This window comes from Salvelinus namaycush, chromosome 11, assembly GCF_016432855.1.
Source record: "Salvelinus namaycush isolate Seneca chromosome 11, SaNama_1.0, whole genome shotgun sequence".
Classification (NCBI taxonomy): Eukaryota; Metazoa; Chordata; class Actinopteri; order Salmoniformes; family Salmonidae; genus Salvelinus; species Salvelinus namaycush.
In genome coordinates, this window is record NC_052317.1 from 26,124,879 (window position 1) to 26,269,057 (window position 144,179).

At 43.6% G+C, this 144,179-nt stretch overlaps 3 protein-coding genes across 4 annotated transcripts; 2 read left to right on the forward strand and 1 right to left on the reverse strand.

The window, feature by feature from the left end:
- The first annotated feature begins 1,202 nt into the window (after positions 1 to 1,202).
- Positions 1,203 to 84,176, forward strand: LOC120055950 (tensin-3-like). Of its 2 annotated transcripts, none has more exons than XM_039004024.1 (26): positions 1,203 to 1,628; positions 15,728 to 15,898; positions 16,349 to 16,399; positions 16,732 to 16,854; positions 17,364 to 17,428; positions 18,942 to 19,025; positions 19,838 to 19,950; positions 23,163 to 23,223; positions 23,385 to 23,460; positions 23,681 to 23,810; positions 23,964 to 24,029; positions 24,685 to 24,786; positions 35,008 to 36,282; positions 50,436 to 50,599; positions 50,847 to 50,979; positions 51,107 to 51,190; positions 61,489 to 61,630; positions 62,664 to 63,259; positions 63,495 to 63,581; positions 63,798 to 63,929; positions 80,294 to 80,389; positions 80,629 to 80,706; positions 81,476 to 81,556; positions 81,799 to 81,982; positions 82,288 to 82,356; positions 82,491 to 84,176. In XM_039004024.1, exons 2-26 carry the CDS (start codon positions 15,749 to 15,751, stop codon positions 82,663 to 82,665), a joined length of 4,317 nt encoding a protein of 1,438 aa, XP_038859952.1. In that variant the 5' UTR covers positions 1,203 to 1,628; positions 15,728 to 15,748; the 3' UTR covers positions 82,666 to 84,176. The 2 variants fall into 2 exon arrangements, with proteins under 2 accessions (XP_038859952.1, XP_038859953.1); XM_039004025.1 differs by having other exon boundaries at positions 50,436 to 50,494.
- A 20,508-nt stretch (positions 84,177 to 104,684) lies between these two features.
- Positions 104,685 to 114,501, forward strand: LOC120055572 (insulin-like growth factor-binding protein 3). Its single transcript, XM_039003455.1, has 4 exons — positions 104,685 to 105,054; positions 106,213 to 106,478; positions 110,707 to 110,826; positions 114,112 to 114,501. The coding sequence occupies exons 1-4, from the start codon at positions 104,685 to 104,687 to the stop codon at positions 114,235 to 114,237; spliced, it is 882 nt and encodes a 293-aa protein (XP_038859383.1). The 3' UTR covers positions 114,238 to 114,501.
- A 1,930-nt stretch (positions 114,502 to 116,431) lies between these two features.
- On the reverse strand, positions 116,432 to 124,136 carry LOC120055951 (insulin-like growth factor-binding protein 1). The gene is made up of 4 exons (XM_039004026.1): positions 123,600 to 124,136; positions 123,302 to 123,441; positions 117,703 to 117,831; positions 116,432 to 117,531 (listed from the first exon to the last, which is right to left on the reverse strand). The coding sequence occupies exons 1-4, from the start codon at positions 123,946 to 123,948 to the stop codon at positions 117,406 to 117,408; spliced, it is 744 nt and encodes a 247-aa protein (XP_038859954.1). The 5' UTR covers positions 123,949 to 124,136; the 3' UTR covers positions 116,432 to 117,405.
- Between the last annotated feature and the right edge of the window lie 20,043 nt (positions 124,137 to 144,179).

Genomic DNA, 144,179 nt, shown 5'->3' on the forward strand with positions numbered 1-144,179 from the left:
TGTTATTGTGAAGTGGAAACGTTTAGGAGCAACAACGGCTCAGCCGTGAAGTGGTAGGCCACACAAGCTCACACAACGGGACCGCCTACTATCCTCGGTTGCAACACTCACTACTGAGTTTGAAACTGCCTCTGGAAGCAAAAGTTGCACAAGAACTGTTTGTTGGGAACTTCATGAAATGGATTTCCTTGGCCGAGCAGCAGAAGCAGTAAAAAACGGGAGTGATGAATCACGCTTCACCATCTGGCAGTCCGACAGACGAATCTGGGTTTGCCGGATGCTAGGAGAACACTACCTGTCCCAATGCATGGTGCCAACTGTAAAGTTTGGTGGAGGAGGAATAATGGTCTGGGACTGTTTTTCATGGTTCCCCTTAGTTCCAGGAAAGGGAAATCTTAACGCTACAGCATACAATGACATTCTAGACGATTCTGCGCTTCCAACTTTGTGGCAACAGTTTGGGGAAGGCCCTTTCCTGTTTCAGCATGACAGTGCCTCCATGCACGAAGCGAGGTCCATACAGAAATGGTTTGTTGAGATTGGTGTGGAAGAAATTGACTGGCCTGCAGTGAGCCCTGACCTCAACACTATTCGCCCAACATCAGTGCCCGACCGAACTAACGCTCTTGTGGCTGAATGGAAGCAAATCCCAGAAGAGTGGAGGCTGTTGTACCAGCAAAGGGGGGACCAACTCCATATTAATGCCCATGATTTTGGAATGAGATGTTTGAGAAGCAGGTGTCCACATACTTTTGGTCATGTTGTGTATTTCCTTGAGGGCTCCAGACACTTCAACAAATGGCTCAACTAATCAGAATAGATTTCAATGATTTTTGTTTAACCAGCTGATCAAATGTTCAGTATAATGTGCCCCCCTGTTCCATCACTCCCACCCATCCCCCTCTCAACTCTCTGTGTATGTGTGTGTGTGTGTGTGTGTGTGTGTGTGTGTGTGTGTGTGTGTGTGTGTGTGTGTGTGTGTGTGTGTGTGTGTGTGTGTGTGTGTGTCCATCCACTGGCCAGCTCTGGCAAAAACTGAAGCAGACATGGAGGCAGTATGAGAATGTGTGTGAGTGAGAGAGAGAGAGGTGGAGTGGGTGGAAAGGGAGGAGGGAGGAAGGGAGAGTGGAAGAGGGAGGGATCAGCAAGGGAGGCAGCCCCAGCCCAGCCACAGTGGGAGGACTATCCCATGCCAGGACTTGTGTCTGCGGCAGCACCTAGCAGCCTTCACTGACTGAAGGAAGTGTGTTGGGGGTTGAGTGGAGCAGAGCAGTGCAGCAGTTCAGGAACAGAGCAGGGCTTCCATTTTAACACGGCCAACAGAAGCCAACAGCCAGTAGTAGGAGTCAGCTGCAACAGCCTGGGAGGGAGAAGCAGTGGGGGAGGCAAAGCCGGACAAAGTGAGCTCACAGAAGTGCCTCTGATCACCCTGCAACCGCATTCCAGCACAGGAGAATGAGCCAGTCAGCCTCCTCTAAGCCTGTGTGACGGGACCTAAACTAAACCTCATCTTCTCTTCTCTTCTTTGCCTGGACATTATCACCCTCCTCCTTTTCAGCAGTGTCTGACTGACAAGGGATTTCAAAGGAAGAAGGAGAATAAAAGTTCCTATTTTCAGTTTTGAAACGGTAAGGTTTTAAGTAGTTTATAGTGTTTCACTTGCAGGGGAGATGGTTTTAGTGTTGTGCTAGTACTTCAAATCAGTTCTGGAGTAGTTTCATGCAGTCTGGTGATGTTATCAATGCTTCTCTCTCTATCCTGTGGTTCAAGCACATTTCATTCAGTGGAATTCATTCAAAATATAAAATGGGGGCATTGCTTAGTCTTTATTTACTTTGGCTCTGTGCCCTACTTGTGTGCGTGTGTGTGTGTTTGTGTCTGTCTGTGTGTGTGTGTATGTGTGTGTCAGCGGGGGGGCAGGCGGAATTCTGAAGAGAGAGAAGGGGGTCATTCAAACTCAACGTGCAGTGTGGGTGTGATTTCTTTGAATGATTTTTTTATTTTTGTATTTTTGTATTTCACCTTTATTTAACCAGGTAGGCTAGTTGAGAACAAGTTCTCATTTGCAACTGCGACCTGGCCAAGATAAAGCATAGCAGTGTGAACAGACAACAACACAGAGTTACACATGGAGTAAACAATAAACAAGTCAATAACATGGTAGAAAAAAAGAGAATCTATATACAATGTGTGCAAAAGGCATGAGGAGGTAGGCAATAAATCGAATAATTACAATTTAGCAGATTAACACTGGAGTGATAAATCATCAGATGATCATGTGCAAGTAGAGATACTGGTGTGCAAAAGAGCAGAAAAGTAAATAAATAAAAGCAGTATGGGGGGTGAGGTAGGTAAATTAGGTGGGCTATATACCGATGGACTATGTACAGCTGCAGCGATCGGTTAGCTGCTCGGATAGCAGATGTTTAAAGTTGTTGAGGGAGATAAAAGTCTCCAACTTCAGAGATTTTTGCAATTCGTTCCAGTCGCAGGCAGCAGAGAACTGGAAGGAAAGGCGTCCAAATGAGGTTTTGGCTTTAGGGATGATCAGTGAGATACACCTGCTGGAGCGCGTGCTACGGGTGGGTGTAGCCATCGTGACCAGTGAACTGAGATAAGGCGGCACTTTACCTAGCATAGCCTTGTAGATGACCTGGAGCCAGTGGGTCTGACGACGAACATGTAGCGAGGGCCAGCCGACTAGGGCATACAGGTCGCAGTGGTGGGTCGTATAAGGTGCTTTAGTAACAAAACGGATGGCACTGTGATAAACTGCATCCAGTTTGCTGAGTAGAGTATTGGAAGCTATTTTGTAGATGACATCGCCGAAGTCGAGGATCGGTAGGATAGTCAGTTTTACTAGGGTAAGTTTGGCGGCGTGAGTGAAGGAGGCTTTGTTGCGAAATAGAAAGCCGACTCTAGATTTGATTTTGGATTGGAGATGTTTGATATGAGTCTGGAAGGAGAGTTTGCAGTCTAGCCAGACACCTAGGTACTTATAGATGTCCACATATTCTAGGTCGGAACCGTCCAGGGTGGTGATGCTAGTCAGGCGTGCGGGTGCAGGCAGCGAACGGTTGAAAAGCATGCATTTGGTTTTACTAGCGTTTAAGAGCAGTTGGAGGCCACGGAAGGAGTGTTGTATGGCATTGAAGCTCGTTTGGAGGTTAGATAGCACAATGTCCAAGGAAGGGCCAGAAGTATACAGAATGGTGTCGTCTGCGTAGAGGTGGATCAGGGAATCGCCCGCAGCAAGAGCAACATCATTGATATATACAGAGAAAAGAGTCGGCCCGAGAATTGAACCCTGAGGTACCCCCATAGAGACTGCCAGAGGACCGGACAGCATGCCCTCCGATTTGACACACTGAGCTCTGTCTGCAAAGTAGTTGGTGAACCAGGCAAGGCAGTCATTAGAAAAACCGAGGCTACTGAGTCTGCCGATAAGAATATGGTGATTGACAGAGTCGAAAGCCTTGGCCAGGTCGATGAAGACGGCTGCACAGTACTGTCTTTTATCGATGGTGGTTATGATATCGTTTAGTACCTTGAGCGTGGCTGAGGTGCACCCGTGACCGGCTCGGAAACCGGATTGCACAGCGGAGAAGGTACGGTGGGATTCGAGATGGTCAGTGATCTGTTTGTTGACTTGGCTTTCGAAGACCTTAGATAGGCAGGGCAGGATGGATATAGGTTTGTAACAGTTTGGGTCCAGGGTGTCTCCCCCTTTGAAGAGGGGGATGACCGCGGCAGCTTTCCAATCCTTGGGGATCTCAGATGATACGAAGGAGAGGTTGAACAGGCTGGTAATAGGGGGTGCGACAATGGCGGCGGACAGTTTCAGAAATAGGGGGTCCAGATTGTCAAGCCCAGCTGATTTGTATGGGTCCAGGTTTTCCAGCTCTTTCAGAACATCTGCTATCTGGATTTGGGTAAAGGAGAAGCTGGGGAGGCTTGGGCGAGTAGCAGCGGGGGGGGGCGGGGCTGTTGGCCAAGGTTGGAGTCGCCAGGAGGAAGGCATGGCCAGCCGTTGAGAAATGCTTGTTGAAGTTTTCGATTATCACGGATTTATCGGTGGTGACCGTGTTACCTAGCCTCAGTGCAGTGGGCAGCTGGGAGGAGGTGCTCTTGTTCTCCATGGACTTTACAGTATCCCAGAACTTTTTGGAGTTAGAGCTACAGGATGCAAATTTCTGCTTGAAAAAGCTGGCCTTTGCATTCCTGACTGACTGCGTGTATTGGTTCCTGACTTCCCTGAACAGTTGCATATCGCGGGGGCTCTTCGATGCTATTGCAGTTCGCCACAGGATGTTTTTGTGCTGGTCGAGGGCAGTCAGGTCTGGAGTGAACCAAGGGCTATATCTGTTCTTAGTTCTGCATTTTTTGAACGGAGCATACTTGTCTAATATGGTGAGGAAGTAACTTTTAAAGAATGACCAGGCATCCTCAACTGACGGGATGAGGTCAATATCCTTCCAGGGTACCCGGGCCAGGTCGATTAGAAAGGCCTGCTCGCGGAAGTGTTTTAGGGAGCGTTTGACAGTGATGAGGGGTGGTCGTTTGACCGCGGACCCGTAGCGGATACAGGCAATGAGGCAGTGATCGCTGAGATCTTGATTGAAGACAGCAGAGGTGTATTTGGAGGGCAAGTTGGTCAGGATAATGTCTATTAGGGTGCCCATGTTTACGGATTTAGGGTTGTACCTGGTGGGTTCCTTGATGATTTGTGTGAGATTGAGGGCATCTAGCTTAGATTGTAGGACTGCCGGGGTGTTAAGCATATCCCAGTTTAGGTCACCTAACAGAACAAACTCTGAAGCTAGATGGGGAGCGATCAATTCACAGATGGTGTCCAGGGCACAGCTGGGAGCTGAGGGGGGTCGGTAGCAGGCGGCAACAGTGAGAGACTTATTTCTGGAGAGATTAATTTTTTAAATTAGAAGTTCGAACTGTTTGGGCATAGACCTGGAAAGTATGACAGAACTTTGCAGGCTATCTCTGCAGTAGATTGCAACTCCTCCCCCTTTGGCAGTTCTATCTTGACGGAAAGTGTTATAGTTGGGTATGGAAATCTCAGAATTTTTGGTGGCCTTCCTAAGCCAGGATTCAGACACGGCAAGGACATCAGGGTTGGCAGAGTGTGCTAAAGCGGTGAGTAAGACAAACTTAGGGAGGAGGCTTCTGATGTTGACATGCATGAGGCCAAGGCTTTTTCGATCACAGAAGTCAACAAATGAGGGTGCCTGGGGACATGCAGGGCCTGGGTTTACCTCCACATCACCCGAGGAACAGAGGAGTAGTAGGATGAGGGTGCGGCTAAATCAAAACTGGTCGCCTAGAGCGTTGGGGACAAGGAATAAAAGGAGCAGATTTATGGGCGTGGTAGAATAGATTCTGGGCATAATGTGCAGACAGGGGTATGGTGGGGCACGGGTACAGCGGAGGCAAGCCCAGGCACTGGGTGATGATAAGAGAGGTTGTATCTCTGGACATGCTGGTCTCAATGGGTGAGGTCACCGCATGTGTGGGAGGTGGGACAAAGGAGGTATCAGAGGTATGGAGAGTGGAACTACGGGGTCCATTGCAAACCAAAACAATGATAACTAGCCTGAACAACAGTATACAAGGCATATTGATATTTGAGAGAGACATACAGTAAGGCATAAAGTGATTGCAGGTCTTGATTGGGAGAGCTAGCTAAAACAACAGGTGAGATAACAGCAGCTAGTCAGCTAACACAGCAACAGCAGGTAAAAATGGCGACGACTAGGCAGAGAGGGTCGGATTAACTACACACAGAGCCTGAGTTAAAACACAGAGCCGACAAATAAAACACAAATAAACAGAATGGAGCACCGTGAATTAATGGACAGTCCGGCAGGCATCAGCTATGTAGCCAAGTGATCATAGTGTCCAGGGGGCAGCCGTAGATGGAGCAGGGAAGCCGCCACTACGCTAGCACGCAGCGTTTAAAGTTAGTAGCCCGGGGGGTGGTCTGCTCAGACGGAGGGGGTCTGCTCAGACGGAGGCCGGTTGAGGGCACAGCGGATGGGGTATTCGTCTGCAGACCAGACGTGGTCGTGTCGACAGAGAGTCCAAGGCGGATGGCGATGGCGAAAGAGGTATTGTAGAATTGTGTTTGCTAACTGGTGCTAGCTTCGTGGCAGTGGTGCTAGCTGCAAGCTAGCTGTGAGGATCAGAAGTAGTGGCTCAGGGATTACGGCAGGAATTCGGCGTTGTTGTGGAGAGACAGTCCGATGCTGGTAAATTGGAGAGTAATATCCAGGCTAATAACAGGGCTGGTGTCTGTGCAGAAGGTAAAAGCTGCTAGCAGCGGCTAAAAATGACTAAATAGCTTGTAGCTGATTAGCTGGTTAGCTACTGGGGGTTCTTGAATGTGTTCCAAAGTTAAAAAAATAATAGCGATTCCGTATCACATTGGGTGAGGTAGGTTACCGGAAGGTATAATCGAAATAAAAATCGAAAAGAGATAGAATTAAAAGAATATATATATACAAGAAATACAAACGTACACAAGAGGATGAAACAAAACACGTCTACACTGCTACGCCATCTTGGATTCAGGGTACAGTGAGTGCTACGCCATCTTGGATTCAAGATACAGTGAGTGTTGTTAATAAAAAAAACATGATCTCTTCATCAAGCTTTGGCTGCAGCTTTTCACACAGTGAGAGAATCGCGCCACTGTGAATGTCCTACTGGTTAAGCTTTCTTTTGTATTGGTTTGGTACTCCATGATATTTGGGGCTTTGCTGTGCTGGAGACCTTTCAGCGCTAGCATAGTCCTCAATGAGTCTGCAGCATTTTTTTTTTCATTATATCATTTACTAAATTGTTGAATGGCTGGTCTGCTGGGAGGAAGAAAAGATGGAAAGTGAAAGAGAGATATACGTATTCTTCAATCCACAGCTTCTGCATGGTATTCCAGGCCTCAGGGCTGCACTTTTTAGGCAGCCATTGTTGATGACATGTACAAGAGTCCCTCTTACCTCACATTGGCTACACCCTCCTCCTTACCTGTCTAGATATCTCCATTTCTCTCCTTCCTGTAGCTATCTATCTTTAAAACAAACAGAAGAAAAGCTCTACTGCACCATGAACACACACATAAGAACACACACATACAGATCATGTTTAACTATCAATAGGAACTGTGAGACAAGTGTAGAAAGAAACAATTCTCTTCTCTGTCTCTCTCTCTCTCCTTTGATAAAAGAGAGATTACAAAGAGCTAGCTGAGAGACGGATGGATAGGACCCTGATAATGTGGTTTGGAAGAAGGCTAGTGTGTGTGTACAGTAAGTAGAAAAAGGCATTCTGTTCTTCACAGGGCAGGGACTGACTGTAGGGCTGAGGGCTGCTGGGACAGTATAGTGTCACAGAAAGGAGCAGCTAGCCACACAGCACACATATGTAAGCCATTAGCCAGAGTGAAGAGAGGGAGAGCAATGAGAGAGAGAGAAAACGGGAGGGTAATCCATTTTGGAACGCATTCCTCTATGACCTTGGGAACGAAGGTGGTAATTAGGTGGTGCTTTAGGAGGCTGGTGGGTGCTGCTGCTGCACACAGATTCACCCAGAGGCAGGGAAGCAGCTCGCTTTAATTTCCCTTCAAAACATCCTGTGAAAATGAGACACAACTATATGTTTGAGTTCCAGAATTGCTAAATAAACAGCATTAAAAATATCCCCTTTTCTCCAGTTCCCCCTCCTGCTGCTTTTTTCCCTACAGATTCCACCGTTTTGTTTATTTCGGTCCTTCGGTGTTGAATGGGCCTCAAAGCCACAGCGTAAATGCATGGAGCGAGACAGGAAACAGGCAGAACAAACTATGGCCTCTTCTCCCCAAAGCCACTTCATCCATCCAGCCTGTTATGTTGTTGTGGGAGATGTTATCCTCCCTGACTGTTTAAAGTGTGCTGCTGCTGCTTCTATAAGAGCATGCATGGTGCTCTGTCTGACTGACTGATGGGAATTAGGGTGGGTTATTAGATGGTGTCCAGATTTGAATGCTAAATACCTTCAGGAGCCCACAGTCTATGCAAACTAGCAGTAGCACTGAGAAGTGATATGCCGCACCACAAGCAAAGAACATGCAGTGTTGAGGTGAAGAGTTGAACCTCAGCCATACAAAACTAAAGCGCAGGCTCAGCTATTCCAACCTTCCATATTGTGCTATACACTCCCTATAAAATAGAGTTGGACAAGAAAGACACAAAGACAACATTGGAAACAATATAAGAATTCCAATACTCCATTGAACTCATATGCTTGTTTGCAGAGGCCTTAACTCTGTGACCCAAAGCCAGCGGAGATCCTACTAGTACTAAAAGGTGAAATGACGGGTTGCAAATTACATATGACAAGGGCCAATTAAAAAACCTTCCACCTTAACAGTCTCCCCATAAGCAGCCGGACTTCCTGAAACGTTAAAAAACATGCTTGGTGTGGCTGAGGGTCGAAGACAAAACATCTTAGAAGATCATGAATGTGTCCCTGGCTGCCGGACCAAACACACTGACTCCCAGAGAGACAGTAGGCTACGTGTGGCTGGTTTTTACATTGGTCCACAGCACAGCCAAGTCCTCCCATGCTGGGCTGTACTGAGCCATATCCTCCCTTGCAGAAATATCACATTTTGTTTATCTAGCTTTCATCCTTCATTCCACTATTCAAAAATGGAAGTATGGCACATTCGACTTGTTAATACCATATAAACTTTAGGTCCTGGTGGAGAGGCTGACTACTTTATTGACCATAGATTTGGGTTTTGGCAATGTTTGGTTCAGAGAGAACTGGGAGTTTCTTTTCTGGAGTGTTAAGTTGGTGGAGATCCGTCTGCTCTACTTTTCACCACTGGAACATATTTTGGTTTAATGTGACCATGGTGAATTCTCAACTAACCCAATAATGGACTGCACTGCCACAAACTGTCAGTCATGAACCAAGGCCAGCCAATAGGAACACTTCTAAATTTGATGTTTTGAGTCAAGGAATGGAACTTACCACGAGCCAGCCAAGGGGTGATTGTTGGCCATCACATGTTGGCAATATATCCTAAGAAAGTAATAGTGTGGTGAACCAACATCCAATGAGGAATATTAGCTATGCCTGAGCAGTCAAATGATTGAGTAGACGGTGCCTATTTGTTGCCAACTACTAACCCATTGATCTTTAAATCATGGACTTTGTTCACTACATTCTTTCCCTGTTCAATACCTCCCGTATGTATTGACTGATCTACTGGTCCATTGAAATATGCCTAATTTAATAAGACATGGCTGTTATTGTAGTTATTGATCTGGTTTCTGGCCAGACACTGCTGGTGAAATAGTACCTGCTTGGTAAGTCAGGATATATGAATGATATTTACCAATAATACAATGATTAGGACTTCTAAAGATGGCCAGCTGTGGTAGTAAGCACTGTGGACTTTATGGCTGCAGAGTGAGTTTTATCCCCTCCGTGTGGTTTTAGACACTGTCTTTAAAGGATTATACTGCTTCCCTCACCTTAAGCTGTTTCATGTGCTGCTCCTTTTCCCTCTACACCAAGGACTCCCTCTCTCGGTTTTTCCATTCCTTTAACAGCCATAGTTTATGCTTGTTTCACTTCTCTTGAGTTTCATCCACATCTAATGCTTAATTTCAATATCCATCCATATATATGGTGTTTCTTAACAAATCACTCTCACAGTCACACATACACACAGTCTCCACTCCATCATGATCACCCCAATGTGCCTTTCATGGAAAATGTAACTGAGGATTCTGAAGACGTGTAGCAACCGGACTAATAACATACAAACAAAACTTGGATGTCTTAATTGGACTTTGTTGCTGTCGTCCAGCCCTATTATCCCTATTGTATGACTTTATTATTTGTGACAGGCCAGAATGCTGAGTTTTTGTCAACCATTGTCACCAACATGTGCTTAAAAATGAAAACAACCATGATGTCACTGTTCACATGATTGGGCCATGTTTCCATCCTCTGAGGCTGACCAACATTGATTACTAGTTGGTGGATTTTATCCTCAGCATGTCAACAGCGCTCAGTGTTTCCTCTGCGTAGGCTGTCACTGTGAATAAGAATTTGTTCTTAACTGACTTGCCTAATTAAATAAAGGTTAAATTTAACTCCCCTGCAATTTAAGATGGAATATTCCATGCAGTGTCAACTACAGCCAGGTGAGAGGTGTAGTTTCCAGGACTGATCAGGGCTGGGTATCAATAATCTGAGGTGGTACCTCTCTTCGCCTCAGACCTCTCCTTCATGATGACTGAAAGAAAGGAAACCATTGGAGACTATTGAGACGCAGTCCCAGGCCTCACAGTGCTGAGTGATATATATACATCTAAGCCTCGCTGACAGCGCCCACGCACCACAGCCCAGCCAGCATTTACCCATACCTCCAGGAGCTGTGTCAGCCAGGGGTTTCAGAGTAGACACACCTAAATCCCCTAGAATCCTTACCTACACTAGTATACCTGTTTCAGCTTGTTCTCTATGAAGCCTGCTGCTGGCAACCTACTTTTCAAACACCACTCTGCTTAGCTTAGGCCTACGCCTTCTCATCCGCCATTACTCTACTGTCTACTCCCAGTCATTGTGCCATGGGTGGGCTGTGCTTTCCGATCCTTAGCTCGGCTGCCTGGGATGGTTGTTGTGTTGTGCCCTTGTGGCCGAGCGCCATGCACTGAACCAGGAACAAAAGCACTCCTTGTAAATTAAAGAGCAATGATCTGTAGTGCATGCTGGGGCAAGTCGCTGCTGTTTTCCTGACGTGACTGATGAGAGACAGAAAGGGACTATGGGAGAGAGAGGTTTAGTTGAAAGGAACTACCGCAGTGTAGAGTATGTCTGGATGATTTATATTGATATGTGATTGAGTATAAAATTATGGAGTTTTAGGATTACATGAACTAGATGAGTAGGTTTCCCTAACTTCTTTAAAATATCTGTGCTCACATCGGAATGTAGATTTGTCATCAAGTATACTCTGAAATATGTTTTGATGTATCTAATAGACTGCGTTTTGGAAATGAAAACATCTCAATTGAAAAAAAGTAGGATAGTCTTTATAAAATAATTAATGTAGGCCTACCCTCCATAGAGCTTCATGGGATGAGGAAGACTTTGCCCACATTGATTCTATCAAATACCTTATCAAGGGCTGACTATCAAACACAGACTTTAAACTCAAACAGACTTTCAACTCAAACAGACTTTAACCTCAGCGTTTTGAATAACTTTATTAAGTACAGTGAAATGTCTTTCTTGTGAGCTCTTTACCCCAAATAAAGTCATCAACATCAATGTAGCACTAAAAGTAACAGAAACACACATACAGGGTCAGTTCCAATAGCATATTTACAATGTGCAGGGATACTGGAGTGATAGAGATAGATACAGTACTGTATTTATAAGGGGTAAGTTGACTAGGCATCAAAATACATGACAAACAGAGTGTATGTGATGTTTGTGTGTGAGTGTGTGTGCGTGTGTGTAGAGTCAGTATAAATGTTATTTGTGTGAGCAAATTAAGTGTGCGTTTGCGTGTATTTGCGTGTGTGTGTTTGCATGTATGTGTGTCTGTGTTTGTGTGTTGGAGTGTCAGTGTGCGTGAGTGTGTAGAGTCCTTTGAGTGTGCATAGAGACAGTGCAAAAAAATAAAAAAAATACAAGGGTCAACTCAGGTAGTCCGTGTAGCAATTTTGTTCTCTATTTGGCAATCTTACGGCTTGGGGATTGAAGGTTAAGTACTGGTGGTTACCCATCTCCTCTCTCTGGTACTATGCTCCGCCACTGAAAACACAACCCTCAAGTGTTGGCCGGTCAACCTTTTCATACATTTCTGATAGACAGTTTTTCCTGCAGCTCCCGGAGGAAATGGACATACCCTGCTATTACACTAACTGCAGACCCTTGTGACACCCCCTACACACACACACACGCACACACGCATGCACACATGCACGCACGCACACACACACACACACACAGCCCCTTTTCATTCTTCTCCGAGGGGTTTAAGCCCCTGGGTGCAGTAGTCCACGGCCCCCTGGTTTTACGGTCCTGGCCCCTTTCTCCAGAGTCCTTCAAAGTGTTTGACTTTAGCCTGCAGTCACTTCAGACTTGATTACAGTTTTTAACAATCACTTTGGCACTAATTTCAGAACCTTGTGGTCCTTTTCCAAAACTCTAGACACAAAACTCAAAACGGTCATCACTTGTAACACAGGCTGTCCAATGTTCAAAACATTGCATTGTGCATTCTTATCGTTGTGGTCCCGTGTGGCTCAGTTGGTAGAGCATGGCGCTTGCAACGCCAGGGTTGTGGGTTCAATTCCCACGGGGGGACCAGGGTTCAATTCCCACGGGGGGACCAGGATGAATATGTATGAACTTTCCAATTTGTAAGTCGCTCTGGATAAGAGCGTCTGCTAAATGACTTAAATGTAAATGTTAAAGAAACCTTGTACTTGCAGAATCATCGGTTCAAATAACTCATTTATTATGAAATACCATAGGACCATTCATTTAGATCACCCACACACAAGATACCGATAGTTTCACTGTGTAGTTGTTCGTACAATCATTAAATATTATAGTACAAAATATGTGATACATGTTTCATTATGCTACTACATGTAAATGCATCACTGTAAAAGGACTAGTAGAGAGAATACTACAGACACAGTGGAATCATTGAACAAAATATGACATTTATTGATGAAATACAATAAAATCACAACATAGGTTTCTTTGAATCAAAGCAAAAATAATTTGCTACAAAAAAAGAAAAAACAGTTAAAGGTCAACTGCAGTGTTCCTCACCTGGCTTACTGTAAAAAGCAAAACAAAAGATTGATTACTGTACTTCTATATTTCCCTCAACCCTGTCTTGTGGATTTGGCCACAGGTTCTCATCCACATCACAATGGAGGTTTTCATTAGCCAAACATCTTGGGAAGAATCTTCAGGCATGGCGAATCCAGGCCTGATACTGGTCTGCCATGATGTCATTGCATGCGTCATCCATGGCCTGGAGAAGGGTGGCTTGTTCGTGAGGGCGCCTATCATATACCTTCAACCTCCATGTGGAGAAAAATTCCTCAATCGGGTTAAGGAAAGGAGAGTATGGGGGTAAGCACAGGGTGGTAAATTGTGGATGGGCCTGAAACCATGCTTGCACCATTTGAGCATGGTGGAACCTGACATTATCCCACACAATGACATAGGTCATACCATCAGCTCTACAGACCTGATTTAGCTCATCAAGGAAGGTTACATTCGAACAGCGAATCATGTGGCTGCCTGCAACTCAATATATAGAGTATATAGAGTAGAGAGCTTTAGATGTTGTTCGACCAAACATTAGAACGGGCAAGATGCGTAATCTAAGCAACTTTGACCCTGGTATGATTGTTGATGCCACACATGGTGATTCCAGCATCTCAGAAACAGCTGCCTTCCTGGGATTTTTACGCACTACAGTCTCTAGAGTTTACAGAGAATGGTGCGATAAACAAAACACATTCAGTGAGCGGCAGTTCTGTGGGCAAAACCACCTTGTTAATGAGAGAGGTCAGAAGAGAATGTCCAGACTCATTCAAGCTAACAGAAAGGCCACAAACGCTCAAATAACAGCTGTTTAAAACAGTGGTGTGCAGAAGGGCATCTCTTAATGTACAACACCGTGAATAATTCAGGCTGTTGTGGAGGCAAAAGGGGGTCCTACCCAGTACTAGATAGATGTACCTAATAAAGTGGCCGGTGAGTGTACAGTAATGTCAAATCTGAAAACATGGTCTGGAAAAGTGGTACATGGGACCATAGAAACAGTGTCTGATAAAGAATGATGATGAAATATTACATCCATAGATAATGTAGTCCAATTGGTTCATGTTCCACGGTAATTGGTGTCAATGGATCTCGTTATCCTGAAACTTTCATGATCTAAACATGGAATATTGTTTGTCAGTTTCCGTAAAACTATGCATTAAGAGTAACGCAACAGTTACTTATTATTTTGAGCAGTTGTATCAATTGATAGTTAGATCATTGTAATGAAATGAATAGACAGTCATCTCAGATGTAATGTGTGAATTGCATTTTGAAATGGTAATACTTTGATGTTATGTTGTGTCATTTTGAACATGTGATTTTAGTTCAATGAACAAATTATCTTAGCTTTATGTGTATTGTATCCAAGCAATTGGAAAAAATGTTAGAGTTTTGAAAAATTTACATTTTGATCATTGGTTGTGAGTTTTGTGTCTAGAGTTTTGAAAAATGACACCAAGGTTCCGAAATTAGTGCCATAGTGATTGTAAAAAACTGTAACAGGCACATTCAGGCCTTTTCACTGTTAATCACAACAAACAATCAGGTGACCGGACTGAAACCCGACATTTCGATTCACTCCCTTTATCGTTGGGAGTGTGTGGTGTTGGGGTGGGAGCAGAAATAAATTCCAAGCTGACTATTTGTGGTCATCCTGTTGGTCTAGATTAGATAGACAGGCATGCAATAGACTGACACGTAGATATTGAGAGTTTTGTTGTTTCGTAATTCTATCTCTACACAGCCATGCCAAAGCTATCCCTCTGTGGTAACTAACGTGAAATAAATACTGATCTGAGTGTGTTGTGAACTTATGAAACTTCTTTCGGTTTGATTCCTTACTTTGATTCTCGTTGTTATAAAACTGATAGAATGACCTAGAAATAGAACATGATTCTGATGTGAAAATGATTCCTAGAAGAATTCACGCTGGGATTTGTATTGTGGTATTTTGGATGGATGATCTTCGCAGGGGCGCCAGTTAACTGCCTGCCTGTTGTTTAAAGAATCACTTCCCTATTCCCCAGCTGACAGGAAAGACAGAGCACTAGGCCAAAACACAGATCACAGATGGATAGATAAGAGATGTGTGGATGAGTGGGGGAAGCCTCTCTCTCCCGTTCTCTTTCTCTCTGCCCAGCAGCTACACCGGAAGTTCATGACCATGAGGTCAGAGGAACATGCCATATTTCAGGGCTACACAGCACATGACTGGTTTCAACTGGAAGACAACGGAGTTTTCATGTTTTCTTTTGTTTCATTGTTGTCGTCTGTCTTGTTTTTACTGGGCGAACTTGAGAATGATCAGTTGGTGACTATTTCCTTGTTTTCATATTCAAAAACAGTTACTTTTTACATGGATTAAATGGAAATTAGGAATACAACTAAAGTGAACATAGAAGTGGAAATAGTGTTTCATCATCATCTGCAGTAACCTATCATGAGGCATAATGGCAGTCAGTGTGGCACCTGTGCAGACAGACAGTTAAATGTAAACAGACGTCCTTCTTTGTCATACAATCTACAGTAGGCCTGTGTTCCTATTGTAGAGGTATCAGTGGGGTGGCAGAGCACAATGGCTGACACCAAGGACTTTGCTCATCAAACATTGACTAGAGTGAAAACATGCATCCTGTCAATGGGCAGAGGAAAGTGTGTTGCAGGCCCTGAGGCATCTCTCTCTCTCTCTCTCTCTCTCTCTCTCTCTCTCTCTCTCTCTCTCTCTCTCTCTCTCTCTCTCTCTCTCTCTCTCTCTCTCTCTCTCTCTCTCTCTCTCTCTCTCTCTCTCTCTCTATATATATATATATATATCTCTCTATATCTCTCTCTCTATCTCTCCTTCCCTCCCTCCCAACAGGAAGAAGACCCAGATGTGAGAATGGATGAGGGATACGAACTTGACCTGACCTACGTGACTGAGCGCATCATCGCCGTGTCCTTCCCTCGGACATGCTCAGAAGAGATCTACCTCCACAATCTGAAGGATGTCACACGGATGCTCAAGTCCAAGCACGCTGATAACTACCTGGTCAGTTAACACTACTCTTGTGCATGTGTCTCACACCATTCTTCATCTCACTTGTAGTGCATAGACTATTGAGATACCTAGTCCTTTCTGTCTTATCTGACATCTTGTGGCAGACATCATATTTCTATTAGAGTGAGATCATTAAAGTTTATCTAAAGTTTGCTTTGTTTATTTGGTTTAAAGTGTGACTGTTATTCACCCTATGTCATTGTCTCATTGACACATTTTGTGGTTTCTAGAGAAGTGATGTTGACAGGACAAGAGCCTACTTTAACCTCAGCTCAACCATTTAGTGTGGAGTGCTGTGAAGCCTTCTTTAGTTCATATGGGAAAGAGGAAGTGAAAACGGTTGAAACAGTTACTTTTTTAATAAGATAGTTATAAAAGGCATATAATAAAATTGCAACATAAATGTATGTATTCATGTGTACATATATTTTTTCTTTTTAGATTATCAACCTGTCGGAGAAGAGACATGATCTCTCTAAAATGAACCCTAAGGTAAAGCAACCATACTGTCTTTTTACAAATGTGCAACATAAACAAAACATAGGGCAAGACACGAGGTGCTGAAGAGATACAGGTATCAACAAGCTGCAGAATGACTCGGCTGTATTTGCTATAGCTAAATCAATGAATATAAGTGGCCACATGGATCTCAACCGTATATGTTTGAACAACTGTCTCACTAGATAACCCTTTGATTTAGAAAGGCTGTCTCTAGGATTTCTGGAGACTCTGTGCGTGCTAAATAGATTGTTTAGGTTGTATAGAGGTTTTATTGATTAGAACTATCTATAACAGAGTGTGTGTGACTTACCTTGTGTTTGCAGACTCTGGACACGGGCTGGCCTGACCTGCATGCCCCTCCTCTGGATAAGATCTGTACCATCTGTAAGGCCATGGAAGGCTGGCTCAACGCTGACCCTCTACATGTGGTGGTCATACACTGCAGGGTGAGCATAAACATCATCACTCTGTCATCACCCTCTCATCATCTCTCAGTTATTTTCTTCTGGACAAAGATCACTTGTCTCACCGTATCATATAAAGTCACTGTCCAGTAAAAAATCGAACTTATTTAAATTCTGTTAACTCATACCCAAATAATGTTGTTGACTTGTCTCATACTATTTGTGGTCAAAGCATACATTTGAGCAAAAAAACACTTCAAAAACACAACCTCAAACTTATCTCAAACTGACCATTTCCAAATGTTTTGCTATTTCCTCATGCTGCTGAGGAAATAGCAAGCATGTACAATCAGCTGTGAACTCGCATGAATATTTTTAATGACCGGTATACGCCCACACCATTCTATAGTTGGGGTATGCCCACACCATTCCAACACAGTGTTTATTTATAATCTAACAACACTACCTGTTACTGTTGCAAATGATTATGCCTAAGCATTGGCACACAAATATGAATGAATTTGACATCTTGTCTCTGTCTTGTATTTCAGGGTGGGAAAAGCAGAATTGGAGTGGTCATCTCATCGTTCGTGCATTTCACTGACATATCTGCCAGGTAACTGCTGCAAAAAATGCCATCTCATGTAGCTTTTTATCAATATTTTCATTTATTGAGGTTTAGCATTGTGAAATATGACTTCACTCTAACCAAAATATCTGACCTCAGGAGTGAGTAGCACTGATTGAATGTTTGGGTCCAAACTCCTTGTCAACTCCAACCAAATGTCTCAGATAAATATAGGCCTAGAAACAAAGTTAATCTATTTCACTGTCTGACCACTACTGGCCCACTCAGCCCTTTCACTGAATTCCACAGTAATTCAGAATGTGAGTCAAACAATCAATACTTATGGTTGTGGGATCAAAGGCAAGCCACAAGTCATGAGTCACGCTTACAGAATTACACACTCTGAATCAACATAGACAATACTAGACAGTCATGACAGTCAGCTTATGACAGAAACTGCCGTTTATCACAAAGGTCAATGTAATTTTCCCTGAATGGAGCTGGAAATTAATTTAGCAATTAAATATGAGTTTCAGTAAGGCACTTGAGTAGAAAATAATTTCCCCTCGAGCACATGCAGTTCTTCTAAGTGGATAAAGTTACACAAACAAAGATGAAAGTCATTTACACTCTGAAAGGATATTCAGAGCAGCTGCAACTCAGCTAATCCCTAAAGTCAAGAACTGACTGCAAACATTTAGCGAGAAAGTGGTTTATAAGGTGAAGGGAAGTGCTGTGTGTGTTTGTGTGTGTCTTGTCTTATGCGCTTATGGAGATCCTTTCTGCAAACAGCCCCCGTGTGATATGGGTACACATTGGCCCAGGCCTTGCTGGGGCAGGCCAATCAACGTGGGAGAGAGAGACTGATAAAGAGGGAAGGGGAGGGAGAGAGTAGAACAGAAAAAGAGTGAGGACGGTGAGGGAAGGAAAGAAAGTGAGGGGGAAGAAGAAGAGAGGCAGAGAGAGGCAGGGGGATTTAGAGGGAGATATATGGTGGGGGAGGGAGAGAGATGGAGAGACAGATGAGGAAGAGAGAAAAAGACGGAGAGAGAGACCTCTAGTGAAAAGCCTCCAGCGCCTGTTGGTTTTAGGCCTGTTGGTACAGCAGTAACTGGGTACACACTCTGACCTCTTTCTCCTCTCCTCCTCTCCTTTTTGTTTACTCTGGATTGACTTTCTCTCTTCATCGCTGTCAGTGTGTGCATGCTCACATGTGTGTGTGTGCGCATGTGTGTATGCGTGTGCATGAGTGCATGTCAGAGAGAAACAGGATATGTATTGAATAAGTGCCAATGTTTGTTTACAGTGTGAGTACCTCCACTCTGTCAGCCAGGAGGGTCTCTGGTATAGGCTGAGGACTTACGCTCAGTTCAGTTTAGTTCACTGTTCCCTTATTTAAAACTAAAGGTCTTAACTAAAGCTTACTTACCATCATTGTCAGGAGTGTTTACCCTGTCAGTGCTTAAGCCTAAACAGTAGAGTAAGTCAGTGTTTAAGCCTAAACAGGAGGAGGGTAAGTCAGTGTTTAAGCCTAAACCATGTCTGTGTCTGTCTCACATAGTGCTGATCAGGCCCTGGACCGCTTTGCAATGAGGAAGTACTATGACGACAAGGTCTCAGCATTGATGACACCTTCTCAGAAAAGGTATGGCCTCTTCTCAGGCACAATATTCATCTACTCTCTAGTACTGAGGAAATGCTCATTGTGTGATATGGATGGTGAGGTAAAGGTGTTTTCCCACACCCTCCTTCATCTGCCTCCATTCCTCCCCACCCCTTTACACACACACACACACGCACGTGCACACACGCACGCATGAGAACATGCACGCACGCACGCATGCCCACGCGCGCGCACGCACACACACACACACACACACACACACACACACACACACACACACACACACACACACACACACACACACACACACACACACACACACACACACACACACACACACACACACACACACACAGGTCTATACACACCCCTTTCTGCCCATGTTAGGGCAAGTTCAGGTCCCAGTCCCACCAAGACCAATAGAAAACCTATTGCGTGTCTTGGTCTTGTTTGTCCATTCCCATAGAAAAGGGCCTGTGATAGTCGCTCCATTGTGTGTAATTGAAACAGAATGGGATCCTGTGGTGACCTGGTGCAATCTAATCCTGCTGCATCACACTGAATCCCTGTGACACAGTCACGCTGTGGGCGCCTCATAAAGAATATCCCCATCACAAACACACAGGCTCAATGCATCTCAGAGCGGTCCTTTTCCCATGTGTGCTTCAGTAACTGGGTTGCAATTGTCATGGATGGACTTATCCATTGATGTCAGTGTTGTAAGTGATCTGTTGTTGTCCACTGTAACCTACATGCAAAGGGGTTTAGTTAGTGAGGATCATCTAGCTAGCTATTGTGTGGATTACTATATCTCTTCTATTCTTTCATGCCAGGTATGTTTGGATCCTGAACAGCCTCCTGAGTGGGTCGATGAAAATGAATGCTTCTCCACTGTTCCTGCATTGCATCATTCTTCATGGGATACCCAACTTCAACCCTGCAGGAGGTAACTGAAAACACTCTTTTGTTCACCTATTGGCCGACTAGGAGATACAAATCTAAATATCCCACTCAGTCAATTTGATCACTATGTTGCAGAAAACGTTCCTACAATGCAGGATATTCGAAACTTGTAGTGTATCTGAGTTTTAAAAAGGCTTCTGAAGTTTGTTGTTTTTACTTTGACATTATAGACATGGTTTTCCCTTACAAAAAAATGTATTAACCCCTACAAAAATGTCCATTCATTATAATCCACATAATAATAAAAATTTCCTGTTGCTGCAGGATTATTTTCCTGCTGTGGCAAACTGGCTCAAGTTAAGATCCTACATCTGCAGAAGCTAAAAGTCTGACAAATAACTACCAATAAAATCCCTATGAGGCTATCTAGAAAGAAGTGGGCTTCTCTGAGATCTTGCATGTTATATGAACCTCTCCTTTCACACGGACTGAAGCACACATGTATACACGCACATGCACATATGTAAATACGCACCACAGAATAACTTTTTTATGGTCTGTAGTAAGGGAATCCACACCCATTTTTTTTTTACATAAACAAATGTTTTTTTTACACATTTCAAATAAACAACAAAGACAAACAAACAACAAAAACAAAACAGTCCAAATTTGAGAGGTGCCAGATCCTGTTCCGTCAGGATCCGGCTCAAATTAGGGCAACGGTTCCATCTCAAAAGGGTTATTTTTATGAGATGGAACCAGTGCCCTAATTTGAGCCGGATCCTAACGGAACAGGATCTGGCACCTCTCAAATTTGGACTGTTTTGTTCCGAAACCCATTTGCCAGGATCAGTTCCTCTCTTGGCATGAAAAATAATTGTCACTGTTTGCAATGTAAAAAATTATAATAAATTTTATCAGAGATAATTCAATTTGCCTTCTCTGTAATTCTCCTGCCACCTAAAAAACGTAATACGTAATGTGAAAACGTACCTGATATTCTAAGAATTGATTGGTTGGGCAACATTGTAATCTGTATAGACCATTGCTGTGGTGAGAGAGAAGCACACCTGTATCTCTCACAGAACTAGAATGACATTCACTTTCTGTGATCTCTCCCTCTCTCTGCTCTGATGGACACGCGCCTGCAATTCTCATCTCTCCAGCGTTGCACTTCATCATTTATTTCCTTTAGAATCATACACTCTTAGCTAAACATATGCTATACAGTACCACAAAGGGTTCTTCGGCTGTCCCCATAGGAGAACCCCTTTTTGTTCCAGGTATAATCCATTTGGTTCCAGATAGACCCATTCCACAGAGGGTTCTACATGGAACCCAAAATAGTTCTACCTGGAACCAAAAGGGTTATCCTATGGGGAAGGCTGCAGAACCCTTTTGGAACCCTTTTTCTGAGTGTAGCTGGAGGAAGGGTGCTGGAGGTGTCGCAGCACCACTGATAAATTGAAATACATTTGCCAAAGTTATATAATTACTGCTGTCTGTTCAGAAAGAAATTAAATCATTCTGAATACCACACCAGGATTAGACCTATAATTTAGCCACAGATCAAAACGTTTAAACTTTTTTGCCTAGCTGCAGATTGTGTGTAGCCCAATCACAAGGCATGCCTACAGTCTGGAACGTGCGTCTGTCAGTGAACAGCATGCAGCCAAAACAGGCTTTTTGCAATATTTCAAATAGCCAAACATTGCGGTAAAACACAGGTTTGAAAGCAAATGGATTCTGCTGAAAAGAGAATCTGTCTATTCTGTCTGTAGGCTACCAAATATGTGATCAACTTTTAAAAATGCCTATTGAGCGAACAGCATTGTTTAACAAAGTAAAACAAGAGAGACATAGGCTTTTGGCATGAGCGCATTGGCCATTGGCGGTGGGTGAGCTCAAATCAAATCAAAGTTTATTTGTCACGTGCACTGAATACAACAGGTGTAGAACTTACAGTGAAATGCTTACGTACAGGCTCTAACCAATAGTGCAAAAAAGGTATTAGGTGAACAATAGGTAAGTGAAGAAATAAAACAACAGTAAAAAGACAGGCTATATACAGTACCGAGGCTATAAAAGTAGCGAGGCTACATACAGACACCGGTTAGTCAGGCTGATTGAGGTAGTATGTACATGTAGATATGGTTAAAGTGACTATGCATATATGATGACCAGAGAGTTGCAGCAGCGGAAAAGAGGGGTTGGCGGGTGGTGGGTGGCGGAACACAACAAGATAGATAGCCTGGTTAGCCAATGTGCGGGAGCACTGGTTGGTCGGCCCAAATCAAATCAAATGTTACTGGTCACATACACATGGTTAGCAGATGTTATTGCGAGTGTAGCAAAATGCTTATAACGCTGCGCATCATTGGGTGAGTCAGTGAAACTGGAAAGCTTTTTTACACTATAATCTTCTCCTCATATTGTACAATATGTCTCCACACACACAGGCCTAGGCTATTGATAGATTCAAGACAAGGTTGTTTTTATTGATCTCAGATTCTCCATTTGTGAGGTATTTAAAAAGATCATGCTGAAGTCTCCAGTCATCTTAAACTATGTAGAATTATGTAAAAGGATACATTTTTCTCAGACCCTCTTCTGCAAGCGCCTCTACTCTACTGCTCTATGCCAGCATGCAAAAGCGATGATATGCATGCAATGCTTTATTATAAATATGAATTTATATATTAAATATTAATTTCACTTGTTCATAAATATTAATTTATAATAGCACCCCAGGTCAGCCCCCTCTCGGCTCAATTTACAAATGAAACACTGGATGGAACTATTGGTACAAACCTCTGTTAGAACAGCAGTTGACCACAGTGGAAACATACAGAACATGTTGCATGTGACATGCCTATAGGTTGCTTGAGAGGCTGCCAATGTCACACATGATGCTTACATAGAGATATGCCTAGTAGCATCTTAGAGAGACTGACACAATTTGTCAAGTCGCAAATTGTCAGGTCAGATTTCCTGTGCGTTCTCTGTAACAGCCCACAAGAAGCTTGAGGGAAAGGGTTTATGCCATTTTATTAGCAATACATCTAAGAAATTACGACTAACTGTCACTTGATACCAACATGAATTAATACATGATACAGTATAACATAAATGAATTCATGATACAGTATATTGATACAATGTCATTTCAAAAGGTCACCTAAGCATAACACTTGTTCATTTTGATCCCCGCTCTTTCTGCTGAATTCCACTCTTTTCTATTTCTCTTTTTTTAAGTGTGTCGCCCATATCTGAAAGTCTACCAGGGAATGCAAGCTGTCTACTCCTCAGGGGTCTAGTAAGCATACATTTAACAACTTGTTTCCAATTGTTTTTCACAATAAGTGATACCATTTTCTTTGAAGCATAATTGGTTGTTGTTCTAATTCACTTTCTGTGAATGTCAGTGATTGGTCATAGACTGTTCTCTCTGATTGGTTGTTTGTCTCTATTACCCAGTCACATTGGGCCTGGACACAGAGACAGGATATGCATCAGTCTGGAACCTGCTCAGCTGCTAAAGGGAGACATAATGGTAAGAACAACTTCTCATAGCATCACATAACATATCCTATGGAATGTACTGGGTATACCATACAAAAAGAATGATGGAAGTCATGATAGATAACATTAACAGAAGACTTACACATTTAAAATGGTAAGAAACATAGCAGATGCCAACAACTGACTTAATAAAGGTCACATGAATACCCACACAAATTGCTGTTACACCCTGTCTCCCCCTGTTCCTGCAGGTGAAATGTTACCATAAGAGTGATGTCACTTGGGAGCGTGAGGTGATCTTCCGGCTCCAGTTCCACACGGGAGCAGTGCAGGGCTACAACCTGGTGTTCGAGAAGGAGGACATGGAGACTGCCAATAAAGGTATACACACACACACACACCTGGAACCGCCTAGAGAATGTCTCTGTTGGACTTCATTTTCCTTTATAAAAACCACATATGCAGCATCATTCATCTTTCCGTTGCGTTCCAACGCAGCCACACTCACGGCATTCCTTTGTGTTGACTCTGCAGAACCTAGATTTCCTGATTACGGGAAAGTAGAGCTTGTGTTCTCCGAGGGCCCGGAGAAGATCCCAGGTATTTTTCTAACTCCTTAACCCAGTTAGAAAAGCAGGAGGGTTTGAAAACCTCCAGACACATGGTGCTTTCACTACCTAGCTTCCCCCTCGATCCCCCCTCCTTCCCCCTCTTCCCTCTGCCGAGATGAGGATGTCGAATTCCGTAGAGGGGAAATGTAGTGTGAAGTGTGTACTGACAGATAGGTAAAAGAGCATAGCATGCCCTGCCTCCCAGCCCCACAGGAGGGCGTGTAGGGAGTGTGTGTTTGTGTGTGTGTGTGTGTGTGTGTGTGTGTGTGTGTGTGTGTGTGTGTGTGTGTGTGTGTGTGTGTGCGTGCGTGCGTGCGTGCGTGCGTGCGTGCGTGCGTGCGTGCGTGCGTGAGTGCGTGCGTGCGTGTGCGTGCGTGTGTGTGTGAGCTCATGCATGTGTCCGAGCATATGTGTGGTCTACACAACTAGTAAAAAGTAACATTCCTTCACCTCGCAGTTTGAAGATGAAAACACTCCGGCCACAAATCACTTCTAGGAAAGAAACAAAAAAGGCTTCTTTCCAACAGTGTTCCTCAAAAGTTTAAACCTATAAGATTGCCCCACTGATCCCTTGCTGTTGATTGGACCATATAAGAACCATATAAGAGCATCTCAGAGTGAATCCTTGGTTTTGATTGGTCTAGGTGCAGAGCGCTGGCAGAACGGGGTAGACGTCAGTGTGGACTACAACACAGCCGACCCTCTGACACGATGGGACTCCTACCAGAACATCAGTGACGGGGAAGGTAACAGCAGTCACTCTGACTTATTTCTCCTCATTACAGTGTGGAAGATACAGCTTCCAATCACTCTAACTTACTATCACATGATCCACCATAACTAACAAACAAGTTCATCCAGTTACCAAGCCATATCTGGGTCAGTAGTATAGCATGTCAGTTTTAGGAGTTTTAGGAGGAATTTATCTGCTTACATTGTCCACTGTGCCATTACTAGGGCGTTTTTTTCTGATCAGTAAAATCTCTGGGCCACATGTAGGCTATCCCTGTCAGGAGCAACTCCTTAACCAAGCTCCAGTTTAACCAACACAGGTACACTCAGGTAAAACCAATCAAACCGCATCTGGTTCAGTCAGTGCTTATTTTTTATAAATGAATGAATGGATTATTCCTTAGAGAGCCAACCCACTGGGCACAGATGTCAATTCAGCATCTTTTCCACGTTGGTTCAACATCATTTCTTTGAAATCACATGCAAACAATGTTGATTCAACCAGTCCGTGCCCAGTGGGAAGTGATAACTACAGTATTTTTTCCAGTGAAACAGATCTCTCAGCAACCCTGTAAACGTCATGCTAGTCTCAGTACTGCAGAGCATGACAGATTCATAGTCCTATGCGCTGGTTGGCCCACCTCATTCTGTACTGTATCATATAGGGACCACAGCGTGATTACATTAACATACACACAGTCAGTCGTCACTGGCCTGGTTTATGTGGCAGTGGGACCCATTACTCATAAGAAAGATTTGCACCAGGGCAAGTTGTATGGAAAAATTCTTTATTTACTATGGCGAACAGAGGATATGAAGGATAGCATCTCCTTTTGATGAACCAAAGGCACAGAGATTCTCATACTGCTAAGAATGGCCATGTCAATCTCAGCTTGGGTTAGGGTTAGGAAAATTCTAGTGAGATGTTTCAGTAGGTCTTTTGGGTTGTTATTTGCTAGCGACGGAATAGTGCTGCTACCATAGGGCATACAGCAAGCCAGGGGTCATAGAGAGAACAGGTAGTTCCCCAGAGATTTCTGTTGTTGTTGTAGTATCAAATTAATAGGCATGCTTCAACCAACCCACTCACGCAGGCGCGGGTGTGCTCTCTCACACACACACACACACACACACACACACACACACACACACACACACACACACACACACACACACACACACACACACACACACACACACACACACACACACACACACACACACACACACACACTGTCAGGGCGTCCCCTCCTAGCTGTGGTGGTTGCTGCTCTGCCAAATCTCTCTTCTCAACCGCGGAATTCACAACAACCTCCCAGAATAGAGCGATATGGTGGCATTAAACCATGAATCCACCCAGGCCCGTTATACAATAAGCATTTATATATAACACCCATAGAAGCCATTTGATGATAAAGACAATTTGTTATATTGCTTTATTTAACTCAACTACACAACTTTTATGTTTGAAGTGTTAGATCAAGAGTCTCTGGGCGCGTAATGAAAGAGCACATTTTTTAAATTAAAATATTAATTAAAGGCATACAACAACAGCCTAAACAAAAAATAAAAGTTTTGCTTTGAGGCATTCCTGTGGAAAATGTACAGCCTTGTTTTCTCATGTAAACTCTAGATTGGAGAGGAAAGACTGGGAGCTCTACAGGAATTCAGCAGCTACTTACCAGTCCATTGGCAACTCCCAGTGTCCCTCTGACTAGCTGACAATCAGTGGGTTAAGGGAAGGAGGAAGTACTCTTGCCATTTTAAAGACTGCTTACCACCTCAGTGTTATGTATGTGGAAAGGCAACATCATATACTTCAATGGCTTTTTAAATCTAATCTATTTGAAATTTGGGTTGATCTTCTAATTAAGTATTGTGTTTGAGTATACCATGGTGGAATGATCTTTAATGAGGGATATAAGAATAGGTCCTTTAGAAAAAAATCCTTATTGATATAGCTGTTGTTATTGTATCAATCAATTAGATTTCTTTACCAGGATTTTCTTTCCATGATTTTCTTTTACACAATACTTTACCTCACACAACTTACTGGAAACTGAACTACTCTTTCCTGGGTAAATGTCCTCTCCATCAACAGAAACAAATCCAGCCAGTGTTTGTTTTGTTTTTTAGAAACTCACTTCCCGTGTACATGAATCACGGGGTGTCCCTGTAATCATTACCAGGTGTGTCAACAACCGCCTTTGAGCCTATTCGCAGATAAAGCCTAGACCACAGTAGACTTCTCCAGTACTGAGGGCTCCCATCTCTCTCAACTCTGTTTCTGCCTCTAGCTCCCGGTGTGTGAGTCAGTGAGTCAGAGCAGAGCCATTTAACAGGCCAGCTGGATTAATGAGGAATGTTTTAGCTGAGGGCTGTCTGGCTGGGCCCCAAACGGAAGCCTTAAAGGGAAGATTGCAGAATTAGGTTGCCGTTAATTAAACATTCTGATTTGCTTCATCCTTCCAACTAAATGTCCCAATATGACATATCACTTTACATTTGCAATTTGGGAGAAATGTGTATTTTATCAGAATTTGACTGAAGTTATGGAAGAACATTTTTCAGAAATCTGACATAAAGAGGAGCACTAGAGGAGCAGGGCGAAACTGTCCACATAAGACGGTAAAGACCCACATCAAGCAGTCCTACTATTGTTTTTGAAAAAATATTTTGGCACTCTGAATAAAGGGAACATCTGACCATATCCTGTGATTTATTTATTCTGTATTCTTTTTTTTGAAAACACATACAGCTCGCAGGCTTTTATCATAGCCCTTTTACACCCCTGGCTTACCCCTACTAGCTAACCACTAGCAGCCTTGAAACACATCACTTATTAGCAGTTCAGCACATCAGCATTTCTCCTACTGTTAGATATTAGACATTGAAAGTTTATAGCCAAACTGGCTAAAACTCTGTTGTTGGCCGATGGTAGCTATAGCTAGCCACATGCTAACCTGCGTGCTACCAAACATTGGCTACCATGATATCCTGCAAGTTATATCGGACAATTAAGATCAGTCAGTTTAGCAAAAATAAAGACATAACTTGAAATAAAGAATTACATTAATCCGATTGGTATTTTACATTTTACAATTTACAATTTAAAACATGCAGTATTCTGTTGATGGAGTTGCTGTAGCTTGCTTTCTAGCTAGTTTCCATCCCCAAACACCATGCTAGATCTGTGTGAGTGGGACAGTTCGTTCCACATGGCCAGGTGCACTTACAGTGGATTCGGAAAGTATTCAGACTGCTTGACTTTTTATTACATTATTATTTTTTTTATCCCTCAGAAATCTACACACAATACCGCACAATTACAAATCAAAAACGTTTTTTATTTTATTTTAGCAGATGTATAAAAAAAAACTGGAAATATCACATTTACACAACTATTCCGACCCTTCACTCTTTGTTGAAGCACCTTTGGCAGCGATTACAGCCTTGAGTCTTCTTGGGTATGACGCTACAAGCTTGGCACACCTGTATTTGGGGAGTTTCTCCCATTCTTCTCTGCAGATCCTCTAAGCTCTGTCAGGTTGGATGGGGGGAGCGTTGCTGGACAGATGTTTTCATGTCTCTCCAGAGATGTTCAATCGGGTTCAAGTCCGGACTCTGGCTAGGCCACTCAAGGACATTCAGAGACTTGTCCCGAAGCCACTCCTGCGTTGTATTGGCTGGGTGCTTAGGGTCATTGTCCTGTTGGAAGACAAAGCTTCGCCCCAGTCTGAGGTCCTGAACGCTCTGGAGCAGGTTTTCATCAAGGATCTCTGTACTTTGCTCCGTTCATCTTTCCCTCGATCCTGACTAATCTCGCAGTCTCTGCCGCTGAAAGAAATCCCCACAGAATGATGCTGCCACCACCATGCTTAACCGTAAAGATGGTGCCAGGTTTCCTCCAGACGTGAATCTTGACATTCAGGCCAAAGAGTTCAATCTCGGTTTCATCAGACCAGAGAATCTTGTTTCTCATGGTCTGAGAGTCCTTTAAGTGCCTTTTGGAAAATTCCAAGCAGGCTGTCATGTGCCTTTTACTGTAGAGTAGCTTCCGTCTGGCCACTCTACCATAAAGGCCTGATTGGTGGAGTGCTGCAGAGAGGGTTGTCCATCTGGAAGGTTCTCCCATCTCCACAGAGGAACTTTGGAGCTCTGTCAGAGTGACCATCAGGTTCTTGGTCAGGGTTCTTGGTCACCCTGACCAAGGCCCTTCTCCCCCGATTGCTCAGTTTGGCCGGGTGGCTAGCTCTAGGAAGAGTCTTGGTGGTTCCAAACTTCTTCCATTTAAGAATGATGGAGTCCACTGTTTTCTTGGGGACCTTCAATGCTGCAGAATTTTTGTTGGTACCCTTCCCCATATCTGTGCCTTTACACAATCCTGTCTCTGAGTTCTACGGACACTTCCTTCAACCTCATGGCTTGGTTTTTGCTCTGACATGCACTGTCAACTGTAGGACCTAATACAGACAGGTGTGTGCCTTTCCAAATCATGTCCATAAGGCTGTAACGTAACAAGATGCTGTAACGTAACAAAATGTGAAAAAGGTAAGGGGTCTGAATGCTTTCCGAATGCACTGTATATAGTTGGCTATCTTGGTTTTTCATAATCTACCAGCAATATAACATGACAAAACTCTTTGGACACTTTAGTACCTACAGATGAGGTCAGAAGCTTACATACACCTTAGTCAAATATATTTGAACTCAGTTTTTCACAATTCCTGACATTTAATCCAAGTAAAAATTCCAGGTCTTAGGTCAGTTAGGATCACCACTTCATTTTAAGAATGTGAAATGTCAGAAAAATAGTAGAGAGAATGATTTATTTCAGCTTTTATTTCTTTCATCACATTCCCAGTGTGTCAGAAGTTTACATACACTCAATTAGTATTTAGTAGCATTGCCTTTAAATTGTTTAACTTGGGTCAAACGTTTCGGGTAGACTTCCACAAGCTTCCCACAATAAGTTGGGTGAATTTTGGCCCATTCCTCCTGACAGAGATGGTGTAACTGAGTCACGTTTGTAGGCCTCCTTGCTCACACACGCTTTTTCAGTTCTGCCCACAAATGTTCTATAGGCTTGAGGTCAGGGCTTTGTGATGACCACTCCAATACCTTGACTTTGTTGTCCTTAAGCCATTTTGCCACAACTTTGGAAGTATGCTTGGGGTCATTGTCCATTTGGAAGACCATTTGCGACCAAGCTTTAACTTCCTGACTGACGTCTTGAGATGTTGCTTCAATATCTCCACATAATACGTATATCCATAATATAATATATAATATATAATATATCCACATAACAATGGTCATTATGGCCAAACAGTTCTACTTTTCTCCAAAAAGTACGATCTTTGTCCCCATGTGCAGTGGCAAACCATAATCTGGCTGTTTTATGGCGGTTTTGGAGCAGAGACTTCTTCCTTGCTGAGAGGCCTTTCAGGTTATGTCGATATAGGACTCATTTTACTGTGGATATAGATACTTTTGTACCCGTTTCCTCCAGCATCTTCACAAGGTCCTTTGCTTCTCCTTCCTGAGCGGTATGACGGATGCGTGGTCCCTACTTGCGTACTATTGTTTGTACAGATGAACGTGGTACCTTCAGGCGTTTGGAAATTGCTCCCAAGGATGAACCAGACTTGTGGAGTTCTACCATTTTTTTTCTGAGGTCTTGACTGATTTCTTTTGATTTTCCCATGATGTCAAGCAAAGAGGCACTGAGTTCGTAGGTAGGCCTTGAAATACATCCACAGATACACCTCTAATTGACTCAAATGATGTCAATTAGCCTCTCAGAAGCTTCTAAAGCCATGACATCATTTTTGGGAATTTTCCAAGCTGCTTAAAGGCACAGACAACTTAGTGTATGTAAACTTCTGACCCACTGGAATTGTGATACAGTGAATTATAAGTGAAATAATCTGCCTGTAAACAATTGTTGGAAAAATTACTTGTGTCATGCACAAAGTAGATGTCCTAACCGACTTGCCAAAACTATAGTTTGTTAACAAGAAATGTGTGGAGTGGTTGAAAAACGAGTTTTAATGACTCCAACCTAAGTGTATGTAAACTTCCGACTTCAACTGTACTTACCCGATTCACATCAATCATTGAAGCCACCTGCCGTAGTAGCACCGGTGGTGTCAGTGGACTTGAAGCCTACATTGACTGTGAGCACAGAACCGATTTTTAGCCTCAGCTTCATGGTGAATCCACTCTTCCACTGTTGGTAGCCATCAAAATGACTGAAGCACCAGGGGTTCCCCTCCTCACAAAGCGGTCAAACTTCTCACATTTCGGACAAACATGCATGCCGGTAAACAGTGGTTGTAGTGCACTGACGCTACCATCAGGCCGTTCCCTTCTTTACATCAAAGCCGCAATTGATTGTTGGTATATGAGTTTTGATCAATGTAATTCAAATTGCAAAAATAGAAGTGCATAACATATTTTTCTTATACACTGTTGCTAAAAGACCGTTTAGATGGAATTTAATCCATCTGCGTTGTTCATTTTGTGGAAATATATTGTGCAACCTTCCCTTTAACGGCAGCTAGGCCAGGGCCTGGCCAGAAGGGATAGAAATGAGGATGATGATGGTCATTAAGCTTCATGACTCACAGGCCTGTCATACAGTAGGAGAGGAGGAGGAGGGATGGCAGATGGTAATAACAGTAATGTGAATGGAGCAGAGTAAGAGTAGAGTAATTTCAAAGGTGTAGCAACAACAATCCCTCTGGGGGTTAAGAATAGTTGGCTTCAGAGCAACAGTTTTGCAGCTACATTCCCATTTGCCCTAATGCTTGTTGAGTGTGAAGAGTGTTTTATAACCCCATAATAACTTAAGAAAATGTACAATTTCTAACCAAAAGTTGTTTGATCAATGCCTGCATTCCTCCCCACCCCACCCCTTTACACACACGCACACACACACGCACACGCACGTGCACACACACACACTTAATTTGCTCACACACACATAACAAGCACCACGCACGTGTAACCGATGTGAAATGGCTAGCTAGTTAGCGGGGTGCGCGCTAATAGCATTTCAAACGGTGATGTCACTCGCCCTGAGAGCATGAAGTAGTGGTTCCCCTTGCTCTGCAAGGACCGTGGGTTTTGTGGAGTGATGGGTAACGATGCTTTGTGGGAGGCAGTTGTTGATGTGTGCAAAGGGTCCCTGGTTCGAGCCCAGGTAGGGGAGATGAGAGGGATGGAAGCTATACTGTTACATTGATGCTGTTGACCCGGATCACTGGTTGCTGTGGAAAGGGAGGAGGTCAAAAGGGGGGTGAGTGTAACCGATGTGAAATGGCTAGCTAGTTAGCGGGGTGCTCTTTTTGGCAAGAAATAAAGGCATTTCACTGTACTAGTGCAAGTGACAATAAAAACTTGAAACTTGAAGTTCTAGGATAGATGAAATGGGTCAAAGATGAAGACCACCAGATGGGACCATACTTGGTTAACCACCCATGGACCTCAGCCATGCCCGTGTGTGTCTTATGATAGACAAAAACAGTAGAAACAATTGTTGAACCCCATAATTGAGGTTAGGGCACATCTGTTTCCATGCTGTGTTGTATTCAGCACGGATGGCAGACATGTCATTTCATAATACACCAGAGCGAGAGAAAAACAACCTGGCTCTAATGAAGTCTCTCTTTATAGTGTGAAAGAAAGCGGGAAGGAGGAGAGGAGAAGAAATGTTGTTTTCAATCCTCAGATCCTCTCTGCTTCTCTCTCTCTCTTTCTCAATTCAACTCAATTCAATTCAAGGGCTTTATTGGCATGGGAAACATATTTTAACATTGCCAAAGCAAGAGGAAATAGATAATATACAAAAGGGAAATAAATAATAACAATTTACAGTAAACATTACACTCACAGAAGTTCCAAAAGAATAAAGACATTTCAAATGTCATAATATGTCTATATACAGTGTTGTAACGATGTGCAAATAGTAAAGTACAAAAGGGAAAATAAATAAACATAAATATGGGTTGTATTTACAATGTTGCTGCTGTGATGGCACACCGTGGTATTTCACCCAGTAGATATGGGAGTTTATCAAAATTTAGTTTATTTTCAAAATCTTTGTGGATCTGTGTAATCTGAGGGAAATATGGGTCTCTAATATGGTCTCTCTCTCGCTCTCTCATACCCTCGTCCTCCCTCCCGGCAGGGTAGTCCCCTGATGCAGCCGGGCTCGAGTTCGGGTTACAGCTCAGCACCGGGCCCGCCCCCACACCATGGCCCCTCCCTCACCCCATGGCCCCTCCCCACTTGTTTACATTCCTCAAAGTCCCCCCTGTGTGGAGTGCAAATACTCTCACCTTCCTTCTCACTGCTAGCAGGACCAGTATGTGTGTGTGGGAGCCTACTATCTGTTTGCTAAACTTCACAGTCCTTATTTATCCCCTCCTGCTCTCCATATCTTCCCTCTATTTCTCAATTTTGTTATGCGGGAGATGGTAGTTGTCTACTGCTTGCACTTATTTACCTGCAGCCGGTGAAGGAGAAGGTAAGAGCTGTGGCTGCATTCTATTTTGAAGAAGGGGGCCTTGAGGGAATAGGAAGAAGGGGGAGAGAAGTGGGAGGGTAACATACTCAGGCACCAGAGGGAGAGAGCGAGAGAGAGGAGGGAGACATCTGTCTTCAGAATTGTTACTACCTTTGCGTTGTTGTAGAGAGATCTGTTGGAATCCTCCTAGGAGTTCTGTTCTGACCTGGAATGTAGCCTGCTGAGGAGGCCTGAGACTTGCTGTAGAGAGCCGGATGTGAGTTCAAGAGAACCCTGTGTGTGTGTGTGTGTGTGTGTGTGTGTGTGTGTGTGTGTGTGTGTGTGTGTGTGTGTGTGTGTGTGTGTGTGTGTGTGTGTGTGTGTGTGTGTCTGTGTGTGTCTGTGTGTGTGTGTGTGTGTGTGTGTGTGTGTGTGTGTGTGTGTGTGTGTGTGTGTGTGTAGCAGTGTAGGGGGAAACCAGCATAAGGCAGGGTAGAGGAGGAGGGTATCTTTTATCATGCGTGTCTGGTATTCAGATCCTACAACAGCCCTATTGGCTTGACTGAAAGGAAAGTACTTAACGCACCAGATTGAGACAGAGGCACCAGGGTCATGTTGCTAACACTCCTTTGTTGAGCTAGAGGAGAGTGACACTGATTGTGGAATGGCGCTTTTACCCACGACTTCAACACAGCCTTTGCTTGCACATGGAATACGCCTAATGCATTGAACTGCATTCTGTAAGCACCGATTGCTTGTCTTGTTAGCTAGCTAGAACTCTTTCATTTTTTCTTCAGTAATCTATTCGAGGAATGAGTGAGGGCGATGGATTTGACTGTGCTGCTTTGATCTCTGACTGTGGTTGTATTTTTCTGCCCCGGGTTTAACTGTGCTGTTTAGACATATGTTGGAGGGTCAAAGGGTAGTGGGGATGGGTTGGTAAATCACCCCACAGTGAGGAATGCAGAGATCAAACACTGTGACTGACTGACTGACTGGGGACTAAACATCACTTTGTCTCTCCTATATCAGCACACAGAGAGACAGATGGATGGCTTCTTGGCTTTCATCACCAGTTAGTTATATAACCTGAACATGAGGAACACCGTACAGCACAATGTACAAATGAGAGTTATAGGTTTTTCATTCGCAAAATAATGTGGCTGATGGTTAGAACTTGGGAGTTCTTGGAGTGGGATCAACTCTAGCCTAAATCATTGTTGGTTGGTGATACTTTTGTGGTTTTATTTAATCAGAATGGTTAGATTTTGTGATTAGTTTGTTTTGGTTTGAGATTGAGGGGAGACCATTCTGTGCTGCACTGTTGTCTAGAAGAACACTCTTGTCGTGTGCAGTTGAAGTGCTGATAATTCCCTTGCTTTGTTGTTCTTACAACCTGTAGCCTACTCATTGTCCACCAGCTCTGGAAATGTGGCATACTTTTGAGTTAATGTGTGTGTTCATTTGAATGTTTGTGTGTCAAAAGGTGTGAGTTTGTGTATCCCTATTAGTTTTTATCAGCGAGCTGTACTTGTTCATTCCATGTGATTGTGAATGTGAGAACTTATTTGTGTATGTGAGAACGTGATCGTCTTTGTGGTCATGTGAGCGTCTTTGTGGTCATCCACCTGTATGTGTGTGTGTGTCCATGTGTGGTCATGTCTGTGTGTGTGTCTCCGTACCAGCTGACCGTTTGAAGACGCTCCATCTCTTGTCGTTCCAGTGCCTCGCTCTCAGGGCCTGGCCCAGGACAAAGCAGCCCTGTCCAAGAGGAGTGCTAACGGGGGAGGATCCACCAACATGACCCTGAGCCGTGGAGCCCACCGAGCCACCTCTATCACCAGCAGCCCCGACCACAGCGACCACGCCCTGTCAGCCAGCAGCGACTCAGGCCTGTCCAGCACCTCCCTGTGGACCGACCGACCCCCAGCTCCCATCACCACCAGCACCAGGTCCCAGCAGGGCCCCAGCCGCCAGGAAAAGGCTCAGCTGAAGCGCCTGCTGAGTGGGTTCGGCTTGGAGGAACCCTCCCGAGAGGTTGAGGAGATGTCTGAGTGCGGAGGTGGAGGGCCAGGAGGGGTGGCCTTCCAGAGACTGGTCCAAGTCCAGGTGCATGTCGTCGGAGACCCGCGGCCCCCCAGGGAGAGGGAAACAGACATCCTGGATGACCTGGTCCTCCTGTCGGGTCACGACCTGCACAGTGTGGACAGCCTGGGAACCCTGTCATCGTCCTGCCACAAGAGCAGCCAGAATTCCCTGCTGTCAGATGGCTTTGGCAGCCCCGGGGGAGAGGAGCTCCAGCACCAGCCTCACCACCAGCCCCAACACCACCACCCAGCCCCTGCAGCCATGGAGGAGTACGAGAGGGCCTATGCTGAGGCCCGGAGGGGCTGTCTGGGCCAAAGGAGTGCTTCGATCTCTGCCTCCACCCCAGCCAGCACTGTTCCCATGCCCAAGCAGCAGGTCTACCTGCAGGGCAGCTACTCCACACACACCTGGGTGCGCCAGCAGCAGATGGTAGCAGCCCATCAATATGCTTACCTGCAGGCCGAGGAGGGTGAGGAAAGGGAGAGGTACCCAGGGGACAACAAGCAGCAGGAGGGAAGCCCACCCAAACCACCAGCCTCTACAGTGCCACAACAAAGCTCCGTGCTGAGGATGGACACTGCTGTCCAGAGAACGGTGATGGCCCTGCCACAAACTCACAATGAGCAGTCTCCTGCGGTCATCAACAAGAACAAGCGAGACGAGGAGTTCAACTCTTTGACCGTGGACATTGATAACTCCATCGACCAGCTCAACCAGTTGATTATGGACCTGGACCCCACGTTCATGCCGGTCCCCACACGCTCCAGCTCGGTCAAGAGGAACAGAGGTACAGGGATGCACGTGAATGGCTCTGCCACCACCACCGCCACCTCAACAAGCTGCCCCAATGGAGTCAGTCACAGACTCATGGATAACAGTACAACCCCACTGCAAAGCACACAGCAGTCAGGTAAGACAGACAGAAAGCTCTGGGTGGTGGTGGTGGTGTGGTGATATGAATGGTGGTGGTTAGGGATGGGTGATATGGCCAAAATCTCATATCCCGATAAAGGTCATTTCACCTCCCGATAACGATACATATCACGATATAGCACATTTTCTGTAAATTCAATTTATAAATAAGCATGTAACAAAATATAAAATATGAATGCATAAAATCTAAAAAGGTAAATAGAAAACACTTCAACTATAGTTGCAAACAAAATAAATATAGGCCTAAAATATATCTATATTTTTGGGGGGCCTTGCCTGTTTTGCATGTTATTTGGCATTAATACGTGTCACATATCAATTTGCATTTGGTACCTTGGCTCGAGTGTTAGCACCAACTCACGAAACCCCTGTTTCACGACCGTGTAAATTGGGGCCATGTCTTTGCTGATGTAAGTTGTAACGGCAGCTGTTATCTCCGTCCATCTTCGTGATTCTTTGCCATATGGTGTGCCGCGGGAAAAAGCCTCTTGCAACGTCTGAGTCGGGGTTTTGTTTTGAGCACTTGACTGTACTTTTTTTGGGTCTCATCCGTAGACTCTCTCTGTACTGTTTCACATGATTCTTGCGTAGGTGGTAAAATAGTGGTGTTTGAGCCTGTTGTTGGTACCGGCCTGCGGCATATTTTGCAGTGGACGGTTTTCTGGTCCGTGTCAGACTTTTTATATCCAAACCACGTCCATGCGACCGAAGTTGCCCCTCTTTTAGGTACGAGCTCCGTGTCTCCATGCTCTGTGTAACGTTCACTCTCTTCCATGTTTGTTTGTGTTGCAAATTTCCGCAAAGCGTCGTCCAATTGACGAAAAATATTGCCGTACAGAGTGTGATTTGCGACACAAATAGCAAAGCTTCATGAAAAATGGTGGTGGCAGGAAATCAATGAGACAGTCAGATTTGGTAATGCATCTGTTCTGGGAGAACTTCAACATGAAATCCTCACTTCTCTTACAACATAGTGTTAACTTTAGCAAAACACACGTTTGCTCTCTCTCCCACCTGGAGGGCTGTTTGCCAGTGTAAATAGCAGGGTTCCTGACAGCTTTTCAGATGTTTTCAGCTTGTTTTTGAGTCAGAGGCCATTGTCGAGGCTTGTCTGTGTACAGCTATCTCACTCAGGAATCAGAGGGAGAGAGAAGGCTGTCATCAGCTCTGTAGATCTAGGCTCACACATCTCTAGAACATTCATACATGTGTGACACTATACTGCTGTCATGGAATGTCTTTGAAAGTTCCTCACACGTTCTCAGGCCCTACTTGTCATTTGCTCACTGAAGCCGCTTTTATCAGTAGAAACACCAGCTTTATGTTTCTTGCTTTCAGAAAACAGTGTCTTCATGTTAAAGGGAATATTCCAGCTGTCGGTGTCAGCAGGTTCCCTTGCATGTTATCCATCTAAAATAATAAAAAAACAGAAGTGGAGGAATATTCTATCTTATTGTATGTTTTGAACATTGCAATAGTTTTACACAAAAACCCTTGGCTTATCTTTAGTTCAGAGGCCAAATATTTCCCTCTGGTAGTCTGGATATTATTTTGGTCTATTATGCCCTTGTTCATGGACATAGACGTTGATTCTGAAACACTGTGCCAAAGAATCCTAGGAGTGTTCAGTGCTTATCAGTGACTGAAAAGTAGCCTACGTCTCCCACCAGCTTTGGATCTTAGCCATTCACAGTATTTTGGTCTGTAATCTGAAACCAGCTAATTTCATTATCTCACTTTTGTTCGTTTCCCTCTATTAGTGATATGTACAGTATCTTGCAGATAACTATTCAAATGTACAGATTTAATCTTACGCACTTACTAAAACCACAAATGTTTTGTATTTTTTAATTTCACCAAACTTGGCCGTGTCTTCTCAGTTGTTGAACTTGTGAATGTTGATGACTCAAGTACAAGCATGCAGTGCAGTTCATTGGCTCTGGAACTGTGGTCCACCATTTTGTTTCTACCTGGAGTAAGTGAGTGCGGTCTGGCTGTCAGTAGAGTGTGAATAACGTTAAGATATGTACCAGGAGCAGCCAGGGGGCACATAAAGAGGTTAGCGCAGCACGGGGAGGAGGGCCCTGGAATTTCCAAGAGAGGAACAAGTGTGCCTGCCCTGAGGCATCGCATTTTCCATCCGATTTCAGAGACTTGTACCTGTCTGTGCATATCCGGTACATACAGTGGAACATCCAGACTGACACACACACAGCACAGTACAGAAACATATACAGATGTAGCACCTTAATTTGATCACTCTTGTTGCTGAGAAATTTCCTGCGCAGCAGGAAACGCAAACGTCCAGTGTATTTGAGCTTTAAAAAGGCTTCATAACTTTGTAATTTCCACTTTGAAATTTCAGACTTGATTTGCCCTAACAAAAAATGTATCAACACCAACAGAAATGTCCATTAATTATAATCCACATAATAATTCACATTTCCTGTTGCTAAATGAGGATTTTCCTGCTGTAGCAAACTGGAGGAAATTTAGATCCTATATCTGTATATTGAGTCTGTCGATGTGTAGATGAATAATGATTAGTGTTAAGGTGAACATAGTGTGCAGGTGAGTTGTTAAGGCTAAAGTGTGATTCATGTGACTAACAGTGGAAAGGGAATAGCTTTTTGGTTCAGGGACAAGTCATAATGTGACTGTACATACAGTACAAATCAAAAGTTCGGACACACTTACTCATTAAAGCTGTCATCAAGGCAAAGGGTGACTACTTTGAAGAATTCCAAATATAAAATATATTTGTTTAACACTTTTTTGGTTACTGTATGATTCCATATGTGTTATTTCATAGTTTTAATGTCTTCACTATTATTCTACAATGTAGAAAACAGCAAAAGTAAAGAAAACCCCTAGAATGAGTAGATGTGTCCAAATTTTAGATTTGTACTGTATACGTACACACGACTTGGAAAGGTACCTCTGTTATGCAAATGTTTTACATGTATGGGCAAAATCACAAATTGTATCTTAACAGACAGACATAACTGCTGTAGCCATAGATCACATGTGTAACGCAGCTGTATAGAAGACATACACAAACACTGGCACACTCATAAACACTCCACATAAAACATTCTGAACATTACAAGCAAACTCACTCTACGACACAGCTACGACACTGTTGTGTACAACTTAAGCCCAATTATAAATGCATGAATAGAGTTGTGTTTTGACTCCTTTTCTTTGTTGAAATAGGCTAAGTACTGTCGTACTTCAAATCAAATCAAATTGTATTTGTCACATGCGCCAGATACAACAGGATTAGACTTAACCGTGAAATGCTTGCTGACAAGCCCTTCCCAACGATGCAGGGTAAAAAAATATATAATAAAAGAAAAACAGTAACACAAGAGGAATAAAATACACAAGAATGTAGCAATACATTCCAGATCAATGTGCAGAGGTATGAGGTATTTGAGGTAGATACAGTGGTTTGCGAAAATATTCACTCCCCTTGGCATTTTTCCTATTTTGTTGCCTTACAACCTGGAATTAAAATATATATTTTTGAGGGTTTGTATCATTTGATTTACACAACATGCCTACCACTTTGAAGATGCAAAATATTTTTTATTCTGAAAATGTCACGTTCGTTGATGGAACGATCGGACCAAGGTGCAGCGTGGTAGGTGTACATCTTTCTTTTATTGATGACACCGAAAAAACAACAAATACAAAACGAAACGCACAGTTCTGTAGGGCTGGAAAGCAACAGTACAAAAACAAGATCCCACAAACTAAGGTGGAAAAAAGGCTGCCTAAGTATGATCCCCAATCAGAGACAATGATAGACAGCTGCCTCTGATTGGGAACCATACCCGGCCAACAAAGAAATAGAAAACATAGATTGCCCACCCTAGTCACACCCTGACCTAACCAAATAGAGAATTAAAAGGATCTCTAAGGTCATGGAGTGACAGAAAAACAAGAAATAAGATTTAAAAAACTGAAAACTGGAGCGTGCATAACCATTCCCCCCCCCCCCCCCCCCCCTCATGTCAATTTTTTTATTTTTTATTTCACCTTTATTTAACCAGGTAGGCAAGTTGAGAACAAGTTCTCATTTACAATTGCGACCTGGCCAAGATAAAGCAAAGCAGTTCGACACATACAACAACACAGAGTTACACATGGAGTAAAACAAACATACAGTCAATAATACGGTAGAAAAATAAGTCTATATACAATGTGAGCAAGTGAGGTGAGATAAGGGAGGTGAAGGCAAAAAAAAGGCCATGGTGGCGAAGTAAATACAATATAGCAAGTAAAACACTGGAATGGTAGATTTGCAGTGGAAGAATGTGCAAAGTAGAGATAGAAATAATGGGGTGCAAAGGAGCTAAATAAATAAATACAGTAGGGAAAGAGGTAGTTGTTTGGGCTAAATTATAGATGGGCTATGTACAGGTGCAGTAATCTGTGAGCTGCTCTGACAGCTGGTGCTTAAACCTCTTATGGCTGCAAGCCCGAGGTCGGTACACCTATGACAACATCCCCCCACCCCCCCCACACTGATTAGCATCGCTAGCATAGCGTCACAATTAAATATTAGCATCTAAATATCATTAAATCACAAGTCCAAGACACCAAATGAAAGATACAGATCTTGTGAATAAAGCCACCATTTCAGATTTTTAAAATGTTTTACAGGGAAGACAAAATATGTAAATCTATTAGCTAACCACGTTAGCAAAAGACACCACTTTTCTAACTCCATCAGTTTCTTACTCCATCAGGTGCTATCACCAATTCGGCCAAATAAAGATATTGATAGCCACTAACCAAGAAAAAACCTCATCAGATGACAGTCTGATAACATATTTATTGTATAGGATAGGTTTTGTTAGAAAAATGTGCATATTTCAGGTATAAATCATAGTTTACAATTGCACCCACCATCACAACTCGACTAGAATAAATACAGAGAGCAACGAGAATTACCTAATTACTAATCATAAAACATTTCTTAAAAATACACAGCTCACAGCAATGGAAAGACACAGATCTTGTGAATTCAGACAATATTTCAGATGTTCTAAGTGTTTTACAGCGAAAACACAATAAATCGTTATATTAGCATACCACATGTGCAAACGTTACCAGAGCATTGATTCAAGCCAAAGAGAGCGATAACGTAATCATCGCCAAAATATATTAATTTTTTCACTAACCTTCTCAGAATTCTTCCGATGACACTTCTGTAACATCATATTACAACATACATATAGAGTTTGTTCGAAAATGTGCATATTTAGCCACAAAAAAACGTGGTTATACAATGACAATACTAGCAAAACTAGCCTGAAAATGTCGGGCGCCATATTTGACAGTGATCTTGTCTCATGATTAACTATTCATAAACTTGACTAAAAAAATATAAGTTGGACAGCTATCGAAAGACAAATTAGTTCTTAATGCAATCGCTGAATTACATTTCTAAAATTATCCTTACTGTGCAATACAGGGTTCGCCAAGCGAAGCTATACCAAACAAAATGGCGGAATATGCGTTTAACATTTTTCGACAGAACAACGATTTATCATCTTAAATATTTCTTACTATGAGGTGATCTTCCATCAGAATCTTGGGCAATGTATCCTTTCTTGAGTCTAATCTTCTTTTGGTCGAAAGATGTCCTCTTGTCCGTCGAAATGCCCACTAACGTTCGACCGGTACTGGAAACGTGCCCAAAGCTTCAAAGTGCATCACTAAGAATTGCCTCAAAATCGCACTAAACGGATATAAATTGCTATAAAACGGTTTAAATTAACTACCTTATGATGTTTTTAACACCTACAACGAGTAAAAACATGACCGGCTATATATTACTGGCTAAACCCAAGCTTGGAAAGAGAGCAGGTCCAACGTCCATCGTGCGTCAGGCGCAGCAGGAAAAGAACGGTACATCCGGTCTTTGGCGTTTTATACAGGCCCTGATTGCGCAATCGACTCCATTCAAATTGTCACCTCTTACTGACATCTAGAGGAAGGCGTGGGCAGTGTTTGCATCCTCATAGGATTTACAGGGACTTTAAAACTGACCTGGGACCAGAGGCCAACATTTCTGAAATCTCACTCCATATCAGGAAAAGTGCTGTAGAATGAGTTCTGTTCCACTCAGAGACATAATTCAAACGGCTATAGAAACTAGAGAGTGTTTTCTATCCAATAATAACAATAATATGCATATTGTACGAGCAAGAATTGAGTACGAGGCCGTTTGAAATGGGCACCTTAAACAGAGCTACTCAATACTGCCCCTGCAGCCATAAAAAGTTAAAGCTAGTGAGGGAGATAAGTGTTTCCAGTTTCAGAGATTTTTGTAGTTCGTTCCAGTCATTGGCAGCAGAGAACTGTAAGGAGAGGCCGCCAAAGGAAGAATTGGTTTTGGGGGTGACCAGAGAGATATACCTGCTGGAGCGCGTGCTACAGGTGGGTGCTGCTATGGTGACCAGCGAGCTGAGATAAGGGGGACTTTACCTAGCAGGGTCTTGTAGATGACCTGGAGCCAGTGGGTTTGGCGACGAGTATGAAGCGAGGGCCAGCCAACGAGAGCGTATAGGTCGCAGTGGTGGGTAGTATATGGGGCTTTGGTGACAAAACGGATGGCACTGTGATAGACTGCATCCAATTTATTGAGTAGGGTATTGGAGGCTATTTTGTAAATGACATCACCGAAGTCGAGGATAGGTAGGATGGTCAGTTTTACAAGGGTATGTTTGGCAGCATGAGTGAAGGATGCTTTGTTGCGGAATAGGAAGCCAATTCTAGATTTAACTTTGGATTGGAGATGTTTGATGTGAGTCTGGAAGGAGAGTTTACAGTCTAACCAGACACCTAGGTATTTGTAGTTGTCCACATATTCTAAGTCAGAGCCGTCCAGAGTAGTGATGTTGGACAGGCGGGTTGAAGCGATCGGTTGAAGAGCATGCATTTAGTTTTACTTGTATTTAAGAGCAATTGGAGGCCACGGAAGGAGAGTTGTATGGCATTAAAGCTCGCCTGGAGGGTTGTTAACACAATGTCCAAAGAAGGGCCTACAATACTTTGTAGAGCAACCTTTTGCGGCAATTACAGCTGCAAGTGTCTTGAGGTATGACTCAATAAGCTTGGCACATCTAGCCACTGGGATTTTTGCCCATTCTTCAAGGCAAAACTGCTCCAGCTCCTTCAAGTTGGATGGGTTCCGCTGGTGTACAGAAATCTTTAAGTCATACCACAGATTCTCAATTGGATTGAGGTCTGGGCTTTGACTAGGCCATTCCAAGACATTTAAATGTTTCCCCTTAAACCACTCGAGTGTTGCTTTAGCAGTATGCTTAGGGTCATTGTCCTGCTGGAAGGTGAACCTCCGTCCCAGTCTCAAATCTCTGGAAGACTGAAACAAGTTTCCCTCAAGAATTTCCCTGTATTTAGCACCAATCCTTAAATTCTGACCAGTTACCCAGTCCCTGCCGATGAAAAACATCCCCACAGCATAATGCTGCCACCACCATGCTTCACTTTGGGGATGGTGTTCTCAGGGTGATGAGAGGTGTTGGGTTTGCGCCAGACATAGCATTTTCCTTGACGGCCAAAAAGCTCACTTTGAGTTTCATATGACCAGAGTACCTTCTTCCATATGTTTGGGGAGTCTCCCACATGCCTTTTGGCGAACACCAAACGTGTTTGCTTATTTATTTTCTTTAAGCAATGGCTTTTTTCTGGTCACTTCCGTAAAGCCCAGTTCTGTGGAGTATACGACTTAAAGTGGTCCTATGGACAGATACTCCAATCTCCACTGTGGAGCTTTACAGCTCCTTCAGGGTTATCTTTGGTCTCTTTTTATCCTCTCTGATTAATACCCTCCTTGCCTGGTCCGTGAGTTTTGGTGGGTGGCCCTCTCTTGGCAGGTTTGTTGTGGTGTCATATTCTTTCCATTTTTTTATAATAGATTTAATGGTGCTTCGTGGGATGTTCAAAGTTTCGGATATTTTTTTATAACCAACCCTGATCTGTACTTCTCCACAACTTTGTACCTGACCTGTTTGGAGAGCTCCTTGGTCTTTATGGTGTCACTTGCTTGGTGGTGCCGCTTGCTTAGTGGTGTTGCAGACTCTGGGGCCTTTCAGAACAGGTGTATATATACTGAGATCATGTGACAGATCATGTGACACCTAGATTGCACACAGGTGGACTTTATTTAACTAATTATGTGACTTCTGAAGGTAATTGGTTGCACCAGATCTTATTTAGGGGCTTCATAGCAAAGGGGATGAATACATATAAATGCACCACTTTTTTGTTTGTTGTTTTTTAGAATTTTTTGAAACAAGTTATTTTTTAATTTCACTTCACCAATTTGGACTATTTTGTGTATGTCCATTACACGAAATCCAAATTAAAATCCATTCAAATTGCAGGTTGTAATGCAACAAAATAGGAAAAACGACCAAGGGGGATGAATACTTTTGCAAGGCACTGTATGTACATGAAGGTAGGGTAATCTGACTAGGCAGCAGGTTGGATAATAATAAGAGTAAAATAAAGAGCAGCAGCAGCAAATCCCCTTTTTTACATACGGGCCCTTCCCAACAATGCAGAAAGATTTTTTTGTTGTTGAAATAATACCCCAAAAATTACTGAGTGGATAACAAAACCCTAACCCAAATCATGATATCAACCTTGGAATGTATGTTATGTCTCTACAAAGTGAGGTCTCCCAAAAACAGAAAAAGATAACAACACCCCAAAAATGACAGTGTTTACAAGCCGAAGGGCAATGAAGACATCCCACCTAAGATAGGACGTTAGAGAGGTGATAGTGAGAGTTATTAGCAGTGTTAGTCTCTCACATGGTAATGAGTTCGCCATTCATTCAGATCCCTCTCAATGAGCTCAACTCCCCATGATGCCTCCTTAGGGACCATACACTCTGCATCAAATGTTGATTTAACGACATATTTGCGCAGAATCAATTTGCAAATTTCAGACTGCACTCTGTTCAGAGGTGTACCTTAGACCGCTCTCGGCCAGTAAACGCTACCAGTGTGTCCCCCCACAAGCCCACCCACCCACAGCAGAGACAAACAGAGACAAACTTCCAGTCGAAGCTCACATCCACTTCAAGACCCTCGTGCTTGCCTACGGAGCTGCAAGGGAAACTGTCCCTTCCTACCTTCAGGCTATGCTCAAACCCTACATCCCAACCTGAGCACTCCGTTTTGCCACTTCTGAACTCTTGTCCCTCCCACCCCTACAGGGGTTCAGCTCCTGCTCAGCCTAGTCAAATCTCTTCTCTGTCCTGGCACCCTAATGGTGGAACAAGCTTCCCCCTAACGTCAGGACAGAGGAGGTTCTGCCCATCTTCTGAAAATGTCTGAAACCCTACCTCTTCAAAGAGTATCTTACATAACCTACTAGTACTGACTTTGCTGATAACTACTTTGTTGATGGAAAATGTACTTACTACAACTGTGATATGTGGTTGTCCCACCTAGCTATCTTGAGATGAATGCACAAATTGTAAGTCGCTCTGGATAAGAACATCTGCTAAATGTAAAGGTACTAAGGCACAGGCATGCCGAGCCTGACTGAAACATACTGGTTTAGAAAAACGGACACACATTTAGAAAATAAAAATGCTGACTAAGAAAAATCCAAAAGTCCAAAATAACACACCATGACAGTCACAACAACCTACACGCACACACCAACACACACACCTCCGCGGGCTGTGCCCTCAGAGAATGTGTGTGTGTGTGTGTGTGTGTGTGTGTGTGTGTGTGTGTGTGTGTGTGTGTGTGTGTGTGTGTGTGTGTGTGTGTGTGTGTGTGTGTGTGTGTGTGTGTGTGTGTGTGTGTGTGTAATCATCCTGTGCATTAGTACAGTCGTGGCCAAAGGTTTTGAGAATGACACAAATATTAATTTTCACAAAGTCTGCTGCCTCAGTTTGTATAATGGCAATTTGCATATACTCCAGAATGTTATGAAGAGTGATCAGATGAATTGCAATTAATTGCAAAGTCCCTCTTTGCCATGCAAATGAACTGAATCCCCCAAAAACATTTCCACTGCATTTCAGCCCTGCCACAAAAGGACCAGCTGATATCATGTCAGTGATTCTCTCGTTAACACAGGTGTGAGTGTTGACGAGGACAAGGCTGGAGATCACTCTGTCATGCTGATTGAGTTCGAATAACAGACTGGAAGCTTCAAAGGGAGGGTGGTGCTTGGAATCGTTGTTCTTCCTCTGTCAACCATGGTTACCTGCAAGGAAACACGTGCCGTCATCATTGCTTTGCACAAAAAGGGCTTCACAGGCAAGGATATTGCTGCCAGTAAGATTGCACCTAAATCAACCATTTACAGGATCATCAAAAACTACAAGGAGAGCGGTTCAATTGTTGTGAAGAAGGCTTCAGGGCGCCCAAGAAAGTCCAGCTGTCATGATCGTCGTAAAGATTAGACCAAGGCGCAGCGTGCATAGAGTTCCACATCATTTTAATAAAGAGAAACTCACTTAAACAAAAACAACATAAGCACAAACGAAACGTGAAGCTACTGATGTGCACAAAGGCAACTATACGTAGACATGAACCCACGAACACAAAAGGGAAAATGGCTACCTAAATATGATCCCAAATCAGAGACAACGATAAACAGCTGCCTCTGATTGGGAACCATATCAGGCCACCATAGACATACAAATTACCTAGACCTACAAAACCCCTAGACATACAAAAACCATAGACAATACAAAAACTAGCATACCCACCCTCGTCACACCCTGACCTAACCAAAATATAAAGAAAACAGAGATATCTAAGGTCAGAGCGTGACACCAGAAAGCATCAGGACCGTCTCCTAAAGTTGATTCAGCTGCGGGATCAGGGCCCCACCAGTACAGAGCTTGCTCAGGAATGGCAGCAGGCAGATGTGAGTGCATCTGCACGCACAGTGAGGTGAAGACTTTTGGAGGATCGCCTGGTGTCAAGAAGGGCAGCAAAGAAGCCACTTCTCTCCAGGAAAAACATCAGGGATAGACTGATATTCTGCAACAGGTACAGGTATTGGACTGCTGAGGACTGGGGTAAAGTCATTTTCTCTGATGAATCCCCTTTCCGATTGTTTGGGGCATCTGGAAAAAAGCTTGTCCGGAGATGACAAGGTGAGCTCTACCATCAGTCCTGTGTCATGCCAACAGTAAAGCATCCTGAGACCATTCATGTGTGGGGTTGCTTCTCAGCCAAGGGAGTGGGCTCACTCACAATTTTTCCTAAGAACACAGCCATTAACCTCTAACGAGCCTCAACCCCGGATCCGGGATCACCCCCCACCCCCCCCCACACTGATTAGCATCGCTAGCATAGCGTCACAATTAAATAGTAGCATCTAAATATCATTAAATCACAAGTCCAAGACACCTAATGAAAGATACAGATCTTGTGAATAAAGCCACCATTTCAGATTTTTAAAATGTTTTACAGGGAAGACACAATATGTAAATCTATTAGCTAAACACGTTAGCAAAAATCACCATTTTTCTTTGTCCACCATTTTCTCTCAACACCAGTAGCTATCACCAATTCGGCTAAACTAAGATATTGATAGCCACTAACCAAGAAAAAACCTCACCAGATGACAGTCTGATAACATATTTATGGTATAGGATAGGTTTTGTTAGAAAAATGTGCATATTTCAGGTATAAATCATAGTTTGCCATTGCAGCCAGCATCACAAATCTCACCAAAGCTCCTAGAATTACTACAGACAGCAACGTGTATTACCAATTTACTCATCATAAAACATTTCTTAAAAATACACAGCACATAGCAATGGAAAGACACAGATCTTGTGAATTCAGACAACATTTCAGATTTTCTAAGTGTTTTACGGCGAAAACACAATAAATCGTTATATTAGCATACCACATACGCAAACGTTACCCGAGCACTGATTCTAGCCAAAGAGAGCGATATCGTATCATCGCCAAAATATATTAATTTTTTCACTAACCTTCTCAGAATTCTTCAGATGACACTCCTGTAACATCATATTACAACATACATATACAGTTTGTTCGAAAATGTGCATATTTAGCCATAAAAAACCGTGGTTATACAATGAAAATAGTAGCAAAACAAGCCTGGAAATGTCGGTCGCCATCTTTGAGTGATCTAGTTTAATCAAAAGCTAATCATATACTTGACTAAAAAATACAGGGTTGACAGGAATCGAAAGACAAACTAGTTCTTAATGCAATCGCTGATTTACATTTTTTAAATTATCCTTACTTTTCAATACAGGTTGCGCCGAGCGAAGCTATACAAAACAAAATGGCGGCGTAAGCGTGTAACATTTTTCGACAGAAACACGATTTATCATCATAAATTGTTCTTACTGTGAGCTGTTCTTCCATCAGAATCTTGGGCAAAGAATCCTTTCTTGGGTCTAATCTTCTTTTGGTCGAAAGATGTCCACTTGTCCGTCGAAATGCCCACTAACGTACGACCGGGACCCCCAAACGTGCCCAGCGCTTCAAAGTGCACAACAAAGCAATGCCTCAAAATCGCACTAAAAGGATATAAATTGCTATACAACGGTTCAAATTAACTACCTTATGATGTTTTTAACTCCTATAACGAGTAGAAACATGACCGGAGAAATATTACTGCCTACACTAATGCTTGGAAAAAGTGCAGGTCGGTGACCACCGCGCGCCCGGTGCATCTGGAAAAGAGTTCCTACCTACAGGTTTTTTCCATTTATAGTGGCTGTGATTGCGCAATCGATACCGTTCAAAGCGTCATCACGTAAAGGCATCCAGGGGAAGACGTAAGCAGTGTCCGTATCCTCATAGCAATAACAGTGGCCTTTAAACTGACTCCAGATCAGGGGCCAAAATGTGTGAAATCTGACTCCATGTCAGGGAAATTGCTGTAGAATGAGTTCTGTTCCACTCAGAGACAAAATTCCAACGCCTATAGAAACTAGAGACTGTTTTCTATCCAATAATAGTAATAATATGCATATTGTACGATCAAGAATTGAGTAGGAAGCCGTTTCATCTGTAGAGACAATTATGCTAATTTGAAACAGCACCCCCTATAGTCGCAAGAAGTTAATAAAGAATGGTACCAACACATCCTCCGAGAGCAACTTCTCCCAACCATCCAGGAACAGTTTGGTGATGAACAATGCCTTTTCCAGCATGATGGAGCACCTTGCCATAAGGAAAAAGTGATAACTAAGTGGCTTGGGGAACAAAACATCGATATTTTGGGTCCATGGCCAGGAAACTCCCCAGACCTTAATCCCATTGAGAACTTGTGGTCAATCCTCAAGAGGCGGGTGGACAAACAAAAACCCACAAATTCTGACAAACTCCAAACATTGATTATGCAAGAATGCCATCAGTCAGGATGTGGCCCAGAAGTTAATTGACAGCATGCCAGGGCGGATTGCAGATGTCTTGAAAAAGAAGGGTCAACACTGCATATATTGACTCTTTGCATCAACTTCATGTAATTGTCAATAAAAGCCTTTGACACTTATGAAATGCTTGTAATTATACTTCAGTATTCCATAGTAACATCTGATAAAAATATCTAAAGACACTTAAGCAGCAAACTTTGTGGAAATTAATATTTGTGTCGATCTCAAAACTTTTGGCCACGACTGTACATCTCTACATTAACATTCCTCATGGCTATAGGATGATAGGGCTTTCTGGGAGGCCTTAAATTAGCACCCCGGTGCCGAGTGGAGGGTCACCCCAGGCCAGGCCAGTCTATCACAAGTCTGCCCCCCACCTCACATCTCCCCCTCGGTCCTCAGCTGTCCGCTCACAACGGCACAGACACTAGTATTAAACTATACACATTATTATGCCAGTTGAAGGTATTGGAGAGGTATAACAACTCCTAGAGAGTGTAATCAAGAAGTTAGAGCCAGAAGTCTTTGGTATGATATTGCTTCACACATTGCATGTCACTTACATCGCTTAAAGGGTTGACATTCTTCAGAAGCATGTATTTCCCATAAACTTGAGGTGGTAGTGCTCTCTGGTATGTTCAGCATCAATGGCTAGTTCTCACCCTCCTTTCTGTCTCTTTGTGTCTGAGCAGCCGTCCCATCGTCCATTGGTGATGTCAGAGTGGACGCCATGCAGAGTCTGAGTCGGCAGGTCAGTGATGTCACAGATCACCCAGGGTTCTGTGGCTCAGGTTGGGGTATGCAGGAAGACTACAGGAGCACACGGACCTACTCACCCTGCGTACCTCACTCACAGGTACCTGTGAGAAAGGGAACACTTAATGTGTTCCCTTTCACCCTTTCACTTTGTGAAAAGTGTTATGAAATGTAATGTCATGTAATATTATAAATTGTATATAACTGCCTTAATGTTGCTGTATCCCAAAAATGGCCTTGCTTGTCATCATGTGCACAATTTAGTGCTGTGTTTTGCTGTGTACCATTTTTGATATGTAAAAAGTTGTGATGTTCACACACATGTTTTTGCTGTGTGTGTGTTTCAGCATGGCATGCTATACAGGAGTGACAGTGTGGACTACAGAGCTCAAGGTCCAGAGATGGACAGCGGAGTGGAGGCTGGTAGTGACATGACTCCTCCTACTCCTGCCTTCCCCATCTCTCCCCCTACACCTTATGGTAAGAGCCTCCTTCATTGTCTTGGGCCTCTTTTCAAAGGTGTGTGTGTGATTGCATATGATGGTGCTTGTGATCGTTGCTGAATGACTGCATTCTAAACCTAATCTCTTCATCTATCTTTCCACAGTGAAAAACATGCCGGAATTCCCTCACCTGAGGCAATCTCCATCTCCCAGCATGCAATCCTTCGGAGCTTACAGGATGGAGCAGGGTAGGTCATGGCTAACATTCTCATTAATTAATTATTCATTCAAATGAAGTGAGATAAATGTTTAAATATATTCCATAATTCAATGGTCTGGTAAGACGAGGGGCCGTGGTGTGTGTCTATTTGTCAATAACAGCTGGTGCGCGATGTCAAATATTAAAGAAGTCTCGAGGTATTGCTCGCCCAAGGTAGAGTACTTAATGATAACCTGTAAACCATGCTCTCTACCAAGAGAGTTCTCATCTATATTATTTGTAGTCGTCTTTCTACCACCACAGACCGATGCTGGCACTAAGACCACACTCAACGAGCTGTATAAGGCCATAAGCAAACAAGAAAATGCTCATCCAGAAGCGGCGCTCCTAGCGGCCCGGGGACTTTAATGCAGGCCATCTTAAATCCGTTTTACCTAATTTCTACCAGCAGTTCACATATGTAACCAGAGGAGAAAAAAACTCTAGACCCCCTTTACTCCACACACATAATTCTGACCATAATTCTATCCTCCTGATTCCTGCTTACAAGCAGAAACTAAAGCATGAAGTACCAGTGACTCACTCAATACGCTACAGGACTGTTTTGCTAGCACAGACTGGCATATGTTCCGGGGTTCATGCAATGGCATTGGGGAGTATACCACCTCAGTCACCGGCTTCATCAATAAGTGCATCGATGACGTCATCCCCACACTGACCGTACATACATTTCCCAACCGGAAGCCATGGATTTACAAGCAACATCCTCACCGAGCTAAAGGCTAGAACTGCTGCTTTCAAGGAGCGGGACACTAATCCGGATGCTTATATTAGCAGTTGATGTTATTCTTCAATAACACTGAATCAAATCAGGGGGAGAAAAATATATTTATTCAAAGAGAACAAATCATAGTTGTTATGCTGGAAAGTAGATTGCAGATTTCATTCTTCCCTGTCCTCAATGTTTTCTCCACTGAACAAAGAGACAGGAGGTAGTTTATAACCCAACCCTAGCCTGTAGTTGACCAATTAGAATTCCTTGCAGTAAAATTGGGCCAATGGCCAAATAACAAGTATCCCGTTTCAGGCTCAATGTATAGACAATTCATACCAATGAGAACTTGCCACATGTAGCTATGAGTCCAGGACGGAAATTGCTCCCGTGTCCCTGACCCATTAATCTTCAGTTCCCCATTACAGAAACAACTATTTCCATTGATCATTAATTCCGTCATTGTAAATAAAAATTTGTTCTGACTTGCCTAGTTAAATAAAGGTAAAAAAACTAAAACAAAAAACAAATCCCTATTACAGAAAAACAACTATTTCCATTGATCGTTAATTCCCTCTTGACCTTAAGTCCTCTTCGTTGTGCATTTATCTTTGAATATTCTTACACGTATAAGAAATCCCGCTATGCCCTCAGACAAACGTCAATACAGGATAGGCATGAGAGCACCAGCTGTTCCGGACGACTGTGTGATCACGTTCTCCGTAGCCGATGTGAGCAAGACCTTTAAACAGGTCAATATTCAGAAAGCCGCAGAAAGCTGACCGAGTCTGTAATACCTACATGTTTCAAGCAGACCACCATAGTCCCTGTGCCAAAGAAAGCGAAGGTAACCTGCCTAAATGATTACCGCCCCGTAGCACTCACATTGGTAGCCATGTGCCAAGTGCTTTGAAAGGATCGCCAGGCTCCCCTGCTACCGCTGGCTTGTTGGGCTTTCATGCCTCAGCCAGATCACCAGGCTCCCTTGCCTCAGCCAGATCACCAGGCTCCCCTGCCTCAGCCAGATCACCAGGCTCCCTTGCCTCAGCCAGATCATCAGGCTCCCCTGCCTCAGCCAGATCACCAGGCTCCCCTGCCTCAGCCAGATCACCAGGCTCCCCTGCCTCAGCCGGTCTGTCAGGTTCCCGCACCCCAGCAGGCGACAGGTTCCTGCGCATCAGCAGGGGTGACCGGTCCGCTCCTGATCACCGGGATTGTCCCTTTGGTTGGCGTCCTGCGGCTGGAGCCAAACGCGCCAGGGAGGGGGTACTGTCACGTATGCTCTCTCCGGCGCTCTAGATCGCCATGCTCCCGCGTCTCAGCCGGACTGACAGGTTTCCCGCGCCTCAGCAGAGGTGACCGGTCCGCTCCTGATCCCCGGGATCGTCATTTAGGTCGGCGTCCTGCAACTGGAGCCGCGTGTCGGGGAGGGGGTACTGTCACGTGTGCTCCCTCTCCGGCCTCTAGGTCACCAGGGTGTTCATTATGGCGCACACCTGTCACCATCGTTATGCGCACCTGCATGTCATCAGACTCACCTGGACACCATCACTTCCCTGATTACCTTCCCTATATATGTCACTCCCTTTGGTTCCTTCCCCAGGCGTCATTGTTTCTGTTTCATGTCTGTGTGTTGTTCGTGTTTCTTGTTTTGTATTGTGTTCTGTTTATTTATCAAAGCACTCACTCCTTACACTTGCTTCCCGACTCTCAGTGCATATCGTTATAGGCTGTAGTGGAGCGGGTCGAGAGTTTCAAGTTCCTTGGTGTCCACATCATCAACAAACTATCATGGTCCAAACACACCAAGACAGTCGTGAAGAGGGCACTACAACACCTTTTCCCCCTCAGGAGACTGAAAATATTTGGCATGGGTCCCCAGATCCTCAAAAAGTTCTACAGCTGCATCACTGAAAGCATCTTGACCGGTTGCATCACCGCCTGGTATGGCAATTGCTCGGGATCTGACCATAAGGCGCTACAGAGGGTAATGCGTACGGCCCAGTACATCCCTGGGGCCACTCTTCCTGCCATCCAGGACCTGTATACTAGGCGGTGTCAGAGGGCCCCAAAAATTGGCAAAGACCCCAGTCACCCAAGTCATAAACTGTTCTCTCTGCTACCGCAAGGCAAGCGGTACTGAAGCTCCAAGTCTAGGACAAAAAGGCTCCTTAACAGCTTCCACCTCCAAGCCATAAGACTGCTGAACAATTCATCAAATGCCCCCCCCCCCCCCCCCCCCCCTCCGATGCTGCTCGCTGTTTGTTGTCTATGCATTGTCACTTTACAATAGTAGGTCGAGGTACAGTCGAGGTACAAATTACCTCGACTGGCCTGTACCCCCACACATTGACTTGGTACCAGTACCCCCTGTATATAGCCTCGTTATTGTTATTTTATTATAGTATTTTTATTTTGTAATTTTTTTACTTTAGTTTATTTAGTAAATATTTTCTTAACTCTATTTCTTTAACTGCATTTTTGGTTAAGGGCTTGTAACTAAGCATTTCACGGTAAGGTCTACCTACACCTGTTGTATTCGGCGCATGTGACTAATACAATTTGATTTGATTACAGCAGTACTCAAAATATACTTCTTTTTTTCAGAGTACAGAACAATCCATAGAAATACCACTAATCTCTACTTAAAGTGAATGGATATATTGAAATGTCAGGCCATTGTGAGGGGAATGTATCATGTGGCACTTGACCTTTGACAAAGCCATTTGATTGGAGGAGTCGCACGATAGGGCAGTGGAACAATGGATATGTGGTCTATGTAGGGAAGTGGAGACATTAGAAGTGAAGGAGTCTATTCCACTCATTCTCTCTCATCCTCCTCTCCCTCTTTACTTCATCTCTCACTCTATTAAAGACAGAAAGTGGGTGTCAGAGAAAGAGAGTGAGTGAGAGAAATAGCTCTAGGAGACAGAGCCCAGTGATGAGGGTTTGAATTCAAGTAAGTGGTTTACGTGTGTTCATTGTTCATCACTGCTTTTGACTATCATGAGAACTTCTCTCGGAATGTAATCGACCATAGCCCTTTTAGGTGTACATCATGTTTATGTGTTTATATCTGGTTGTCTTTGTTTTTCCTGTGGTATTGCACCATTGCTGGTCACTTTTCCATAACGAATGTATGATCCCTGCCTGTAGTTGGGGATTTTGTGGTGGTTGGAGGCAGTGCACTAAAACAAAGCCTTCACATGGACTGCCTCCTTTCCCTGGGGGTTCCATACAAGTCTCTCTCCTCCCATGGTCGGTTTGGAGAACGTCTGTGTGGTTTCAGTACTGAAAAGAAACAGTTGTTTATAGCACATAGTGGCAAAGCCTTGAATGACTAAAACAGTAAAAAAAATTGTTTGTGCGTAGCCTTGTTGTGGTCTTAGATTTTTCTCAGTGGTGGAACACACCCAGTTATAAATCTGGTTGTTCTCAGAGATTGGGAGTGATGTTTTGGTTTATCATCTACTGGCATACATCTTAAACCATCCTTTTAGAGTATAGAGACATAATCAGACATGGCATAGGTCCCTTCTGTGGTTCCCTCCCTCCGAAACAAGTCATAAAGAGGGTTTTTGTTCCAAATCCAGTTGAGTAGTTGGCAGAGTTTTGCCGTCCTGTTGTGACTGTGGGTCATTGGTGAGGCATGGCAGTGATGATATCTGAGGTTACACTCACACACACAAAGTGAGACTCATAGAGGTGACCTTCATGTTCGTCTCTTTGTCCCTCTCTGACCCCCACCAGCCTGTTGTCATGGTGATCTGTGTCAGAGGGGTTGTGAGAGTGACAGCACCCCCAGACTGATCTGTGGCCCCACTGTGCCCACTTTGCCCAAGCACGCACCGTGTATAGAATCACCGCATTCAGACGTGCCACGTAACCATGGTTATGCAGGGTTGAGGAATTGGGGGGCACAAAAACAATTTTCTTTCCCCAGTGAAAGTACCTCTGTGTCAAAAGAAGGGTCGAAAAACAAAAAGAAACCAGTACCCCTCTATCTCGTTTCGTTGTCTGCCTTGTCCTCCACATTCCCATAGAGGTAACTGGGAACCCATGGAAACATCAGTCAGTCACTGAGCTGTATGGAATCTGTGGACTGGAAACATGTGGTTTCAGGTTCTGGGGGCAGGCACAATTTTTCTACATTTTTATTTCACCTTTATTTAACCAGGTAGGCCAGTTGAGAACACGTTCTCATTTACAACTGCGACCTGGCCAAGATAAAGCAAAGCAAAGCAGTGCAACAAAAACAACAACACAGAGTTACACATAAACAAATGTACAGTCAATAACACAATAGAAAAATCTATGTACAGTGTGTGCAAATATGGAAGAGTAGGGAGGCAAGGCAATAAATAGGCCATAGAGGTGAAATAATTACAATTTAGCATTAACACTGGAGTGATAGATGTGCAGATGATGATGTGCAAGTAGAAATACTGGGGTGCAAAAGAGCAAGAGGTAAGTAACAATATGGGGATGAAGTAGTTGGGTGTGCTATTTACAGATTGGCTGTGTACAGGTACAGTGATGGGTAAGCTGCTCTAACAGCTGATGCTTAAAGTTAGAGAGGTAGATATAAGACTCCAGCTTCAGTGATTTTTGCAATTCGTTCCAGTCATTGGCAGCAGAGAACTGGAAGGAAAGTAGGCCAAAGGAAGTGTTGGCTTTGGGGATGACCAGTGAAATATACCTGCTGGAGCGCGTGCTACGGGTGGGTGCTGCTATGGTGACCAGTGAGCTGAGATAAGGTGGGGCTTTACCTAGCAAAGACCTATAGATGACCTGGAGCCAGTGGGTTTGGCAACAAATATGTAGTGAGGGCCAGCCAACGAGAGCATACAGGTCGCAGTGGTGGGTAGTACATGGGGCTTTGGTGACAAAACGGATGGCACTGTGATAGACTACATCCAGTTTGCTGAGTAGAGTGTTGGAGGCTAATTTGTGAATGATATTGCCAAAGTCAAGGATCGGTAGGATAGTCAGTTTTACGATGGTATGTTTGGCAGCATGAGTGAAGGAGGCTTTGTTGCGAAATTAGAAGCCGATTCTAGATTTAATTTTGGATTGGAGATGCTTAATGTGAGTCTGGAAGGAGAGTTTACAGTTTAACCAGTCACCTAGGTATTTGTAGTTGTCCACGTATTCTAAGTCAGAACCGTCCTGAGTAGTGATGCTAGTCGGGCGGGAGAGTGCGGGCAGCAATCGGTTGAAGAGCATGCACTTAGTTTTACTAGCACACACTGAACTTATCTGAGAAGTAGTTGGTGAACCAGGCGAGTCAGTCATTTGGGAAGCCAAGTCTATTGAGTCTGCCGATAAGAATGCGGTGATTGACAGAGTCGAAAGCCTTGGCCAGGTTGATGAAGACGGCTGCACAGTACTGTCTTTTATCGATGGCGGTTATGATATCGTTTAGGACCTTGAGCGTGGCCGAGGTGCACCCATGACCAGCTCGGAAACCAGATTGCGGAGAAGGTACGGTGGGATTCGAAATGGTCGGTGATCTGTTTGTTAACTTAGCTTTCGAAGATTTAAAAAACCAGGGCAGGATGGATATAGGTCTATAACAATTTGGGTCTAGAGTGTCTCCCCCTTTGAGTAGGGGGATGACCGCGGCAGTTTTCCAATCTTTGGGGATCTCAGATGATACGAAAGAGACGTTGAATAGGCTAGTAATAGGGGTTGCAACATTTTCGGCATAATTTTAAAAGAGACGTTCCAGAATGTCTAGCCCAGCTGATTTGTAGGGATCCAGATTTTGCAGCTCTTTCAGAACATCAGCTGTCTGGATTTGGGAGAAGGGGGGGGAGGGGGGGGCATGGGCAAGTTGCTGCAAGGGGTGCTGAGATGTTGGCCGGGGTAGGGGTAACCAGGTGGAAAGCATGGCCAGCCGTAGAAAAATGCTTATTGAAATGATCGATTATCGTAGATTTATCGGTGGTGACAGTGTTTCTTATCCTCAGTGCAGTGGGCAGCTGGGAGGAGGTGCTCATATTCTCCATGGACTTTACAGTGTCCCAAAACTTTTTGGAATTAGTGCTACAGGATGCAAATTTCTGTTTGAAAAAGCTAACCGTAGCTTTCCTAACTGACTGAGTATATTGGTTCCTGACTTCCCTGAAAAGTTGCACATCACGGGGGCTATTCCATGCTAATGCAGAATGCCACAGGATGTTTTTGTGCTGGTCAAGGGCAGTCAAGTCTGGGGTGAACCAAGGGCTATATCTGTTCTTAGTTCTACAATTTTTGAATGGGGCATGCTTATTTAAGGTGAGGAAAGCACTTGGAAAGCACCATGGTGAGGAAAGCACTTTTAAAGAGCAACCAGGCGTCCTCTACTGACGGGATGAGGTCAGTATCCTTCCAGGACAATTCGATTAGAATGGCCTGCTCGTTGAAGTGTTTTAGGGAGTGTTTGACAGTGATGAGGGGTGGTCGTTTGACCGCGTACCCATTACGGGCGCAGGCAATGAGGCAGTAATCGCTGAGATCCTGGTTGAAGACAGCAGAGGTGTATTTAGAGGGCAAGTTGGTCAGGATGATATCTAAGAGAGTGCCCATGGTTACGGATTTAGGGTTGTACCTGGTAGGTTCCTTGATAATTTGTGTGAGACTGAGGACATCTAGTTTAGATTGTAGGACGGCCGGGGTGTTAAGCATGTCCCAGTTTAGGTCACCTAACAGTACAAACTCTGAAGGTAGAAATAGAATGAATAGAACGGGTGTTCCAATTGAAGTCAATGACGGCATAATGACTGGACTGGCAGCCATTGCAGGTGAACCCATAAGAGCAAAGAAGAAATTAAAAGCAGGAAGTAAAAGCAGGAAGTGTAGCCATCAATATGTGCTGTGATTTGTTGATTCAACTCAACTGACATTACAAAAAATGCATTCCATTGCATTAGCCACATCAGTTAACATAGTTTGAATGAACATTGTACATTACCATGGTAATTACTGCATCACAATACCAGGAAGCCATTGTGAGTGTACCAATGAGTTTACCAGTCACATTTCTATGGCTAGACACCTGTCAGGGTTTCCAGAGCTATGATTGATGAAATAAAAGCTTTACTCAATTATGTCTGGGGACTTTTCATTTCTGCTTGAATGAATTAGTCTGATTTGTTGACTCAGTGCCACTGCCTGCCAGGCAGCAGTAAGGCCTGCCAGGGAGAGTAATCTGCTCCGTACTGAACAGATCGATGAATGGCTGCTGTACTGTTGAGCTAGCAGCAGACTGACTTACTGACTGACTGGAGAATGATTTAACTAACACCACTGCTGACTGCTCTGTTTGGTATTGGATGTACTCTATTATACTGCACCTGGGGGAGAGCGCTTTTATTTGACTGAAATTCTTAAGGGTATGATTAAGAGTTTAGGCATTTTTGCCCAGTTTTTGTTCATGTGATATCCAGATGTTTTGGAGAAATTGGATCTGTATTTCTTTTGGAGTGTTGGTCAATAGACGGTCTGAAACAAGCAAATAAGAAAATGCTAATGTTAAACGAGGCAGTGTGAGAGGATGGCCCTAAAAATCTCCAAATGCTCATGTTCCATGTGCAACCAGAGGAAATAAAACTCTAGACCACCTTTACTGCACACACAGAGACGCGTACAAAGCTCTCCCTCACCCTCCATTTGGCAAATCTGACCATAACTCTATCCTCCTGATTCCTGCTTACAAGCAAAAACTAAAGCAGGATGTACCAGTGACTCGCTCAGTAGGGAAGTGGTCAGATGACGCAGATGCTAAGCTACAGGACTGTTTTGCTATCAAACACTGGAATATGTTCTGGGATTCTTCCGATGGCATTGAGGAGTACACCACATCAGTCACTGGCTTCATCAATAAGTGCATCAATGACGTTGTCCCCACAGTGACCCTACGTACAGACCCCAACCAGAAGCCATGGATTACAGGCAACATCCACACTGAGCTAAAGGCTAGAGCTGTCACTTTCAAGGAGCGGGACTCTAACCCGGATGCTTATAAGAAATCCCGCTATGCCCTCCGACGAACCATCAGGCAAAGCGTCAATACAGGACTCAGATTGAATCCTACTACACTGGCTCCAAAGCTCGTCGGATGTGGCAGGACTTGCAAACTATTACAGACTACAAAGGGAAGCACAGCCGCGGGCTTCCCAGTGACACAAGTCTACCAGATGAGCTAAAATACTTCTACTTCTGTAACCATGAAGTGCTTTGAAAGGCTGGTCATGGCTTACATCAACACCATTATCACAGAAACCCTAGACCCACCACAATTTGCATACCGCCCCAACAGATCCACAGATGACGCAATCTCTATTGCACTCCACACTGCCCTTTCCCACCTGGACAAAAGGAACACCTACATGAGAATGCTATTCATTGACTACAGCTCAGCGTTCAACACCATAGTGCCCTTAAAGCTCATCATTAAGCCAAGGACCCTGGGACTACACACCTCCCTCTACAACTGGATCCTGGACTTCCTGACGGGCTTACCCCAGGTGGTAAGGGTAGGTAACAACACATCTTCCACATTGATCCTCAACACGGGGGCCCCTCAGGGGTGCGTGCTCAGTCCCATACTGTACTCCCTGTTCACCCATGACTGCATGGCCAAGCACGACTCCAACACTATCATTAAGTTTGCAGATGACACAACAGTGGTAAGCCTGATCATAGACAATGATGAGACAGCCTATAAGGTGGAGATCAGAGACCTGGCCGTGTGGTGCCAGAATAACAACCTCTCCCTCAACGTGATCAAGACAAAGGAGATGATTGTGGACTACGGAAAAAGGAGGGCCGAGCACACCTCCATTCTCATCGACAGGGCTATAGTTGAGAGCTTTAAGTTCCTTGGTGTCCACATCACCAACAAACTACCATGGTCCAAACTCACCAAGACAGTTGTGAAGAGGGCACTACAATGCCTATTCCCCCTCAGGAGACTGAAAAGATTTGTTATGGGTCCTCAGATCCTCAAAAATGTCTACATCTGAACAATCAAGAGCATCCTGAATGGTTGCATCACCACCTGGTATGGCAACTACTCGGCCCCCGAGCACAAGGCACTACAGAGGGTAGTGTGTACGGCCCAGTACATCACTGGGGCCAAGCTTCCTGCCATCCAGGACCTCTATACCAGGCAGTGTCAGGACGGCCCTAAAAATCTCCAAAGACTCCAACCACCCTAGTCATAGACTGTTCTCTCTGCTACCGCATGGCAAGCGGTACCGGAGCGCCAAGTCTAGGCCTAAAAGGCTTCTTAACAGCTTCTACCCCCAAGCCATAAGACTCCTTAAGAAAAGCTAATCAAATGGATACCCAGACTATATGTTATTTTTCTATTTTCTTCTTCTTCTTTTTTCTTCTTTAAACTGCATTGTTGGTTAAGGGCTTGTAAGTAAGAATTTCATGGTTGTATTCAGCGTATGTGACAAATCAAATTTGATTTGAAAGATGTTTAGTGCATTCTAGCCCTAGTCCTTGAATGTATTTATCCAATATGTTTCATTTGTCATGTATGCCCTCTCACACCCCCACAGAGCCTCACGGTTACTTAGAGATGATTGGTCACCTTCCCCAGTCCACAGATGAGGGCCTACCAGACTCCTCCTCCAGCAGCCATAGGTCCTTCGGCTCCTCTCGCTCCGCCTTCACAAGTGGGACGCTCCAACGGACAGACAGGTATAGCCAGTCACAAACAAGCCTTTCACATAATTATTAGAAGCCTAGGTCATGTTTATTCAAAGGTCATTTCTTGGAATATAGTAGATGGTTACGGACCCAATCACTTAGATTTTTATATATACTGAAGAAAAATATAAATACAACATGTAAAGCGTTGGTCCCATCTTTCATGAGCTGAAATAAAGATCCAAGAAATTTTCCACATGCACAAAAAGCATATTTCTATCAAATTTTGGACACAAATTTGTTTACATCCCTGTTAGTCAGCATTTCCCTTTTGCCAAGATAATCGATCCATCTGACAGGTGTGGCATACTAAGAAGCTGATTAAACAGCATGATCATTACACAGGTGCATCTTGTGCTGGGGACAATAAAAGTCCACTCTATAATGTGCAGTTCTGTCACATAACACAATGCCACATGTCTCAAGTTTTGAGGGAGCGTGCAATTGGCATGCTGATGGCAGGAACGTCCACCAGAGCTGTTGCTAGATAATTTGATGTTCATTTCTCTACCATAAGCCACCTCCAACGTAATTTTAGAGAATTTGGCAGTACATCCAACCAGCCTCACAACTGCAGACCATGTGTAACCATGCCAGCCCAGGACCTACACATTTGGCTTCTTCCCCTGCGGGATATTCTGAGACCAGCCACCCGGGCAGCTGATGAAACTGAGAGACCTTTGTATCACAGACCTTCTGTCTGTGATACAGGCCTTTTGTAGGGAAAAACTCATTCTGATTGGCTGGGCCTGGCTCCCAAATGGGTGGGCCTATGGCCTCCCCTGCCCAGTCATGTGAAATCCATAAATTAGGGCCTAATTTATTTATTTAAATTGATTGATTTCCTTATATGATCTGTAACTCAGTAAAATCATTGAAATTGTGGCATGTTGTATTTATATTTTTGTTCAGTATAATTATGGTTATAGGCTACATGTTCTGAAAATACGTTATGGTCGTACAGTTTGATTATAGATGTGTTTTTGATTATCTTCTAATTTGGTGTTCTTCCTCCTTTCTCCAGCCCCTCCATGGGTCAGCCCTGGCCAGAGGACAGAGCCCTCCTGAGCCGCCACACCTCCCTCAGCACCTGCCCCACCCCCAGGCACCCCCCTCCCCACTCCATGTCCCTAGACTACGGACACCACTCCCCTCCCATGCACCCTCACCCGGCCCCCAATGCCCACAGCTCCCCACGGGGAAGCCAGCGGAGCCACATGGCCCGCTACGCCCTCACCCACAGCCCCGCACACAGCTTTGATGAGCAGGACGACTCAGGCCTGGGGAGCTACGGCACCGCCGACTGCCCAGTCTCTGCCTCTCCTCTTCTGGGGAACGGAGGCATGGAGAGGGGCATGTTGATGTCTGGTTCCATGGACCAGCAGGGCACCATCCGGACCAAGCAGCACCAGCAGCTCCAGGCCCAGGGGGCCTTGCCTCCGCTGCTGCCCGAGAAGAGGAGGGCGTCAGACGGGGAGCACTCCCTGGGCACGGCCTCCCCAGCCCCCAGCGGGTTCTCCAGCCCACACAGCGGGAGCTCCCTCAGTATCCCCTTCCCCAATGTCCTGCCTGACCTCTCAGCCTCTGCACAGATGCCGGGCACTGCCTTACCTCTGCCAGGTAACCCTCAAGCTAGCGCAGTCAATAGCCAATCACTTATATGAGCCAATGGCTTGGGTTGGTGCAATACTTTAAAGAAGGTAATCAGTACTGTATCCTTTAGGTACTGCCCTGTGAGTGTTCTCTGTCAATTTGGATTTGCCACATGTGGATGTCTTTTAAATGTAGTGTTTGAATTCCTGAGGTCTTTGTGCATTGGCTAACCTCTGGTCTGTTTGTGATACTGTATTTCCAGATGTCCTGGCCATCAAGCAGGTGACTGTAAAATTTGTGCAAGACACATCAAAATTCTGGTACAAGCCTGATATCTCCAGGGACCAAGGTAAAAACATGAAGAAATACTTGTCTTGTCTACCAACTGTATTTTGTCTGCTGAATTTCCATGATGCTCTTCAACATGTTGAAAGTGATTTTGTCCAGTTTTAGCAGAGTTTCCAATTTGCACACTCCTCCATGACACCATCGTTAAAATATCTTCCTCCTCTCCTCCTTTACTCCCTTACTCTATACTCCTCTTCTCCTCCTCTCCTCCTCTCAGCTATCTCAGTCCTGAAGGACAAAGAGCCTGGTTGTTTCATTGTACGCGACAGCCACTCCTTCAGAGGTGCTTATGGGCTGGCCATGAAAGTGGCCACACCCCCTCCCTCAGTCCTGCAGCAGACCAAGAGAGGTAGGCATTGGCTGAAATATATAAATGGGCGGAGCTTTGGTTCGACTCAAAGCGGTTCCTGTTTGATGTAGGAAATGGGAGTAGGATGATGATTGACGAAGCACATATATGCTGACCTAAGTCCGTTTTGTGTTCACCCATGGTCATTGTTAGAATCGTTGGAGGATAAGCTGATCCTAGATCTGTGCCTACAGGCAGGTTCCACCCTATTTCCAGAACCTTTCTGCCCCAGTAGAACAGGGGTATCATGGAATGAGCCAACTGAGAGGCAGCATCCTGGGAATCTAACAATAACAATCACCATAAAAGCCCTCTACTATTACACCCCTATGACCTTACTTCCATGGAGGGAACATGATAGTCACCTCTCTGTCCCCTCTCTCTACATCTCCTAGCTTTGGGTCTCTCTTCTGGGCAGTATCATGATAGAGCCAAGCAGCCCTTCTCTTTGCCAACTAGTCTTAGATGTGGCGGCTAGTGTTTCAAGACAAACAATAGACATGCTGTCTTTATAAACCTGCACAGATTTACCTCCAGAGATACTTTTTGCCTTACTTTACTTGACATATGCCGGCTGAAAAAAAACAGCATACACCAGCATAGGCTGGTGACCAGCCTTCATTGTGTTTTCATTGGTTACCAGATTTTGTTGTGTTTTGGCGGGTGACCAGTCTTCACTGTGTTTTTGCTGGTAACCAGACTTTGCTGTGTTTTTTCTGGTGACCAGCATTTTCAGTTTTTTTGCTAGTGACCAGCCTTCGCTGTGTTTTGGACACATAAGCTGGTCACCCGCAAAACCAGCATCAAGTCACATTATGCTGTCTTGCAAAGTGATGTCTAATTCCTATTGAAATCGAGCCTGACTGGGGATATCCAAAAATGTGAACTTTTATTTACCCACAATCTGCAATCAAAATGACTGCCAGGGTTACCATTTCAGTAAAAGGTGCATTAGGTCCAACTAACAGATTGGATTAGTTTAGAAATTGTACTCTATTTATCTTTGTGTAGCACAAAAGTTGAAATAAATACAATTGTGTGAATGTCTAGTAGTTATGTCTAGATTTGTTTTAAAGCCCTGGATAGGCCACATACGCTATAAACAGGGTCCCTATAAGACCACAATTGCTTTGCAGCATGTTCAGGATTTCTTTAAAAAGTGAGTCAGTATACCATTTGAATAAACTAGATATCCTAAATAGTGTTGTGTTTGCATTTTCTCAAAGTCAGCCAGCCAAGAGTAGGCTTACCTATAGGTGAGTATGGGTGACAGTGACTGATCAATTGTTTAATTCAAGAGAGGTTTTATCCGAGCAAGGGTTCAACATCATTCCTGAAGTCAAATATATCTCCAGATCTACACAATATGTGCAGGGTAATGTTCATGAATGTGTTGTAGCATTAACCAACCCTAACACCGAACATTACCATAACCACATGTTTTCAATAAAAGACACATGAAACTGGTTATGCTATTGAAGAATCCACATTGAACAGGCCAATATACTAATGTCTAACTTTATAAACGTGTTCTTAAGTTATTCGCTATTTTGTTTATATCGCTTATGAGACTGGACATGGAATGGAAAGTAGTCGACAGAAGAATCCCCGACTTGCGCGAGCTAGGCAAATTAGAAAAACAAGATACCCAACTTTGACTCAAAATGCAATTAGCCTTCTTCCTGTAACTTAGAACATGACACTTTTCCATTGACTTCTGCAAGAATCTTCTTTGCGCACACGCGAATTACAGGAAGTAATGTAATCGTTTGTTGAGTCTCTTGGTAGATTACCGTCTCCGATTCAAGTTTCTCCAGTGATAAAGTTGTACATTTTCTGTGACAAAAAGAAATGAGAGGATTTCATATTATACATGTCAGACACATAGTGTTCTATAATATACTTCAATCTGAACGTTTTGTTCACATAATGTGCCTTATGTTACCGCTCCATTCTTTTCTTAAAATGTTTTATTTCATTTTTTTCCATTTTTTCATTGAATATCCAAAACATACAAAACATACAAAAAAAACAAGAAAATATATATTTTTTATTCCATTCCCCCCCCCCAAGAACCCCCCCCCCCGCAATGCACCAACAACTAAGAAAATGAACTCATGAGAAAAAAGAAAAAGACAAAAGAAAACAGAAAACAACAATGCAAAAAAAACAAGGGACATCAAGGACAACTAAAATCATAACAGCAAGGCCAACTTTATATGTTTGAGTGCATGTCTGGCACTATTTACATATCTGTGTGTCCTTGTATGTGTGTATTTGAATGAGAGTGTGTGTATATGCATGTGTACGTACACGCTTCCTAATCCTAATCCTTTTCTTTAGGCTAATATACACAGGCTACAATAGTGTTTTATGAAATGTTACTAACATTATAGAAATAACTACACATTCTAGCTATACCAATAACACCAATAATCAATGCAAATATCCAATGTTGCTACTTGCCAGTAATATCCAGCAGCAGTAAGGCCGCGTGCGTCTTCTACTAAAACAAGTCCACGTGCTGAACAGCAACTAGCCATGTTGGAGTCCATTTCAGTGGGGGATGGGCAGTGCGGGCAATGTACAGTGCATTCGGAAAGTACTCAGACCCCTTCACCTTTTCCACATTTTGTTACGTTACAGCCTTATTCTGAAATGAATTAAATTACCTTTTCCCTCATCAATCTACACACGATACCCCATAATGATAAAACGAAACAGGTTTTTTGAAATTTTTGCAAACGTATTTAAAATAAAAAACATAAATACCTTATTCAGACCCTTTGCTATGAGCCTCGAAATTGAGCTCAGGTGCATCCTGATTCCATTGATCATCCTTGAGATGTTTCTACAACTTTATTGGAGTCCACCTGTGGTAAATTCAATTGATTGGACATGATTTGAAAAGGCACACACCTGTCTATATAAGGTCCAACAGTTGACAATGCATGTCAGCAAAAACCAAGCCATTAGGTCAAAGGAATTGTCCGTAGATTGTCCACAGATCTGCGAAAGGATAGCAAAAAAGTTCTGCAGCAATGGAGGTCCAAAAGAACACAGTGGCTTCCATCATTCTTAAATGGAAGAAGTTTGGTTGCAACAAGACTCTTCCTAGAGCTGGTCACCCGGCCAAACTGAACAATCGGGGGAGAAGGGCCTTGGTCAGGGAGGTGACTAAGAACCCGATGGTCACTCTGACAGAGCTCCAGAGTTCCTCTATGGAGATGGGAGAACCTTCCAGAAGGACAACCATCTCTGCAGCAATCAGGTCTTTATGGTAGAATGAACAGATGGAAGCCACTCCTCAATAAAAGGCACATGACAGCCCACTTGGAGTTTGACAAAAGAGCACCTAAAGACTTTTGGACCATGAGAAACAAGATTCTCTGGTCTGATGAAACCACAATTGAACTCCTCGGCCTGAATACCAAGCATCACGTCTGGAGGAAACCTGGCACCATCCCTACGGTGAAGCATGGGGGTAGCAGCATCATGCTGTGGGGATGTTTTTCCGCGACAGGGACTGGGAGGCTAGTCAGGATCGAGGGGAAGATGAACGGAGCAAAGTACAGAGAGCTCGTTGATGAGAACCTGCTCCCGAGCGCTCAGGACCTCAGACTGGGGCGAAGGTTCACCTTCCAACAGGACAATGACCCTAAGCACACAGCCAAGACAACGCAGGAGTGGCTTTGGGACAAGTCTCTGAATGTCCTTGAGTGGCCCAGCCTGAGCCCGGACTTGAACTCGATCTAACATCTCTGGAGAGACCTGAAAATAGCTGTGCAGCGACATTCCCCATCCAACCTGACAGAGCTTGAGAGGATATGCAGAGAAGAATTGGAGAAACTCCCCAAATACAGGTGTGTCAAGCTTGTAACGCCATACCCAAGACTCAAGGCTGTAATAGCTGCCAAAGGTGCTTCAACAAAGTACTGATTAAAGGGTCTGAATACTTACAGTATGTAAATGTAATATGACATTTTTTTATTTACATTTTTTTGCAAATAATTCTAAAAACATGTATTTGCTTTGTAATTATGTAGTATTGTGTGTAGATTGATGAGGGAAAACACAATTTAATCAATTTTAGAATAAGGCTGTAATGTAACAAAATATGGAAATTAGTCAAGCGGTCTGAATACTTTCCAAATGCACTGTATATGTGACTCAAATACTATCTGGATAGATTGAAGGTGATGCTGTTGAATCATAAAGACCTATCCAATTGTTTACCAGATCGACAAAAAAGTTCAGTCCCCTGGTAGATCACGTGTGCCTTGCATGCAAGCCGCGCACGAACAATGTGTTGCCTGGGGGGGCAACCTCCTGGGACAATGTTTTTTTTTGTAGTTTAACTTTTTGTTTTTTTGCCATGGGGGAGAAAGAAGAATTTGTAGTTTTATAGCTAATCTCATGCTATTTACACATTTTACCATGAGGCTGAGAAAATGTTGCAGTTTTAAAGCAAATTTCCTGTAATAAAAAAAACAACATTTAATGTTTCCGGTAGAACAGGAAAATTATGAGACAAGATTAAGTTGCCTGGTTTCAGGATCAGTTATCTTAATAGAATGTAATAAACATATTTTTTCCCAAAAGAATAAAGGGTCAATTATCTGGTTCATAACAATGCTTGGTTGAAAAATATACATTCACATACTTTCATATCCTATGTTCAGTCTCTTTAACAGTACATATACAGAGCCTTCAGAAAGTATTCACACCCCTTTACTTTTTCCACATTTTGTTGCGTTACAGCCTGAATTTAAGATGGATTACATTGAGATTGTTTTTGGTCACTGGGCTACACACAGTACCCTATAATGTCAAAGTAGAATAATGTCAATATGTATATTTTTAAACATTTTTACAAATTAAATAAAAATGAAAAGCTAAAATATCTTGAGTCAATAAGTATTTAACCCCTGTGTTATGTCAAGCCTAAATCAGTTCAGGATAAAGATTTGCTTAACAAGTCACATAATAAGTTGTATGGACTCTGTGTGCAGTAATAGTGTTTAACATGAGTTTTAAATGACTACCTCATATCTGTACCCCACACATGCAATTATCTGTAAGGTCCCTCAGTCGAGCAGTGAATTTCAAACACAGATTTAACCACAAAGACCAGGGAGGTTTTCCAATGCCTCACAAAGAAGGGCACTTATTGGTAACAGACATTGAATATCCCTTTGATCATGGTGACGTTATTAATTACACTTTGCATGGTGTATCAATACACTACACCCAGTCACTACAAAGATACAGGCGTCCTTCCTAACTCAGTTGCCGGAGAGGAAGGAAACTGCTCAGGGATTTCACCATGAGGCCGATGGTGACTTTTAAAAAGTTACAGAGTTTAATGGCTTTGATAGGAGAAAACTGAGGATGGAGCAACAGTATTGTAGTTACTCCACAGTTACTACACCAGTGGTGTAAAGTACTTAAGTAAAAAAAGAAAAAATTGTGCCATCTGGTTTGCTTAATTTAAGGAATTTGAAATGGTTTATACTTTACTTTTGATACTTAAGTATATTTAAAACCAAATACTGTTAGACTTTTACTCAAGTAATATTTTACTGGGTGACTTTCACATTTTCTATTAAGGTACATTTACTTTCACTTAAGTATGACAATTGAGTACTTTTTCCACCAATGGTGAAAACAAGGGAGCTTGTACAGAATAAAAATATTCCAAAACATGCATCCTGTTTGCAACAAGGCACTAAAGTAATACTGCAAAAAAATGTGGCAAAGCAATTAACTTTTTGTGCTGAATACGACTGTCACGCCCTGACCATAGAGCCCTCGGTTCTCTATGGTGTTTAGGTCAGAGCGTGACTAGGGGGGTGTTCTAGTCATTTATTTTCTATGTGGCTGGTTTGTATGGTTCCCAATTAGAGGCAGCTGGTAATCGTTGCCTCTAATTGGGGATCATATATACAGTGGGGAGAACAAGTATTTGATACACTGCCGATTTTGCAGGTCTTCCTACTTACAAAGCATGTAGAGGTCTGTAATTTTTATCATAGGTACACTTCAACTGTGAGAGACGGAATCTAAAACAAAAATCCAGGAAATCACATTGTATGATTTTTAAGTAATTAATTTACATTTCATTGCATAACATAAGTATTTGATCACCTACCAACCAGTAAGAATTCCGGCTCTCACAGACCTGTTAGTTTTTCTTTAAGAAGCCCTCCTGTTCTCCACTCATTACCTGTATTAACCTCTAATTCCTCCCAATCCCGGATCCGGGAGCACCCCCATCAGTAAAAAAGCTGACTAGCATAGCCTAGCATAGCGTCACAAGTAAATACTAGCATCTAAATATCATTAAATCACAAGTCCAAGACACCAGATGAAAGATACACATCTTGTGAATCCAGCCATCATTTCTGATTTTTTAAATGTTTTACAGGGAAGACACAATATGTAAATCTATTAGCTAACCACGTTAGCAAAAGACACCACTTTTTTTACTCTACCATTTTTTTCCTGCATAGGTAGCTATCACAAATTCGACCAAATAAAGATATAAATAGCCACTAACCAAGAAACAACTTCATCAGATGACAGTCTGATAACATATTTATTGTATAGCATATGTTTTGTTAGAAAAATGTGCATATTTCAGGTATAAATCATAGTTTACCATTGCAGCCACCATCACAACTCTCACCAAAGCGACTAGAATAACTACAGAGAGCAACGTGAATTACCTAAATACTCATCATAAAACATTTCTGAAAAATACACAGCGTACAGCAAATGAAAGACAAACATCTTGTGAATCCAGCCAATATTTCAGATTTTTTAAGTGTTTTACAGCGAAAACACAATATAGCATTATATTAGCTTACCACAATAGTCAGAAACACAAGCCATTTACCAGCAGCAAAGGTTAGCGATCGTAAGAAACAAGCAAAAGATATATAATTTTTGACTAACCTTCATAAACTTCTTCAGATGACAGTCCTGTAACATCATATTACACAATGCATATAGGGTTTGTTCGAAAATGTGCATATGTAGCGGCACAAATCGTGGTTATACAATGTGATTAGTGGCCAAACTTCAAGCAATCTGTCCGGCGCCATCTTGGAGAGGCACCTAATCTAATCGATAACTATTCATAAACTTGACTAAAAAATACAGGTTGGACAGCATATGAAAGATACATTAGTTCTTAATGCAACCGCTGTGCTAGATTTTTAAAATTAACGTTACTACGCATACAGCGTGCGCTAAAGCGAGACCGCACCGAAATTCATGGCGGAATTATTGTTTAACATTTGTCAACATAAATACGAATTAACAGCATAAAGACTTCTTACTATTTGCTGAGCTTCCATCAGAATCTTGGGTAAGGTGTCCTTTCTCCAGAACAATCGTCTTTTGGTTGAAAGATGTCCTCTTCTCCTGTAGAAATAGCAGCTAACGCTAGCCATGTGCCGGAGAGGTGTCCAACTCGCGATAGCGCGTGACAAAGAAATTCCAGAAAATCGCAATAAACTGATATAAACTGCTATAAGTCGGTTTAAATTAACTACCTTATGAAGTTTTTAAGACAAAAATCAAATTAAATCAGAGCCGGAGATATAGAACTGCTAAAACGAAAGCTTTTCAAGACGCCATGGTGATGTCCCTCCTGCGTCAGGCCCCCCGTTGAAAAGATCGGACCTTCCGTTCCAAGAGCTTTTATAGTGCCCCAGATGGTGCAATCCACTCCATTCAAATTCTCACTGCTTACTGACATCTAGAGGAAGGCGTATGCAGTGCATGTAGCCCCATAGCTTACATGGGAATTTATAAACTGACCCTAGAACAGAGACCTCGATTTCAGAAATCTCACTTCCTGACAGGAAGTGTGCTGCAGAATGAGTTCTGTTTCACTCAGAGAAATAATTCAAACGGTTTTAGAAACTAGAGAGTGTTTTCTATCCAATAGTAATAATAATATGCATATTGTACGAGCAAGAATTGAGTACGAGGCAGTTTAATTTGGGAACGAATTTTTACAAAGTCGAAATGGCGCCCCCCTATTGACAAGAAGTGGTTAACTGCATCTGTTTGAACTCGTTACCTGTATAAAAGACACCTGTCCACACACTCAATCAAACAGACTCCAACCTCTCCACAATGGTCAAGACCAGAGAGCTGTGTAAGGACATCAGGGATAAAATTGTAGACCTGCACAAGGCTGGGATGGGCTACAGGACAATAGGCAGGCAGCTTGGTGAGAAGGCAACAACTGTTGGCGCAATTATTAGAAAATGGAAGAAGTTGAAGATGACGGTCAATCACCCTCGGTCTGGGGCTCCATGCAAGATCTCACCTCCTGGGGCATCAATGATCATGAGGAAGGTGAGGGATCAGCCCAGAATTACACGGCAGGACCTGGTCAATGACCTGAAGAGAGCTGGGACCACAGTCTCAAAGAAAACCATTAGTAACACACTACGCCGTCATGGATTAAAATCCTGCAGCGCACGCAAGGTCCCCCTGCTCAATCCAGCGCATGTCCAGGCCCGTCTTCTGAAGTTTGCCAATGACCATCTGGATGATCCAGAGGAGGAATGGGAGAAGGTCATGTGGTCTGATGAGACAAAAGTAGAGCTTTTTGGTCTAAACTCCACTCGCCGTGTTTGGAGGAAGAAGAAGGATGAGTACAACCCCAAGAACACCATCCCAACCGTGAAGCATGGAGGTGTAAATATCATTCTTTGGCGATGCTTTTCTGCAAAGGGGACAGGACGACTGCACCGTATTGAGGGGAGGATGGATGGGGCCATGTATCGCAAGATCTTGGCCAACAACCTCCTTCCCTCAGTAAGAGCATTGAAGATGGGTCGTGGCTGGGTCTTCCAGCATGACAACGACCCGAAACACACAGCCAGGGCAACTAAGGACTGGCTCCGTAAGAAGCATCTCAAGATCCTGGAGTGGCCTAGCCAGTCTCCAGACCTGAACCCAATAGAAAATCTTTGGAGGGAGCTGAAAGTCCGTATTGCCCAGCGACAGCCCCGAAACCTGAAGGATCTGGAGAAGGTCTGTATGGAGGAGTGGGCCAAAATCCCTGCTGCAGTGTGTGCAAACCTGGTCAAGAACTACAGGAAACGTATGATCTCTGTAATTGCAAACAAAGGTTTCTGTACCAAATATTAAGTTCTGCTTTTCTGATGTATCAAATACTTATGTCATGCAATAAAATGCTAATTAATTACTTAAAAATCATACAATGTGATTTTCCGGATTTTTGTTTTAGATTCCGTCTCTCACCGTTGAAGTGTACCTATGATAAAAATTACAGACCTCTATATGCTTTGTAAGTAGGAAAACCTGCAAAATTGGCAGTGTATCAAATACTTGTTCTCCCCACTGTAGGTAGCCCTGTGTTTGTGGGATATTGTTTTGAGTGAGTGCATGTAGCACTACGGTACTTCCCGGTCGTTGTTTGTTTCTTGGTTTGTTTAAGTTTCACTAAAATAAAGATGTGGAACTCCAATCACGCTGTGCCTTGGTCCCTCTCTCCTCACGACCATGACAGAATATCCCACCAAGCAAGGACCAAGCAGCGTGTGACGGAGGTAAAGGAGTTTTGGACCTGGGAAGAAAATATGGGAGGTTGTGAGACCCTTCCTTGGAAGGAGACACCAAGGAAGGTGGAAGGACAACGACGACGCCGGGGACCGCAGCCACAGAAACCCCAAGGTTTTTTTTGGGGGGGGGGGCACGAGGGGTGGCTGGTGGAGCAGCGGAGAGTGGAAGAGTGGGTCATCAGTCCGGTGCCATCTGTGCCAGCTCCCCGTACTCACCCTGAAGAGCCAAAGACCGTCAGGGAGGCGATGGAGAAGTTGGGAGAGAGATAGAGATGAGAGAAATGTTATGTAGGTGTGTTCTGCACGGCATCCGACCTAAAGAGCCTGTCAGCAGTCTGGTGAGTCCTGTGCCAGCTCTCTGCACCCTTCCTGAAGTGTGTGTCACCAGTCCGGTGCCACCTGTGCCGGCTTCACGCACCAGGCCGCCAGTGCGCCTCCCCAGTCCGGTTCATCCTGTGCCAGCTCCCCGCACTCACCCTGAAGTACGTGTCACCTGTCCGGTGCCACCTGTGCCAGCTTCACGCACCAGGCCTCCAGTGCGCCTCCCCAGTCCGGAACGTCCTGTGCCAGCTCCACGCACTCACCCTGAAGTACGTGTCACCAGTCCGGTGCCACCTGTGCCGGCTCCACGCACCAGGCCTCCAGTGCGCCTCCCTAGTCCGGTACGTCCTGTGCCAGCTCCCCGCACTCGCCCTGAAGTGCGCCTCCCCAGTCCGGTGCCACCTGTGCCGGCTCCACGCACCAGGCCGCCAGTGCGCCTCCCCAGTCCGGTACTTCCTGTGCCAGCTCCCCGCACTCGCCTTGAAGTGCGTGTCACTAGTCCGGTGCCACCTGTGCCGGCTCCACGCACCAGGCCTCCAGTGCGTCTCCCCAGCCCGGTACGTCCGGTGCCAGCTCCCCGCACCCGGCCTCCAGTGCGCCTCCCCAGTCCCGCTCCAGGGCAGGAGCTTTCCTCTGCAAAGGTGTCCAGTCCAGGCACGGTGTCCAGTCCAGCTCCAGGGCAGGAGCCTTCCTCTGTGCCGGTGTCCAGTCCAGCTCCAAGGCCGGAGCCTTCCTCTGCGCCGATGCCCAGTAGGGGTATGGTGTCCAGTCCCGCTCCAGGGCAGGAGCCTTCCTCTGCGCCTGTGTCCAGTCCAGGCACGGTGTCCAGTCCAGCTCCAAGGCCGGAGCCTTCCTCTGTGCCGGTGCCCAGTCCGGGCACGGTGTCCAGTCCCGCTCCATGGCAGGAGCCTTCCTCTGCGCCGGTGCCCAGTCCAGGCACGGTGCCCAGTCCCGCTCCAGGACAGGAGCCTTCCTCTGCGCCGGTGCCCAGTCCGGGCACGGTGTCCAGTCCCGCTCCATGGCAGGAGCCTTCCTCTGCGCCGGTGCCCAGTCCAGGCACGGTGTCCAGCCCCGCTCCATGGCAGGAGTCTTCCTCTGCACCGATGCCCGGTCCGGGCGGCTGTCCAGTCCCGCTCCAAGGCCGGAGCTATCCTCTGCACCGGTGCCCAGTCCAGGCATGGCGACCAACCCAGCTCCATAGCCGGATCCGTGGGCGGGGCGGGTGCTACGAGCCCTCGGTTCTCTATGGTGTTTAGGTCAGAGCGTGACTAGGGGGTGTTCTAGTCATTTATTTTCTATGTGGCTGGTTTGTATGGTTCCCAATTAGAGGCAGCTGGTATTCGTTGCTTCTAATTGGTGATCATATTTAGGTAGCCATTTTCCCACCTGTGTTTGTGGGATATTGTTTTGAGTGAGTGCATGTAGCACTTCGGTACTTCCCGGTCGTTGTTTGTTTCTTGTTTGTTTAAGTTTCACTAAAATAAAGATGTGGAACTCCAATCACGCTGCGCCTTGGTCCGTCTCTCCTCACGACCGTGACAACAACGTTTTATGTTTGGGACAAATCCAGTACATCACATTACTGAGTACCACTCTCCATATTTTAAAGCATAGTGGTAGCTGCATCATGTTATGGGTATGCTTGTAATCGTTAAGGACTGGGGAGTTTTTCAGGATAAAAAATAAACAGAACGGTGCTAAGCACAGGCAAAACCGTTGAGGAAAAACTGGTTCAGTCTGCTTTCCAACAGACACTGGGAGATTAATTCACCTTTCAGCAGGGCCAAATCTACACCGGAGTTGCTTAGCAATAAGACACCAATAAGACAGTAAATGTTCCTGAGTGGACGAGTTACAGTTTTGACTTAAATCTACTTGAAAATCTATGGTAAGACTTGAAAATGGTTGTATAGCAATGATCAACAACAAATTTGACAGAGCTTGGAGAATTTTGAAAAGAATAATGTGCAAATGTTGCACAATTCTGGTGTGGAAAGCTCTTAGAGACTTCATCCACTTGGAATTCAGGCTGTAACATAATAAAATGTGGAATAATTCGAGGGCTATGAATACTTACTGAAGGCACTAATTCATTGCAATTCAACTAATTAGTATCTGTACCAAAATAAAGGTAATTCACTTACAAATAGTGTGAAAGGTATGCTATCTACCATGTAAAACCATCAAATTGTATGTATGTTTGTCCAACTCATCTCAACAGTGTAAACATAAATGTTACCCGATAGTACACAATCGACCACAATGACTCCAACTAGCTGTGTTACAGCTAATAGTAAAATACATTAAATTATAAATTATCAGTAAGTGTAAAAACAAAAAAGCAATATGTACCATAAACTTTTTGGAAAATGTAACATTTATCTCGACATGTAATAGCCCTGTCTGTTAGGTTTATGTACTCTTGTTTGTATATTTCTGTTTTTGTATTTGTTGTATTGTTCATAATAATAATAATAATAAAAAGCTATGGCTAAACTAGCGTTTAGCGTAAGGCTAGGTGAGCTAGTGAGCTTTCTAAAACAAATAACTAAAACATATAACTACAAGGATAATTGGCTAGTTTCAGGAAAAGTTCTCTCAATAGAATGAGGAAGTGAGGTCACAATCACCAGTGTAAAGGCCACCAACCAACAGATGGTGCCAATGCATTTCAGTGCATATTAAATGCATAAACCTGGAGGACCCCAATAATGAAATCAAAGTAATAAAAATGATGGCTCACGAATAATACACTTTTTTTATGTATAAATATATAAACACAAAACTGTGACCGTACATTTTGTTAGTGCGGAGGGGTGGGGGTGCTCAAATGCCAAGTGAAGTTTACTCCCAAACTGGTCTGCAAAACCACACCCTTCATTATCATATTTCCCAGCATGCTCTATTGCAGTTAGAGTTGTATAATTGCTTCTTTCAATATCTCTATTTTTGAATATACATTGATTCATTAATTAATCAATTAATTTATCTTATGCTACACAAAGATAAATAACATACAATTTTCTAAACTAATCCAATCTGTTAGTTGGATGTATTGTACCTGTTACTGAAATGGTTGTTCCAGTTTAGATGTTTTAGTTATGGTTATTTTTTTCATATTTCTAACCCTGGCAGTCTTTCTGAATGCAGATTATGGGATTCCAGGCTACATTTTTATAGAAATTACTTTGCAAGCCAGCATAATGTGACTTGATGCTGGTTTTGCTTTAGCTTATGTTTGTCACCAGTTTCCAAAACACAGTAAAGGCTGTTCAACAGTGAAAACACAACAAGGGCTGGTCTGCCTGCATAACTAGCAAGACCATGCTGGTCAGACCAGCTTGACCAGCTAGACCATGCTAGTCTTCCAGCATAACCTGCATGGGTGGGAAGTTCCAGTCCTCGAGGGCCTGATTGGTGTCACAGTTTTTCCCCAGCCCCAGCTAACACACCTGACTCCAATAATCACCTAATCATGATCTTCAGTTTAGAATGCGATTTGATTAATCAGCTGTGTTTGCTAGGGATGGAGAAAAAGTGTGGCATCAATCAGGCACCCGAGGACTGGAGTTGCCTGCCCCTGATGCTGGTTGGCCAGCAGAACCAGTTAGACCATGCTGGTCAGACCAGCTTGACCAGCATCCGACCAGCTTAGACCACCATGGACCAGATTGGAATTTATCCTGGTTTATGCAGTTTTTTTCAGCAGCACAGCTAATGTTTTAAAAAGCACATTGAAATACAGCCACAATTCAATTCAGAAATAGCCTGTCATGCAATATGTTTTTTTGTTCATGGCATGCAGCTCTTCCTGGAACTAATGTCTTTTTTTTATGGCCGATGCCATTTCAAATCAAATCAAATTGCATTTGTCACATGCAACAGGTGTAGACCTTTTTGTGAAATGCTTACTTACAGGCCCTTAACCAATAATGCAGTTAAAGAAATAGAGTTAAGAAAATAGTTCCTAAATAAACTAAAGTAAAAAAATGTAATCTAATCAGAAAGTAACACAAGAAAATGACATAACAATAACGAGGCTATATACAGGGTATACCGGTACCGAGTCAATGTGCGGGGATACAGGTTAGTCAAGGTAATTTGTAAAGTGACTATGCATAGATAATTAACAGCGAATATCAGTGGTGTAAAAACAATGCAAATAGTCCGGGTGGCCATTTGATTAGTTGTTCAGCAGTCTAATGGCTTGGGGGTAGAAGCTGTTAAGGAGCCTTTTGGTGCTAGACTTGGTGCTCATGTACTTCTTGCCGTGCGGTGGCAGAGAGAACAAACAGTCTATGACTTGGGTGACTGGAGTCTTTGGCAATTTTTTGGGCCTTCCTCTGACACCGCCTAGTATATAGGTCCTGGATGGCAGGAAGCTTGGCCCCAGGGATGTAGCGCCTTACGGTCAGATGCCGAGCAGTTGCCATACTATGATACTTCTTTGGTGATGTGGACACCAAGGAACTTGAAACTCTCGACCCGCTCCACTTCAGCCCCTTCGATGTTAATGGGGGCCTGTCCGGCCCTCCTTTTCCTATAGTCCACGATCAGCATTGAGGGAGAGGTTGTTGTCCTGGCACCACACTGCCAGGTCTCTGACCTCCTCCCTATAGGCTGTCTCATCACTGTCGGTGATCAGGCCTACCACTATCGTGTAGTCAGCAAGCTTAATGATGGTGTTGGAGTCCTGCTTGGCCACGCAGTCGTGGGTGAACAGGGAGTACAGGAGGGTACTAAGCACACACCCCTGAGGGGCCCCTGTGTTGAGGATCAGCATGGCAGATGTGTTGTTGTCTACCCTTACCACCTGGGGGTGGCCCGTCAGGAAGTCCAGGATCAAGTTGCAGAGGGAGGTGTTAAGTCCCAGGATCCTTAGCTTAGTGATGAGATTTGTGAGTGCTATGGTGTTGAACGCTGAGTTGTAGTCAATGAACAGCATTCTCACATAGGTGTTCATTTTGTCCAGGTGGTAAAGGGCGGTGTGGAGTGTGATTGAGATTGCGTCATCTGTGGATCTGTTGGGGCGGTGTGTGAATCTGGCTATATTTCAATTGAAAACAAACATAAGGGACTTCTAAAGAAAAGACAAATCATTATGATAATCTGAAGTCATATTCAGACATATTTCTAGGAATAGGCCTACAGAACACTAAGCTTGATATTTTTTACCCCAAACTTCTACCCTAACTAGGGCTGTGACGTTCATGGAATTTTGGATGATTGTTATTGGTCATATTGGTCAGCCAAATGACCATGGTCAACGTTATAATTGTTTGAATAGAAAAAAAAAAGTGTTATCTTTTAATCGTTTTTTTAAAAGCTCCTCTCCTCCGATCCTGCTGCTGCAGGGAGGGGGGCGTTTCCTAGGCAACCAAAGACTTGTTTGCTACAACACCTTGCTTGTTTCAGCAAGGAGCAACAAAGTTTAATCACGTTGTAAAGAGTTCATGTTACCGCTGAAACGGACTCAACCGCACGAATGCCCGGCCGTCACATCTTCAGTCAGCTGTTCATTCCAAACAAATTTACGCTTATGACGGTTATTTTATTTTCATGAATGTCTTCATCCAGAATCGTTGATTACATAATTATGCGGTAATTGTGCCAGCCTTAACACTAACCCAAAGGAACATGATCAACTAATGTGAATACTCCTGGAATGTGTTTGTGTTGCTCTCTGGGAAAGAAAGAAAATGGGTGCTGATAGTAATCCTGTAAGGCCTCAGAAACACCAATAGCGTTTGCTGGCCGAGAGTACTTAGCACCTGTGAACAGAGTGCAGGCCGTAATTTCCAAATCGAGTGTGCATCAATCTTACATGTAGAATCGAGTGAAAGTGTTGTCAGTCAGACATCTACAGCGGGTGGTCCCTAAAACACAGCACGCTGAATGACACTGGTGCCCCTATGCCCAGCCCAGAGCACAACCCACTGAGCCCTGACCCCTTTCTCCTTTTGTTCTGGTGTCGCTCGCCCCCTAAGCTTGCAGCAGGCTAGCACCTATAGTAACATTATGACGCAGTCCCTCTCCACACCTTCAGCTTTACTTTGTGACTCCTTAAGAGATTGAATCCTAAGCCGACTCCAGATGAAGGATTTTCTCAGGTCCCTTTGTACTGGAGGACATTCCTCAGATCCTCATGCCCCTCGGACACGCTGTTGTTAAATCATAATAACACTTATCTCAGCAGTGATTGGATAAGATTTATGTAACTCTTAGAATTCAGGAATAGGAGTTAACAGGGGTAATAGAACTTAGACACCGGTAACACAAACCCTAACCCTCATTACAGCCAACAGGTATAGTGCATTGTTACGGGTTATACACATATTATGAGCATTTATTAAATTACTGTGTATCATAACGTTCACTCTCTCTCTCTCTCTCTCTCTCTCTCTCTCTCTCTCGCTCTCTCTCTCTTTCTGATAGGAGGAGATCTGTCCAATGAGCTGGTCCGTCACTTCCTGATTGAATGTTCACAGAAAGGAGTTCGGTTGAAGGGCTGTCCCAATGAACCCTACTTTGGTGAGTGTCTCTTCTCTAGCACACTTTACATACTCGATTGAGGACAGTGGTAAAACAGTGGGGACCTCTGCTGGTTACTCTGTGTAACCAGCTAAATAATTTGACATGTTTCAGAGTTCCCTCTACTGGATAATCAACACAACTGCGCTTCAGACCTTCAGACCTTATGTTGAAAGCTCATCACAACTCTAAATTGCTATGATGTTTATAGTGTGTTTTCTATTGTTTTTGTTTTCCAGGAAGTTTAACAGCGTTGGTGTGCCAGCACTCAATTACTCCCCTGGCCCTGCCCTGCAAACTCATCATACCTGACAGAGGTGAGAAGCTACATCTTAGTATCATCAACAGAACAGATTTTACATTCACACAGAGAGTGTTGTATTTGACAAAACATATTGTGTCCCGTGGAAAAGCGAGAGAAATTAACACTACTCTCTCTTCTCTCTGTGCAACTAAATGTGACAGGGCTATAAATTGCAGTGCAGTTTAGAATGATATATATATACAGTCAAAAGTTTGGACACACCTACTCATTCAAGGGTTTTTATAAATTGTTTACTATTTTCTACATTGTAGAATTATAGTGAAGACATCAAAACTATGAAATAACACATATGGAATCATGTAGTAACCAAAAAAGTGTTAAACAAATCAAAATATGTTATATTTGAGATTCTTCAAAGTAGCCACCCTTTGCCTTGATGACAGCTTTCAAAATAAAATATATTTTGATTTAACACTTTTTTGGTTACTACATGATTCCATATGTGTTATTTCATAGTTTTGATGTCTTCACTATTATTCTACAATGTAGAAAATAGTAAAAATACAGAAAAACTCTTGAATGAGTAGGTGTGTCCAAACTTTTGACTGGTACCGTAAATTATGTGATTTATTAGCCTGTGCATGCAACTCTTGTCAACTTAGATGAATTGCCTCTACATGGTAGCTATAAACTCACGTCATCAGTGGCAGGGCCAGTAGAGAGATTAATTCAGTGATATATCAATGCCTCCTTTATCCCTCCTTTATCACTTTCTTCATTACATTGTATAGAAAATATTTTTTCCCCCCCAATGTCCATAGATCCTCTTGAAGACATGGTGGAGAATACTACTACACAATCTATCACCAACTCTGCTGCTGAGCTGCTCAAACAAGGAGCAGGTAGGGCTTAAATCCTTTTACTAACCACAAATCATCATTACGCACATGTTTATACAGGTGCATGACTATTAGATGAATCAATGGGGATTATATTAAAGGCTCATAATGAAGTATTGGGCAACAACAACAACAACCTCGGTTCCTTAGTGATTGTGTAGATAACATGGATTTGGTCTTGCAGTGTGTACTGTGTGGTTCCTGTGTGTGTTTCATCAGTGAGTAACGTGTATGTTTCTCTGCAGCATGTAACGTGTGGTTCCTGGGCTCGGTGGAGATGGAGTCTCTGACGGGGTACCAGGCTGTGCAGAAGGCCACCAGTGTGACGCTGGGCTCAGACCCTCTGGGTTCAGACCCTCTGCCCACCTCCACCGTGGTCCACTTCAAAGTCTCCTCACAGGGTATCACCCTCACCGACAACCAGAGGAAGTGAGTCATGGAGAATACACAGACAGAAAGACAGACACAAACACACACATAATATGTATGGTCACATTAGGAATGCATATAAAGTTAATATAAAATGATACATATGGGTTAACAACAATACTTATGAAAGGGATTGGAAACTCATTAGCAAAATATTTAACAAAACTCACTGGAGACTAGCAAAACAGAATCAACAATTGTTCTGGTTAGCATTTATGTGCGTTGATAAAGTAGTGTCAAAAGTAAAGTAGTATACAGTAATAATATGCATTTCTCTTTTTCCCTCCTCCCCCTCTTCTTTCCAGGTTATTCTTCAGAAGGCATTATGCAGTGAACACTGTCATCTTCTGTGCATTGGATCCTCAAGATCGGAAGTGAGTAAAGATGCCAGAATAAACATAATTTGAAATAAGAGTACGGTGGGGCTAATATCATCACTTTATACTGTTTGTATGACACCTTGCTGACAGTATGTTCTTCTTGTGTTCTTTCCCCCAACCATTCTTAGGTGCAAAAAAGATGGCTGCACTTCAGCAAAGATCTTTGGCTTTGTGGCGAGGAAGACGGGCAGTGGGCAGGACAATGTGTGCCACCTGTTTGCCGAGCACGACCCCGAGCAGCCCGCCAGCGCCATTGTCAACTTCGTCTCCAAGGTGATGATTGGCTCCCAGAAGACCAAGTAGACCTGCCACGCTGCTAGCTGATTGGCTAATGGGGCTGTTTCTAAAACTGGAAACTGTATTGTACAACCCACAACCTGAGGGTAATGACCCAGGACTTATTACGTTGGACTGGAAAGCAGTGGAAAAGAGTTCCACCCACAGAACTAGAATGAGTTCTGTGAGTCTCTATTTCTATGTTTCCACCACCTAAGAATGGGATACAACGAACAATGGATAACTGGACATTGGATAGATTTATCTTGATAACGAGCATGCAACTCCACCACCTATCCAAGTAAACTCCTAGTCACAGCACAGAGGGAACTGTGGACCATCAGCAGGACAGGGGACTCAATCAAATATTTCTTGAGTCGAATGAAAACTCAAAACTTCCTTTGACTTCATTTTCTAATAGACTCTCCTAATGATGAGCATTAGGGGTGTGTATGCAGGGAAACATAGAATACAACAGGTATATTATAACGTGTATTTCATTTTCATTTATTGTTATAGAACTAATACAGGTGTTTGCATTTCTGTGGGGTTTACAGTTTTATGTATCCCAGCTCTTTACAAGTTAGTTAAATATTCCTATTCTCAACATGCTCTGTATGGTGTGATACTATGCTCAAGGGGACCCTAGAAGCCTGGCATGTAAGGGTTTGTCGTGTCTAATATTTAACCAAAATGAAAGAAACAATATAAATAAAGCATTACTCAAGCTATTAAAAAGGGTAATGAAAAATACTTAATGAAAAACTTAATGAAAAACTTTTTTTTGTAAATGCATCAAATACTATTTTAAAAGTAATATCTATTGACTTCAAACATCCCTGAACTCATGTTTTACTATCCCAATCATTTCCCTTGAACTTTGATGTTGCTAACTCTGGAAACGTATGTGAGTTTAACCACTATCAAAACTAAAATACACACAAATGCTATGATCTGGATGGGGAGTGTTAGGATGAATTAAACCACAGACCATTATTTTATATGTAAACCCTAATATATTATATGATTAGTTTATCTAATTAGTTCATTACTTGTACTTCAAACTCCTTTATTACTTAATTCAGTAAAACTTTGTCTGGAAGAATGTTTAAACATTGATACATCACTGTTTGTTTTTCCTCTGGCTAGTCTCAAATAATTGTTTTCAATTGTATTTTTGGTGGTATATTATTGCCTCTAACTATATATTGGAATGTCTCATTATTAATATAAATATTTACATATATATATATATATATATACATTAGAGGACATTTGTATTATATATTTCATTTGGAATTCATATATTTCTTTGTGTTGGAACAATAGGTGATTATTGAGCTAAATGGAAAAGTGCAAATGTATTAACATTGCCCACTCAATGCACCGTGTGAGCTCAATCAAGCTCAACTTTTAAAACACATTTTTGTCTAAATTGACTTTCCTGATCACTTATTTCTTTATGTCAAATAATCTGGACAGGGACCATCTAATCCAATACGTTTTTGTTGAAATATTATACAGTCATTGTTTATGTACATTTTCATTGTATTTTTTCATATTTTTCTCATGATGTGCTAGTTATACACTTTATATACAAAAGTATGTGGACACCCCTTCAAATTAGTGGATTCGGCTATTTCAGTCACACCCGTTGCTGACAGGTGTATAAAATCGAGCACACAGCCATGCAATCTCCATAGACAAACATTGACGGTAGAATGGCCTTACTGAAGAGTTCAGTGACATTCAACGTGGCACCGTCATAGTATGCCACCTTTCCAACAAGTCAGTTTGTCAAATTTCTGCCCTACTAGAGCTGCCCCGGTCAACTGTAAGTGCTGTTATAGTGAAGTGGAAACGTCTAGGAGCAACAACAGCTCAGACGTGAAGTGGTAGTCCACACAAGCTCACAGAACAGGTGCTGAGGCACGTAGTGCGTAAAAACATCTGTCCTCGGTTGCAACACTCACTACCGAGTTCCAAACTGCCTCTGGAAGCAACGTCAGCACAAGAACTGTTCGTCGGGAGCTTCATGAAATGGGTTTCCATAGCCGAGAACTCGCACACAAGCCTAAGATCACCATGCGCAATGCCAAGCGTCGGCTGGAGTGCAGTAAAGCTTGCCGCCATTGGACACTGGAGCAGTGGAAATGCGTTATCTGGAGTGATGAATCACGCTTCACCATCTGGCAGTCCGACGGACAAATCTGGGTTTGGCGGATGCCAGGAGAATGCTACCTGTCCCAACGTATAGTGGCAACTGTAAAGTTTGGCGGAGGAGGAATAATGGTCTGGGCTGTTTTTTGTTTTTTTTCCCAGTGAAGGGAAATCTTAACTCTACAGCATACAATGACATTGTAGACGATTCTGTGCTTCCACCTTTGTGGCAACAATTTGGGGAAGGTCCTTTCCTGTTTCAGCATGACAATGCCCCCTTGCACAAAGCGAGGTCCATAAAGAAATGGTTTGTCGAGATTGCGGTGGAAGAACTGCGAGCCAGACCTAATCGCCCAACACCAGTGCCCGACCTCACTAATGCTCTTGTGACTGAATGGAAGCAAGTCCCCACAACAATGTTCCAACATCTAGTGGAAAGACTTCCCAGAAGAGTGGAGGATGTTATAGCAGCAAAGGAGGGACCAACTCTATATTAATGCCCATGATTTTGGAATGAGGTGTTCGACGAGCAGATGTCCACATACTTTTGGTCATGTAGTGTATCATCTACAGTCTGTACCTCATAATACCTTTACTATCTCACATTTGGAATAATAATGAAGTGTAATATTGATCCTGCAGCAAGTGACATGAACAGTTCATTTGTATATTAGAAATTACATTTTCAATGTTTGATGTAAATAAACAAAAGGGAAAAGTAATGTCATTGGTAGATTTATTTATTCTCAAAAAGTAGAGAGAGAGAGGGAGAGAGAAAGAGAAAGAGAGAGAGAGATCTGACTTTCAATTCAGGTACCACAGAATGAGATATTTGTTGAGTTTGGCAGTATGTCTGATTTGTATGTCTGTTGTTCCTCCAGGAAACCAGAAGAGGGTGCTAGTAACACACAAATCCTTAACAGTCTAAACTGGGGGGAGTGGAGTTCTACTAAGCTAACATATGGAATTGTTTTAAGATGGTCATACCATGTACCATTAGCTATTAGATTTTGAATTTTAGGACCCATTGAATTTGGCCTTACTGCTATTAGCCTATAGAAACAAACACATTGAACAGATTCATACATGGAAAAACAGATAGTCATAAACAAATCTAAAGATAGTCTGTCTTGAAGTGTCTGTCCTACATCTGAGAGAAATAAGAAAGATCAGAAAACTATACATTTTTTTACACATATTTAACACATTTCTTTAGGCACTAAACTACTTCCATATATTCATCCATAAAATGTTTTAACTGGTACAAGTCTTGTGAGGCATGTGTGTGCATCCATAGAGGGGTCATATTAGCGTTTAGCCCAAACTACAAACAGAAGTTGGCAGATCCGTGGTACCGAGTTCAGACGGGGGGTGGGGGGGCGTAGAACAAAACTCCTCTTTCCATAGAGTGGTCATATTAGTTTGGATGCTACAAACGTTTTCGTGAGAAGACCAATTTTCTGAATATCTCATGGTCTGACAAACACTGCTATAGCTCGGCCACCTTCCACCAAAGATGCGGAAGGCCGCCATTGGCTGATGCAGTGGATTGAGACGCAGCCCATGCCCAAAAAACTGATATCTCTTTCTTAAACAGACGGATACTGATGGGGATTTTTTGTATTATGCTAATTAGATTTCCACTTGGGGCACGGACATCGCATCTAGGGGGTATGTCAGCTAACCTGCACAGGAAACACTTCGGAGAAAGGGTAAGAGAGATTGGATCACAAAAATAGAATGCACAGACATACACACTTGCACAAAAGCAGTATTAAAATAATTATTGATTAGAAGATGATCTGTCCTGGATTGTCATATGACTCTGTCCTTCCTGGATTGGCTTGTGCACTGGAACGATCCTGGATTGTCTTGTGCACTCACTGTACTGTGTTGGTCCTGGATCTTCTTGTACACTGTATCGATCCTGAATCGTCTTGTGTACTGTGTTGATCCTGGATCGTCTTGTGCGCTGTGTCAGTCCTGGATTGTCTTTTGCACTGTTGGTCCTGGATCATCAAGACTATCGCTGCAAATCGTGCAAATGTTGATGATGTCACAAGGCAGTTTATTGTCTGATTGGATGATGAACCCTAAAGACAACACAGGAACATGTCATTTGCACTTGGAGACACCAGGAAGTGTTCCTCTGCTCTCTCTGGGCGGTGCAGGTCTGGACAGGTCTGTCTTTGACTGGCCCGGTGGTGAAACTGAGGTACAAATTGCAGGGTGAGGAGAGTGGAGGAGAGGGGGAAGGTGGGAAGGGAGAGAAACCCCCTACTGTCCTTGGACAGGTGGTGAAAGTGAAGAATTCCCGGGGAGGGGAGGAAGGGAGTGTAGGTGTCTTATTTAGTCTGAGTGGGCCACAGAGAAAAAGGAATTTGGGGAATCCACAGTCCGGAGAAGCAGACAATACTAAAATAATAGAAGGGAATTCTCTGGGGAGGGTAGATGTTTTACGAGAACAGATTGTGAGATTGCAATATTTCAGACAAGTAATAATAGCATCCTCATTTTCAGTTAACAGAGAGACAGAAAGAGAAAGAGACAGAGAGAGAGAGAGATAGCGAGAGAGAGAGAGAGAGAAAGTCCCACTCATTGTGTGTATTGAGCACATTGTCCATAAGTTTCCATCACAGGGTTCAACGCGTGCACCTTTCATAAGATCTATCCAGTAGTCTCTTGTACAGAATAACATACATCATAATTACAGAATACACTGGAGAGAGAGAGACCTCTCGTTGAATTTCCATGCATATTGTTCATAATATATTGGGTTCAATCAATTCTAGGAAATACTGTAATTTCTCAGAATACACTGGATACTGACCAGGAATTCCTCAACTACCACCACTATTCTGGAACCTCCTACCTTCTGACCCTAAACACAAACCCAATCCCCACTGATGAGTCTCAACCAGGGCAGGGCATAATCGCCGCCATTGTCTTGTGTGTTCTGACCTGCTCAAGCGCCCGTTACAGACACTGATTAGGGCTGTCACACGTACAGTAATAATAAATCCAGCTCTGCCAAACAATTTCACAAGTTTGCACAAGGCTGTTTCTGGGAGGAGCTCTTCAAGTCTGGATTGGTAAGTGGTGGCCCCAGTTCCATAGAACTTTTCCTCCTCCCTGCTCCCCTTCTCCCTCCCTCCATTCACTTGTTGTTTAATTAGGGAGGAGAGGAGGAGGGGATGAAGAGGGAGGGGAGGTCCCCTTTCGGAGGAAGAACAAAGGTAGCGGCGCAGAAATAGAAAGTTCAATTTTGGGATCACTGCACAATGCCATGCACTGTTTGATTTTGGGCCGTCTTTGCCACCCAGCGTCATGTAAATACCTTTTTATGGTTACTGGATGCCATTTACCTTACTCTGCAGGAGCTATAGTATTAGAATTATACATTACCCTAGAGGTTATATAGATGTAAAGCAGTGTACAGATCAAAGGCTTTTACTAATCATATGTAACCAATAACCGTGCAACAAATGTAGGCCTAGATTACATTTGTACCATTACAGAGATGCAATGTAATATTACAGTCATTACGAAAGAACGTTTCATTATTACTTTTCCGACCTGCCAACAGAAGAACAAGGCTCAACAGCTCCAACACATAGCAGGGTAGGAAGGAGGGACAGAAGATACTGGGATGGTATCTGATGGATTGTGGGCCTGCTGTTGTGTTACACTTGACTGTGCTAAAAGTGGAGGTGGTGACCAATTTACTGACTGTATGCATGGGGGAGTGTGTTACAGGCCAGACAACAAAGACTTCTAATCACTCCCAGTCTCTCGCTCTAACTCATACTCCACTTCGACAACACTATTTTTGCGTCCCAAATGGCACCCTACTCCATTCATATGGCACTACTTTTGACCAGGCCCCTTAGGAAATATGGTGTATTTGGGACACACATGTATTGACTCGACTGACTGCCCTCGTGGTCACAACTTCGCCAATATTATATAGACCTGCTCAGCCATGACTAGGCTTACATTAGGTGGACACTGCAGGAACAGCAGAGCAGTGCATTGAAGTGTGTCAGAGCTAGTTTGTGTGTGTGCGTGTATGTGCTGCGTGTGTGCGTGCATACAGTGCATTCGGAAAGTATTCAGACTCCTTGACTTTTTCAACATTTTTGTTACGTTACAGCTTTATTCTAAAATGTATTCAATTTATTCTAAAATGTATAAAGTTTTATTCCCCTCATCAATCTAAACAAAATACCCTATAATAACAAAGTGAAAACAGTATTCTCTGCAGATCCTCTCACGCTCTGTCAGGTTGGATGGGGAGTGTCACTGTACAGCTATTTTCAGGTCTCTCCAAAGATGTTCGATCGGGTTCAAATCCGGGCTCTAGCTGGGCCACTCAAGGACATTCAGAGACTTGCCACTCCTGCGTTGTCTTGATGGTGTGTTTAAGGTTGTTGTCCTGTTGGAAGATGTACCTTCACCACAATCTGAGATCCTGAGCGCTCTGGAGCAGGTTTTCATCAAGGATCTCTTTGTACTTTGCTCCCTTCATCTTTCCCCCGATCCTGACTAGTCTCCCAGTACCTGCCACTGAAGAACATCCACACATTTAAGTCATTTAGCAGACGCTCTTATCCAGAGCGACTTACATTTAACCTTTATTTAACTAGGCAAGTCAGTTAAGAACAAACTCTTATTTTCAATGACGGCCTAGGAACAGTGGGTTAACTGCCTTGTTCAGGGGCAGAACGACAGATTTGTACCTTGTCAGCTCGGGGATTTGAACTTGCAACCTTTCGGTTACTAGCCCAACGCTCTAACCACTAGGCTACCCTGCCGCTACCCTGCCGCCCCACACAGCATGATGCTGCCACCACCATGCTTCACCGTAGGGATCCAGACGTGACGCTTGAAATTCAGGCCAAAGAGTTGAATCTTGTTTTCATCAGACCAGAGAATCTTGTTTCTCGTGGTCTGAGAGTCCTTTAGGTGCCTTTTAGCAAACTCCAAGTGGGCTGTCATGTGCCTTTTACTGAGGAGTGGCTTCCGTCTGGCCACTCTACCATAAAGGCCTGATTGGTGGAGTGCTGCAGAGATGGTTGTCCTTCTGGAAGGTTTTCCCATCTCTACAGAGACACTGTGGAGCTCTGTCAGAGTGACCACCTCCGTGACCAAGTCCCTTCTCCACCAATTGCTCAGTTTGGCTGGGCGGCCAGCTCTAGGAAGAGTCTTGGTGTTTCCAAACTTCTTCCATTTAAGAATGATGGAGGCCACGGTGTTCTTGGGGAGCTTCAATGCTGCAGAAATGTTTTGGTATCCATCCCCAGATCTGGGCCTCGACACAATCTCAGAGCTCTGTCTCGAAGCTCTACGGACAATTCTTTCGACCTCGGCTTGGTTTTTGCTCTGACATGCACTGTGAGATGTGGGACCGTATATAGACAGGTCTGCGCCTTTCCAAATCATATCCAACCAATTGAATTTACCACAGGTGGACTCCAATCAAGTTGTAGAACATCTCAAGGATGATCAATGGAAACATTTGCAAAAAAAATCTAAAAACCTGTTTTCACTTTGTCATTACAGGGTATTGTGTGTAGATTGATGAGGAAAAAATATTTTATTTATATTAGAATAAGGCTGTAACATAATAAGATGTGGAAAAGTCCAGGGGTCTGAATACTTTCCTAATGTACTGTATGTGTGAGTGTGTAGGTGCATGTGAATGAGTGTTTCTGCGTGTACGTGTGTACAGTATGTGTGTGGAGATTCTATCTCACTCCCAAAGGATACGGCTCTCAACTAGTATCAGAGGTAGTGTGGTGGTTGTGCCATTTAACCTAGAATTGCACTCTATTTTAGTCTACTCTGCCTCCCTTTTCAAAGCTCCAAAGTTTCAACTGTCTCCTGACTAACTTACCTTTCCAGTAGTTGTAGCAGTTTATGTCATCACATAACATAACACGTGAATTTCGCGACTACTCCCCTGCCTGATTCTAATTCATGCCTAGACATGCTGTAAGCAAAGCCAGCCATAGGCAGCCTTTGATTTGTATGGAATAGTAGGTATATGATCTGAACAGGGTCCCTATAGAAAAATACAGTAAGCTTAACCAATCAGCTGATTGCCAAAGCTATCAAAGACGATTATAACTCTATGAAACTCTCAGCACCCCACTGTGATGACAATAACTCTGGTTCTTTCCTTTCCACGTATGCAACACACCACATCTCACAGCCACAGACCACCAACACGTCCAAAATAAATGAACCATTGAATGTCCTACGACTGCCAAGTGGAGTTATTCCATCCACCACCTATGATTTGCATGGGGCCTGACTTGTCATTGTCCACCAGCAGAGCACTGAATTTGTGTCTGTGTGAAAACTCTATGTGCATGTCACCAACAGTACAAAGGCTATGCACATGAAGCTATGCATTCATGTGCATGGGTATCAGTGTGTGTGTGTGAGTGAGATGACTCTTCCTGGGAAATGCGTGTGCTCACATGTGTGTGCAAACATGCATGCAAAGTACACATACAGTTGAAATCTGAAGTTTACATACACTTAGGTTGGAGTCATTCAAACTTATTTTGCAACCACTCCACAAATTTCTGGTAACAAACTACAGTTTTCGCAAGTCGGTTAGGACATCTACTCTGTGCATGACACAAGTAATTTTTCCAACAATTGTTTGCAGACAAGTTATTTCACTAATAATTCACTGTATCACAATTCCAGTGGGTCAGAATACACTAAATTGACTGTGCCTTTAAACAGCTTGGAAAATTCCAGAAAATGATGTCATGGCTTTAGAAGCTTCTGATAGGCTAATTGACATCATTTGAGTCAATTGGAGGTGTACCTGTGGATGTATTTCAAGGCCAACCTTCAAACTCAGTGCCTCTTTGCTTGACATCATGGGAAAATCAAAAGAAATCAGCCAAGACCTCAGAAAAAATATTGTAGACCTCCACAAGTCTGGTTAATCCTTGGGAGCAATGTCCAAATGCCTGAAGGTACCACGTTCATCTGTACAAACAATAGTATGCAAGTATAAACACCATGGGACCACGCAGCCGTCATACCGCTCAGGAAGGAGACGCGTTCTGTCTCCTAGAGATGAACGCACTTAAGTGCGAAAAGTGAAAATCAATCCCTGAACAACAGCAAAGGACCTTGTGAAGATGCTGGAGGAAACAGGTACAAAAGTATGTATATCCACAGTAAAACAAGCCCTATATCGACATAACATGAAAGGCAGCTGAGCAAGGAAGAAGCCACTGCTCCAAAACTGCCATAAAACAGCCAGACTACGGTTTGCAACTGCACATGGGGACAAGATCGTACTTTTTGGAGAAATGTCCTCTGGTCTGATGAAACAAAAATGGAACTGTTTGGCCATAATGACCATTGTTATATTTGGAGGAAAAAGGGGGAGGCTTGCAAGCCGAAGAACACCATCCCAACTGTGAAGCATGGGGGTGGCAGCATCATGTTGTGGGGGTGCTTTGCTGCAGGAGGGACTGGAGCACTTCACAAAATAGATGGTGTCATGAGGCAGGAAAATTATGTGGATATATTGAAACAACATCTCAAACATCAGTCAGGAAGTTTAAGCTTGGTCGCAAATGTGTCTTCCAAATGGACAATGACCCAAGCATACTTCCAAAGTTGTGGCAAAATGGCTTAAGGATAACAAAGTCAAGGTATTGGAGTGGCCATCACAAAGCCCTGACCTCAATCCTATAGAAAACTTGTGGGCAGAACTGAAAAAGCGTGTGCGAGCAAGGAGGCCTACAAACCTGACTCAGTTACACCAGCTCTGTCAGGAGGAATGGGCCAAAATTCACCCAACTTATTGTGGGAAGATTGTGGAAGGCTACCTGAAACATTTGACCCAAGTTAAACAATTTAAAGGCAATGCTACCAAATACTAATTGAGTGTATGTAAACTTCTGACCCACTGGGAATGTGATGAAAGAAATAAAAGCTGAAATAAATCATTCTCTCTACTATTATTCTGACATTTCACATTCTTAAAATAAAGTGGTGATCCTAACTGACATAAGACAGGGAATTTTTACTCTGAGTAAATGTCAGGAATTGTGAAAAACTGAGTTTAAATGTATTTGGATAAGGTGTATGTAAGCTTCCAACTTCAACTGTAAGTGTGCAAAACTACATATCTAAGCTATCATAAGTGTTCAGTGCACATGTGTGTGCATGCATGGGGAACAGCAGTCTGTGCAGTACCCAAAGTCAGCGGCTGCTGGTCGGCGCCACTCTCAGCCCACTTCCTTGCAGCTCTGCAAACTGTCAGGCGGGGTGCTCACATGCGCTCTCCACCGTCTTCCCCCATCGCTCTGGACTAATTGAAGCCTTGGGTTGGGCTGCCTAGATGGGCTGGGGCCTTGGCTGGCCTCCTGGAGGGGACCACGACAACACCAGACTAACTACAACAGGACCAGGCAGGCAGGGTCCCTGCTCCTCGCACGACATAAATTGACCGCCCAAAAAACAAGACGGGATGGAAGGGAGGGTTAGAGGGAGTGCCTCCAGAAATAGACACACAGAAGATGGCCTGGTGGCCTTAATGTATGTCATCTGTCTGTTTGTTTACAGTCTTTGGACTAGGCTGATGATTGGATATTTTTGGAGCTGGATTGGATATTGAGACTAGTAGTGTGTCTGAGATTGAAATTGAAGGGAATGGTTGGCTGGATAAAGAATAAAATACTATCTGCAATGAAATACAGTAACATTATAACATCTCATAATGTATAGGACTCAAGGTATGCACCCACATCAACTTAGAGTAACAGTTTCTATCTTCTTCTGCAGTTTGTACTGTACAGTTTTAAGAGAGTCATACATTTGGGTCAGTTAAGAGAGGGAACTTGAAAGGCACTCAGGCAGAATCAATTATCCTTTTTGTGTGAGAAGGTCACGAGGCTATAATATTAACAGTGACTGTACCAGACGTCATGGGATCTACAGACTCCTTCCTGCAGGATAACCCCCACCACACACACACACTACCCTTTCCTAGTCAGGCATGTTTGGCTCAGCTCCAGCTGATTGAACTATGTGCTTTCCTCTCTGTGAGCTTTGGCACGTCTTGCAGATTCTTGGGCTCCTTGCACTGTCTCTGCAGTAATGCCATACAGCACGCAGCAGATCCCCCACACTCGCTCCAAGCCTGCCCATATCGTATCTTCAGACAATCAGACTCAGGCAGCATTCAGACTCATTGTTTGAATCAAGATTTGATTATGAAAATTGTACGCCAGAGAATGGCGTTGTTGGTGATTAATGATGATGATGGTGGTACTGACTGATAGCAGTAGTCCTCAGTCAGCCTATAGCTGTCTCGAATACAGCAGTCGACCTACATTCCTACTAAGAGTTACAGCTGCTAGTGGTCTCCTCCACAGTAGGAAATAAATAGAGGCAATTCTGCTGTAAAAATCACGGACTGAATCGTCCAAATCGTTTTAAAACGGTGGAAAATTCCCTTGGATTAGAACTTGAGCGACTGTTGTTGTTGGCCGAGATTGCTTCTGACAACGGGGTATGTTAAACACGTGTACAGTAATATCCTGTGTGTGAAAAATCGCATTCTTCACACTCCGTCTTTATTGAGTGGCTGTGCTGCGGGACTACATTCCACCCCAAGCCGCCAATGCGTTCTCCCAGTGCCCAGTGAACGCTCTCCTTCTGCGCTATGCGGACTATGCGCAGGTGCTTGATAGTCGACGGATCCTTCAACAACAAAAAAACTGACCGGGGAAAGGAGAGGAAAATCAACACTCTTTCTTCAGCATATGAAACAAATATTTAGCATTCCACTGCGTGGTGCTCTGCTGTAGACTCAGACCTGACTGTAAACTGTCGGCGGGAGGCCACGTCTTGTTCCCAATTCATTTGACAGTTGAAACATTTTTAACGCAAAGCAATAGTCCACCTTTCTCTTTTCTGTTTGTTATTCTTTTGGAGACATTTTGGAAATTTAACCTACTGGTGAAATTCTTATCTGTTACCAACTAGAATATCGGGCCTAAATTATATAGAGATGTATGCCTAATTATGCAGGAATCTATCTCCCGCATCTATGCCAGAAACGTGCCCTTATTTTAACGTATATGTTACTTTCTAGGTCAAGGGCGAAATTGTGGGGTAGATATGTGGGGGGCAGAACAGTAGAGGGTGGTCCGTGGGTGTTCACACGTTTTTGGGGGGACATTTTAAAACGTATTTCCTGCAATACTACACAGTTTGACATTACTTAGTATGCCTCTCTTGAGGGATAGGGTATTAGGGGGTAACTAGTCCACACTAAGAACAATGTCTAATTGCTGACACAAAAAAGCAACGTTACCGGTAGAAGATTATGGGATAGGGTTTCACATATTTGTGTTAAAATCCATTTAATCAGTTTTATTTAGAAATTCATTAGTAAATAATACTTAAAAGCTAAGTCTAGGTGTCTTATTTTAATTATTTAAATACAATATGGGGGGGAAATGGTGTTGCACATGTCAGAATTAATATCCACACTATGAGGAGATTTGATGTAAAGTCCCTCTTTTTAACTCACCTGCACATTCATTTTATTTGTTCTTTCTGTGTTGTTCCTTTTACATAAAATACATTATGTACAATTACACTAAATAGGATTTGAATAATGCAAGATTTTAAATCCCAGGAATATTTAAAAGGACGTTCAAGAGTAAAAGGTTTTCATTAGTTCTTTTTAATTCATAAAAAATTGTATTTATTGGAATATAATATTGTAATTGAATATAGGTAATAACTTGACTAATTAATTCAGTGTAACATTGATGTGGCAACTCTCTTATGCTCTGCTACTGCACAATTTGTACATAGGTCACAAATAAAGTTATCCCCAGTCAAATTGGAGCACAACTCATGAGCCCACCTCCTGCACTGCTCACACCTAATCCAGTCCCCAACTGTGACTGAAAACAGGGGAAGAGATGCCAATTGAAAAGCTCACTCTTAAAAACGTAGCTAGCTATCTATATCTATTCTGAAAGCTATCTATATCTATTCTAAAAGTATTTAGACCCCTTGACTTTTTCCACATTTTGTTACGTTACAGCCTTATTCTAAAATGTATTAAATAGTTTTCCCCCTTCATCAATCTACACACAATACCCCATAATGACAAAACAAAAACAGGGTTTTAGACATTTTTGCAACTTTATACCAAATAAAAAACTGAAATAAAACTTTGAAGTTTGTGGAAATGTGAAATTAATGTAGGAGAATATAACACATTAGAGAATGCAAGAGAAAGGCCAAAACATAATATTCCAGGTTAGGCACAATTTAGATTTTGGCCACTAGATGGCAGTAGTGTATGTGCAAAGTTTTGGACTGATTCAATGAACCATTGCATTTCTGTTCAAAATGTTTTATCAAGCCCAAATGTGCCTAATTGGTTTATTAATACATTTGCAAAAATGTCTAAAAACCTGTTTTTGCTTTGTGATTTTGGGGTATTGTGTAAAGAATGCTTAAGGGGAAAAATGATTTAATCAATTTTATAATGAGGCTGTAATGTAGCAAAATGTGAAAAAAGTCAAGTGGTCTGAATACTTTCTGAATGCACTGTATATGACATCAAATGTATGTCAGATGATCTAGTAGTAAGGTTGCTAGCTAGCACTCCTAGCATCTTATGCTAACTATCTAGCTGGCTAGCATTTACTGCAAGGCGAAGTTGCTAGCTAGCAAGTTAGCATAAACTAGCGCTAACTGGGCTAGTCATTCTCTAAATAACTGGTAGAAACACATTCATAACCATAAAGGGGTAACTAGCCCCCAGGGGCCAGTTACCCCCTGGTAAGGGGGGGTAAGTTGCCCCCAACAAACTCATCCAACATATTACTATTTATCCAACATATTGATATTACATATCAACATTTTTCTCTCTTAACAAATGGATTATTTATCTTAAGGCTTTCCTTCTTGTATATTTAAAAAACAATTATAGATCTAACGTCATTGGAATATTTTTTACAACTTTTTCAGAATGTCCCCAAAATTTGATCAACTTACCACAAAATTGTTTTGTTGAAATATATCCAAAATTTGTGATGACACAGAGGACATTTTTTTGTTGAGCAAGAGCAGTGGCAGCCAGGGAAAGTGTTGAGAAAATAATTTGGTGACATCTTGTGGTCTTAATGTAAATTACAGGGGAGGGCCAGTTACCCCAGGGGGCTAGTTACCCCCTAGTACCCTATATGGAGGGGTGTTTTAAAAACACAAAGTGGAAGGATAAGTCACCATCATCAATTAATGTATTTCAAGGGACATATTAAGAAGACACAAAAGATACAGACTGAGTACTATTCTAATTATGCACATTAATATTTACATAGGATATCATCTACTAAGTTGATCATACATTGACTATCAGGTTTTGTAATTTTCATAGTTAACAGGTGGAAGACTTGGGGGGCTGAGCTAAAAGATATCTTCCAGTATATTTAGAGTCCTGATACTCAGTCTAACAAACAGCTATCATTAAGACAATAGTTAAAAGGTGACTTTTAGATATTGGCCACTAGCACAACTTGGGGTTCAGGGTGGTCTGAGTTAAACTAAGAACTGGCTGAATGACTGTTGGAGAGAGAGAGAGAGAGGGAGAGAGAGAGCGAGAGAGAGAGAGAGAGAGAGAGAGAGAGAGAGAGAGAGAGAGAGAGAGAGAGAGAGAGAGAGAGAGAGAGAGAGAGAGAGTCTCCATTAGCCCAGTAAATTGCTCCAGGAGTAATATTTAACTTACTGGTACTGAAGCTTGAGGGTTGATGTAATTGGTTCCGGGCTGGGCTCCAAAGTTGGCTGACAACACGCTTAACTGCTGGGCAAGTGCTGGCTTTGCTCAGGCTGAGCAGGGCACTGAAATCATGGGCGATTCTATGATTTTTTTTTTCTAGTTTGCAAAACCAAAGAAAGAAGTGTAGAAAGATTGAGTGGCATTGGGTAGTGAAAGTGTCTGTAAACAAAACAATCTGCCAAGTCCTGGCTTTGTGAATATTTAAGCCATGAATAGTATTTGTACCATGTGGCATTAAAAGCGCTCTTCCTGTGACCTTGTCCTTGCTGTGTTCTGGGGAACATCTTCATCTTAGGCTGTACTGGACCCACCTTTCTGGATTGTGAAGTATCAAAAAGTATAAATACAATATGAAGATTAGTCCCTCTTATTTGAATATCAAAGTTATATATGGTGAAATGGTTTGAAACAAACCCACTGACTGTAGGTGCTATGAAAAACTACCATGTAGGCCTACTGACTTGTTCGAGCTATGTCACACATCCTCAGAACCTCAGAATCATGTCCTGAAAGGCAAGGTTGAAGAAAAACATTCAGGGTTGGGATGGTCCGTCCAGCTGTTGTTCGGCCGACACATTCTCGAGTCCAGACTAGGTTTGTGACTACACAATGTTCCATAGGCCTGCTACTATGTGGTGTGGATAGTATGAGAGGTTTAGTAGACTATGTGTGACAATAGATCAAATGGGCATGGTAAAAACATAAATGACTTTCCTTTATTAGTTTCATAAATAATAATGGAGCTGTATAGCTGTATCGTTTACATGATTTATTTTATCAAATAATCAAGAGCTTCTTACATTGCTCACATACAGTATTGTCACAACTTCCGCCGAAGTTGGTCCCTCTCCTTGTTCGGGCGGCGTTCGAAGTCACCAACCTTCTAGCCATCGCTGATCCACTTTTCATTTTCCATTGGTTTTGTCTTGTCTTCCATCACACCTGGTTACAATTCCATCAATTACATGTTGTGTATTTAACCCTCTGTCCCCCCCCCCCCCCATGTCCTTGTCCGTAATTGTTTCTTGTAGTGCTATTGCACGGTATGCTGGTATTACCGGGTTTTGTTTGACCCATTTGTTTGTATTGTTCTGTTGACGGTGGTTTATGGATATTAAACGACACCGCTGTAAATCAGTTTTTGCTCTCCTGCGCCTGACTTCTCTGCCGCCAGTACGCACCTCACTACAGAATTACGGACCAAAACTATGGAGTCAGCAGGAGCAGGTACCCCGGGTATAGGGGTGGAGCAGCGTGTCCGGGAGCATGCAGCAATGCTCCACCATCTTGGCACCGCCATGGACCCCGTTGTCCAGACAATGGGAGAGACACGGAGTTCTTCCAGCGCCTCCACTAGCACAACCGGGGTCTCCCCTGAGCACCCCTCTTCCTCCTGGTCCCAGTGGGATTCGTCTCTCCATGCCCCAGGAATACGACGGGAAGACTGCGAACTGCCAGAGGTTCCTTCTACAATTGGACCTATACCTGGCCACCGTCCATCCGGCTCCGTCGGGCCGTGAGAGGGTGTCCGCCCTCGTCTCGTGCCTCACCGGGAAAGCCCTGGAGTGGTCCAACGCTGTGTGGAGAGAGGGAGATGCGGCGTTGGACCAGTTTGAGGAGTTCACCCGCCGTTTCCGGGCAGTCTTCGACCACCCGACCGAGGGTAGAGCGGCGGGTGAATGCCTCTTCCATCTGAGGCAGGAGACGAGGAGCGCCCAGGAGTTTGCCCTGGAGTTTAGGACCCTGGCTGCCGGCGCGGGATGGAACGACAGCACCCTGATCGACCATTACCGCTGCAGTCTGCGCGAGGACGTTCGTCGGGAGTTGGCCTGCAGAGACATCACCCTCACGTTCGACCAGCTGGTGGACCTGTCCATCTGGCTGGACAATCTGCTGGCTACCAACGGACGTTCAGATCGGGGTCTGGTGGTTCCATCCTCCCGCACCCCCTCTCCGATACCCATGGAGCTGGGAGGGGCGGTGCGCAGGGCGACCGGAGGGGGTTCCAGCTCGTGCACCATCTGTGGCCGCAGAAGTCACACTGCCGGTCGGTGCCGGGTTGGTTCCTCTGTGGATCGAGGCAGCAGGCAGGGCGCTCTGGCGTCACCCCAGGTGAGCCGGCACCATTCTCACCCAGAGCCCTCTGTTGCACATATGTTTGTGTATATCACTTTCCCTGAGTTTTCCCCGCATTCCCAGCATAAGGCGCTCCTCGATTCAGGCACGGCTGGGTATTTTATTGATAGAGCATTAGCCCATAGTTTAGGGATCCCCATTGTTCCCGTGGCTGTGCCCTTCCCCGTTCACACCAGATAGTCGACCAATAGGGTCAGAGTTGATTAGGGAGGTCACCGCTCCTTTGGGCATGGTGACGCAGGGGGTCACGAGAGAATTAGTATCTTCCTTATGGACTCTCCTGCGTTTCCCGTGGTGCTCGGCCTACCCTGGTTAGCTTGTCATAACCCCACTGTTTCTTGGCCACAGAGGGCTCTCACGGGGTGGTCGCAAGAGTGCTTGGGCGGTGTTTAGGGGTTTCCGTTGGTGCTACTACGGTGGAGAGTCCAGACCAGGTTTCCACCGTGCGCATTCCCCCTGAATATGCCGATTTGGCTCTCGCCTTCTCCAAAAAGAAGGCGACTCAATTAACCCCCCAACGACGGGGCGATTGTGCGATAAATCTCCTGGTAGACGCTGCACTTCCCAGGAGTCACGTGTATCCCCTCTCACAGGCGGAGACGGAGGCTATGGAAACATTTGTCTCCGAATCCCTGCGTCAGGGGTACATTCGGTCCTCCACTTCACCCGCCTCCTCAAGTTTCTTTTTTGTGAAGAAGAAGGAGGGAGGTCTGCGCTCGTGTATTGACTATCGGGGTCTGAATCAGATCACTGTGAGGTATAGTTACCCGCTACCGCTCATAGCCACAGCGATTGAGTCAATGCACAGGGCGCGCTTCTTCACCAAACTAGATCTCAGGAGTGCTTACAACCTGGTGCGTATCCGGGAGGGAGACGAGTGGAAGACGGCTTTCAGTACCACCTCAGGGCACTATGAGTACCTCGTCCTGCCGTACGGGTTGATGAATGCGCCATCAGTCTTCCAAGCCTTTGTAGACGTGATTTTCAGGGACCTGCACGGGCAGGGTGTAGTGGTGTATATTGATGACATCTTGATATACTCCGCTACACGCGCCGAGCATGTGTCTCTGGTGCGCAGGGTGCTTGGTCGCCTGTTGTAGCATGACCTGTACGGCAAGGCTGAGAAATGCCTGTTCTTCCAACAGTCCGTCTCCTTCCTAGGGTATCGCATTTCCACCTCAGGGGTGGAGATGGAGAGTGACCGCATTTCAGCCGTGCGTAATTGGCCGACTCCCACCACGGTAAAGGAGGTGCAGCGGTTCTTAGGGTTTGCCAACTACTACCGGAGGTTTATCCGGGGTTTTGGTCAGGTAGCGGCTCCCATTACCTCACTGCTGAAGGGGGGCCCGGTGCGCTTGCAGTGGTCAGCTGAGGAGGACAGCGCTTTTAGTCACCTGAGGGCTCTGTTTACCTCGGCTCCCGTGCTGGCCCATCCAGATCCCTCTTTGGCGTTCATAGTGGAGGTGGACACGTCCGATGCTGGGATAGGAGCTGTGCTCTCTCAGCGCTCGGGTACGCCACCAAAGCTCTGCCCCTGTTCCTTCTTCTCGAAGAAGCTCAGCCCGGCGGAGCGAAACTATGACGTGGGGGACCGGGAGTTGTTGGCTGTCGTCAAGGCCTTGAAGCGTGGAGACATTAGCTTGAGGGGGCTAGACACCCTGTTCTCATCTGGACTGAACACCGCAATCTGGAGTACATCCGGGCAGCGAGGAGACTGAACCCTCACCAGGTAAGGTGGGCCATGTTTTTCATATGTATCCGAAAGGTGGGCCATGTTCTTCACCCGTTTTGTGTTTACCGTATCCTACAGCCCAGGCTCCCAGAACGTTAAGGCAGACGCATTGTCCCGGCTGTATGACACAGAGGAGCGGCCTATGGATCCCACTCCCATACTCACCGACTCCTGCCTGTTGGCGCCGGTAGTGTGGGAGCTGGACACGGACATTAAGCAGGCGTTACGTGCAGAGCCAGCTCCCATCCAGTGTCCCGATGGGCGTCTGTACGTCCCATCTGCTGTTCGTGACCGGTTGATCTATTGGGCCCACACGTCACCCTCCTCTGGTCATCCTGGGATCGGTCGGACAGTGCACTGTTTGAGCGGGAGGTACTGGTGGCCTACCTTGGCTAAGGACGTGAGGGTTTATGTTTCCTCCTGCTCGTGTGCGCCCAGTGTAAGGCTCCTAGGCACCTGCCCAGAGGTAAGCTACACCCCTTACCCGTTCCACAGCGGCCTTGGTCGCACCTGTCGGTGCATTTTCTGACTGATCTTCCACTCTCACAGGGTAACACCGTGATCCTGGTCGTTGTGGATCGTTTCTCTAAGTCCTGTCATCAACTCCCTCTGCCCGGTCTCCCTATGGCCTTACAGACTGCGGAGGCTTTGTTTACACACGTCTTCCGGCACTACGGTGTGCCTGAGGATATAGTGTCTGATCGGGGTCCCCAGTTCACGTCTAGGGTCTGGAAGGCGTTCATGGAACGTCTGGGGGTCTCGGTCAGCCTTACTCAGGGTTTCAGCCCGAGAGTAATGGGCAGGTGGAGAGAGTGAACCAGGATGACGGCAGGTTTCTGCAGTCCTATTGCCAGGACCGACCGGCGGAGTTCGTGCCCTGGGCCGAGATGACACAGAACTCACTTCGCCACTCCTCCACTAACCTCTCTCCCTTCCAGTGCGTACTGGGGTACCAGCCGGTTCTGGCGCCTTGGCATCAGAGTCAGACCGAGGTTCCTGCGGTGGACGACTGGTTCAGGCGCGAGGAGGATACATGGGAAGCTGTCCGTGTTCACCTTCAGCAGGCCGTGAGATGCCAAAAGGAGAACACAGATCGCCACCGCAGTGAGGACCCGGTGTTCGCACAGGGGGACCGGGTCTGGCTCTCGACCCAAAACCTGCCCCTCCGCCTGCCCTGCCGGAAGCTGGGTCCGCGGTTTGTGGGGCCATTTAAAGTCCTGAGGAGAGTGAACAAGGTTTGTTATAGGTTACAGCTTCCACCTTATTACCGTATTAATCCCTCGTTCCATGTGTCTCTCCTCAGGCCGGTAGTGGCTGGCCCGCTCCAGGAGTCTGAGGTGCGGGAGGTTCCTCCGCCCCCTCTGGACATCGGGGGGGCCCCAGCGTACTCTGTTCGCTCCATACTGGATTCGAGGCGTCGGGCGAGGGGCCTTCAGTATCTTGTGGAGTGGTAGGGATACGGTCCGGAGGAGAGGTGCTGGGTTCCGGTCAAGGACGTGTTGGACCCTTCAATGCTGCAGGAGTTCAACCGTCTTCGTCCGGATCACCCTGCGCCTCGCTCTCCCGGTCGTCCCTGAGGCCGGTGTTGACGCGCTGTAGGAGCCGCGCGTCAAGGGGGGGGGGGGGGGTACAGTCATGACTTCTGCCGAAGTTGGTCCCTCTCCTTGTTCGGGCGGCGTTCGGCGGTCGAAGTCACTGACCTTCTAGCCATCGCTGATCCACTTTTCATTTTCCATTGGTTTTGTCTGGTCTTCCATCACACCTGGTTACAATTCCATCAATTACATGTTGTGTATTTAACCCTCTGTCCCCCCCCCCCCCATGTCCTTGTCCGTAATTGTTTATTGTAGTGCTATTGCACGGTATGCTGGTATTACTGGGTTTTGTTTGACCCATTTGTTTGTATTGCTCTGTTGACAGTGGTTTATGGATATTAAACGACACCGTTGTAAATCAGTTTTTGCTCTCCTGCGCCTGACTTCTCTGCCGCCAGTACACACCTCACTACAAGTATTCACAAATAATCTATGTATTTCTGACCTAATCTTCTCAATAATGCTTGGAGTAATGTCAGGTGAAATTCAGTTCCTTGACCTGACACCTATTTGAATGCTTGCGATTTTGATATGGAATGGGGCCACAACAGACACACACAGACTCACGCCTGCATGCATGCACGCCCACACACACACACACAGACACACTTACACAAACACACATACACACACAAAGTCATTTTTCCTTGAAAAAAGTCAACCAAAGAAAGCTGACTCATTATCAAGTCAAGTAATCCTGTAGCAAACAATGGAATTTGCCATCTATTGGCCTGGTTTGGCCTAAGCACTCAATCAGGAGTAAGGAGATTGTAAGGGGGTTTTGTGAAGGGATCTTTCTCCACATTGATTGATGGAACCTAGTGCTGTGAAAACCAGTGCAAATGCGCACGCGCACACACACATACTGTACATGCACCTGCATGTGCGCACACACGCATTTCTGTGTAAAGTGTCCTACCTTTCCCTTTCCCCTAAGCCTCTTACACTGATGTTGATTTGGCCACTTTTTATTTCTCTTTCAGGCACGTGTTCCGTCAATTTCATGGACATAAGGTTTTCTATTCTTGTTAAAACTGGTACTCTGTCAAGTTCACAGAAAATACCCTGACTAAAATCAAGAGCCATCAGAATAACGTCAAAGGTCTTCTTTCTTTTTTTTAATGCAATATCCAATAGAAGTCTGTAGAGAAGTCTGTAGAGAAGTCATACAACTAAAATTAAGTTAGTTATTGTGCTGGCATACCCAAAGAGAAAATCCACAACAATCGGTTTCAGAATTAGCCTTACAATGATTTAGAAATAAATAAAGTTCGATCCGATGGATTGTTGCTTATTTGGATAGTTTATTTGATTACTTATTTGCACACCAAAACATATGTTTTATTTATTAATAAGCTACTTTTTTCATTGAAACTTCTAAGCAAGTTTTCTCAGAAAATATCAGCGAGGAAGTTCCCACACACAGGCAACTCATTTGAGGGGGTGTGACATTGCAGTGGATGGCTCTATATATTGAGACGTTTTGTCTAAAGTGGCTTCATGTGAATTAGGTACGCATCAACTGCAGAGTTAAATTTTGGACAATACGCACCACGACCTACCCGAAATCATTACAATGGAGACCTGTTATCGCACACTTTGGATGACAGTTGTTCTGGCATTGATTACGCGGAGATCAGCCGCGGTAGGGCCGGTTATCCGGTGTGAACCTTGTGATGCTGGAGCCCGGCTCCTCTGCAAGCCGTTGCCCAAGGACTGCACCGAGAGAGTTCGCGAAACTGGCTGCGGGTGCTGCATGACTTGCGCGCTGGCATTTGGACAGCCGTGCGGGGTGTACACGGGGAGATGTGGCTCCGGGATGACATGCCAGCAGCAGCCCGGCGAGACGAAACCTCTCCAAGCTCTGCTGGAGGGACGAGGACAGTGTGCGATTGCGACCATTAAAAGATCCACCGCCGCTTTACCTGCCGTCAATGAGATACAAGGTAAATGCCAAGATGATGACGCAGTTTGGAAAGGTTTTTACGCATGGTTTACCAACTGATTATTATATTGTTATAATTATTATATTGTTATAATAATGTCGCCTGTAAAAATACAGATAACTTTGCTTGTCATCAAACATCTGGATGCAAGGTAGCCTAAAGTATAATTTATCACCTTGAGTTATCCGGTTAGATGAAGCCAGCCTGTGCGTAATATATCCAATATTGACACAATTGGATGGACAAAATTATACTGTCTGTTTTTATTATGGTGAATTCCACAGCAAGAATGGTGTCTTTTGCGAATTTAATTATTGATAGAATGGTTTTAACTCATGATCTGGTTGATATAGGTGTTTGACCTTGTAATTTTGCTGTATTCCTCTCTATGATTCTTTCATCAATTTTCTAACTGGGACTATGTGATACAACTGGGACTGTGTGATACAACTAGGACTGTGTGATACAACTGGGACTGTGTGATACAACTGGGACTGTGTGATACAACTGGGACTGTGTGATACAACTGGGACTGTGTGATACAACTGGAACTGTGTGATACAACTGGGACTGTGTGATACAACTAGGACTGTGTGATACAACTGGGACTGTGTGATACAACTGGGACTGTGTGATACAACTGGGACTGTGTGATACAACTAGGACTGTGTGATACAACTGGGACTGTGTGATACAACTGGGACTGTGTGATACAACTAGGACTGTGTGATACAACTGGGACTGTGTGATACAACTGGGACTGTGTGATACAAGGGTTTCATGAAGATTATTGATGGAATGAGTCTGGAATTATTTGACAGATGTCAATATTTATTTCAAACTATACTGTGGTTTACAATTGTAAATCAAAACCAATTTACATTTTGTAATTTTGTAATGTTAAATGTCATCTGATCTCTCTACCTGCCTCTCTTCATCAGTAATTAATGTGAAACTATTATTAGCTTGGATGAACTTCAAGGGAATGACAAAAAAACACCTGAACCAGCACATATAGACCATTCACATGATTCACGTGATCCAAACATACACCCATTAGTATTATTATACTAAATATTATACTTATATTGTATAATACTTAAAATAATTATGTAATTTTGGGAATGAAAATAATTCCCCCAAAATAATTTTTGGCAGAGAATGTGGGTGGTACTCAGGAGGAGGAGCAAAACACCACCGCCCCAGTGATCCAAGCCCCCCAAGCCCTTTTCAGCACCAACAGACCTCCTGTAGGCCCCCCCAGACTCCCCCACCACCCCTCTCTCCTCCACCCTGTCAAGGCAGTGGTCATCCACAGGGAGCAGCTGAAGAGGGCCCGGAGCTACAAAATGGAGGAACTCCCTGGAGCTCACAGCACAGACCAACAGAACTTCTCCCTGGAATCCAAGCAGGAGCCAGAGTATGTGAGTACCAGGTCCACTGTTTTCCTTTCTCTAGGAACAGTCTTTCAGAAAATGTTCTCCTCTTCCTCCTTCTTCGCTCTGTGTTTTGGTGTTTTTCTCCTCCCTTCTCCTCCTCTCTCCCTCTTTCCTCCCCGTTTTCTCTGTGTTTTGGTGTTTTTCTCCTCCCTTCTCCTCCTCTCTCCCTCTTTCCTCCCCGTTTTCTCTGTGTTTTGGTGTTTTTCTCCTCCCTTCTCCTCCTCTCTCCCTCTTTCCTCCCCGTTTTCTCTGTGTTTTGGTGTTTTTCTCCGTCCGTCTGCGGGTGATGAAATGTTCTGGGTATGGGTACTGACGGTTGGCGGTGGCGTGGCGGCGGGAGATTGGCATGGCGGTGATTGGGTACAGTAGCTCTGCCTCTGTGTGTAACCTGTTGTTTCGCAGAAAGGCGTCCGCATGCCTCCTGGGGGAACGGAGGGGAGCGGTGGCGGTCTGGAGGGAAGGGAGTCTCAGAGCAAGTTGATGATGGATTGGCCCTTTGCGTGTGCCTGTTTGGACTCGCCCTCCTCCCTCCTCTTTCAATTTTTTATCCTGTCTTTGGCCCGGTGGCAGAGAAACGAGTGCAGCACAAGGAATTAATTCTGCCTTGATTTGCTTTGATCAGAGACTGGAGCTGGACTTGAGGATAAGGCCTGTCGGCTCCTTTCTAAGACCTCTTTGAATGGACCTTATCCCCTGGCCTATCCCTTTGTGTAAAGTGTTAGCTAGTTTCTAAGCAGCTTTCAGCAAAGTGTAAGGCCTCACAAGGTGAATTCATTTCCTATTAGTTGCCTCTCTTTCTTCTTATCCCTAGTACCAACATTGTTTGGGTACTACTGAAGGGTAGTGCGTAGTGCGTTAGGCTACAGATGGAGCTTGGTGTAGCCTAATGCTAATGATAGCATCCCTGTCTAAGTCAAATCAAATCAAATTGTATTAGTCACATACAACAGGTGTAGACCTTACAGTGAAATGCTTATTTACGAGCCCCTAACTAACAATGCAGTTTAAAAAAATACGGACAAGAATAAGAAATAAAAGTAACAAGTAATTAAAGAGCAGCAGTAAAATAACAATAGCGAGACTATATACAGGGGGGTACCGGTACAGAGTCAATATCTGGGGGCACCGGTTAGTTGAGGTAATATGTACATGAAGGTAGAGTTATTAAAGTGACGATGCATAGATGATAACAACAGGGGGGGGGGGGGGGAGGGGGGGGGGGGCAATGCAGATAGTCTGGGTAGCCATTTGATTAGATGTTCAGGAGTCTTATGGCTTGGGGGTAGAAGCTGTTTAGAAGCCTCTTGGACCTAGACTTGGCGCTCCTGTACCGCTTGCTGTGTGGTAGCAGAGAGAACAGTCTATGACTAGGGTGGCTGGAGTCTTTGACAATTTTTAGGGCCTTCCTCTGATACCGCCTGGTATAGAGGTCATGGATGGCAGGAAGCTTGGCCCAGTGATATACTGGGCCGTTCGCACTACCCTCTGTAGTGCCTTGCGGTCGGAGGCTGAGCAGTTGCCATACCAGGCAGTGATGCAACCAGTCAGGATGCTCTCGATGGTGCAGCTGTAGAACCTTTTGAGGATCTGAGGAACCATGCCAAATCTTTTCAGTCTCCTGAGGGGGAATAGGTTTTGTCGTGCCCTCTTCACGACTGTCTTGGTGTGCTTGGACCATGTTAGTTTGTTGGTGATGTGGACACCAAGGAACTTGAAGCTCTCAACCTGCTCCACTGCAGCCCCGTCGACGAGAATGGGGGCATGCTCGGCCCTCTTTTTCCTGTAGTCCACAATCATCTCCTTTGTCTTAATCACGTTGAGGGAGAGGTTGTCCTGGCACCACACGGCCAGGTCTCTGACATCCTCCCTATAGGCTGTCTCGTCGTTGTCGGTGATCAGGCCTACCACTGTTAAGTCATCGGCAAACTTAAGGATGGTGTTGGAGTCTTGCCTGGCCGTGCAGTCATAAGTGAACAGGGTGTACAGGAGGGGACTGAGCATGCACCCCTGAGGGGCCCCTGTGTTGAGGATCAGCATGGCGGATGTGTTGTTACTGTACCTACCCTTACCACCTGGGGGCGGCCCGTCTGGAAGACCAGGATTCAGTTGCAGAGGGAAGTGTTTAATCCCAGGGTCCTTAGCTTATTGATGAGCTTTGAGGACACTATGGTGTTGAACGCTGAGCTGTAGTCAATGAATAGCATTCTCACATAGATGTTCCTTGCATCATCTGTTGTGGCGGTATGCAAATTGGAGTGGGTCTAGGGTTTCTGGGATAATGGTGTTGATGTGAGCCATGACCTGCCTTTCAAAGCACTTCATGGCTACAGACGAGAGTGTTACAGGTCGGTAGTCATTTAGGCAGGTTACCTTAGTGTTCTTGGGCACAGACTCGGACAGGGAAAGGTTGAAAACAAGTCCTGGTAATCCGTCTGGTCCTGCGGCCTTGTGAATGTTGAACTGTTTAATAATTAAAGGTCTTACTCACATCGGCTGCGGAGAACGGGATCACACAGTCTTCCAAACAGCTAGTGCTCTCATGCATGTTTCAGTGCATGAGAGCACCAGCATAGAAGTAGTTTAGCTCGTCTGGTAGGCTTGTGTCACTGGGCAGCTCTCGGCTATGCATCCCTTTGTAGTCTGTAATGGTTTGCAAGCCCTGCCACATCCGACGAGCGTCAGAGCCGGTGTAGTACGATTTGTTCTTAGTCCTGTATTGACGCTTTGCCTGTTTAATGGTTCGTCGGAGGGCATAGCGGGATTTCTTATAAGCTTCCGGGTTAGAGTCCCGCTCTTTGAAAGCGGCAGCTCTTGCCTTTAGCTCAGTGCGGATGTTGCCTGTAATCCATGGCTTCTGGTTGTGGTATGTACATACGGTCACTGTGGGGACGACGTCATTGATGCACTTATTGAAGAAGCCAATGACTAATGTGGTGTACTCCTCAATGCCATCGGAGGAATCCCGGAACATATTCCAGTCTGTGCTAGCAAAACAGTCCTGTAGCTTAGCATCTGCTTCATCTGACCACTTTTTTATTGATCTAGTCACTGGTGCTTCCTGTTTTAATTTGTACTTGTAAGCAGGAATCAGGCGGATAGAATTATGGTCAGATTTGCCAAATGGAGGGCGAGGGAGAGCTTTGTATGCTTCTCTGTGTGTGGAGTAAAGGGGGTCAAGAGTGTTTTTTCTCTTTGGTTGCACGTTTAACATGCTGATAGAAATTTGGATTTAAGTTTCCCTGCATTAAAGTCCCTGGCTACTAGGAGCACCGCCCCTGGGTGAGCGTTTTCTTGTTTGCTTATGGCGGAAAACAGCTCATTCAATGCTGTCTTAGTGCCAACCTCAATCTGTGGTGGTATGTAAACAGCTACGAAAAATACAGATGAAAACTGTCTAGGTAGATAGTGTGGTCTACAGCTTATCATGAAATACTCTAACCTCAGGCGAGCAATAGCTCGAGACTTAGATATTGTGCATCAGCTGTTATTTACAAAAATACAATCTGCCGCCATTTGTCTTACCAGACGCTGATGTTCTATCCTGCCGGTATAGCGTATAACCAGCAGGCTGTATGCTGATAGTGTCGTCGTTCAGCCACGACTCTGTGAAGTATAAGATATTACAGTTTTGAATGTCTCGTTGGTAGTTTAATCTTCCGCGTAGGTCATCGATTTTATTCTCCAAAGATTGCACGTTTGCTAGCAGAATGGAAGGAAGTGGGGGTTTATTCGATCACCTACGAAATCTCCCTCTGGCCCCTTTTTCTTCACGCAAATCACGGGGATCTGGACCTGTTCCCGAGAAAGCAGTATATCGTTCGCGTCGGGCTCGTCAGACTCGTTAAAGGAAAAAAAGGATTCTGCCAGTCCATGGTGAGTAATCTCAGTCCTGATGTCCAGAAGTTATTTTCGGTCATAAGAGACGGTAGCGGCAACATTATGTACAAAGTAAGTTCAAAAATAAGTTACAAACAATGCAAATAAACTAACAAAATAACACAATCAGTTGGGGACACGTAAAACGTCAGCCTTCTTCTCCGGCGCCATTGTTCCTAGAGATTGAATTACACTGTACCAAGTAAGCACACTTTTGTGGCTTCTGTTAGTTTCACTGTTCGAATAGGATAAATACATTATTTGAGCTGTAGGTAATAGACAGAGTGCTTTGGATTGGAAGAAGTAATATGGGTCATTATAGTCTGTGTGTGTTTAGGGTCCCTGTCTTAGAGAGATGGAGAGTGTCCTCAAAGGACTGAAGATCACAGACATCCTCAACCCCAGAGGCTTCCACATCCCAAACTGTGACAATAAGGGCTTCTACAAAAAGAAACAGGTAAGGAAATCCTACAAACACACCGTAGGGATAAAGATGCCATTTTATGAGTCAGTCCCCCACGCTTCTTGGCATTACCCGAATGTGTCAAAGCCATGCATCCACCAAGGAATACAAGCCCAGATACCAGACCCACCTATTTGAACAGTGTTATAGAGGCCAGGAAAGTCACCCCCATTTGAACATTGTAACTACCATCATCTTCCCACTTACCCTTTCTTCATCAATGAAGATTGTAATGTCAGTGGCTCATCATGCATACTAGATTCATATCTGGAGAAGATCCATTCCTCCAGATCTGCTTCACTAGTTATTAGAGCCTCATCACTTCTCAGCCACACCATTTGGGGTTGGCTCTGTAGACATGGAACCACAGACCCCAGCAAGCACCCAGCGAGGCTCAAACGGCGGCCATTTAACGTGAACCCTCCCAGGGAGACAGACGTCAAGGTGTCCGCCGGCACCCGCTGCTCGCTCCCCATAATTGCCAGACTTTTGAAAAAGCAGTGCCGAAAATAGAATCTTCAGCCATTTCAAACATTTGCGTGGTCCTGGTCCGCCCACAATAGGTTTATAATAAATGAGTGTCCCTGACGTGTTCATATGGAGGCACTTAGTCCACCAGCGCCATCACGGCACCCACCAAAAACAAAGCAACATTTCTATTACATGCCACAGCACTGAGTCTCCTGCCTAATGGCCGTGCCTCTGTTTGACCTGCAATCATCTCATAACCAGCTATACCAAAACGCCAGGCTCATTGTCTTTGTTTATATAAAATGTATGTTTGTCTCTCCCCCGGGGATGGCAGGCAGGGAGGGAATGGCACACATTAATGTCTGGGAGTTTACTTCAGCGGTTCCCATGAGTCTCAGACCCAACATGTCTTATTAACTATACATTTATACATAGTTTGGAGGATGAAGTAAAGCATTTGGAGTTAGATGGTGGAAATGGTAAAGCGATTATGCATGAGAGGTGCATTTAAAAGAGCTTTTAATGCAGCCTTTAAATGCATTTTTCCAGGTTTTGTCTTCTTTTTATTACTTTTATTAGATTCCCAAGCTACCATTTAGTGGAGTCATTCTTTGACTCCAACGTTCCAACTTTTTAATTACTTTTTCCTGAAAATGTGACCTAACCTCTCAGCATGTGTACTTTAATAAAATTATACTACTTGATTGGTCATATAGATGAAATGATAATAAAACATAATTTGTTCGTAGAAGGGAAATAACATGCTAATGGGTGCCAATATTAGAGAGTTAAGATACAGTAGACACGATAGTCATATTTTGACTGGACAGTCCAATACATAAACTCTACTGTACCACATCGCTCTTACAGGGTTGAGCCTATCCTATGGTCTCTGGGGTCAGATACCTAGACACATGTAATATCAAGCAGAGAAAGGACTGACTTCCATTCTGATGAACTCTTTTAGAGAGCGACGCCATTTGTTAGCCTTCCTTTGCCCTTCAAATTAATGCCTGCATGTTTTACTGGAGAGGACTCTGACCTTTAGTCAAATTGGCAGTAAAATAACAGGCCTTGGGTTGCTCCGGAGACTATGTAAGTCATTTGTAGTACCCATAATTTGGAGCTTTGGGGTATAATCAGCAACAGATGATTTGTACTGGCCACCAGCTCACTGAAAATAGATATTGGGTCTCAGTTGTTCACAAACGGGCCTAAGCAAATATTTGACCAGGTTTCTGTTTATCTTAAAGCTCTCTATATGTGTGTGGAACTGGAGGTAGACCGTAAAAGCAGCTGAAAATACCACCAGCATGCGTCCCATGGCCAAGTCTCCTCAGGTCCTCAGCACAAAATGGACGTTAATGTCCTTAACCATTTCATGTCCCACTTCCTCAAGTCATTTTAGATGGCCATTGTGCTAGATGACTATTGGTAGTTATGTACAGTACAAGCCTAAATCTTTTTATTGTACTTTCTCTCCATGTAAGTATCTCTCTCCCTCTCTCTGTAACTTTCTCTCTCTCTCCCTCTCTCAATATAACCCTCTCTCTGTAACTCTCCCTCTCTCTCTGTAACTTTCTCGCTGTAACTCTCTCTCTCTCTCTCTCTGTAACACGCACTCTCTGTAACTCTCTCCCTCTCTCTCTGTAACCCTCTCTCCCTCTCTCTGTAACCCTCTCTCGCTGTAACTCTCTCTCTCCCCCTCGCTCTCTGTAACTCTCTCTCTCTCTCTCTGTAACTCTCTCTCTCTCTCTCTCTCTCTCTCTGTAACACGCACTCTCTGTAACTCCCTCCCTCTCTCTCTGTAACCCTCTCTCCCTCTCTCTCTGTAACCCTCTCTCGCTGTAACTCTCTCTCTCCCCCCCGCTCTCTGTAACTCTCTCTCTCTCTCTCTCTCTGTAACTCTCTCTCTGTAACTATCTCCCTCTCTCTCTGTAACTCTCTCTCTGTAACTCTCTTGCTGTAACTCTCTCTCTCTCTCTGTAACTCTCTCCCTCTCTCTGTAACTCTCTGTAACTCTCTTGCTGTAACTCTCTGTAACTCTCTTGCTGTAACTCTCTCTCTCTCTCTGTAACTCTCTCCCTCTCTCTGTAACTCTCTTGCTGTTACTCTCTCTCTCTCTGTAACTCTCTCCCTCTGTTACTCTCTCTGTGTAACTCTCTCTCTCTCTGTAACTCTCTCTCTGTAACTTTCTCTCTGTAACTCTCTCTCTCTCTGTAACTCTCTCTCTCTGTAACACTCTCTCTCTGTAACACTCTCTCTGTAACTCTCTCCCTCTCTCTCTGTAACTCTCTCCCTCTCTTTGTAACTATCTCTCTGTAACTATCTTGCTGTAACTCTCTCCCTCTCTGTGTAGCTCTCTCTCTCTAACTCTCTCACTGTACCTCTCTCTCTCTCTGTAACTCTCGCTCTCTCTCTCTCTCTGTAACTCTCTCTCTCTCTCTCTGTATCTCTCTGTATCTCTCTCTCTCTCTGTAACTCTCTCTCTAACTCTTTCACTGTAACTCTCTCTCTCGCTGTAACTCTCTCTCTCTCTCTCGGTGTAACTCTCTCTCTCTCTGTAACTCTCTCTAACTCTCTCACTGTAACTCTCTCTCTAACTCTCTATCTAACTCTCTCACTGTAACTCTCTCTCTCTCTGTAACTCTCTCTCTATAACTATCTTGCTGTAACTCTCTCTCTCTGTAATTCTCTCTCTGTAACTCTCTCCCCCTCTCTCTGTAACTCTTTCTTGCTCTCTCCCTCGCTCTCTGTAACTCTCTCTGTTTCTCTCTCTCCCTTTCTCTCTCTCCCTCACACACACAGTGCCGTCCATCCAAGGGCAGAAAGCGAGGGTTTTGCTGGTGTGTCGACAAGTATGGGCAGCCATTGCCAAGTTTCAACGGGAAGGAGAGAGGAGACACCCAGTGCTACAACTCTGAGAGCCAATAAGACCTGAGCAGCAAGAAGGAACCAGAGAGAGAGAGAGAGAGAGAGGCGGAGAGAAAGAAAAGGGAGCCATGAACACACAGAAAAACTATGAGGATATCGGGATCCAAAAGGGTCCAAAATGGCTGGGCCTGGACGTGTTGGCTGGCATTGATGATACTTCGCCAACAGGACCGTGTGGAAGGCAGGGCAGGAGGAGTGGCTTGAGAAGAGGACTCATCCAATCACACTCCTTGTGTCCAACACACACCCTCCAATGCTATGTGTTGCTCCTATGCACTGTAAGCAGTGTGTGGATGGATTCTCCATAGACAGAGGCCAGTACTTCTAAGAAGGACAAATTAGATAATTAATTCCATTGCAGAGGGCTAGCCTTGATGATTACAGACTTGATGACAGAGACTCATATACAGTAATTCTGTATGTTTGATATGTTACTGTACGTGTCTGTGTGTGTGTGTGTGTGTGTGTGTGTGTGTGTGTGTGTGTGTGTGTGTGTGTGTGTGTGTGTGTGTGTGTGTGTGTGTGTAAAATACAAGTGTGTCTATCTGTGTAACCGCTGGTGTGTGACCACCCTGTGGCACAGTACAGTACAGTGTCATAAAACGCCTTCCCACTTTGTGCCAGAGGATACATACATCAGCTTTTAGTCCAACCTGTATCTCACTGCAGCATCACTGCCCTTTTCTCAGGACCCTTTAAGGGAGTTGACTATAAAGCTGGATATTGTTCTCATCTTCCCTATGAAACTTATATACATCTTCATGTAAGTACATTCCCTACACTTCCACCAGTGGAACATACAGTGCATTCGGAAAAATGTTCAGACCACTTGACTTTTTCCACATTTTGTTACGTTACAGTCTAATTCTAAAATTGATTAAATAGTTTTTTTCCCGTCATCAATCTACACACAATACCCCATAATGATAAAGCAAAAACAGGTTTTTGGACATTTTTGCTAATTTATTAAAAGTAAAACACTGAAATATGACACTTACGTAAGTATTCAGACCCTTCAATCAGTACTTTGTTGAAGCACCTTTGGCAGCGATTACAGCCTCGAGTCTTCTTGGGTATGACGCTACAAGCTTGGCACACCTGTATTTGGAGAGTTTCTCCCATTCTTCTTTCCAGATCCTCTCGAGCTCTGTCAGGTTGGATGGGGAGTGTCGCTGCACAGCTATTTTCAGGTCTCTCCAGAGATGTTCAATCGGGTTCAAGTCCGGGCTCTGGGTGGGCCACTCAAGGACATTCAGTGACTTATCCCGAAGCCACTCCTGCGTTGTCTTGGCTGTTCTTAGGGTCATTGTCCTGTTGGAAGGTGAACCTTCGCCCCAGTCTGAGGTCCTGAACACTCTGGAGCAGGTTCTCATCAAGGACCGCTCTGTACTTTGCTCCGTTTATCTTTCCCTCAATCCTGACTAGTCTCTCCCAGTCCCTGACGCTGAAAAACATCCCCACAACATGATGCTGCCACCACCATTCTTCACCGTAGAGATGGTGCCAGTTTTCCTCCAGACGTGACACTTGGCACGTTTTTCTGTTTTCAGAGATTCCTTTTCACCATTTAGTTGTGCCTTAGTTAAAGGTCAATATTCTGTATGCTTGTATCAAAAAAGTGTATTTTTAACAAATAAATGCAGTAAAGTTGACACCAGCTTCCATTGCTATGTGATTTACTTTTGTAAGTGTGTTGTCTGAATATGCTTAAGATTTCTAAATGTCCATGATCCTTATTGATGATGCTGAGATTCTGAATACTTTTTGTTCACAATTATAACTTGATATCCCTCATAACTATTGCCACTAGAGGTTTTGTTGAGGCTTGCTGCAGAAGTAACCCTGCATGTTGCTAGCTCTGGAAATGTTTTAAATTCCCACCAGGGTTGTGTCCAAAATGGTACCCTGTTCCCTATGTAGTGCACTACTTTTGACCAGGTCTATAGTAGCGCACTACAGGGAATAGGGTACCATTCTAGACTTTACCCAGGAGTCTTTTCTCATAATTTGTTGAGAACCAAGTGTTCCCACAACCTCTGGGTTAAAACCAGGGGATATACAAGAACCTCTGTTAAACGTTTCCTCACAAATAAATACTTCATTTAATGAAGTTACTGGTGTCTTCATTCAACTCTCCAAACTTGCCGCGTCCTAATATGTCCTATGCTACAGAAACATGCTCTAAACACAAAGATTGAGGTTAACGTGTTTATTGAAAGCACAAAATTACAACAGAGTAACTAACATAGGCTATACATGATTTGTAACAAACCAAACAAAAAGTAATAGCAGCATATCTCATAACATATTTCTGACTTGCTGTCAGGAATAGTTTGACATATAATAAATACAGACATTTCATCAAACAAAAGAGAACTTCCTTTCAGACAAATAAAACAATGACCTCACATGAGGAGGGTGGTGTACGTGCAGAGAGTTGGGAGAAAGAACTGTCCCAAAAAACATCTGCTAAACCAGAAGACCTGCACAGACCAGTAGAGGTAGATGAAGACAGAAAAACTCCCCCAAAACCAAACAGGGGCTTGGATGAGCAGTGATATGTTTGTGCCTGGCCACCAGATGCATACTTGTGGAACTTTAAGTATTTCCCCGATACCCATTGAGGAAATGTCAATGAGAATACCTTCCAAAACTGTCAACATGTTGAATGAATGAATGGCTGTGTTGTTTCATTTACTGTGCACGGGTCCACCTGGTTGAATGAATCAAAAACAGATTCTGAAGACCCTGAACTGGGTTTGGCAGAGCTGGAGACCTGTGGTCTTCAGAGATGGAGTTATTTAGTCAGAAACACAAATGCATACACTGTTGCCCTATTTACAATCAGAAAATAGGAAACATAAATAATCTAAAAATGACAAATGGTTCATACTAGTAAGCACATACGCGTTTTGAATAAATAAGGTGTGATACGTCACGTAAATAAATTAAGAGTAATTACATATTTTTTTTAAATGAAAATGTGTGCTTATTTGAATGAGTGTGTATTTGTATGTGTTTGTAAAAGAAAGTCAGTATATATGATGCGGATGTGTGTAGGTTTGAGGGCACCTATATGTGGGTTTAAGCAGAGTAAAAAATACTCTGTATATGTGTCAATACGTGTGCATGCATGTGCCTGTGAATGTGGGTCAGAGTGTCCATGATTTAGTGAGTGAGCTCCAGCTGGCACTCTAAGCCTCCTAGTAGATAATTGGACCCCAGAATCTTCTTCCCATTCCAGGAGAACACACACCAACACCTGGCAGGGGGTCCCACCAGAGACGACTCACACTAGAACACAACAGAAGAGGGGGCAATATATTAAATTACATGGATCAACTTCACTGCATTGATAAATGTTTTCCTGGTCAGATCACAAGAAAAATCCCTGGTCCTACTATCAACCACTAATGAGCTAATGCTATTGCTAAACAAACCTACAGCTCTGGTGGTATGCCTTACCTGCTTGGCCTTGTAGAAGCCATGTTTGTCACAGTTGGGTAGGTAGAAATTGGTGAACTTCTCTCCTAGTTCCTGCTGAGAGCTGGTTATCTTGTCCAGAGCTGCATGCAGCTCAATGTGGCAGGGACCCTGGGGATAAGACAAAGAGAACAGTCAACATCTGATACAAAACATACTGTATAATAAACACAGCAAGATGGACATAGAATACATTATGAAATCAAATCAAACTTTATTTGTCACATGCACCGAATACAACCTTACCGTGAAATGTTTACTTACAAGCCCTTAACCAACAATGCAGTTCAAGAAAGAGTTAAGAAAATATTTAACAAATAAACTAAAGTAAAAAATAATAAAAAGTAACACAATATGGTAACAATAACGAGGCTATATACAGGGGATACCTGTACCGAGTCAATGTGCGGGGGTACAGGTTAGTCGAGGTAATTTGTACATGTAGGTAGGGGTAAAGTGACTATGCATAGATAATAAACGGAGTTGCAGCACTGTAAAAACAAATGGGGGGGTCAATGTAAATAGTCCAGGTAGCTATTTGATTAATTGTTCAGTCTTATGGCTTGGGGGTAGAAGCTGTTTAGGAGCCTTTTGGTCCTATACTAAGTTGTTATATCTGACTAAGAACATTAAATTGTCATGTGGTAAAATGCAAAGCAAATATCATCTCAAGGGAATAACATTTTCTCACTGAGTCTGGGTGGTTTTTGTTAAAATGGCAACAGCTTCCTCTGGTGGCTAAGAGCTAAATTGACTTGAACTCTAAATTAGGTTCTCTCCACTAAGCTACAGCTGAAGAAGAAGAAAGTAAGTCCGGGGCCGTATAAAGCACCTGATTTAGGATCAGCCCTTACAAAAAAAGATTGCAATCAGAGTGCAGTATAACTGCTGTATGCTGCAAATACTGTGTTCAATATACCAGTGTTTTTTTTACTACAGTAACAGTGCAGTCTAACTGCAGTTCAATTGCAGTACACTGCAGTTATTCTGCAATTACTGCGTGCAAAATACCACAGTCGACTGCAGTTGCTGCACTTTTACTGCTGTTTCAATACTCCAATCTTTTTTCTAAGGGAGTTTAGCCTTTTAGATCACAATGAATAAGATTACATGCAGAGGGGGAGTACTGATCAGAAGCTTGATACATATGTAAGTTGTGCCCACCTGTTCCACCATTACAGTCTGAAGACCTACCGAACTTTGACAGTACGTCAGGTCAGGGGCGCGACTTTCACTGGGCGGGTTATGTCCACTCCCTCCCACACATTTTGAAATTGCATTTTTGTCACCCCCAGTTTTATCATTGCAATGTGATACAAAAAGCGGCAACAGTGTGCTTTAGGACCATGCGGACGCCTCCGAGCAGTTGGGTAGGCTGTTTGGAGTGTTCAGCCTGCTGGATTTAGGACCTCGTGAACACCACAGAGCGGGCTGACAGGCTGTGTGAAGGCAAAGCTGCTGGAAGGCTGGCTGGACCAGCTTGAGAGAGTTGAGTATAGTTCAGTGTGTATGTGTTGCGCTCTTTCACCGAGTTGTAAAAGCAAGCAGAGCAGAAACTGGCTACTATTTAGTTAAGGTAACTGCTGTTTAACTTAACAGATTTTTTTTACTAGTGTTAATTTGCAGTGCTGAGCTAGTATTGTAACTGACATGTAACAATAGCTAATGGTTTATCCCCTCTCGACTGAGGTGAATGAATAAGCTATGCTAGCTACCACAGCCAGGTCAGCTCTAGGCTCCAGTTCTGTCAGACAGCGATATGAGGTGGCTATTATTATTATGTAACAGCTGTTGTTTGTATGGAAATGTTTTGTAGCCTTTGTTTTGTCCCGTTTCAGAAGTAATTTAACTTGGCTAGCTATCGCCAGTTGATGTACCGTTAGAGAGAGCTGTCCAAAGGTTGTCGAACGTTAGCTATTCTTTTTGCCTCAATCAAACCATCGGCCAAATGATTGAATATTGATTTTCTGACGTTTTTTTCAGTGCAATGTGACTTTTATTAGTCAGTATGGCAATGTAATGTTAGTTTCCCTAGCTAATTCCTTACTTTTCACACTGGCATTGTAATAAATGGCTCTAACGTTACATGCTTCACTGTCATGGTGCACAGTAGAGGTCTGCGCAGGAATGATTTCTTCATCCCACTTCCGCACCTGCTTGCTTTCTTGCTTTCAATATCAAATGCACAAAAATAACTTAAGAAATAGGTTAAATTACCAGAGATTCTCACATGGCCCTTATATTGTATTACTAGGCTATGTCAGCCAATTTGCTAAATGTAGTTTGAAGAGAGCAGAGTTGGGTGATCAATATTTAGGCCTATTTCTAGGCAATGTAGTAAACTATAACCTAATCATAGGTCTATTTAGGAAGTAAATTTAACTGCCCCCGTGCCCATGCATAGGCTACAGCCTACTCTATTTAATTGAGACTACACGTGCACCTGATTTCACAGGTGTGGCTACTGAACTGGAAGCAGCAAGAATGAGTGGCACTTGCTACATTTTGTATAGGCCTATAGGACACAGCCTACCCTTTAGGGGACCATTTGCAGGCAGAGACAAATATATGGGTAATCAATACTTATTGAAAATGAAAAGGTTCAACGCTAGCTCACGACTTAGCCTACGTGCGCGTTATGCCTTTTCCTTTTCAATAATGATTACATTTTTTGATTGTCCTTTCGACACACGTTGGTTGAACGCCCTCCACTTCTTTCCATTATCATATATATTTACAGACACTGTAGTAAACTACAGTCTAATTATATTTAAGTAAATTTCATATTCACTGCCATGGGATTCTCTGCCCATGTAGGCAGCCTACTCTATTTCAATGAGACCACACATACTAGGTGCACTTGAACTCTCACGCCCAACTAGGAGGGGTAGACTACTGAAGTTGAAGCAGAAAATTCTGTGTGAATAATGCGAAAAATATGTGCTTTTAATACAATAGGTCGGCGAACACATGCAAAGCAGAAAGAGGACCGTTTCCAAATAATCTGAGAGACAACAACAAAAAATTCTCACCCCCGCTCCCGCCCACAGCATGAGAAATGCTGACAGCACTGCAATGATCTCAGTCGGGAACTGCAGGTCTCGCAGGAATCCCACGGGAATGCAGCCCGCTAGTGCAGTCAGTACACAACACTATGCTCATCATGTCTTAGCAGGATCAGATGGTGACATGGGTCCGAGCAGGGTCAGACAGCCAGGGAAAACCAGTCTACGGAGCTCAGGTGAATTTTGCAGTATATTAACAATATCAGTGAATGATACAATGTTCCATCTTGAATTGATGGGTCGACCTACAGCATCTACAGGACAGCAGCTGAAGATTAAAGCTACAGTCTGGGATCTGGGATCTGGGAATAATGGTCATTTCAATGATTGAACCATTGATTCTATTCTTGGATAATATCATGTATAAATGTACACTAAGGTAATTATTTGTCAGGCCTCATTTTAGGAGGATCAGATGGTGACAAGGGTCTCAGCAGGGTCAGGCAGCCAGGGAAGACCAGTCTGTGACAGAGGTGAGGTGAATTTTTGCACATACAACAATTCATTCTCTCTGTGTAGCAAACACTGGACAAGCCAGATGCTATTTTAAGGCAGTCTGACAAACCTCCAAAGTCGATTTCCAAACTATTTCAAGGGTTGATAGAGGCTTTTCCTGATGACACAAAACATGTAAAACTAAAATGCGAGGAGGATCTGGTAGAAGCTATTGATGATGATGAATGGATACAGATGTGTTAGAATGCCCAGTCATGTTCATATCATCTCAGACATAAATGACTGCAGTTTAAGACCATCCATAGAACGTACTATATGCCAGTGAAACTGAGTTAGATGCACTCAGAAATGTCATTCCTCTCCTGGAGGTTTAAAACACACAAGGGGACATATTTGCATATTTTATGGGCTTGTGAAGGCTGCATGTGTCAGGACCCGGTGCGAGAAACAGTCACTAATAATCAGCAGAACCCAGAAGATGAGGCAGACACAGTAGTTCTAGAGATGGTGGTTTAATAAAAGAACAAAAACTTCAGGCAAAGAATCTAAATCCACAATGTCCAAAAATAAAGCCAAGAGGCACAAAATGGAAATCCTCAAAAATGCAAAAGAAACTCCACAAAGTGGTAAAAACAGCAGAGAAAAACAAACCTCCAAAAACTACTCAAAAATACACACAAGAACTAAACCAGAGAACCTCTGGAAAATCCAATAAGAGAAATATATATACAGAACAAGGCTTGGGCTGGGGCTGGGTGCTAACTTACAAACACTGAGCAAAGAACTGAGGAACACACAGGGTTTAAATACAAACAAGGGAACGACCTACAGGTGCAAACAATAAAAGAGCAAGGAAAAAACAAAAGGTTCAAAAAAGGTGCAATGGGGACATCTAGTGACAAAACCAGAACAGTCCTGGCCAAAACCTGACAGCATGGCTGAATTCTGGTAAAAGAGTATGTTCTTTTGTCTCAGCATGGCTACAGATTCTCCCTTCTCACTGTTGATACCGGAGACTTATCTGAAAAACTGTGTATTCAAGTATTTATACTGGCTAAGAAATTCATTTACATTAATAGGAAGGTTGGTTATCCTCCCACAATGTCAAGTTATGTATCACTAGATTTTATTTATTACAAGATTAAGGGCATAATGGGCACCTTTCATAAGGACTGGATGCCTTATATGGAATACAGTACGACTAAAGGAGTCTGTATTGAAAAGATACCCACTTCAGGGGAGATACCTATTTAGGCAATCCCTAGCTGCTGGGCTGCTCAGTCCTAACCCTGGCGTCTGCCGTCCTGTGGGTTGTCACTTTGTCACTCCTACTACTACCAAAACCAATTAGGAATGTTTCACTAAGATCCTAAAGCTGAATGGGGTGTGATGGGTTGGGGCAATGCAGGGTGGTGGACCCCTAGGGACAGGACAGGGCAACCCAGCTATACTGTGTGCAAATAAAAAGAGCTCTACAGTACTATTAGTCCTATGAGATTAATTATATGGAGAATTTGCTGTTTCTGTGTGTTAATGTATATTTGAGGTGTATGTCGTTTTTTTTTTGTTGCTTAGATTTTGTTTCCAAACCTTTCCCTTTGGGAATTAAACAAAATTAAAGGTGTGACCTGAGAAGGAAATTGTGTTGGGAAAAGAGTTGAGTTATTGACTAGATTGGTCGGGGTGGCAGCTCGGGCTGGCTGAAATTTGATATAGAGGATGTTTTAATAAAGAGAATCAACGTATTTTTTTCAAGAGTCGTTCATTTGTTAGGCTATTGGTTAAAGGTGCAGCACAATATTTATTATTGAATTACCTTTGATCAAGTTCTGTCTTATTAACCACAAACATATTTAATAAGGATCTCTTACCTAGCTTGATGACTGTGGGCATGTTTGCTTACTTTTTGTTATAGATTGGATTGTGTAAAATTGCAGGAAATTAGCTTTAGATAGCCCCCAAAATCTGGGGGAGGACCCCCTGACTCCCCACCAGGTTATGTACCCCCCACTTCTAAAACCAAAGTGGCGGCCCTGCTTCAGATTGAATACTGTGCATACCTGTTCCACCAGTTTATTGCGGATGGTGTTGACCTTGGCCTTGATGCTCTCCTGAGCCCCCTCATTTTTGGTGTCAAAGGGGGTGTTGAGTCCCAGGAAGTAGGTTAGGGAGCTGTGGTCTGGCACCCCTTCTACTTCCTCTGTGGATTAGAGAGAGAAATTAGTGGGTAAGTATACCATGTTTTACATAAGTTTAGATTCTATCTTTTTGATTATGTTGTCAAAAAAGGTTTAATTTGTAGATTGTCCATCATCTTTATAAGTAATAGCTGAAGGAAGGAATCAAAGCTGAGTCTACCTTGTCCCTGGTCCTCAGTGCAGATGGCCTGTCCTCTGGTGAGGGAGTGGAGGGGTCTGGGATCCCCAGCTCTTGGGCTGCATTTTAACCCCTGAGCACAGTGGGCCGTGTATACCCCACAGGAGGCCCCCTTCTCCAGGGCACATGCCAAGCAGCAGCCACAGCCCGGCTCCCTTAGAACCTGCTTACAGTCTGGGGAGATGGCCGGGCATTCATCCAGCTTCTCCTGGGTACAGGGGGCACAGCGAATAGGCTCCGGGCCCACCACAGGGGAAGACTGGGCCAGAGAGGTCAGGAGGGACAATGACATCGCTGCCAGCAGGGTCAACTTCTCATATAATCCGAGCATCTCAAATCTTCAGGTGTAGAAAGAAACTAAAATCTACAGTCAGGTGTAGATATGAATTTTCTTCAAGTGCAGTCTTTAATCTTCAAGTGTAGTTTTTGCTTAGTCCTCAAGTACTTATGACAAGCACAATATACTGTAGATAGGCATCTATAGGTTTCCTTCTTTCTTTCTGAAATGAATTCTCAGAACAAAGGAGTTGCAGTATTTATACAGAGCTCTGACCCTCAGGGAGGTTAATGTTTGAACCAGTGACTCCAGATATTAAACATTTTGGCTAGACAGCGCAGGAGCAGCATTAGCTGTATTGGGTGGGTTGACCTCTGGTAGAGTGTGTAGATCTGAACTGGGGTTCACTGAAGCTGCCCTGTCGTCAATATTTACTCTGGGACGAGGAGTGATTGTACAAGGTGATGTTGGAAAACATTGCAAAATCAATGAGTTGTTTTTTTGGTTTTGACCCCTCGATCGTTCATACTGTACATACTGTATGATGTGGGGGACAAACTAACAATGGATTGATGTTAAGTTGTGCATTGAGATTCATCCTTTGGTACATGACTTACCAAAGGGTCAGAAGTTATAGGTCAGTCATGAACTGGATATGACTTGATTCAACTCTACTTTCAAAAACCATATGTGTTGTTCAGCCCATGTGGTGGACTAAGGGTCATCTGCAGGGTACATAAACATGATCATCCCATCAGTTACATAACCATGCAACCATAACATGTTTGTCTGGAGAATGTCTTTTTTAATTGGTCACTTCCTGGTGTAGTATTAGTTAATCACACTTTATCTACGGTTAACACTGAACACCTCTACACCCCTCCCCCATACCTTGACACACACTGTCTCTCTGTGCCTCTATGATACCTTGTGTTTTTCATCGCATGGTGACTTTGTGCAATGACTGGACTATTTGTCAGTGTCTCGTTACACCAACTGAAACTACCTTGTCATATGTGGATAGTGAAAGGTTGTTGGGTCATTCCACGAAATGAGTTCCTTTTACATCCCTTTGATGTTTTAAGAAGAAACTGTGCACCAATATTGCATTTAAAAAGCATGTTATATTAAATTAAGTGCCCTTTAGTATAGACCACATGTAAAATTCAATAAATCAGACTTGCTGATTTTGGCATGTCCCTCTGTAACTTCTAACATGTACACCCTGTTACCCATAGATTAACCTAAAGTATCAGACGTAAAAGAAAATGCCTGAGCGGAGTTCCTACATTGTTTTCAGGGGAAAAGGAAGCTGGGTGGAATTAGCTGTATCCCTGAAAAAATGTATGCATCCGGTTTTTGGCAACTCCGCTAAGTCTACCCATAGATAGACAGGCTAGAATTATTTTAACAATAAAAAAAATTTCTGAAGCTTGCATTCAATTGCCGCTCACACAAGCTTCCATTCATAAGGGAATTTATGGCTGATTTAAGATGAAATCATCAACCCTGTTACTTTATTTTGCACTTAATAGGCTCTTACTATCGGAATATTTTTACAGAGTTGCACTACCCAAAAGGGACTCATTTTATGGAACGACCCTGTTATTTTCCCAGTCTGATGAAATGCTGGCCTTGGTAAACACAATTGGTACATTGGAGGTGTACCCTGGATAACGTCCAGATAACCTTTATTCGTGTTCATGAATCAGACACATGTATTTCTCTTGCATTGTATGCTTTAGTGACACACAGTATGTATCATCTTGCAATGATTTATTGGATGCCCTTTAGTCATGTTGCAAGCCTACTCAACAACCAGCTCATGTGTTGTAGCCTCCTCAATGTTGTGCATCAAATTCACCAGCCATTGTGGGAAAAAATCCTCCTACAGGGATATAGTGAAGAGAGTATCATGGACAAAATGATCAAAATGTGTGTTTGATCACTATAATTAAATGTACTTTTGATGTGCAGTACCAGTCAAAAGTTTGGAAACACCGACTCATTCAACGTTTGTTCTTTATTTGTACTATTTTCTACATTGTAGAATAATAGTGAAGACATCAACACTGCAAAATAACACATATGGAATCATATAGTAACCAAAAAAAGTGTTAAACAAATCAAAATAGCAAACCCTTTGCCTTGATGACAGCATTGCACACTCTTGGCATTCTCTCAACCAGCTTCATAAGGATTGCTAAGCGCAAACCAGATGGGATGGCGTATCGCTGCAGAATGCTGTGGTAGCCATGCTGGTTAAGTGGGCCTTGAATTCTAAATAAATCACCCCCACACCATCACACCTCCTCCTCCATGCTTCACGGTGGGAACCACACATATACGGAGAGCATCCGTTCACCTACTCTGCGTCTCACAAAGACACGGCGGTTGGAACCAAAAACCTAAAATTTGGAATCATCAGACCAAAGGACAGATTTCCACTGGTCTAATGTCCATTCCTCGTGTTTCTTGGCCCAAGCACGTCTCTTCTTATTATTGGTGTCCTTTAGTAGTGGTTTCTTTGCAGAAATTCAACCATGAAGGCCTGATTCACACAGTCCCCTCTGAACAGTTCATGTTGAGATGTGTCTGTTACTTGAACTCTGTTTAGCATTTATTTGGGCTGCAATTTCTGAGGCTGGTAACTAATGAACGTATCCTCTGCAGCAGAGGTAACTCTGGGTCTTCCTTTCCTGTGGCTGTCCTATAGAGAGCCAGTTTCATCATAGCGCTTGATGGTTTTTGTGACTGCACTTGAAGAAACTTTCAATGTTCTTGAACTATTCCGGATTGACTGACCTTCTTGTCTTAAAGTAATGATGGACTGTCGTTTCTCTTTGCTTATTTGATCTGTTCTTGCCATAATATGGTATTTTACCAAATAGGGCTATCTTCTGTAAACCACCCCTACCTTGTCACAACACAACTGATTGACTCAAACGCATTAACTTCTCTAGGATAGGGGGCAGCAAATTCACTATTCGATAAATAGCGTGCCCAATTTGGATATATATGGACGGAATTAATCGAACAAAAGATCCATTTGTGATGTTTATGGGACATATTGGAGTGCCAACAAAAGAATCTCGTCAAAGGTAAGGCATGATTTATATTTTATTTCTGCGTTTTGTGTCGTGCCTGCAGTGTTGAAATATGCTACACTCTCTTTGTTTACTGTTGTGCTATCATCAGATAATAGCATCTTACGCTTTCGCCGAAAAGCCTTTTTGAAATCTGACATGGAGGCTGGATTCACAACGAGTGTAGCTTTAATTTGGTATCTTACGTGTGATTTAATGAAAGTTTGATTTTATATTTAAAAAAAAAAATATTTGGCGCTCTACATTTTCCCTGGCTATTGGCCAAGTGGGACGGTAGCGTCCCACATATCCTAGAGAAGTTAAGGAGGAAAGAAATTCCACAAATTAACTTTTAACAAGGCACACCTGTTAATTGAAATGCATTCCAGGTGACTACCTCATGAAGCTGGTTGAGAGAATGCCAATAGTGTGCAAAGCTGTTATCAAGGCAAAGGGTGGCTACTTTGAAGAATCTAAAATCTAAAGTATATATACTTATTTTGTTAAAACATGATTCCATATGTGTTATTCTACAATATAGAAAATAGTAAAGATAAAGAAACACCCTTGAATGACTAGGTGTGTCCAAAGCTGTCATCAAGGAAAAGGGTGGCTACTTTGAAGAATCTAAAATATCTTTATTTTTTTTAAACTTTTTTTGGTTACTATATGACTCCATATGTGTTATTACATAGTTTTGATGTCTTTACTATTATTCTACAATGTAGAAAAGTTTTTTTTAAATTAAATAAAGGAAAACTCTTGAATGAGTAGGTGTGTCCAAACTTTTGACTGGTGATGTACATGTATTTTGTTTGTCCAGACCATCATGACTACAGGCTTATTATTGATACTCACTGCAGTTGGCACCTTTCTCCGTCCCCTAGCCCCTCTTTTCTTCTGTGGTGGTGGTAGCTCGTCCTCCGATCTCCTCTTCCGTGGTCGTTGTGGTGTTGGTAGCTCTTCATCTGACGATGACCAGGAGAGTCTCCTCCTTGTACGAGATGTTTGTTTCACTCTTCTGTTGATGGTTAGCTGGGGCTGAAATGTAAATCCTTGCATTAAACATCAACAAAAATATAAAGTTAGAAGATGAGTTGGGAGAACAGGCTACTTCCCACTGGGCACATACTGGTTAAATCAACGTTGTTTCCACATCCTTTCAATGTAATTACGTTGAGCAGAAATGGAATAGGCGTTGAATTGACGTCTGTGCCCAAGTGGGTTACCTCTACTTCCAGATGAACTCCATCCTCTTCCCCATCAGCCTTTGCGCTATGTTTCCTAGGGAGTGTGAACCCTGGTGGGGTAATCTCCTCCCCAAGGTCACTTGTGGTCTGGGTGATATTTGGATATGGTACAGAGAGATTGTAGATCTCCACCTGTGCAGCACCACTCTGGTCCAGAGAACGGGACTGCCGGCTTGGCCTCCACACCTTTAGTGGAGACTCATCCTCTTCTTTCTCCTGATCATCCACCACCTCCTGCTCTTTTTTATCTTCCTCATCCTTCTCCTCCTCTTCCTCTTCCTGGATAGGTTCTAGCTGCTGTATTGTTAGTTTTAGTAAATACAGTGGCTTGCGAAAGTATTCACCCCCTCCTATTTGTTGCCTTACAACCTGGAATTAAAATTGATTTTTTTGGGGGGGGTTGTATAATTTGATTTACACAACATGCCTACCACTTTGAAGATGCAAAATATTTTTTATTTTGAAACAAACAAGAAATAAGACAATAAAACAGAAACTTGAGCGTGCATAACTATTCATCCCCCCCAAAGTCAATACTTTGTAGAGCAACCTTTTGCAGCAATTACAGCTGCAAGTCTCTTGGGGTATGTCTCTATCAGCTTGGCACATCTAGCCACTGGGATTTTTGCCCATTCTTCAAGGCAAACTGCTCCAGCTCCTTCAAGTTGGATGGGTTCCGCTGGTGTACAGCAATCTTTAAGTCATACCACACATTCTCAATTGGTTGGAGGTCTGGGCTTTGACTAGGCCATTCCAAGACATTTAAATGTTTCCCCTTAAACCACTCGAGTGTTGCTTTAGCAGTATGCTTAGGGTAATTGTCCTGCTGGTAGGTGAACCTCCATCCCAGTCTCAAATCTCTGGTAGACAAACAGGTTTCCCTCAATTTAGCACAATCCATCATTCCTTCAATTCTGACCAGTTTCCAGTCCCTGCCAATGAAAAACATCCACACAGCATGATGCTGCCACCACCATGCTTCACTGTGGGGATGGTATTCTCAGGGTGATGAGAGGTGTTGGGTTTGCGCCAGACATAGCGTTTTCCTTGATGGCCAAAAAGCTCAATTTTAGTCTCATCTGACCAGAGTACCTTCTTCCATTTAACATATGTTTGGGGAGTCTCCCACAAACACCAAACGTGTTTTCTTATTTTTTTCTTAAGCAATGTCTTTTTTCTGGCCACTCTTCCGTAAAGCCCAGCTTTGTGGAGTGTACAGCTTAAAGTGGTCCTATGGAAAGATACTACAATCTCCGCAGTGGAGCTTTGCAGCTCCTTCAGGGTTATCTTTGGTGTCTTTGTTGCCTCTGATTAATGCCCTCCTTGCCTGGTCTGTGAGTTTTGGTGGGCAGCCCTCTCTTGGCAGGTTTGTTGTGGTGCCATATTCTTTCAATTTTTTTAATAATGCATTTAATGGTGCTCCGTGGGATGTTCAAAGTTTTTTTATATTTTTTTATAACCCAACCCTGATCTGTACTTCTCCACAACTGTGTTCCTGACTTGTTTGGAGAGCTCCTTGGTCTTCATGGTGCCATTTGCTTAGTGGTGTTGCAGACTCTGGGGCCTTTCAGGTGTATATATACTGAGATCATTTGACACTTACATTTTTTATTTAATTTTTTTTCACCTTTATTTAACCAGGTAGGCAAGTTGAGAACAAGTTCTCATTTACAATTGCGACCTGCCCAAGATAAAGCAAAGCAGTTCGACACATACAGCAACACAGAGTTACACATGGGGTAAAACAAACATAGTCAATAATACAGTAGAAAAATAAGTCTATATACAATGTGAGAAAATGAGATGAGATAAAGGAGGGAAAGGCAAAAAAAAGGCCATGGTGGCGAAGTAAATACAATATAACAAGTAAAACACTGGATTGGTAGATTTGCAGTGGAAGAATGTGCAAAGTAGAAATATAAATAATGGGGTGCAAAGGAGCAAAATAAATAAATAAATAAATACAGTAGGGGAAGGGGTAGTTGTTTGGGATAAATTATAGATGGGCTATGTACAGGTGCAGTAATCTGTGAGCTGCTCTGACAGCTGGTGCTTAAAGCTAGTGAGGAAGATGTTTCCAGTTTCAGAGATTTTTGTAGTTCGTTCCAGTCATTGGCAGCAGAGAACTGGAAGGAGAGGCGGCCAAAGGAGGAATTGGTTTTTGGGGTGACCAGAGAGATATACCTGCTGGAGCGCATGCTACAGGTGGGTGCTGCTATGGTGACCAGCGAGCTGAGATAAGGGGGACTTTACCTAGCAGGGTCTTGTAGATGACCTGGAGCCAGTGGGTTTGGCGACGAGTATGAAGCGAGGGCCAGCCAACGAGAGTGTACAGGTCGCAGTGGTGGGTAGTATATGAGGCTTTGGTGACAATACGGATGGCACTGTGATAGACTGCATCCAATTGATTGAGTAGGGTATTGGAGGCTATTTTGTAAATGACATCGGATCGGTAGGATGGTCAGTTTTACGAGGGTATGTTTGGCAGCATGAGTGAAGGAGGCTTTGTTGCGAAATAGGAAGCCAATTCTAGATTTAACTTTGGATTGGAGATGTTTGATGTGAATCTGGAAGGAGAGTTTACAGTCTAACCAGACACCTAGGTATTTGTAGTTGTCCACATATTCTAAGTCAGAACCGTCCAGAGTAGTGATGCTGGACGCGCGGGCAGGTGCAGGCAGCGATCGGTTGAAGAGCATGCATTTAGTTTTACTTGTATTTAAGAGCAGTTGGAGGCCACGTAAGGAGAATTGTATGGCATTGAAGCTCGTCTGGAAGGTTGATAACAGTGTCCAAAGGGCCAGAAGTAGTCGGCCCAAGAATTGAACCCTGTGGTACCCCCATAGAGACTGCCAGAGGTCCGGACAACATGCCCTCCGAACTCTATCAGAGAAGTACTGTAGTTGGTGAACCAGGCGAGGCAATCATTTGAGAAACCAAGGCTATTGAGTCTGCCGATGAGGATGTGGTGATTGACAGAGTCGAAAGCCTTGGCCAGGTCAATGAATACGGCTGCACAGTATTGTTTCTTATCGATGGCGCTTATGATATCGTTTATGACCTTGAGCGTGGCTGAGGTGCACCCATGACCATCTCTGAAACCAGATTGCATAGTGGAGAAGGTGGGGTGGGATTCGAAATGGTCGGTAATCTGTTTGTTGACTTGGCTTTCAAAGACCTTAGAAAGGCAGGGTAGGATAGATATAGGTCTGAAGCAGTTTGGGTCAAGAGTGTCCCCCCCTTTGAAGAGGGGGATGACCGCAGCAGCTTTCCAATCTTTGGGAATCTCAGACGACACGAAAGAGAGGTTGAACAGGCTAGTAATAGGGATTGCAACAATTTCGGCAGATAATTTTAGAAAGAAAGGGTCGAGATTGCCTAGCCCGGCTGAATTCTAGGGGTCCAGATTTTGCAGCTCTTTCAGAACATCAGCTGACTGGATTAGGGAGAGGGAGAAGGAGAAAGGGGGAAGGCTTGGGCAAGTTACTGTAGGGGGTGCAGTGCTGTTGACCGGGGTAAGGGTAGCCAGGTGGAAAGCATGGCCAGCCGTAGAAAAATGCTTATTGAAATTCTCAATTATAGTGGATTTATCGGTGATGACAGAGTTTCCTATCCTCAGTGCAGTGGGCAGCTGGGAGGAAGTGCTTTTATTCTCCGTGGACTTTACAGTGTACCAGAACATTTTTGAGTTTGTGTTGCAGGAAGCAAATTTCTGCTTGAAAAAGCTAGCTTTGGCTTTTCTAACTGCCTGTGTATATTGGCTTCTAACTTCCCTGAAAAGTTGCATATCACGTGGGCTGTTCGATGCTAATGCAGAAAGCCATAGGATGTTTTTGTGTTGGTTAAGGGCAGTCAGGTCTGGAGAGAACCAAGGGCTATATCTGTTCCTGGTTCTACATTTCTTGAATGGGGCATGCTTATTTAAGATGGTGAGGAAGGCATTTACAAAAAATAACCAGGCATCCTCTACTGACGGGATGAGTTCAATATCATGTCCCGGTTTAGGTCACCTAGCAGCATGAGCTCTGAAGATAGATGGGGGGCAATGAGTTCACATATGGTGTCCAGAGCACAGCTGGGGGCAGAGGGTGGTCTATAGCAGGCGGCAACGGTGAGAGACTTGTTTTTAGAGAGGTGGATTTTTTAAAGTAGAAGTTCAAATTGTTTGGGTACAGACCTGGATAGTAGGACAGAACTCTGCAGGCTATCTCTGCAGTAGATTGCAACACCGCCCCCTTTGGCCGTTCTATCTTGTCTGAAAATGTTGTAGTTAGGGATGGAGATTTCAGAGTTTTTGGTGGTCTTCCTAAGCCAGGATTCAGACACGGCTAGGACATCCAGGTTGGCAGAGTGTGCTAAAGCAGTGAATAAAACAAACTTAGGGAGGAGGCTTCTAATGTTAACATGCATGAAACCAAGGCTTTTACGGTTACAGAAGCAATCAAAAGAGAGCGCCTGGGGAATAGGAGTGGAGCTAGCCACTGCAGGGCCTGGATTCACCTCTACATCACCAGAGGAACAGAGGAGGAGTAGGATAAGGGTACGGCTAAAAGCTATGAGAATTGGTCGTCTAGGACGTCCGGAACAGAGAGTAAAAGCAGGTTTCTGGGGGCGATAAAATAGCTTCAAGGTATAATGTACAGACAAAGGTATGGTAGGATGTGAATACAGTGGAGGTAAACCTAGGCATTGAGTGATGAGAGAGATATTGTCTCTCGAAACATCATTGAAACCAGGTGATGTCATCGCATGTGTGGGTGGTGGCACTGAAAGGTTGGATAAGGTTTAATGAGCAAGGCTAGAGGCTCTACAGTGAAATAAGCCAATAAACACTAACCAGAACAGCAATGGACAAGGCATATTGACATTAAGGAGAGGCATGCTTAGCCGAGTGATCATAAGGGTCCACCTGTGTGCAATCTAACTAATTATGTGACTTTTGATGGTAATTGGTTGCACCAGATCTTATTTAGGGGCTTCATAGCAAAGGGGGGCAAATACATATGCACGCACCACTTTTCATTATTTTCATTTCACTTCATTAATTTGGACTATTTTGTGTATGTCCATTACATGAAATCCAAATTAAAATCCATTTTAATTACAGATTGTAATGCAACAAAATAAGAAAAACACCAAGGGGGATGAATACTTTTGCAAGGCACTGTATATCATGTGAATCTGATTGACTTTACAAGGCTAGATAGAATACAGTGGAAGTCAGAAGTTTACATACACTTAGGTTGGAGTCATTTAAACTTTTTTTTCTACCCCTCCACAAATGTCGTGTTAACAAACTATAATTTGGTAAGTCGGATTGGACATCTACCTTGTGCATGATACAAGTAATTTCTCCAACTATTGTTTACAGACAGATTATTTCACTGTATCACAATTCCAGTGGGTCAGAAGTTTACATAAACTAAGTTGACTGTGCCGTTAAACAGCTTGGAAAATTCCAGAAAATGATGCCATGGCTTTAGAAGCTTCTGAGAGTCTAATTGACATAATTTGAGTCAATTGGAAGTGTACCTGTGGATGTATTTCAAGGCCAACCTTCAAACTCAGTGCCTCTTTGCTTGACATCATGGGAAAATCAAAAGAAATCAGTCAATATCTCAGAAAAATTATTGTAGACTCCACAAGTCTGGTTCATCCTTGGGAGCAATTTCCAAATGCCTGAAGGTACCACGTTCATCTGTACAAACAATAGTACGCAAGTATAAAGACCATGGGACCACGCAGCCATCATACCGCTCAGGAAGGAGACGCGTTCTGTCTCCTAGAGATGAACGTACCTTGGTGTCAAAAGTGCAAATCAATCCCAGAACAACAGCAAAGGACCTTGTGAAGATGCTGCAGGAAACAGGTACAAAAGTCTGTATATCCAAGGTAAAACGAGTCCTATATCGACATTACCTGAAAGGCCACTCAGCAAGGAAGAAGCCACTGCTCCAAAACCGCTATAAAAAAGCCAGACTACGGTTTGCAACTGCACATGGGGACAAAGATCATACTTTTTGGAGAAATGTCCTCTGGTCTGATGAAACAAAAATAGAACTGTTTGGCCATAATAACCATCGTTATGTTCGGAGAAAAAAGGCGGAGGCTTGCAAGCCGAAGAACACCATCCCAACCGTGAAGCACGGGGTGGCAGCATCATGTTGTGGGGGTGCTTTGCTGCAGTTGGGACTGGTGCACTTCACAAAATAGATGGCTTCATGAGGCAGGAAAATTGTGTGGATATATTGTAACATCTAAAGACATCAGTCAGGAAGTTAAAGCTTGGTCGCAAATGGGTCTTCCAAATGGACAATGACCCCAAGCATACTTCCAAAGTTGTGGCAAAATGGCTTAAGGACAACAAAGTCAAGGTATTGGAGTGGCCATCACAAAGCCCTGACCTCAATCACATAGAATATTTGTTGGCAGAACTGAAAAAGCGTGTGCGAGCAAGGATGCCTACAAACCTGAGTCAGTTACACCAGCTCTGTCAGGAGGAATTGGCCAAAATTCATCCAACATATTGTGGGAAGCTTGCGGAAGGCTACCCGAATCGTTTGACCCAAGTTAAACAATTTAAAGGCAATGCTACCAAATACTAATTGAGTGTATGTAAACTTCTGGCCCACTGGGAATGTGATGAAAGAAATAAAAGCTGAAATTAATCATTCTCTCTACTATTATTCTGACAAATCTCAGATAATTTCAATAGCACACAGCAGCACCAACCATTTTAATTTGCATACTTTCTATTCAAACTTCTATTCAAACTTCAAATTTGGTTGGAGACAAAACATATACACATTTAAACTTACATATTGCCGTTGATTCTCCATAACATCAATTACCTAAGGAATAGAGTAAGTAATTGTTGTTTTCCCTGAGGGTTAAATTCTCATTTGAAGTGAATATCAAGAACTGTTTATATGCAGTCTGGTTACACACCAGTTTGTAATTGTCTTGATTGTTCTTTAATTGAAGCCTGGGAGGTCAATTGACACATTTTGCAAATATGCAAGCATGGGAAAATAAAACTAGTACCCGACTTAGCTGACCCAGTGCCCTGCGATCAGAAAGCAAGTAATGATGACAACCTCTACCAGGAGTTAATCTCATCTGAAATGTTGTATTTGTACAGTCGTGGCCAAAAGTTTTGAGAATTAATTTTCACAAGGTCTGCTGCCTCAGTTTGTATGATGGCAATTTGCATATACTCCAGAATGTTATGAAGATTGATCAGATGAATTGCAAAGTCCCTCTTTGCCATGCAAATGAACTGAATCCCCCAAAAACATTTCCACTGCATTTCAGCCCTGCCACAAAAGGACCAGCTGACATCTTGTCAGTGATTCTCTCGTTAACACAGGTGTGAGTGTTGACGAGGACAAGGCTGGAGATCACTCTGTAATGCTGATTGAGTTCGAATAACAGACTGGAAGCTTCAAAAGGAGGGTGGTGCTTGGAATCATTGTTCTTCCTCTGTCAATCATGGTTACCTGCAAGGAAACACGTGCCGTCAGCATTGCTTTGCACAAAAAGTACTTCACAGGCAAGGATATTGCTGCCAGTAAGATTGCACCAAAATCAACCATTTATCGGATCATCAAGAACTTCAAGGAGAGCGGTTCAATTGTTGTGAAGAAGGCTTCAAGGCGCCCAAGAAAGTCCAGCAAGTGCCAGGACCGTCTCCTAAAGTTGATTCAGCTGCGGGACCGGGGCACCACCAGTACAGAGCTTGCTCAGGAATGGCAGCAGGCAGGTGTGAGTGCATCTGCACGCACAGTGATGCGGAGACTTTTGGAGGATGGCCTGGTGTCAAGAAGGGCAGCAAAGAAGCCACTTCTCTCCAGGAAAAACGTCATGGATAGACTGATTTTCTGGATATTCTGCATACTGATATTGGACTGCTAAGGACTGAGGTAAAGTAATTTTATCTGATGAATCCCCTTTCCGATTGTTTGGGGCATCCGGAAAAACGCTTGTCCGGAGAAGACAAGGTGAGCGCTACCATCAGTCCTGTGTCATGCCAACAGTAAAGCATCCTGAGACCATTCATGTGTGGGGTTGCTTCTCAGCCAGGGAGTGGGCTCACTCACAATTTTGCGTAAGAACACAGCCATGAATAAAGAATGGTACCAACACATCCTCCGAGAACAACTTCTCCCAACCATCCAGGAACAGTTTGGTGACAAACAATGCCTTTTCCAGCATGATGGAGCACCTTGCCATATGGCAAAAGTGATAACTAAGTGGCTTGGGGAACAAAACATCAATATTTTGGGTCCATGGCCAGGAAACTCCCCAGACCTTTGAGAACTTGTGGTCCATCCTCAAGAGGCAGGTGGACAAACAAAAACCCACAAATTGTGACAAACTCCAAGCATTGATTATGAAAGAATGGGCTGCCATCAGTCAGGATGTGGCCCAGAAGTTAATTGATAGCATGCCAGGGCGGATTGCAGAGGTCTTGAAAAAGAAGGGTCTCTATTGCAATTGTCAATAAAATACTTTGACATTTATGAAATGCTTGTAATTATACTTCAGTATTCCATAGTAACATCTGACAAAAATATCTAAAGACACTGAAGCAGCAAACTTTGTGGAAATTAATATTTTTGTCATTCTCAAAACTTTTGGCCACGACTGTATATTAAAGACACAGTTGTTCCAATGTTGACAACTGTAGTATTGGTGATGTTGTAGAGAGGACTGATTGTGCAGTTTAACACTCTACATGGTTAACCTTACATCCCCTTTATTGCTTAATCATGACTTTAGAGATTGATTGATGGGACACACTACAAGGCCATTATAACACCATCAGCTGTTCAGTTTGATTTGCTCTTTTTTTGTGTCACACTGTGGGTTCATTTGAGTGCAGTGGTGGTACTCTTTTAACCTGATCCACCATCCTGATCACACGAGCTCACATTCTGTTTCGCTAGACGTATTAAGTAGTGTAGTGACGTATCATGTGACAAGTTCATTATTTAACCTTTATTTAACTAGGCAAGTCAGTTGAGAACAAATTCTTATTTACAATGACGGCCAACCCCGGCCAAACCCTAACCCGGACAATGCTGGGCCAATTGTGCGCCGTCCTATGGGAGTCCCAATCACGGCCGGTTGTGATACAGCCTGGAATCGAACCAGGGTCTGTAGTGACACCTCTAGCACTGAGATGCAGTGCCTTAGACCGCTGCGCCACTCTGGAGCAAGTGAAGCAAAATAATAATGAGAGGGCTGCGGTCAATCAGTTTTACCAGGCAAGTCCTTGGCCTAAAAAACAGAAAACCGTGCCTGACAGGTTATGGCAGTACAAACGGTGACAAAAATCCTGATTTGGCAGAGACAGTGTTTGCCCAAATCAAAGACATATGAGATGACAAAAACATTCTCAGTCATAAAATGTGACTTGTTTCAGGAAACCAGGCGTATGTCGCACGTCACTACTTCACAGGAGAGGCATTGAACGTAAACATTTTTTTTATCAAAATGTGTTTTTTGACACAAATGCCTTCAGGAATATGTGACCTTTCATGTGCCTTAACAACAAACTTGTATGGCATCTGTAAATACGAATACAATTCTTAAATTAGGAGCCACGGAAAAAGTCAGGAACCTTCCCGCTAGCCATGATTGGCTGAGATAATGGATGGGCTGGAAAAGCTAAGAGATCAGTTGAGATTCATCTTCCATGTTTTAGCATGCTTCTGTCTATAACATGAGCTGATCAGTATGTGTAGGTAATCCTTTCTAATGTGGCTTTTTTTAAAGATACAGTTGAAGTCGGAAGTTTACATACACTCAATTAGTATTTGGTAGCATTGCCTTTAAATTGTTTAACTTTGATCAAAGAAATTTGGGGGTAGTCTTCCACAATCATCCCACAATAAGTTGGGTGAATACTGGCCCATTCCTCCTGACAGAACTGGTATAACTGAGTCAGGTTTGTAGGCCTCCTTGCTCACACACGCTTTTTCAGTTCTGCCAACAAATATTCTATAGGATTGAGGTCAGGGCTTTGTGATGGCCACTCCAATACCTTGACTTTGTTGTCCTTAAGCCATTTTGCCACAACTTTGGAAGTACGCTTGGGGTCATTGTCCATTTGGTAGACCCATTTACGACCAAGCTTTAACTTCCTGACTGATGTCTTGAGATGTTGCTTCAATATATCCACATAGATTTCCCTCCTCATGATGCCATCTATTTTGTGAAGTGCTCCAGTCCATCCTGCAGCAAAGCACCCCCACAACATGATGTTGCCACCCCCGTGCTTCACAGTTGGGATGGTGTTCTTCGGCTTGCAAGCCTCCGCCTTTTTCCTCCGAACATAACGATGGTCGTTATGGCCAAACAGTTCTAATTTTGTTTCATCAGACCAGGGGACATTTCTCCAAAAAGTACAATCTTTGTCCCCATGTGCAGTTGCAAACCGTAGTCTGGCTTTTTTATGGCGGTTTTGGAGCAGTGGCTTCTTCCTTGCTGAGTGGCCTTTCAGGTTATGTCGATATAGGACTTGTTTTAATGTATATATAGATACTTTTGTACCTGTTTCCTCAGGCATCTTCACAAGGTCCTTTGCTGTTGTTCTGGGATTGATTTGCACTTTTCGCACCAAAGTACATTCATCTCTAGGAGATAGAACGCGTCTCCTTCCTGAGCGGTATGATGGCTGTGTGGTCCCATGGTGTTTATACTTGTGTACTATTGTTTGTACAGATGAACGCGGAACCTTCAGGCGTTTGGAAATTGCTCCCAAGGATAAACCCGACTTGTGGAGGTCTGCAACTTTTTCCTGAGGTCTTGGCTGATTTCTTTTGATTTTCCCATGATGTCAAGCAAAGAGGCACTGAGTTTGAAGGTAGGCCTTGATGTACATCCACAGGTACACCACCATTTGACTCAAATTATGTCAATTAGCCTCTCAGAAGCTTCTAAAGCCATGACATCATTTTCTGGAACGTTCCAAGCTGTTTAAAGGCACAGTCAACTTAGTGTGTGTAAACTTCTGACCCACTGGAATTGTGATACAGTGAATTGTAAGTGAAATAATCTATCTGTAAACAATTGTTGGAAAAATTACTTGTGCCATGCACAAAGTAGATGTCCTATCCAACTTGCCAAAACTATAGTTTATTAACAAGAAATTTGTGGAGTGGTTGAAAAACGAGTTTTAATGACTCCAACCTAAGTGTATGTAAACCTCCGACTATAACTGTATCATAAAGAACTGCAAACGTTTTGCTAATGATTTCCATTTTCTGGAGGATGATTGTGCCATACTGACTCTTTCTGACTCTGAAAATGAATCAGACGATGAGGAAATCCAAGATTTTTTTATTTTATATCATTAAACCAGACATTGTAGTCTTCTGAAACGGCGATCAACAGTGTTGTTGTGACGGAAGAAGTTGACCGAGATTTGAAATCAGTGGAATTTGGAGAACATTTGGATGTTTGATTGCAAATATGCGGAGTGAGTCGAGTAGAGAACACACAGAAGGCTGTTGTATAAAACACTTGTTTTCGGATGACATCTTCAAACTAAGGGCAACCATGGCATCCGTGACAGAGAGGGAGAAGCGTTCATCCATGTATACGGGAAAGAAAGTCTAGCTAGCAACATTTTCAGATATTATACGTTTCTAATTATGTCAGAAAGTCATTTTTATTGCAAGTTAAAGCGTTGTGTTAGCTAGCTAGCTAACATTGAACCTAGTTGGTTATCTTTAGCTACCTGCAGATTCATGGGATTATAGTTCGTTGTTAAGAGCTATCTAGCGACATGTCTAAACAAAATACTCCACTATGCAAGTAACCATTTCACTGTACCGTTTACACCTTCTGTATTCTGTGTATGTGATAAATAAACATACATTTTATTTTATATAGTGCGTGTTTACCAGAGACAGTCATGTGAAGAACAACTTGACCTGCACCAAAGTCAAATTAGGATATAATGTCAGGCCAATGAGACAGTGTCCAAGTTCTAAAATTCTCTGGTAGAATGCCCTGCTTTTATTTCGTCACACTCACAACCGTAAGCTATTTTCTGTAATTAGCTCGCCATTAACTTGTAAATAATGATCTCGTTGTGAGTTTATTTTCCTGTTAAGACGTAGTCAGCTATGATATGGTCATTATTTGAACTTACTAGCCAGCTAACTTAATGTTAGCTAACTAGGTAACAAGCTAGAAACAAACCAAAACGTTGTTTCAAAAGTTGCTTTTAGATGCCTGGTTTGCTAGATTGACATACACTAAATACATTTTTAAACGGATGGGTTTATTGGTGTTACAATGCAACAGTTATGCTATTTTGGACCACCAGGCTGCTGATGTCATGCATTTTGTTTTTGTGTTTATACTTTTTTATAACGACAACGACAAGTTTGATGTCTGACGACAATAGAATGTTCATGATGTCACTGTGTCAACTGTCTACAGGGACGTCGATAGATGTACATAGTATAAACCAGCCTTTAGTTTGAAATCTTTGGTTGTTTAGTACACTAACATACTTACTCTGTTTAGCACATGGCCTCACATGTGAATCCTTAAAGAGATGGGTGAGGCTTAAGAGGATGTGAAAGATGCTGAATTGGTGTAAACAAAGAAGAGCTCTCCAGTAGGTGTACCAAAACATTCAAGGGTCATTTTCTCAAAGTGGCCCTTGAATACCATGTTCTAGCTCTGAGTCTCTACTTTTATCCAGTGTAAAAAACGTAATTTCAAATTTTGCTACATAAGACCGAATTGAGCCGGTCGGTCCAAAATGTTTTCAGTTTGACTAAATTGGCTCAACGGAAGAAAAAAAATTAACCATCAAATATTGCAATCTCATTATCTTGATGAACCTAAGATAGTCTTTTTTGTTAGCATGTTCAATATCCACTCCGTCCGTGCTACCTAATTACGTCTGTAGTCATTGTTTCTAATTTGTGATTTCTACAGGCATGGGGCAATATCAGCAGATATACAACTGGATTTACTACTGAGGTTGTTAGCATTATCAACTCCCAATATAATGTTCTGATGTCCAGAAGCTGTTTTTGGTCATCGGAAATGATGGTGGAGACATTATGTACAGTGGACAGCAGCAGTTTTATGGGCTCCTGACCAATTTTGCTACTTTATGTTTTTTAAGCTGATCTGAACTTTTTTTGTACATAATGTCTCTGCCTTCATGACCAAAAACAGCTTCTGGACATCAGAACAGCGATCACTAACCTCAATTTGGATGACAATTTCTACTTAAACGAGATGGCAGCTCTGGATGTTCCGCTTACTCCGGACCAGGTCTTAATCCGTGGGACTCGAAAGAGGAAGCGACGGAGCATGAGAAGCAAACGAGCTGGCATCCTGACGAGACTACGTTGGCGAGAAAATAAACCACCTCTACCCTCCGTTCTATTGGTAAACATAAAATTACTATAGAACCAACTGGACGAGCTCTGCTCCAGACTATCCTATCAACGGGATCTGAAGAACTGTAATATTCTATGTTTCTTGGAGACGTGGTTGAACAAGGACATGGATAATATACATCTCGCTGGTTTCTCCATGTATTGTCTAGTACGGACAGCAGTCTTGGGTAAGGCGAAGGGGGGAGGGGTGTGTTTCTCAGTTAACAGCTAGTGTTTAATGTTATTAAGTAAGTCTTGAGTTTTTGCCCGCCTGAGTTAGAATACCTCATGATAAGCTGCAGACCATACTATTTACCAAGAGAGTTTTCATCTATATTTCCGTAGCCGTCTATTTACCAACACAAACTGATGCTGGCACTAAGATTGCAGTCTGCGAGCTGTATAGGGCCATAAGCAAACATGAAAATGCACACCCAGAGGCGGCACTTCTCGTGGCAGGTGATTTTAATGCAGGGAAACTGGAATTACCAGCATGTCACCTGTGAAACTAGAGGCAACAAAACTCTAGATCACCTTTGCTCCACACATAAAAGCATACAACTATCTCCCTCGCCTTTCCTTTGACAAATCTGACCATAACTCTATCCTCCTGATTTCTGCTTACAAGCAAAACCTCAAACAGGAATTTCCAGTGACGCGCTCAATACGGAAGTGATCTGATGAAGCAGATGGTAAACTACAGGACTGTTTCGCTAGCACTGACTGGAATATGTTCCGGGATTCATCCAATAACACTGAGGAGTTTACCACATCAGTCAGTCACAGGCTTCATTAATAAGTTAATGGACGATGTTGTCCCCAAAGTGACCGTATATACATATCCCAACCAGAAGCCATGGATTACAGGCAACATCCGCACTGAGCTAAAGGCTAGAGCTGTCGTTTTCAAGGAGCGGGACACTAATCCAGATACTTTTGCACTCTACACTGCCCTCTCCCACCTGGACAAGAGTAACACCAACAGTGGCTTGTAAAAGTATTTTGCATTTTTCCTACTTTGTTGCCTTACAACCTGGAATTAAAATAGATTTTAGGGGTGTTTGTATCATTTGATTTACACAACATGCCTACCAGTAAAATATTTTTTATTGTGAAACAAACAAGGAATAAGACAAAAAAACTGAAAACTTGAGCGTGCATAATCATTCACCCCCCCAAAGTCAATACTTTGTAGAGCCACCTTTTGCAGCAATTACAGCTGCAAGTCTCTTGGGGTATGTCTCTATGTGCTTGGCACATCTAGCCACTGGGATTTTTGCCCATTCTTCAAGGCAAACTGCTCCTCTAGCTCCTTCAAGTTGGATGGGTTCCGCTGGTCTACAGCAATCTTTAAGTCATACCACAGATTCTCAATTGGATTGAGGTCTGGGCTTTGACTAGACCATTCCAAGACATTTAAATGTTTCCCCTTAAACCACTTGAGTATTGCTTTAGCAGTATGCTTAAGGTCATTGTCCTGCTGGAAGGTGAACCTCCGTCCCAGTCTCAAATCTCTGGAAGACTGAAACAGGTTTCCCTCAAGAATTTTCCTCTATTTAGCGCCATACATCATTCCTTCAATTCTGAAGGAATGATGATGATTTAATTCAAGCCATAGCGTTTTCCTTGATGGCCAAAAACCTCAAATTTAGTCTCATCTGACCAGAGTACCTTCTTCCATATGTTTGGGGAGTCTCCCACATGCCATTTGGCGAACACCAAACATGTTTGCTTATTTTTTTATTTTCGCCAAGGGGGATGAATACTTTGCAAGGCATTGTACATGAGTATTCTGTTCATTGACTACAGCTCAATGTTCAACACCATAATGTCCTCCAAGCTCATCACTAAGCTCAGGTCCCTGGGACTCAACACCTCCCTCTGCAACTGGATCCTGGACTTCTGACGGGGTGCCCCCAGGTGGGGAGGGTAGGCAACAACACATCCACCACACTCACCCTCAACATGGGTGCGTTCTCAAGGGTGCGTGCTCAGTCCCCTCATGTACTCCCTGTTCACTCACTACTGTGTGACCGTGCACGACTCCAACGCCACAACACGACGGTGGTAGATAGGCCTGATCACCAACGACTATGAGACAGCCTATAGGGAGGAGGTCAGTGACCTGGTAGTTTGGTACCATGACAAGAAGATCTACCTCAACGTCAACATGACAAAGGAGCTGATCGTGAACTACAGGAAATGGAGGGCCGAGCATGACCCCATCCACATCAACTGGACTGTAGTGGAGCGGGTCGTGAGCTTTGAGTTCCTCTATGTGTAAGGAAATAACATGGTCCACACACGTCAACACAGTCGTGAGGAAGGGACGACAATGCCTTTTCCCTGTCAGGAGGCTTAAAAGATGTGGCATGGGCCCTCAGATTCTCAAAAAGTTATACAACTGCACCATTGAGAGCATCTTGACTGGCTGCATCACCGCTTGGTATGGCAACTGCTTGGCATCTGACCACAAGGCGCTACAGAGGGTAATGCATAGGACCCTGTACATCACTGGGGCTGAGCTCCCTGCC

Bases quoted from the DNA above. Each gene is read 5' to 3' on its own strand.
- LOC120055950 (XM_039004024.1), top strand. From the start codon at position 15,749: ATGGATGAGGGATACGAACTTGACCTGACCTACGTGACTGAGCGCATC. The intron at 50,980-51,106 runs GTAAGAGCCTCC...ATCTTTCCACAG, and splicing joins CTCTCCCCCTACACCTTATG to TGAAAAACATGCCGGAATTC. The intron at 63,260-63,494 runs GTAACCCTCAAG...CTGTATTTCCAG, and splicing joins CACTGCCTTACCTCTGCCAG to ATGTCCTGGCCATCAAGCAG.
- LOC120055572 (XM_039003455.1), top strand. From the start codon at position 104,685: ATGGAGACCTGTTATCGCACACTTTGGATGACAGTTGTTCTGGCATTG. The intron at 105,055-106,212 runs GTAAATGCCAAG...AATTTTTGGCAG, and splicing joins TGCCGTCAATGAGATACAAG to AGAATGTGGGTGGTACTCAG. The intron at 110,827-114,111 runs GTAAGGAAATCC...TCACACACACAG, and splicing joins GCTTCTACAAAAAGAAACAG to TGCCGTCCATCCAAGGGCAG.
- LOC120055951 (XM_039004026.1), bottom strand. From the start codon at position 123,948: ATGCTCGGATTATATGAGAAGTTGACCCTGCTGGCAGCGATGTCATTG. The intron at 123,442-123,599 runs GTAGACTCAGCT...TCTAATCCACAG, and splicing joins CACTGAGGACCAGGGACAAG to AGGAAGTAGAAGGGGTGCCA. The intron at 117,532-117,702 runs GTAAGGCATACC...GTTGTGTTCTAG, and splicing joins GCTTCTACAAGGCCAAGCAG to TGTGAGTCGTCTCTGGTGGG.